The sequence below is a fragment of the Ceratotherium simum genome, chromosome 20 (assembly GCF_057802395.1).
Source record: "Ceratotherium simum simum isolate JZ-2026a chromosome 20, ASM5780239v1, whole genome shotgun sequence".
NCBI classification, from domain to species: domain Eukaryota; kingdom Metazoa; phylum Chordata; class Mammalia; order Perissodactyla; family Rhinocerotidae; genus Ceratotherium; species Ceratotherium simum.
Window position 1 is genome coordinate 11,289,772 of NC_141919.1, and position 144,179 is coordinate 11,433,950.

The following is a 144,179-nucleotide window of genomic DNA, read 5'->3' on the forward strand; positions in this document are numbered from 1 at the left end:
TTCCATCTTTTTCTGCCATTTGTAGTTTTAATCACGTATTTTATATGATTCTATTTTCTCTCTCTTGAAAATCCAGACATGATGTACTGGGTGAGATTAACTTCAGTAAATAATCCTTTAGTGATGTGGTATTATGGTGGGGGGATTGGAAGCATCTACAGTCCTTTGATTAGCTCTCAGTCTGATAGTGAACCTGTGCCCCTCAGCTATGAACTTCACAAGTGCCTTTCAGCTTTTTCCCCCACCTTAGGTGGGACAGAATGGCTGGAAGGGGGGGCAGTTGGGTATTTCCCTTCCCCGAGGTTAGTTGAGCTCTGACAAAACCCCATTAGGTTAGGCCTCTGGTAAAACAGTTTCTCTTGAGGGCAGGCCTTGTTAAGAATAACAGAATGCTCTGGTGTATTTCGAGATTGTTCCTTTTCCCTTCCCCCTGCCAGAACCCTAAGGGAATTTTTCTCTGATCTTCATAGTGACAACCTGGTAGAGCCCCAATAGATACAACTCAGGAAAGTATGGAGCCTCCCTGGAGTCTTTAACTTACAGACTTTTCCACAGTGAGCCTCCAGCAAGCCATCAATCACAGTTCAGGTTTTCCTGCTTGGTACTAGTTTCCACAGAGACCTCAGCTCTTGGGTTGTAGCTCCAGTAAGTTGTTATTCTCTGTATCTACCAGTCTGTGTCTCCAATTTTGGGGACAGTGATTTGCCCTGTGATCTCACTTCTCTGATGACTCTAAGAAGAGTTGTTGATTTTTCAGTTTGTTCAGCTTTTTACTTGTTGCTGGGATGGAGTAGCAACTTTCAAGCTCCTTACATGAAGCACTGGAAACTGGAAGTCTCGTAAGTTTTTTTACAATGGAATAAAACATGTTAATTCTCAATATTTCATTGCAATGTATTAACTGAATATAAGGTTTACTATTTTTAAAACTTATCTAGAGGCCAGCCCCATGGCCTAGTTCCTTCATGCTCCACTTCGGCAGCCCAGGTTCGGTTCCCGGGCATGAACCTACACCACTCATTGGTGGCCATGCTGTGGCAGCAACCCACATACAAAATAGAGAAAGATTGGCAAGGATGTTAACTCAGGGCAAATCTTCCTCAGCAAAAAAAATAAAAACTTATCTATAAGTTTATAACCAACAGGAAGAGAGTTTCTAATGTTCTGTCAGAACATTTTTAAAGTCATGAAACAATCATATTTTTCCCATTGATCACTTTGCACAGTTCAGCTTACATGATCATCTTTGCAGTTCCACAAGTGAGGATAGCCCATACTTTATTTATCTATATTTTATTTCTCATATATACTTGGGTTCCTCTTCTGGTTCAACGATATATTAATGTACTCCTATAGCTTATTAGACTTTTAAAACTACTGAAACTTTGAAGTATAGTTTGATATTGGATATGGACATATCTGTCCTCTTTCCAACTATTATTCTATTTTTACAAATCTGCTGTATGATGAGAAATCATACTTGACCATAATGACTTATTTTTTTTAATATGCTGCTGGAATCCATTTGCTAATATAAGTTAAAACCTAAGATCTTACAAGGAATGTGCCTCTAGTTCCTATTTTGGTATATTTTCCGTATCAGATTTTTGTATTCAGGCTCTTCTAGCATTTTTAATAAATTGGAAAGCAGCGGATGTCTTTCTAAGGTGTAGATCTTTGATTATAGTTTTTTAATTTCATAAAGTTATTTGTATTTTCTATTCAAAATATGAATCAATATTGGCTGCATCCAATTTACTATACTCATCAATTTTTTCTAGATTTTCAAATGTGCTGGTATAAAGTTAGCGGAGTATTCTTTTGCAATTTAAAAGAAAACTCTCTCCGCTTTATAGCTAATCACGTCTATCATGTTTGCCAAATATTGCTTATTTTAATGGTCTTTTTAAAGAACAAGCTTTTGCTTTTATCTGTCGAGTTTACTGCTTTTATTCTCTATTTTGGCTTTTCTCTTCATTAATTTTATCCTTCTACTCTTTTGGATTTACCTTGTTCTTTTTCTATGTCCACTGTCCAATTCCTGTAGCTTTGAGAGCCATTTTCAACAACTCAGCCAGCTCTGCCAGCTGTGTCATGGCCACTTCATCAAATGCCATTAAAACTTAATCTCATACACTGGGTGAAGACTCAGCAACCTTATTTTGCCTTCAAAATTGTTCTGTGGTCTTAGACTCCTCTTATTCTCCTGAATTAGCACTATCATCAGAGAAAACTCTAGTGGGACTTCATGCTGCTTATAGGGCTTGCCTTTCCTCCAGTTTCATAATAAAAGGAAAAAGTTTTTCCATCCTTTTTTTGGTATTGATCAAAAACTTAACAAGACTCCTTTGCACTCTATTCAAATCCAGAAAAATAAGCAAGTCTTCATTTACACGGGCTCACTGAGAGGTCATAATTTTAAACTATGCATAACCTTGAACAAGGGTCCTTTCAAACACTCCAGAATCACCCTTTCTTTCTAGGTGTCGATAGTGTTCCATTCCTACAACATATTTTATACATGGTCAATTTGTGTCATAAACTCTTCCTCCCTTCCACTTCTGGGTATACATCCAAACGATACACATCATTATTTGAAGAGATATCTGCAATCTCATATTCATTGTAGCATAATTCACAATAGCCATGGTATAGAAACAACCTAAGTGTCCATCGACAGAGGGATGGATAAAGAAAATGTGGTATATATACAATGAAATATTATTCCAGATTAAAAAAGAAGGAAATCCTAACATTTGATACAACATAGATGAACCTAGAGGGCATTATGCTAAGTGAAATAAGCCAGGCAGAGAAAGAAAAATACTGCATGGTATCACTTATATGTGGACTCCAAAAAAATTAAATAAATAAATAAACTCTTCTACCCCAGGACATTTTTCCTCAGCATATCTAGCAGACTCTACCATGAGTTGCATCATTTTCTTATTGTTTGTATGAGCTCACAACCACATAGAACCTGCGTATTTACTGACGTATCTAGATTATAGTTCACCATTGTTTTTTTCTCTTTGTAATTCATTCCTTCCACTTCCAGTGCCAGAACCCCATTTTTCCTTTGGAGAAGTCCCTGTGATTCAGGTAGGTTGTCTATCCTCTCCTTACCCCCATGACTAAGGCTAGCTAATCGCAGTGTTCTGTGTGTAGTCTGTATGTCTTATGTACTTATTTCTCAATTTTACATCATTTTCTCCTCCAAATTTTAGTCTGGTTATTTTTTACTAACTTTAATAATCTTTTCTTATGTTCGACTAATATAATGTTACACTGATCTACTGAGTGCTTAATTTTAGCTATTGCTTTTTTAATTCTAGAATTTTCCTTTGATTGCTTTCCATAGATACTTTTTGCCCTATATATGTTGTTCTTTATTTTCTTGAATACATTAATCATAGTTGTTAAATGACAGCTTCATTGAGATATAATTTATTTTCCATACAATTTAAATTGTAAAATTTAATGTGTTGTACATCTATTGCCACAATCCATTTCAGAACAGTTTCATTCACCACCACCCCCAGAAGAAAAAGAAACTTATTAGCAGTCACTCAGTCCCCATTTCCCCCAACTCCAGACAATCACTAATATATTTTTTATCTTTATAGATTTGCCTAATCTGGACATATCGTATGAAAGGAGTCACACAATGTGTGGATTTTTGTCACTGGCTTCTTTTACTTAGCATGTTTTCAAGGTTCATCCATGTTGTAGCACGTATCACTACTTCATTTCTTTTTATGGCTGAATAATATTCCATGATATGGATATACCATGTTTTATTTATCCATTCATTAGTTAATGAACATTTGGGTTGTTTCCACTTTTTGGCTGTTATGAATAATGCTGCCATGGTTGTATTTGTATACAAGTTTTTGTGGGCAGGTCTAGCAATTTTTTAAAAAATTAATAGACTATTTTTTGAGCAGTTTTGGTTTACAGAAAAATTAAGCAGAAAGTACAGAGAGTTCCCATATACCCCCTTACCTCTCTACACAGTTTCCCCTATTATTAACTCCTCCATTAGTGTAATAATGTTTGTTACAGTTATATTGATACATTATTATTAACTGAAGTCCATAGTTTACTTTAGAGTTCACTCTTTGTTTTGTGCATTACATGGTTTTTGACAAATGTGTAACAACATGTATCCACCATTACAGTATCATACACAATAGTTTCACTGCCCTAAAAATCCCTTGTGCTCTACCTGCTGATCCCTCTCTCCCTGACCCCAACCTCTGGCAACCAGTGATCTTTTTACTGTCTCCATAGTTTTGCCTTTTCCTAAATTTCATGTTATTGGAATCATACAATGTGTAGCCTTTGCAGATTGACTTTTTTCACTTAGTAACATGCATGTCAGTGTCTTGACTTGGTAGCTTTCTCTTTTTATCGCTGAATGCTCTTCCTTTGTATGGATTTACCATAGTTTGCTTAACCATTCACCTATTGAAAAACATCTTGGTTAATCTCAATTTTGGGCAATTATGAAAAAAGCTGCTATAAATATCCACAGGTACGTTTTTATGTGGACATAACTTTTCAACTTCTTTGGGTAAATACCAAGGATTGTGATTACTAGATCTTATGGTAAGAAAATGTTTCATTTTGTAAGAAATGGCAAATACCTTTCAAAGTGGCTGTACCATTTTGCATTCCCAGTAGCGATGATTCAGAGTTCCTGTTGTTCTGCATCCTCACCAGCTTTGGTATTTCAGTTTTGAGATTTTAGCCATTCAAATAGGTGTGTAGTGGTACCTCATTATTGTTTTAATTTAAAATTCCCTTATGACCTATGATGTGTAGTATCTTTTCAAGAGCTTATTTGCCATCTGTATATTTTCTTTGGTAAATCATAGTTTTTGGGGTTTTTTTAATCCAATGCCTGATAACTCCAATATCTCCTCCCCTTGCATCTGTTTTTATTGCCTTTTAAATTCTCAGTTTTTATCTCTCAGTCTTTTTCCTGGTATGTCAAGTAATTTTCTTTGTTGAATACTGGGCATAATTTACTTCCCAAAACTACAGAGTTACTTTTACATTCTGGATGTTGTCTTTCTTTGAGAAGATTTACTTTGCTTATGGCAGAGAGTTATTATAGGGACTGACAACCTTAGTCCATTCTCAGTTTGACCTAATTCAAAGCTGGTCTTCAGTCTTTGTGAAGGCAGGTCTCCTTCTGGCTTTTCCTTCCCCTACGGTGTTGCCTTTGGGATTACCATTTGAAAGTCTAGATTTACTCTGTTCCCAAGTACCCTTTTACTTCTTGGGCTTTAAATGTCATTGTTCTCCCAGCCTAGGAGACTACTTAAGGATATGCTTAGCTTGTCGGCCTCTTAGTTGCTTTTTGCTTGAGCTCTTGCCACTTGGCTTCTGTGCTTACAGTCTTTTCAATTCCTTGGCTTCTCAGCACCTAGGCTGTAAGTTTTGAATCAGCAAATGTTCCAAGGAGAAAAGCTATGCCAAATGTCAAGCTTGCGTCTGTGTTTCTCTTCTCTCCAGAACTTGGCCCACATGTCTTTGCTTTTTTCTAACATTCTGATGCCTTCAAACAGATGTTTTCTTACTTCATCCAGCTTTTCTAATATTTCTCAGCCCCCATCTGATCTTATTTTATTATTGAACTATCATCTCAATTTTCCCTGGAAACAAATTTTAGACTTTTATGTTTAAAATTATTTTTAATTTTCTATTTGAACTCAGTTTCTGTAGGAACCTTTTCACCTGATTATTCAATCTGGTTCCTGTGTTACCAGTAGGAAGTAGGTAAGGTGTTATCAGGGAGGCTACATATATCAGGAGAAAATCACTGATGAGTGATATATCTTGTTCTTTTTATTTTTCCTCTCCTTGTTGATTCTGGAAGCTTAAGTTGGCTGTTTTTGATTTGACCGAGTTGTCCAAATAAGGAACCCACTGTGGCAAAGACCTGACTTTACTCAAATAAATGCCTGCATGTCAGGAATAGCTCATTGTTGAACACCATGCCAAGTTTTTCTGTGTGAGGCTTTTACAGCATTTCCCAAAGCCCTTTAATTTACCTCCTGCCAACACTGCTCAGATTATTGAAGTTTTCTAAGATTCTGCAGGTCAAACCTCTCTACTTGTGTACCAGATGAGCTCTTCTGTCTTTCCTGAGCTCATTTGTGGGCTAGTGGTCCTTGTTGTTTTTTTTTTTATCCTCATCCAATCATATTTGTTTATAAATTCCAGAAAGCCCTCAAAGTGCCTTCTCCCTCACTCTCTTTCTCTTTTCATCAACATTGTTAAATATTAATAATATATTTGCATATTCCTTTCTTAATTACAATGGAATATTAGAAGAGCAAATCATTGAGTAGGAGCCCCATAGACCTATGACTCACACAACACCTCTCTCCTGGGCCTAAGCCTGTGATACCCATTTGGTTTTCTTATGATATCTTCTATGTTTCTAAATTTATAGTGACTTAGCTAATTCCTAAGTGATAATAAGAATGCAGTCAAATTAACACTACAGAAGTGCAGTTTAGACCCAGGGACCAGAACCAAGGACTAGAGAACCTACTAGCCAATGGGCTTCTTTTGTGCTTTTTGTTTAACAAGTGGTGAGGGTGAATGAGAAGTGAGGGAAAAGCAGTTTAATCTGATTTAGTACCACAGACCCTTGCAGTGAAATGAAAAAGAAAATGACAGAGTTCCTGGTTCATGTCATTATAATGGGCTTGTGTAAACAGTCATGACACATAAAGAAAATAAACACTAAATGATGGGAACAGTGGATAATTAATTACCAGATCAGGGAGCACAGATTAGACTTGCCATGGGAGTTCGTTAGAGAATTTCAAAAAGCACTGGCGTCTTCTGAGAAGAATTCTCAGGAGAGGTGGGATCTGAGTTGAGTCTTGAATGCATATATGGAGGAAGGAGAACAAAGGGCCTTCAAAGCAGAGAAGAGGCACAGTGTCAGGAAGGAGCACAGAGGGTTTGTGGAATAGGGAGCAAAACTGGCGGAACAAGAGGAGAGGTATGCATTGGGAAATAGTGGGAGTAGGGCTGGCTGAGGTCGGTTAAATAAAATAGAATTAGGTTCAAGAGGCAGTGGGTAGAAATATAGAGAATATAGAAAGCCCCAGAAGATGTAGATCAGTGTAATAATATTAAGAAATCTGTGGTACTTTGACACTATATGAATGTCTACTTTAAAATAATCAAGGGGACACAATAAAAGAAACAAAACTACTGATATACTTGATACTTGCCAAATTCTGTGTATATGGTCTATGGTGATAGAGGTCAGCACAGGGGTTACCTCTGAGCAATATAGAGTAGAAAGAGGTAACAGAGAGCTAACATTTTAGGGTGCTAGAAACATTTTATAATATCTTGATCTGGTGTTGAATATACAGATATATAAAGATGTAAAAATTCATTTATGATCAGTGAAATTGGTGTTTATTGTTTGTATGTATACCTTTAAAAAATCCATTAGGATAATGAGGCTGTCAATTGTGAAATTTTAGTCAAGGAATAGCCCAGGTATTAATGCAGTAATAAGTTATAATGTGCTCACTGTGGACTAGAATGTTACTATTGGAAATAAGGGGCAATATGAGGAAGAAAAAAGACCAATTTTGATGGTTGGATGAGTTGCATAAATTAGATGACTCTACTTTCAATTTAAGAGCTTTGGCAGTGTTTGGATACCTTTGGACAAAGAGAGAAAGGAAATACAATTTTATTGAGCATATGCTATGTGTCAACCCCTGAGCTATGTTTATATACATATAAACTTATTTACTATTGCATCTTGACACTGAGAAAGTGAAGATGAGAGAGGTAGCTGGTTTTGACACTAGAGGTTGAGAAAACAATTAGTTCATATTCATAAGAAATTTGAAGTCAGAGAAAAGGAATCAAGAAGAATTTAGTGGAAAGTACCAGGAGTCATGAAACATTCTTAGGAGCCCTCAGCAACCACATGTGAGATAAAACCACCAGAGTTGTTGAGCTCCTTAAGTGGCACAATGAATCAAACAAAAGAAGAAGGGTAAAAACTGAGTCCTACAAAGTAACAAATGTTAGGGCATGAAATAATGAAGAGTCATAAGAAAAAATAATTACATGCCTGTCCCAACATAAAAATATGTTAAGCTCCATCTCAGCATTTCTCAAACTGGCCTTCTACAAAATACAGTTCCATCAGCTGATCAAAGGTTTGCTCTGAGAAAAGCGTTCAGTTGTCAAGTAAATTTGAGTCAGACTGAATTAAAGTTAAATCAATTCTTTCCTCCAAAACTTCTAAGTCTATAGTGCAACAATGTGTAAGTTGAATCTCATAAAGGGACATTGTGTGCAGCTTTCCCCGAATAATTTTGCCTCAGAACTACATTAACATCATCTAAGACCAGTGTTCTGCAGGCCAGAGATTGTGAAATGCTACTTTCACCACATAAAATCACACGCCATTTTCAAAATCCATTCTTCCTTCTTCTGCCTTTGCTCATGTTGTCTCTACCACCTGGACTGCCTCTCCTAACCTCCACCCGCCAAAACTCTACCCATCTTTGAAGATCTGAGAGATAAGGAAAGACTTATATTACCAAAAATGCAGAGAAAGAAATCCATTGATTACATTCCTGCCTGGAGAAAAAGAAAATCCTAAAACCATATCGCAGTGACCTTATTCTGTGAGTGTGAATATGTTGTGTTACTCTGAGTACTGTAAAAGTCAATGTGCTGCAATATCTATGGATATGTATATGCAAATATATTTAATCTCCAATAGGTAGATCTTGGCGGGTAACTTTCATCAACCAGGTTAATTATTAAAGAAGTTATAGTGTTTGGCTCAGCCCTCATACTCAGGGAATATTAAAGTTGGAATGATCCCTAGATATTAGCACATCTATCCGCCTCATATCCCAGATGAGGAAATTGAGACCTTCGTAGATTGGATAGTTTATATTGACAAAAGATAAGGAAATAGATATTGACAGATCTTTTAGAGTAAGAACTCTGAGATTTTGTAGAATACGAAGACATTATCTCCACTGATAGAGAGATAATGTGTTTTTTATTCATCCTTTTCTATTACAGTGACTAAGAGAGGTGGTAGGTAGGAGTTGTTCAAAGAAAAGAGAAAAACTTAGAAATTCCCAGTTTACATACAAAGGAAAATCCATCACTTATGTTATTTAAGCTAATTGTATGCAGTTTATCAGCTACATTGGAGAATGATGAAGTTAAGTTTTTATAGAATTAACATGTCAGTTTGTTCCATGGGCTCCTGCTTATGTCATGGTCAAGTAGTTAATGATTACTTAGCACCCAACTAGGCACTTGGAGTCCATTACAAAATTGGACTAAGTCTCTGTCTGTGGCATCTCTCTTCTTTTTTGGTGACCTTGGGCAGAATCATACTCTTGTGTTTTGACAAATTCACTTATTAAACAGGGCTAAGATCTCACAAGTTTTTTTTGGCTGGATATGGGGGTAAGGAGGATCAATGAATTAAGGTACTTCTCGATTTAAGCATGGTCAGATTGAGGAAGAAGAGTGGTATGCTTGAAGTGAAAGAAAATGGATTGAAATTACCTATTTTTTAAATTCTCAACTACCTTTCAAATGTTCTAAAATGTTCATGAAGTACAAGCGTATGCAAGGAGGTGAGGGAGTCAATGAAGGACATTTTATAAGAGTTTGTGGGTGGCAGTGAAGAGGGCAAGGAAAGTGGAGACCACAGGAGTATTGGAGATGGTTTTGTTTCATCATCATAATGGAATTAGAAAGAGAATAAGATGAATGGCAGATGCAATGGGAAAGAGAAAGCAAGGATAGAGAAGCAAAAGAGAAAGTAGAAAAATAAGACAGTTGGAGAAGAAAAGGAGGCAGAAAATTGGATTAAAGAAAGAAAGAAACAGGGAAGGGGGAGGGTAGGCCAGAGGACACTCGAAAATTAACATGACACACATTTAAAATGTACCAACAATGGCCATAGTCATTACTCTCAAATAGTTTGCAGTCTATGTTTCAAAGATGTGTATAAACAGAAATTTTCATTAAAAGGAGATAAGTGCCAAGATAAAAGTATTCACAGAATTGTATGGGAGAATGCATTTAGATTAAATCTTGCCTATGGGATCAAGAAAGGCTTCATTGAGGAGCTCTCCTTCAAAGCAGATGACTCTCCGAAAAAAAAAAAAAGAAAAAAGAAAGATGGTACAATAAAAGATATGAAGAGAGACAGGTAAAGAGAAAGGCATAAAGGAGGTTAAAAAAAGGAAGAAAAGGAGTTTAAAGAAGACTAGTGGGGAACACAAAGAAAATATGAGGATTGGCCTGAATTCAGTAAATGATTGTGGAAGATTCGTACTTTGAGCATTGCAAAATTTGTGGATGAAGATAATAATTATTTTTTATTATAATATGGCAGCACTTCACATGTATTATCCCATTTTTAATCCTCAAGACAGCCCAATGAAGAAAGTATTATTAATATTCAATTTTTCAAATGAGTACATTGATATGCAGAAAGGTTGAATAACTGCTGGCCAGTGGCAGGGCAGGGATTTGAATGAATCCATTCTAATACCTAAATCCATACTTTATTTACCAAACTCTAGAGAAAAAAACAAAACAAAAGTAAGAGGTTGACAATTCATTAAAGAGAGAGAAGAAAAATAACAGTAAAGGAAAGCAGACATGCATTTTAGATAGGGCCCCTGATTTATGCTAGCTGGAAGTAATGTACCAACATCACAGTTACACCAGAGTTGCAGGACTTTTAATCCACATTTCCTGGAATACACAGCAGACCTGATCAAATGTGGACATGTTTTAACAAGTTTTCTTGTGGCTTATCCCTGCTTCATTTTGAATCTCCTTCCTCTTATCCCAAAGCAAAATTATAGCAAGAATAAGAGTTGACCAGCTTAGAATTGATTCTTTGTTATCTGAGGACCTTACCATCCCGCAGAGGTGTCAGTTCAATTGATTAAACACCCATAAGACTATAGTAAAGAATGGAGATCAAGTTGTTTCTGTTACTAAATGCTTACCACAGTCACTACACACACATCTCACTTAATTCTTATAATAATCCTATATGCTTTTGTGCTAACTTCCTGACTTTACAGATAAGGAAACCAAAGCTTAGAGAAGTTTCACAATTTGCTCATGATCACACAGCTGAGAAGTGATAGAGTAGTTCTAAATGCCCAGAACCATTCGGTACCCAGTTGCTCAATACTTTGGAGTTTCCAGGAGCTGAAAGTCCAGCAAGATAATACATGAGTCAAGTTTCCAGAGAACTACAACTCCAAGTTTAAATTGCAATTATTTTGAGATGTTCCAAGTAAGAGAGGTTGGTAGGGTCAAGGAGATTTGGAATAAATTGAAATAATTGGAGAAGTTTTGTAGGAGTTAGATCTTGACCTCTGGTTTAGAAGAACGACCAGTAAATGTTTTTCCAAATGAAGTAAGAAAAGTTATCTCAGGCAACTGCCAGAAAAACCATAAATCATTAGAGAGTCATCCTTACTACTCAGAAACAAAAGGTCTTCTTGGGCCAACCACTCATCCAAATTTCTAAGGTCCCTTTCAAACACATACATCTATGATTCTGAAATTAAAGTTCCAAATCGTAACTGACAACTGCTCTGGCTGTTGCCCTTTTGCCCTACTAAACTACTACAAAAGTTCCAAGAGAAATGCATTGTTCTTATGGTTTACTATGTAGATTTCTGGCCCCTGCGTTTCAGAGATTTCATGGATTTTCTAAATATAACATCATATGCCATGAGAAAAATAAGCATGATTTGATCTGTTCTACAACACTGAACCACAAAAACTGAGGCTACTACTATGGAAACTTGATGAACACCATTATTGTCCTGTCATTCAAACTTTTCCGAAATAATTGCCTATGGATACTTGAAGACTAAAAATATTTTCCTACTGGTTTTTAGATTTGTAGAGCAGGAGGTTTCGTTAATTAAAACCACTTGGTTCGATGTTCTCATTTTAGAAATTAAAAAAAACTTAATGTGAAGGGTGGTGGTGCGGGTTAAATTGTCCAATTCTCTTGATTCTTGGATGTCTTTCACTTATATATCAGGGGATTTATATTACTGCTCAATCGAGGAACTTTCTGTAGGATATTGGCTTTGGTCTATGAAGGAAAGACAGTGCTAGTACATGGCAGGGACAAGGAGATATCTCCCAAGGACTTGAAAAGGAGAGAGAATTAAGAGTTAAACTATGAGATCACATTTTTTTTTAACCAAGTAGAGAAAGACAAGACAAAAGACTGTCACCTGAATGAAAAACAAGGACTCTTGGGGCTATACATTTTGACTGTAATCTGATTAATCAACCAAGTTATTTTATTACTGTATATAAAAATAGAAGATGTCACTCAAAAATATAAAGCTAGTCATCTATTAAAATGTAGGAAAAATAGTGAATCAGAGGCAAAAGTTGGCAGTGCACATCTAAACACTGCCCAGGCGAGAGTTAAATTAGCCAGTGGATTCAAATTTTCTCCTTTCTTTGGCCACACCATTTGGCTATCATAGCATAAAAGATAAGCATTGACAATACTGAAAAATACAGACATTGGGAACTATATTAAAAATATAAGATTATGCTGTGATTATCTGGTTTAATAAGGACTATAAAACTAGACCATATCTCTGTGGAATGGATATTTCTACTATTAATCATCCTAACAAGAAATTAATCCTGCAATACAGAATTAAGACTTGAGGGAATTAGGCCTTAGAGTAGGACTGGGGATACAATTTGTGTCTGGAGCTAGGAGGAAATTTGGCTTGAAACCCAAGACATTGAACGTTCTACAGCAGATCTGGTAGTGAGGGGTAAATTGTCACCCTTGGACAAATGGTGACAAGCTGGGATCCAGGCCAATAATTGGCCTGATAAGAAGTCCTACGGTGATCTGAGGTTATGTGATAATTTGAAATCTCTTCCATTAACCCTAAACTTCAGTAAAGCCACATTCAAATTGACTAGTCTGGTCTCAGCTGCACTGAAGGGAACTATGTAAAGCTCCCATGCGTGGAGCCAAGCAGGGCAGGGAGAACAACGTCCCCTCTCTGGTGGCCAGGATCTGAGGTTACAACGGCTGTAACTGGCGAGAGATAGCCAACTCCAGTGGAGTGATCTCAAAAGTTTTCTAGAGCTGATGGCTACGGTGTGGTGGCAGTGCCAAGTGGCTGGGTGAGAGAAAGTCAGCAGAATTGTTCCTGGGCACACCTAAACAGGTTCTTTGAGACTGTCTTGGAAGTAAGTGGAGGACCTTTGAGACAGGCTCATTTCTGTGACTGGTGTGGTAGTGGGGCAGGGTCATAGATTTATAGAAAGGAAGTGGAATTTACTTTGAATCACAGACCATTCCCCTGCTCGCACAGTACATACTCTAGCTGCATAGAGCTTCTTCCAGGTCTGTTTCCTGGACTAGCCTCTTCACATGACTGGCTGCTTTGCATCTTTCTTGCCTCAGCTGGATGCTGTCTCCTCATTGAAAATTTCCCTGAACTCAAAGACAGGTTTGAATAATCAACATTATTTTTCATCTTATCATTCAGTTTGTTTTACCTTAATACTTTGAAAATACATATTTTTGTTTTCGATTTGCTTTTATTTTGTCTTCTGAAAGGTGACGTCTATTTGGCTCACTATAGGTTACTCCAGGGACTAGCCCAGAGCCTGGCACCTGATGTCCATGCACAAAAAAATATTTATTGAATGAATGAATGAGTAGGCTACAGTTTATATTAGTCTACTCTCATTAAACATTGGATTTGTTCTTTTCTGATTTCATGCTCATCTCCTCACTTTGTTTTTGTCAATTTTATTGAGGTGTAATATACATAGAAAAAAGTTCATAAATTCTGATTACTTTTGGCATCCACACTAGCGCGGCCTAAAGGGAGAGAAAGTACAGTTTAAAGAGATATGAAATATTGTGGTTTCTTTATTTTTTATTTATCATTACATCTATAACTTGACATTCTGTTTTCATACATTATTTGTGTTTTCTGGTTTAATGTGAGTCTTCCCCTGAGAAGACAAATTGTATTCAGCATCCTAAAACTTTATGTTTCCAAGTCCCAGAACTGAAGGAAAGACCATGGGCTTTGGTAGATTCATTGAGGTGACAGATACCAGCCTCAGATATGAGAAAGCCTTCTTTTGTCCATATCCCTCTACACACTCATCTTGCATTGATTTCTTATTTTAAACTTCTAAAGAAAAGACCAAGTATTAATCACAATTAACAAAGGACAACTCTGTAATAAATATATATTTTATACATATTAAATAGATTATGTACATAATTAATAGAAATGTATAATCAGCAGAGCTGCAACCTCTCTTTCATTTGAAAACTATCTTTAAAAGTTTGAGAACGAAAATCAGATACCATTCAATAGGAAAAATTTCATACACATAAATGATCACAAAGCACTTGCATATCTCTATCACCTTCTTTATCCTTTTTTTCTTGTAATAATTATTGAGAGTAATTTTGACAGCTTTAACCAAAGAGAACATACCTTCATTATGGAGACTATAAAGATAATATCCATACACCCTGCTTTTCAGATTTATAATTGTTACTTTTTCTCATTCTGTTATCCATAGAAATTAGAATTGATGCATTAGTAGTAGTCAACTAAACAGGGTAGAAATAAAAACTAAAAGCTGAGAAAATACAGCATTTCTCATGTCGTAATGAGGGAGTTAGGATTTCAGAACCTTAAGATGTTATACATCATAAGAGACACCCAAAGTCAGCTGAAGTCAAACCACTGTCTTTCATCCATAGATAATTAAAATGACCCCATGTTTCAAGGCATAAGTCAAAGATTTTCAGGAGTACAGTAATCTTTAATGGCTAACCTTCAGGAAATTTTCTTCACAACCTGGGAAAGGTACTGAAAAGAAGCTTATGGACCTAGAAGAGAATTTAATGGGCTCTTAACCCCTTTCAATTGAGGTACAAGATGTGGGATTAGGAATGGAGCAACTATTTAAGTCTCTTCATTCTATTTTTCACTCCGCTCAGAAAGAGTCCAGCTAGGAAAGCATAGTCACTTGAAATTGTATGTGCATCTTCGTTCCTTTGAGTACTGAACTTTCACATTTATGAGAGTATTATATAGATATCTCTAGAAACTGAAATCTTGATTTCCTACCTGTAAATTAGTGGTTTAGAGAGATATCAAAAAGAGTGACTTGTAGTGTTATAACAGTATCAGAAGATTACACTGAAATAAATTAACATTTCTGCTGGGCTGAGAGTACTATAAAATTAAAATGCCAACTTTGAATTGTAAAAGGGTTAATTTTCTGACCTTGACTACGTTTAATTGTTACTACTGTGAGTTATACTAATTAAACATGCCTCTGCAATAATTATATGAAGCTGCAAAGCTTTTAAGACTCCTGCTAATCCAGCACCCTCTGGTTGCTTATTTCTAATTTGTTCATTTAATGTACCAATTATGCGAATTAGAGCAAATAAACGTGAAAAATCTCTCTTCTGAGACTCTGACCTCCAAATGTTTTGAATCAGATGGAACAATCCCTGTTCTAGCTCAATTATTCAGTTTCTAGAGTAGGTTAAAAGATTAAAAGGCTGATTTATTTAATTGTGAATAAGCAGATATATCTTGAGGTTCCATAATTTTCATTGTGAGGTCTCAAGCTCTAAATATTGTCATCCTGATCAGATCCAAAGAAGCTTAAAATCAGGTAAATGGGTAATGAATTACTATACCAATTCTTAAAAAAAGCTCCATAGAGGATCATATTACGTTAACACTAGAAGAGAAAGAATAAGACAGTTTTGCGTTTACTGTTTGTCTATGGCAAGCATTAATGACCCCATAAATATCACAGTACACAGGAGAGGAACATATTGTATCGTAATCTTTTTTAGAGTAATGAACTTTTAACATGTAGGCCTTTTATTTTTTGTTTATGTTGCATATTTCTCTCTGTTTAGAGCTAACCCTTTTTTCAGGGCCATATTTCCCACTGAGGATATGAGGATGGGTTTCTTTTAATGTTTGTTTAGTAGAATATATCCAGAGTTGCTGGATCTCTACCCTTCCCAGGTCACCTAGCAGATAATGATCATTATCTCCCCTTAGTAGACTTAATGCTACACCCTCCTGCCCAGGCCCCATAAACAAAAAGTAGCGTGGCACATTATTTCTCCTGTGGAGTGATGCACAGTGGGAAAATCCCAGGTAGTAAAACTTTCTGTAGCCAATACTGAATCAGTATTCATGGGAAGCTGATTCAATACTTTTATTGTTTTTTATTTTTCCTTTCACATTATAAAAGCATAGTATGTCCAATGAAAAATTTGGAAACTCCAAAAGTAATAGTCACCCATAAATCCACCATCCAAAGGATCTACTGTATATATTTTAATATCATTTCTACTCTCTCTAGATTTTTATTTTTTAGTATGTTTGAGATCATAATATATGCAATTTGGCACCTAATTTGGTTCTTTTATTATTATAACAAGCATTTTCTGATGTAATGAGTAACATGAGTAACATAATAGCATTTATTATCTAGGGCTATATAACAGTCCACTATATGTGATGATGTATAAATTTTTGTTAATTCTTCTAATATTGTGCAGTGAAATTGTTTTCAGTTTTTTGTGGTTATATGTAACATTGCTCCGGATACCACTCCATATAAATCTTTGCCAGAAAATAATATATTCTTATATTTTTGAATAGGGAATGTCTTTATATATTTAGTGCAGATACTGGCCATATGTCAGGTTTTTCAGTAGCTGTCGCAGGGATCATTTTCCTGGAAGCAGATATATATTACTGGATAAAAAGTATCATCAGATGTTTAGTAGGCATCACTGCGGTAGGCCTCAGCGCCTGAGTGAGACGCTAGCCATAGTCCCCATGGTTTTCTCTTTGGAAGCAGCAGTTATTTCAGAGGTTACTGGTTGGAATTCCTAAATCTCTCTCCTCAATTGTGAATTCCTATATAAGTCTTTTTTTCTGTAAATCTCCCCCATTGAACTCCAAAATGTATAATGAGCTCCTCGGAATATATTTTTCCCTCTTCTTCATTTGCATCTTCTAGTAACGTGTATTATGTTCCATAATGTTTTAAGAAAATCAAATCCTCCTCAAGGATTGCCATAGTGAAGCTCATGTCTCTACAATAACAAATAACTTAATAATAGTAAGTAATAAGTGAAGTAGGCTGAATAGTGGCCCCAAATATATCCACATCCTGTCCTAATTCCAGGAACCCATGAATGCTACCTTATTTGACAAAATGAACTTTGCAGGTCTGGTTGAACTAAGAATCCTCAGATGGAAGATTATCTTGGATTATCCCCTGGGCTGGACAATCCAGGGCGATATAACCACACCAGTCCTTATATGAGGGACATAGGAGGGTCAGAGTCAGAGAAGAAGGTGATGTGATAATGGAAGCAGAGATTGTGATGCTCTTGAAGATGGAGGAATACAGATGGCCACAAGCCAAGGAATACAGGTTGCCAGTAAGAAATTAAAAAAAAGGCAAGGAAACAGATTCTCCCTCAGGACCTCCAAGAGGAACCAGCCCTGCTGACACCTTGGTTTTAGCCAATGAAACTGATTTTGGACTTCTGATCTGCAGAACTATACGAGAATAAATTTGTGTTGTTTTAAGCCACTAAGGTTGTGCTTATTTGTTATAGCAGCAATAGGAAACCAATACAATAGTAATTTACATTCATGATAGAAAATCTAGTATAGATGTAAGGAAGAAAATAGAAATAAACCATAAGCAAATTATAGTTAACATGTCGGTTGGTGTATTTTCTCTTAAACATATCCATGTCAACATGTAGATCCATCTGTACAAACACAAAACACACATATGCATATGTACACACAGATTCATATTCTATTTGATCATCTTGTATTGTGCTTTTTTTGTGTAATAAAATAATTTTATGATTTTCAAACACTGTTAATTTTACTACATGATATTCTCTCCATTTATATAGCATAATTCACTTAACCAATTCCTTATTGTGGACAAAAGGCTGTTTTATTAAAAAAATCCTATATTAAATATATATATTTATATATCATGTCATATATTTTTATGCTTATGTTAGATAATATTGAAATAAACACTATCATAAATCTTTGTCCACATCTGATTATTTGCTAAGGTTAATTCCTAGAAGTAGAGTGACTAGTTCAAAGGCTATGTATATTTTTAATACATTTGATACAAAATTTCACTTCAAAAATGTTTTTCCAATTTACATGTTGTCAAGCAGTGCATTAGACTATCCATATTTGCCAACCATTCTAATTATTTCTCATTTCAGTATGTCATTTGGAAAGGAAAAATCGTTTATTATCACTATTATTTAAAAATTTTTATTGCTAGAGAGGTTGAACATTTCTTTCATATTATTGGTAGTTTTTACTTTTTAATGTGTGTGAATTTCCATTCATAACCTATGCCTGTTTTACCGTTGGGGTATTTTTTATTGATTTGTAAGAATGCTTCATATAATTATAATAATGACAAGTTTATGCAATATATGTTGTAACATATTTATAATATTCTCTTTCCTTTTGATTTTTACTTGTCGTGATTTTGAATGTATTCTCCCTGGTTTTACACCTTTAATGCCTTAATATAAGGAAAATGTTCACATATTTCTTTTGTATTTTATATTATGACTTTTCTTTAACATTAAGCTCTTAAAACCATTGAAATGTGTTTCTTCACATATGTGAGAAATTGATTGCTCCATTTTCATTTATTTGATTCTCTCCTTTCTCAAGAAACATGGTATCATTTTCCTCTTCCTCTTTCGTTCCCCTTCCCTTTCTGACAAAAGATATTGATAGGATCAAGAAAGGTAGGTATCTGCTATGGAGTGGGGATGTACGAGGGGGAAGCCCCAATGGCTCAAGCAGGCTATCTAAGCCCAAGAAGAATGAGGAGGGTGAATGTGCAGAAGGGCTTCCCAGAGCAGGGTGGCAGAGTCTGAGCAAGAACAGAGGCTATTTCTATCCTAGTTCAGCCTGGTTTGGTCAGGCAGAGTGCCAATGGGGTGAGGAGAGTGACCGTGTAGGTGAACTGCTCACCATAGAGAGCTGGAGCCCAGGCTGGGTAAAGAGCATTTCCATCTGATGGGATAGCCCTGTATTGTGCGTCAAAGTGCAGGCAAGGTGAGGAAGTTGGCAGCCAGGTGCAGAGTGTTAGAACCCTAGTGGAGTGAAGAGGGATCTGCAGCAGCAATGGGAGGTTTGTTACATATAAGGAGATTAATCACATCAACAAATTAAGAATAATGGGGGTCAGTTATCTCATTAAGGAGCTACAAGTATAGAAAGAGAGAAACTAGTATGAATTCTGCATGGTGGATTGGCTTGGAGGTGTCACTATGCACTCATGGTTTTCATTTCAGATAGAGGAATAAATATAGATATAGGTGAAGAATGTGAATACACTCATAAAAATCTTTGCAGTTCTTTCCACTGAGAGAAACAGACTAAAACCAGCAATAACCTAACAGTACTGAGGGCACCGAGCACCCAGGTCTTGATTCTACTAAAAGGAACACAGATACCTAAAAAAAAAGTCTGAATCCACAGCTGGGGAAGGAAAAGTACAAGATGAGCACAGAATATATCGTTAAAAAGTGCCCAGAAAATGATAGGGACACATCAAAGGACCACAGAAGCCAGACTGAAGGGGCTCCCACTGGCCAATCTGGGACAATTTGAGCATTAAAATGAATATAAAAACAAGTTATAACCATTGAATAAAATAGAGAACCATGAATCCATACTGATATAAATAAATAAATGAATAAATAGAAAGTTTAATGAGGAACAAGATATTTTTATAGTTCCAAAGTACCTCCACATATAATACTTATCAGTTACAAAGGGAAAAGTAGTAACTTTAGAATGGAATAACGTGGCCAAGACCATTTTAATCAACTGATCAGTGGTATATATTACTAGTAATAGAACAAAGGAAAAAATATGTGCATCTAATAGAATGAGGATGTAATGAGAACACAATATTTTTTCTGAAATATTCCAGCCAAAGATGCATAACTGGACTCCAATATGAGGAAATGCCAGACACACCCAAATTAACAGATATTCTATGAAATAATTGATCGATATTTTTCAAAAGTGTCAAGGCATGAAATACAAGGAAATAATGAGGAACTGTTCCAGACTGAAAGAAAATGAAGAGACATGACAAGTAAACACAATGTGTAAACTGAGTGAGATCCTTTTGCCAACTGAAGAAACTTGATTGGGGTCCAAAGATCAGATCATAGTTAATTTCCTGATTTTTTTCGTTTTGGGGAAATATAATCAAATAATCTGAAAATAATAATTTTGTATATTCCTCTTTTTTTAATTTTTCATGTCCTATTCCACTGGCTAGAACTTTTAGAAGCTTTCTTTTTCTTAAATCGTCATGAAAGTAGAAGGCATTCTTATATTACTTATGACTTGAATGAGATTATCTCTGATGTTCTCAGCTGTGAGAATAACACTGGCTGTTGGTCTTATACTAAGAATATACCTTCCTATTCCTAAACTAATATTTTTCTATCATAAAAAAGACCAACTGTTCTTCTGTATCTATTGAAATTAATATACAGTTTCTCTGCTTTGACATAGTTTATGTGATTAGGTATATTGACATATTTCCTTATAGTAAAGAACTTATACATCCCTGAAGTAAATCTTAACGTGGCTTCAGGTTATTAATATTTAAATATACTGCTGAATTAAATTTACTAATATTTACTTATAATTTTTCACCTGTATGTGAGAAATTTATCTGTATTTTTTTCCATTATGCTTTTTACTCAATGTTTTAGTATGAGACAATGCTAACAAAATAAGATTTACAAATTGCACAGTTTCCTGTGTGCTAAAACAACAATTGGTATATCTCTTAATTGTATTGTTTTCTGTTTTTCAAATTATTAGTTTATAGCTTTATCATCAAAAATCCTTTTCTCTGCATACCTTAGATTAACGATCAGCAAATTTTTTCTGTAAAGGGCCATACAATAAGGGGCTGTATGGCTTTGTGGACCAAATGGTCTCTGTCACAACTACTCAACTCTGCCCTTGTAGTATGAAAGCAGCCAGACAATTCATAAATGAATGAGCATGGCTATATTTCAATAAAACCTTATTTACCAAAACAGGTGGTAGGCTGAAATTTGCACCTAGACTATAGTTTGCTAACCTTTGCTCTATTTTAGATATGCTTTTTGTAACTTCTTAAATGAAATTTTAAGTTTTTCTTTTCTTCTTTGATATTTAAAGCATATAGAGACATTTATTTTCCTCTGAATGCAACTTTAGAAATCTCTCATAAATTTTGATATATGATGTTGATGACATTTTTCTACGTACTATATAATTTACATTTATATTTCCTCTTGGTCTAAGAATTATTTAGGAAAGTTGTCATTTTAATTTTTAAATGCTAGAAAATGAAAACGGCTTTGAAAATAGGGACATGGATAAGAATAAACAAGGGAGCACAATTAAGTTGCATTTTAGCCCTGGAAACGGCACATGCTGTTTAATGTAGGTATGACAGGCTCAGGAGTTTAACCCATTGTCTTGTGCTGCCAGAATTAGAGCTATTTGGATGTATAGTAGCCAGAAAGAATCACAGTATAGAGGTTATTAACCACATAAAAAAGTACTGAATAATGTCAATGGGATGGCCACACAGAATGGCTTTAGATTAAGAAATTTTCTGAGAGAATATGAAAGAAATACTTCCATAGAAATAGAAAGGAAAGTCACAACACAATCCTGAAAAACTCAGGAGAGGGTCAAGTTATTGAGTATTATTCATTTTATTTTGTTATTATTTTCTTGTATTATGGTCAGAGAATGTATCCTCTACAATGGCTGCATTTTGCAAGGTTTTGGAGCTTCCATTGTAGCTCAATATATAACTAACTTTTTACAAGTGTTTTATGAGTGTTGAGAAAGAAAAGCTTAATCTTGGTAGGATACTGGTTTATTTATTAATTTATTTGTATGGTCTTGATATCTCCAGTACTATAAAAATATATTTTCTTCCATTAGTATATTTCTTTCAACTTCTCTCGGATTTCCGCCAACTGCGTATTTTGACCATTTTATATATTTTCACGTTGGTTATTTTTATGCAAGGGATACAGGATTTTATATTTTCCTTGAATATTGTGTCCTTCATCAACAATACAGTATTGTTCATGCATTTGATGTGTTTGACATTGAATTCTTCCTTGTTGGCATTAATGTTGCTACCCCTACTTTCTTTTTATTTAAACGAGTATTGTATATATTGCTCATCCTTTGTTGTTAACTTTTGTGAATATTTCTTTCACCAGTGTATAATTTTATTTTTCTTTAAATGGTGCAGTTTCATAATCTTTTCTTTCAGTAAGAGATGTTGATAGTTTTTCCCTATTTTTAAATTTACTTGGTCATTTTAATCAGGATCTGAGAGGGAAAGAGATAGACACTAGCACTTATGTAATCATGTTACCTTGAAGTTAATTGATGACCTATTTTTCTGTCATAAACTCATGCAGGTTTTATGGATTTAACCTTTTTTTAACTTCCGAGTGGAATTTCCCAGACAAAAATCTCATCATTGGTTTTTGATGAATCATTCCCAGAGAGATTTACAGACAGAAGCCTAATAGTTAGTTGTCAATGAATCAGGTTTATATTTTGTGTTATCTTTAGCATCTTCTCTGGCTAAAAAATCAATAAACAGAGATGGGGGTGGAAATAATATCACTGGATATAACTTGGCCCAAAAGCTTGAAAATGCTGGCCTCCTGTAAATTCCATCAATTTACGTATGTTCCTACTACCAAGAGCATGCAATGGGACAAAAGAGCAAATCAGATGTGCGAAGGGAAAGCAAATAGTTTTCTTGATGACATACTTTAAAATCACGAATAATCAAGATCCCAGGGGACACTAGGATAGAAGAGAGAAAATGAGTCTATTTTTTTCTCATTCAAATCAAACTAAAAGGAACCTGTTGGCTTTTCCCCCTCCATGATATGTGTTTTCACTTACTCAATTGCATTCTATAACAATGATTCAGACTCAGCCACCCTCTGGGGACTGTCCTTCTGATTGGAAATTCACAAAGCAATACCCAGGAAGGTTAGCTGCTATAAGCTTTATGGATAAGAACTGAGATGGTCTCTGGTTGTAAACTCTATGGCCACATCATCGATTTAGTGGCTCTATTCTCAAATTCTGTGCTAGCTGAATTATGGGGACTGAAGTTGTTCTGCCTCTGCCAGACCATATTCTTCTAACCTTTCTGAACGTGAAGATGTCTAGCTCCCACATTACAATCTCAAGAGACTGTGTTTTTTCCTAAGTGTGTACCTAATTCTTATTGCAGCTCAAAAGATATGAAAAAAAATGGGAGCAGATAGAGAGTAATTCATAGCTACAGCCACAATTCAAAATAGAGAAAATTTGAAGGTTGTAGATTTACTATGTTCTTTTATGACTTTCTGCTATTGGGCTATTTCCTTCATAAAAAAAAGCTCCCAGATGCATAAACTGAATGTCACTAAGGCACACTATCTCAAGGTACTATAGCACAGAAGAGCTATGGAATTCCTGAAGAGATAGACATGCAACAAGAATTGCATTGGGGCAATAGCAAGTTATAAAGCCCTGTTTTCCTTTTGGAAAGGTCATTACAGTGAACTTTTCCTCCTTTATGATAGGAAGAAGTAATCACAAGGAAGATTCCCAGACACTAACACTACAATCCTATTGCCATCATTAGCTCCCCTAGTCAGTCTGAGGGCCTAGGGGGGTGATGATCCACTGGTCCAATATATGTTGTACGTAAACAGTAATACAAAAGCAGTATCAATTTTTTTTGTCAGGCAATTAAACTTTATGCCAAGCTAATTCAATTTTGCTGCTGTTTTATTAAGTCCTATTGAAAAAAAAAAGAAAAAGAAATTTGTTCTCTCTGTTCAATCACAAGTTTCACAACACATTTCTTAATACAAGCTCCTTGTTCTGCTATTTTGATATATTAAATATCCAGCAACGAATTTCTGGGGTCATAAATCTACAGTGATAAAATTAATCCTATTGCTGAAGACAAATAAATATTTTATTGCAGTTTTATGAGCTTTTGTTCCCTCTTCACTTGCAAGTAAATGTTGTTTAGTGGTGCAAAAACGTTTTGCTTCTGTAAAATGTATTAGAAACAATATAGCAGTAATAGAATTCACATCTACAAAACTGTTGTGCACCCTTAAGATTGAAAACTCAAGCTCATCCACCCCCCAAATGTATAAAGAATAATGTGTCAATGGAAAATATCCAGTCATTATATTTAACTCAGTTTATATCCTGAAACCTTCTGCATTTCAATCGTAGGCGCTAATTCTATTATGTGACACTTTTTGGGGGGGTTTTTTTGGTGGTTGTTTTAGCAAAAAAATTGAGTTGTAGGAGAGAAGAAAGTGTAACAAACCAAAAACTCACCAAAATGTGATTCTTTTAATTCTCCAGTGTACACAAACCCTGGGGTTTACAATGGAAGTTTTATATGAAAAAATGTAATGTAAGTAGAAATTGCAAGGATTGGGAGAGGGGAAAACTCAGGTATAAAGTGGCTCTCTTATGTCTGTAGAAACTTTAATTTGATTCACCTAAACCAGAAAACCTTTCACAAAAACACAGAAATTTATTATGGAAAGATAGAGTAGTTTATTCCCTTTCATATACAAGAAAAGGAAACTGAGGTTTAGAGATGAGACATTACCTACCTTGAAAATATTTTATGCCAGTAAATGAAGCCATTCAAAACTAAGACCAGACCTGAATTATCTGCCTGCCGATCTCTTAAATTCAGTACCTTTTCTATCATAGTGCATTAATTGCTAAACGTTATACAAAAAGTTTTGCTAATTTGGATCAGGCAATAGACCACAGGAGTGTTACCAAGAAACACTGCAATCTAACTTGCTCATTACACACCCTGGCCTTTGGTCATTTGTATAATGTAGTCTTGCTCAGAATGTTGCTTACTGCTTTCCTAGATCCACATCCTTTCACTCCAGACACATTCTCTTCTTGAACTAATTCCCATCTCCCTCAGGCTCAAATTCTGTGGACAGGGAGGCATATTTAGAGATGGGACCATTCAAAAGCACTTTTATCTCTGGTAAGAAGTAATGTGTATATGCCAATTTCACTTACATCCTGGCAAATTGCAGAGAATACCAAAATATTTTACAAAGCACCCACTAGGTAGATGAGAGATATGAGTATAATAATGAATAGGGAAAAGTGAATCAGGTAGGGAAATTCCACACCCAGCCAAGACAAATAAGAAGGACCTGATTAATCCTTCCTACCTGAAACATAACCAAAAAGGAAAGGAAAATATATGAAACAAAGGTTTTTGAGACACTGGATATCAGGTAATGAAGGAAAGTGATCCTTTCAAGATGGGAAACAAATGAGATGAGCCCTACAATTGCCCCAGCTTACTGACTTGAGAAAAAGTATAGGTTGTAATTCAGGGAATGAGAGCCCAGGATACTCCTTGAGTTAAGAAGGTGGAGTTGAGAGTCTGGGGAGAAGATGGCTAGAATTCCCAGGAAAGAATATTGGAAAGGAGAGAGCTGCATAGAAAGAGAACTCCTTAATATGAACCCTTAATAAGAACCCTGATTTTTAATGACCAGACACATCGTTGCCTAGCTAAACTAATTTCTTGGCCCTTTTTCAGCCATGAATGACTATATGGCTGTTTAGGCAATGAGATGTAAGGAAATGCTGTATGTGGAACTTAGAAAACGTATACCTTTCTCCTACTGGCTAGAAAGCGAGAGTGATAGCTCAAGTTTGAGCAGTCTTAATGAATAATAAAGCAAATGTGCAAAGCCATGGGCATCGAGACCCTTGTGTCTTTTGCCCACACTGATAATCTGCAGAGACATCCATTGTCTTGTTGGGATCTCAGTTATTGGTCCATACTGGTTACCAAGGTCATATAACTCAATTTCATATACCTGGTCCATTCATGCCTGGTAGCTCTCTTCCTTTCTACTCACCCTTGATTAGCATCCTTGGGAACATAGAGATTATTCTGTTGCTCCTCTAACATAACGTTAGTGTATGGGAAATTCAATGGAGAGGTAGAAGGCCTAGACAAAGCAAAGCATTTTTATTCTCGGAACTTGCTGTCTTTGTAGGATCCACCTGGGCATTGAGATAAACCTACTTGGAGATTTTCTGCCCCTCCACCCCACCTCTCCAGTAATCAGCCCATGGAGATGGCAGAGGGATCCTCCCTATGGGACTCACTACTGTTGAATTCTTCTCTAGCTCTACTTTTACTTAGAGTAGACAGCAAGAAAGTTTTGCTCTAAATAGCTATTCTCCAAAAAATTTTTCTATGCCTCGAGCCCTTCCTATTTCAATAAGGATCCAGGTTTTTGAAAATCAAAAGTCAGGAAGAGACAACTCCTTGGCCCCAGTGTCTATTCTTAAATCCTTTCCTTGATTCATTTTGACCAGAGAAAGGGCTGGCTGGCTAAGTTAAAAAAAAAAAAAAAAATAGGTTGAGAATTTCAGGAGAAACTAATTAGTGAAGATATAAATGTATTATCCTATCACACCAGATTTAATGATCCTCAAGATTTCCTCTTGGTTTTTGAGCTGATTAGCATTCTGATCAGGGGAAGGGATGGGTAACAGTTTTGGCAGCTTTCTCATTTTATCTTTATAGAAAATATTCCCTTTTGTTTCCTAATAAACAAAAATAATTTATAATAAATTCTTAGCTTCTTTTCCAGTGAAAAGTTTCCCCTTTTGCCCTGGTGGTGCTGACTTGCAGGCATACTCAAAAATGCAGCATGAAGCAATCAAGTAGAACTCACATAAAAAAGCAGAGAATGACAATGCTCAACTGAAGCCTATGCAAACAGGGTAAAACCACAACATTCTATAAATGCACAAAAGATGAACATGGCATGTCAGAGACATTTAGGGAGCTTTGGACTCTTCATATAGGAATGGAAACTCTGAAAATAGCTAAGTAAAAACAAGTTTTACAAATCACTATTTTAAAAGAAAACATACGAAAATAAAGTAGCTCAGTCCTTTATTCTTCTTCCTCTTCTAAATTATTCTCTGTTTTTATAGAAAAAAGAAACCAACTGAGTTTCTACTAGCAGCCACACTCTCTTGACCCTACCATCCCATAGTCTCCCTTCCTCAAATAAAAAGATCATGTGATTTGCTGAATAGTTCTAAAGTAATAGCAGGATAATATTTTGAAATGTTAATTGGCATTTCTTTGTCCAAGTTTCCTTGTGCTCATTGCCCTGTCTACTCCCAGTGGTTGGGCAGTAGTGACAGCTTGCCATATGCTTTGCCCTTAAGGGTAGGCGGGGATAAACAGCCACATTCTTTGTTTTGGTTATTGAAAACTTACTGAAAAAACAATTTATTGAAAGTAAAAACACTTGTGATTTGTGGCAGTTGTAATTTTTGAGAGAGAAAGGCATTGTGGGTTTAACATCCAGAGCAGATTTAACACTTAGGTTTTATTTTAAGACATAACAAAACAAAAACGAAGTATGGAGAATATAGGTTGATGACATGAGATTTTTTTTTTCCCACCATAGAACCAGGAGAGAGATAGAAACATTTCCTGGACTACAGCAATGATTTAGGGGAGGATTGGAAAATAGGGCTAGAAATTAAGAGTCTGGCTTGGATCTTTATTCTCTGTCTATGCCCGCATTTACTACCTGCCAATACTGTGGTTGAAACCTCAATTAAGGATGGAAATAAGAAAGCATAAAAGGCTTATGTCTTAATTCCCAAATGGGACTCTTGGAAGAGATGGGCTCCCAACATGAAGATCACAATAGATTACAAATGATGACGTATGCTCCATTACAATAAAAAATTTTTTTGAAAAGTAATCAGAGAGGGAAAAAGTATTTAAATATAAGGATGCTATAAATACTGGTACATGTATACAATACAAAACAATACTAGGTCAGAAGCATTTCTAGATTAGTAATGTGAGGAGCTCTAAGGATCCTCTCCCAAGTAAACAACAATAACTGGTGAAAAGGATAAAAAACAATTTGGAATCTTTGGAAGTTGTCTTAACATCATACAGCAAATGAAGAAACATTTATTCAAGAAAATCTACTAAATTCTTGGTAAGAACAGAAAGAGTCAGTAATGTTGGAGCCATGACTTGCTCCCTCCCCCTTTCCAGGTCACAGTGATGGAAGCACTACTATAGGCATGTCAAGCCAAGAAGACAGGGTTTTCTTTTTCATAGCTCCAAGTTTAGAGTTATGGTATCTCCCCAGGAGAGGCATGCCACTAGTATTTCTCATCCCTGCCTTCCCCAACTCCATGTTGCAGAAGCTCTACTCCAGGCAAAAATGGCAGGGAAGTTAGGGACTCTCTTTCTCCACCCAGCTCCCTGTCATAGGAAAGAAGAGCTACACCAGGCATAGTAAGCTGAGAATATTGGGCCCTAATCATTCTTGCTCATGCGTGTAGTAAAGGTTCTTGACATGGGAAGAAAGCTGAGAAGACAAGAAACTGCATTTGCCTAGAACTCTGCTCATAGATCATGGGGGTCTCTGTAAGTGAAACAGGCTGCTGTCCTCACCCCCAACTCTGGAGCAGTGGCATCTATGTTCTGTCCAGGGGGAAGAGGCAGACTATAAGAACAAAGAGCTCCAAAGTTCTCCCTAAGAGGACTCACTTTATATGAACAGAGTGTGGAGAAGTTTAAGCCTAAGGGTACTAGAGAAAACAATGGAGATTTTGGTGGCGGGCAATTAGGAGGGGGCTTGTAGCTCTGTAATAGCAATAAGAGAAAAGGCAAAATAGCTAGAAGTTTAAGAGAAATAACAGAAGAAGGGAGCAGCTAGGAAAAGCCCTCCTGGGGTTAGAGGAAGCTTTAAGGTCTAGCCTCACATAGTACTCCTGCATACAGCAGTCAGACTGTTTCTGTTCAGACAGAATTGAGTCAGACTTCAGAGTAATTTATTTACCAGGATGTTATCAAAAACAATAGAACAATGAGCTAGAAATTAGTGGAAGCTAACTGCTGGGTCTGATCCCAATACAGACAGACTAAGCCAGTTGCTTAACAGGGAGTTCATGGAAAGAGATAGTCAAAGAGAACCTGGGTAAAACCATTGTCAACCCAGTGAGGTAGGAGGAGTCAGGGTGACGGTGTACATGCCCAAGGCTGCACTCTTTGAGGAGCAACATCAGACGTTGCACATTTGGGGTAAAATAGTGAACCAGTCCAGGCAAGTAACTGAAAAAAATAAACAAGTAGACTAGCGAACAATGACAGACCTGGAGGTGGGGTGATAGTATCAGAATTGTTATAATATATTATCAAAATATCCAGTTTTCAATAAAAAATTACAAATTATGAGATAAGTAAATAAACAAGAAGGTGTAACCTATATTCAGGATTTTAAAAGCAGACAATAGAAACTGCCTTTAAGAGAGCCCAAATGGTGTACTTAGCAGACAGAGATTTTAAAGTAGCTATTATAAATATTTTCAAAGAACTAAAAAAAAACCATGCTTAAAGAATTAGAGGAAGGTATGATGATAATATGTTTCACCTATTAGAGATTATCAATGAAAAATAGAAATTATAAAATGAACCAAAAGGAAATTCTAGAGTTCAAAAATCCAATAACCATATAATAAAATTTTGCTATGGGGGCTTAACAGTAAATGAGATTTGGGAGAGAAATAAATCAGTAAACATGAAGACAGACTGACAGAGATTATACAATCTGAGAGCAGAAAGAAAAAAGAATGAGGAAAAATGAAAAGAGCCTTGGAGAATTGTAGGATACCATTAAGCACACTAACATACAGTTGATCCTCATTATTTGTGAATTCTGTATTTGTGAATTTGACTACTCACTAAAATTTATTTATAACTTCCAAAATTGATACTCATGGCATTTTCACAGTCATTCCCAGACATGTCAGAGCAATGAAAAATTTGAGTAACCCAACATATACGTTCTCAGCTGAGGTCAGACAAGGCAACACACTGCCTTATTGTTTCAGCTCTCATACCGGAAACGTGTCCTTTTGGATATATATTTAGTGCCAAGTTTTTCATATTTTTGTGCTTTTTGTTGGTGGATTTTGCTCTTTAAAATGGCCTTCGAGGGTAGTGCTGTAGTGCTGTCTAGTGTTCCCAAGCACAAGAAGGCTGTGATGTAGCTTCTAGAGAAACTATATGTGCTAGATAAGCTTCATTCAGGCATGAGTTACAGTGTTGTTTACCGTGAATTCAATGTTAATGAATCAACAATATATTGCATTCAGGAAAAGGAAGAGGAAATCTGCCATTTTGTACATGAGGCTGCTCCAGAGAGTGTTACAGTAATATCTACAGTGCATGATGAAGTTATGGAACAGATAGAAAAGCAGCTAAATTTGTGGATTCATGAGTTGATGACCAATGAAAAAAGTGTAGTGTACAGATTGTTGAGAGGCTGAACATCAAAGAAATTTAAGGTCATGTTACCCAAAGTCAGATAAATGTTAAACTTTCTCTGCTAGTGTTGTAGTATAAGAAAACACTGTATATAATTAATTGTTTGCTAAAAATAAATATTAAAGAAGGTGTCTTTAAACAGAAACACACACAAAAAAGGTTATGCTTTGTTCAGTTGATGAAAATGCTGTGACCATAGGCTCACAAGAACCTAGACTTGTATTTTCTTTAAAAGCCTTGGCTCATCTTTCACTAATTCACTGTTCATGGCTCCTTTATAGAACTTTATATAACTCTGGAACTTTATAACTACCATGAATAATGAGAATCAACTGCACATGCAATGGGAGTACCAGAAAGAGAGGAGAGAGAGAAAGAAGTAGACAAAATATTCAAGGAAACAATAGCTTAAAAATTCCTAAATTTGAGGAACATCATTAATATACACATCCAGATCTCTCAAGAAATACCAAGTAAGATAAATGCAAAGAGATCCAGACACATCAAAGTCAAAATGTTGAAAGACAAAAGCAAAGAGAAAATCTTGAAAGCAGCAAGAGAAAAATGACTCATCACATACAAGGAATCCCAACAAATTAGCAGTTTACTCCTCATTAGAAACAAAGAAGAACAGAACAGTGGGATCATATAGTCAAAGTGTTCAAAGAAAAAAACCATTAACTAAGAAACTTATATCCAGCAAAACTATCTTTCAAAAATGAACATGAAATAAAGATATTCCCAGATAAACAAAAACATAAAGAATTTGTTGCTAGGGTATCCGCCTTAAAAGAAATATTATAGAAAATTCTTCAGGCTGAAAGAAAGTGATGCCGGACAATAATTTAAATCTATACACACAAAAAAACAACACACTATTAATAACCAATCGATCAAAGAAGAAATGAAAAGGGAAGTTACTTTCTATTACTATCTAATATTTTGATGCCAAAGTATTAGAAAACACTTTAAAATAAAAGAAAATGAAAACACAACATATCAAGATTTATGGAATGCAACTGAAGCAGTGCTTAGAGGGAAATTTATAATGCTCAACAACTATACAGTCATGTGTTGCTTAACAATGTAGACACGTTCTGAGAAATGTGTTGTTAGGTGATTTCATTTTTGTGTGAACATCATTGAGTATACTTACACAAGCCTAGATGGTATAGCCTGCTACACACCTAGGCTATCGGGTAATAATTTTATGGGACCAACATCGTATATACTGTCTGTCATTGACCAAAATGTTGTTATGTGGCATATGACAGTATTTAAAAAGAAGAAAGATGTCAGAACAATAATCTAACCATCTACTTTAAGATGCTGGAAAAAGAGCAAACTAAACCTAAGTAAGCAGAAGAATGGAAAAAATAAAGATTAGAGTGGCGATAAACAAAATAGAGAATAGAAAAACAATACAGAATATCAATGAAACCAAAAGTTGGTTCTTTGAAACCATCAACAAAATTGACAAGCTTGTGTCTAGATTGACAAAGAAAAAAAGGAGTGAAGACAAATTACTAAAACCAGGAACGAAAGAGAGGACATCACTCCCAATCTTCTGGAAATTAAAGGATTTTAAAGTAATACTATGAACAATCATGTGCCAACACATTAGATAATTTTGATTAAATGGACAAATTTCTAAAAAGACCTAACCAACCAAAACTAACTCAAGAAGAAATATAAAATCTGAATAGACCGATAACAAGTAGAGATTGAGTTAGTAATGACAAAACTTCCCACAAAGAAAATCTCAGGTCACGTTGGCTTTACTGGTCAATTTTGCCAAATAGTTAATTAAAACAACACCAATTCTTTACAAACTCTTCCAAAATATAGAAGAGGAGACAACACTTCTCAACTCATTCTATTATTTCAATATTACACTGATACCAAAACCAGACAAAGACAACACAAGAAACTACAGACCAACATCTCTTTTGAATAAAGCCACAAAAATCCTCAACAAATTAGTAGTAAATCATATCAGCAACATATAAAAAGAATCATACAACATTACCAAGTAGAATTTATCCCAGGAACCTGAAGGGCATCCAAAAGAGCAAGTAAAACTGAGTAGTCAATTTTATTTCATATTTTAGCCACATCCTGAGCCATATAAATAACATACTCACAGGTTGTAGGGATTAGGGTGTATATATGTTCGAGGGGCCATTATTCTGCCTAACATTTGCTTTACTTCTTTGCTGATATAAGGTTCAATATTATTTTAACTTTTAACTATGATAACTGTATACATTCCCTACCCTTAGTACTGATATTGCATCTCTAGTTACTTCTTGGTATGTATCCAAAATTTATTTAAAATTTGCTCAGTGGCTAAAGTGTGGAATCAAATTGACTGCTCAGTTTTAATCACTTTCTTCTGGGTGCCTCCCAGCTTCCTGTGATACTAGTACCTTAAAATAAATCCACTGGTTACCCAGGTAATTGGACTCAACTGCCTAGCAACTATTTTGGTGACAAACACAATCGGACCTTCAGAAATCTAACATCCCCTATTATGCCATAACTAGAAAAGGAGATTCTTGTGTCCACAGACACAAAACTCAGGAACCTTACACGTTACTAACACTTACACAGAATTTTCACAGTAATTGGTTTTGGAAAGCATCCAGGAAACTGGTAGTGAGTATGTGGAGACCCTGTCTCTGTTGGGAACACTATTTAGACTCAGCCACAAGCCCTTCTGCTTTAGATCTATTTGATGATATCAGTGCCACAAATTTCATCACGTGGTTTCAGACAACTTTAATTAATGGTGACTGTACTAGACTCTTCCACAGCCCCATTGGATTATGTTGTCTGAGAACAGATCATTGAGTGGCCCCACATGACTGTTACTGGATTTGTTTCACAAGAGCCTAATGGCTGTTACTCACATGTTGGATTGGTGTGTCCCTTCAGGATCGTCCCTGATAACACACATCCCATTTAGCCCTTCATTTTCCCTTTTTGGAAAAGAGATCTTTAGGTGATTTAACTCAAGGATGAGAATAACTGAAGCCTGACTTGAATTAAACACCTTAGCCACTCATTTTCTGTCCCAAGGCTTTTATTTCACACTTTACACGAGGCACAAAAGTCGGGAGAATACTGCATGCTCTGGTGCAGAGAATAGCAGGCAAACTAGACAGGGCAGGAGGCCATAGAAACACTTGTTGAGAGGTTCTTAAAATTGGACAAATGGGGGTTCAAAATAGACCCTCTTTATTTACAATACTAGCCTCTCTCAGCAGAATGTGTGCTGCCTTTGGGAAGAATAATGTACTTACACCTCAGAGATCTCTCTTGCATTTTTTTTTTTTTTTTGGTGAGGAAGATTAGCCTAGAGCTAACATCTGTTGCCAATCCTCCTCTTTTTGTTGAGGAAGATTGGCCCTGGGCTAACATCCATGCCCATCTTCCTCTACTTTGTATGTGGGATGCCGCCACAGCACAGCATGATGAGCAGTGCATAGGTCTGCACCGGGTATCCGAACCTGCAAACCCTGGGCCGCCGAGTGTGTGAATCCAACCACTGTGCCACCCAGTCAGCCCCTCTCTTGCATTTTTAATATCACTAAAAACATTTGAGAAGTAAAGGATTCATGAACATAGATAATTTGGTTAATGACTCCATATATGATTTTGCAGACCATTCGAGTATGAGATTTGATCAATTCACAGGTTTAATTTGACTGCTCTTTATTCCTGGCTTAGAAATGGACTAAGTTCTGATAATAATAATTCGAATTAGTGTTTGTCTGTGTTGCAGTGCTCAAATATGTAATCTCCAGACTCTTAAATGTTGTTTCACAGCTGCAGTTCTATCAAACAATACAATAAATTATCTTTGAACAAAAATAGAAGAAAATCTGAAACTTAAAGAAGTTGAGATGATTACCATCAGAAACTTTATACACAATTATAACATGAAACAGTGATACAGATATGGATTTATCATGTGCTCAAATAATAATAGTCTCTCCTCCAGCTAAACCTCATGAATAAGGAAAGGGAGGGACTGAAACCTGATTTCAAAGTGATTTTCTGGTCCTGTGTTAAACAATACCAGGACTGCGTCTGGGTATGCTTCCTCTGACTATGTTAAATAATACTGAGAATGAGCAGAGTAAACTTAGGTTCTCCAGGAAATATTTGCTCCTGGAAGATATGACTGTGAACAAACAAGAATAGCTTATTTACCAAGACTAACAGCTTACTCATCACACCTTCCTTCAAGACCCTCACTTCCCTGTACACGCCAATCCAAAGCAGTTATGTGACAAACTCTGCCCAGTCCCAACCAGTTCCCCTCCTTGCAAAACCCAACTCAAAATTACACTTTTCAGACCCTAAACTCATACAACTATTCCCCCACCTCCCTGACTTTCCCCTCCTGAGGTGCTACCAGACTCTGTCTGTCAAGATTATATTTTCCCTTATTGCAGTAGGTCTAATAACCTTAGCTTTGCTGAATTAACAGGAGTTTCTGTTGGTCAGTTGGTCAGGAGTTGACAGTTGTCACACTCCTTAGATTTCTATATCCTAATAGACAAAAGTTTTTTAAAGATAAAGCTCTTATACTCTGTTCTCTTTGTATACATCAGAAAGTAGCAAAAAATAATGATTGCATTTACCAGAGAAACCTATTGAACTGAAATATTGCCCTATATTTTTACCAACAGCTATAGTGGAAGAATAAAGTATTATATTCTCATGCTTTAGAGAGTAAAAAAAATAATAATTAGTTTCATTTGTTTCTAATTAATGTGGAAATTTGCTGCATTTTAAGGAGGTGGGTTTTGAAAAGATAAAAAGAAAAACAGAGGGAATATGTAGAAGGACTCTGTGCTAAACCATTCATGATATTATAAGTAGTCTATTCCTCAGAAGGGCTTAAAGATATATGATGGTATGGGAATGTATTTATTCATTTAATAAATATGTTTTAATAACTACTATAGGCTGAGCACAATTTTTGGAACTGGTGTATGGTGGTAAATAAAATAAACATGTTCCCTAATGACATGGAACTTGTATTCTAGTGGTGAGAAGACAGTCTTTAAAAAGGAAATACACACATAAATACAGAATTACAATTGGTGGTACATACCATGAAGTAGAAGAGAATGTAATGAAAGAGACTCAAAACAGATTCAATTGGAACCAGGAGATTAAGTAAGCTTTGTAGAAGGCCAGGCATAAGGTTAAGCTGGACTGTAGATATTTTTTTTCCTATCTTGACTTGAAGGATTAGGCTAAATCTCCTAATAGGTTGGAAATGGCAATTTTCCCAAAAATAGAGGAAGAAAATGAAAGCAAAAGTGAGTTTTCAGTTGTCTTAGACAATGGGAAATAGATAGTGGGAACGAGGTGTGTTTCATCCATCTTGAATCCAATGATGCACTAGGTTTGAGAAGAAAGGATTGAGACTGTGTAAAACTGTTACCTCTAGAAATTCTATTTCCATATAATATTCCAAAAGCTTTTGACAGAGTTATTCTGAAAGAAACGGAATTAGGACCTATTATGAAACCCAAAAAGCAACCAAGTTTACTGGGGTAACAATCTAACCTTCTGATGTAACTACATGTTAGCGGTAAATGCATTTGACATTGCTTACCTAGAATGTCCAGGACATAACTTGTTCTGTACTAATAAATTTAGATATCTTACCTCCAAAAGAATGCACAAACGGGATAAGAAGCATTTTAGCTTGAAACACACACACACAGACAGGCACTTATGCATTTACCCAATCACAATTTAACACTTTAAGAGTTAAAATTTTTTTTTTTTAAATAAGGCCCTATATGCCTACTATATGGGAGGTGATTTATAAGATTTTCAGTAAATCCCGCAATTCTACAATTCCATTTACAGAAGAGGAAACTATGGCTCAGAGAAACTAAATAAATTACTAAAGGTCCACAGCCAAGTAATTGTGTAAATGGGGTTTGAAATCAGGTTTGTTTGGATGCAGAGTCCACACTTTCTTTTCTTGGCCACTTGTTCTCCCAGAGTGACCCTGAAGTTAATATTTCTCAACACTTCCTGGGTATGTCCCACTGGGATACTAAATGTGGGAGAAACTAAGCCCCAACCTATTATACCTTTAGGCAGATGAACAGCCTCCCAAAACATATGAGTTTTCACTAGCACATCAGCAACAATCAAAGTTTGAGAACACACTGTGTTGATTTGCAAATTTAGGGCAAAAAGACAGTTTCATACATTGTTGACAGAAGTGTGAATTCATTAAATCCCTAAGGAGGTAAAGTTGGCAAAATCTATCTAAATTACAAATACATAAACACTCTGATCCAATAATTTTAAATTTGAGTTTGACATGCCCTATGCTTCTGGGAAAGGAGCCCTTTTGTGATACTCTGCCCAGCTCTTACAAGCCTGCTCCATATTTTTTGAAGTTGTTCAGTCACTGTCTTGGGTCCTTTCTGAATGCACTGATCACCTGGAACCATATCCCTAATAGTCTTGACCTTGATTATTGCCTGGAGTCCCTGGCTATCTTTCCTAGTTCACTTGATGAGACTCCCTTGGATATAAGCACTAACCTGAATGAAGTCTGAATTCCTCATGACCTTTTCACAACAAGCAGTAGCAGTTGGTTACTGTAGCCAAACTTACAACCCTGTTTCCCTCTCTTTTCCTTTTTGTCCAGTGCTGTTGGAAGGCCATAGCAGACTCTCCAATTCAGCTGGCCCAATATATGATATCTAAAAAAAATTAGTTATGTTGCACCCCATCATGCACAGCACTACTCCATCTAAGACAAGGAACGGAATATTTTTGAAATGTTTTCTATAAGCTAAGTCCTCTGCTAGCAACTTCTACATATGTTATCTGATTCGATCTTCATTGCAAAGCTGCGTTGTAGATGTATCTTCATTTTCTGTTGAGTAAACCAAGACCCAGAGAAATTACCTTTCTTAAGGTCATGTGTTTAAGATTGAGCTGTGATTATAGCTAGGTCTCTTGACTTTCAATCCAGTACCATTTTTAATTAAACTTCGTGGCCTCGAAACCACCTCCCTTTTAATCAGAAAGGGATATTCAATCAAAAGTCTATTTCCATTTCAGCAGCTTCAGTGAATACAGAGGAATTAATGTTTTTTCCATATGACAATTTTGTGACTCCTCAGATACTATAAAAATTCATCGTCAAATGGCTTTTAACATCTTTTAAATTTTCCTTTCTATTTTGTTACATTGGCCCTTTTTGTTTGTTTGCTTTTGTTTTCTACCATATCAAATCTAGATCAAAGTCAAAACATGATACTTTCTTCATGTATGGAACATCCTAAATTATTTTTCTTTGTAAATCAGTTATATGCCATGCCTTTTCTAGGTCTGAAACACAGCCAATCTCTGTCATTTGGCAGCAGGTGACTTATGAAGCCCTACAAATGGAACTTGCCATCTGTTTGATAGCTAAAGATTTCAAGCTTTGTCAAAAAAGACGTTTAATCTGTATTGATAATTACAGATTTAGATGATCTATTTTAACTTTCATGATTTTACAGGGTATCTCTCAACATGGCTTTGTTCTTCATCTTTGTTTTTGCATTTAGATTGCCCCGGCTCTAAATATGAGTCCAATTGCCATGGTCCACTCCATCAAGCATATGTACCTGGTTTGAGGCACTGCCATTTGAAGTGCTCCATTTCTGCCTTAAATTTTCTTGTTAGTGTAAAAGTTACTTTTCAAATCTTCAGGAAAATTAATGAAATGTCTTATTTTGTTTATTTTAGTCTCTAGTCTTCCATTCAACAGAAATTCATTGAATGCCTACAATACGGCAGGAAGTAGTAGCCACCTGGGTTATAATGTTGAACAAAAGAGGCACAGTTCCTGCCATCATGGGCTTATGTTCTAGTTGGGGTGGGATGGGGAGAAAGAGGCAAAAAGCATGTAACAGATAGATTTGTTTTGTATTTTAAGAACTTCTTTAGAGGAAACACAAATGGCAACATGATAAAATAAAGTGGTGTGTGTGTGTGTGTGTGTGTGTGTGCATGCATATTAGAGAAGGACTGTTGTATGCAGAGATGGTCAGGGAAGCATTTCTTAGAAGATTTCATTAGAGCTGAAACTTCAAGGAGAAGAAGAGGTTAACATAAGACATCAGAGAAGAAATTTCAAGAAGATGGAAGACTTTAAGCAATTCAGTTAAATCCTGAAAAAAAGAAAAAGGATATTTTTAATGAACCAAATGATCAGCAATGTAACAAGACTACAGTAAAATTAGGCAGAAAGTTGCGCAGTGAGTCAGCTTTATGAACTTCTAGAGCTTCACAGAATATTTTCATTTTATACTAACTACAGTGGGAGTGACAGATTGATTAATTTTCTAAGAATATCATTCTCATTACCAAATGGAGAAGACTTCAAGAGTCACAGGGTGGATATGAAGAGACAGGAGATTAGCACAGAGCCAGGCAAGACATAATGATGGCCTCATCTAAGAAGAAGACAGATTAAAGATGTAATCTGAAAATAAGATTAGCATAATTTGAGGAAGTTTTGAACTTGGAGAATGAGAACAATGGAGATTCAAGGATGATCAGGATGTAATGACCATGGCAGTATCAGATAGGATAAAGCTAGGTGATGGTGCATTAACAAATAGCTACTGAAGCCACATGGCCTGAAACTAAAAAGTTTATTTCTTGCTCATCCTACATGTCTATTCATGGGTTGACAGGGAGACTATGCTCATTGTAGTCATTCAGAGATTTGGGTTGATGGAGCAGCTGTGCTCCTTGAACACTGGAGGCCATGGTGCCAGAGCAAAAAGAGCTCTTCAGTGTCTCATCCATATCAAGTGACCTACATCATTTCCACACGCAACTCATCAGCCGAAACTAACCACATGGCTCCACCCAAACACAAGAGTGCCAAGGAATGCAACCACACACACACTTGGAGGGCAGAATGCTGGAAAATATTTGATGAATATATTAATGATTAGTGCTGTGTCTTCTCCTTGTAATGTCCTGTTTTTATTTTTGAGAAAAACTTGGGAAATTTGCTGAAAACTGTGCCCACACTGTTCAGATGGCATGAGTGTCTTAGACATTGAATTCCTGGACTATAAATAATTTCATATTGAGAAGGCCTGGTTCTTAGGGCAGCAACCTTGTGATGATGTCTCCAAGGCATGCTGGAGACCTACTTTAGACACCATATACATTCAGATTATAATCTGTGCTATTATCTGAATTATTATAGACATGGTGAAGAATGTGGCTAGGTCTTGGCATTTTTGGCAAATGACTCTTTGTAAAAGAAGTGTACAAATTGTCTTTTCCAATGTATCTACATTTATGGGTCAATTTGCATTGCAATTCAAATCCTTTGATGAGTATTGAATATATTACAGATTCAGAGGTATATTCTCTGTAGCATAATACATTGTAACTTTCTCAAGATGTCTTGTTCACCACCGCCTTCACTTAATATAGAACAGTGCCTGGCACAAAGTAGAGTGTTGGACGAATATTAATGAGGATTTTAATATATATCATATATAATATATTCACATGTAGAATATGATGTTAAAATTCCATAATATAAACTATATTTATAATGTTTCATGTAAAACATATTATACAAATTTATGTATGAAATGCATATTATATGTTTCATATAAATAATATTGAGTATTTACCCTACGCCAGGCACAGTGTTATGTGGTTTAGCTTCATCTTATTTATTCCTTATGACAATGAGATGTTTTTAGCATTTTATTTTCTATTTTAGATATAAGAATACTAAAGCTTAACCTACTCCTAGCATTTTTATGGGGCATATGTTGTTGCAAATTTCCTGAACTTTACTCCAATGTTGTATTTTCAATATTGACTATACAGTGACACGATGTGCTATAAGAAACCAGAGGCTAAATGCCACAACCCTGGATTATCAATTTTACTTTAAGTATGTTTTGTGGAAAAAAAATGTATTATGGTATTAAAAAATGTTTGAATTTTTCAAAAGAAATTAAGAAATCTTAAAGAATTTAAAGTTTACTTTCATTATGTCAATCACTCATATTTTTGCTATAAGGAGTGTATATCAGGTAAGAATTTAATTCAGCTGCATTAAAGGAAAAATGAAATAGCAGTGGTTTCTGTAAGGTAGGGATTTTATTTATCAGGTAATGAGAAGTCTGGAGTGAGTTAAGTGGTCCAGTGCCGGCTTGAGGCTCTGTGACAGGACCAGGAGTCTGACTCCCCCTATCATTGTGCTCAGCCATCTCATCACATGCTTGTAAACTCATGGTCACAAGATGGTTTCTACTCTGCATCATCACTGAATCTATGTTTCAGAAATAAAGGAGACTGGACAGACAAAAGGCTAAGGACAAGTCAGCCAAGTTTGTCCCATTTTAAATGATTTCTTGGAAATACCAACCAAAAACTATCTTTCAAATTCATTGGTCAGAATTGTTCCAAACAGAAAACTTTAGCTGTAAAGGAAGGTTAGAAAAAGTAGTTTTTTAGCTGGGCAATTGCCACACTTAATAAAATTGGGATTGTATTACTAAGGAAGTAAATGAAAAATAGACATTGGGTGAGAAACAGTTACCTATCCAAATAATAATCTGAATGTAAGTGATGGCTAGCATAGGGCTCCATTATGCCTTGGAGACATGTCCATTAATCATCACAGAGAGGCTACCCTAAGAATTGGGCCTCTTGGAAATGAAGTGAGTTTTAGTTTACAGGTTTGGGAAGGATTGCTTTTCAATATATGCCATCTAGGTGGCCCTTCCCCTTGCGGGATCTACTGGCTGCTGCTTATAGTTGCAAGTAGATCATTGATTTAACCCTCTATAACCTGAACCAAGGCTATGTACATCTGAAATTACTATCAAGATTCAAGCTAAGAATTCTCCGTTAGAGAGACCAATGAGTTCTCTATCTGCCTCTTGTTGGAGCATTTACAGTGAAAGTTGTTCTCTTAATTTCTAAGAATTTGGATGAGAGAATTTAACTGTTGAGTGGCTTTACCTGGACCATGAAAATATCAAATGCAATTTAGTTAAGAGAACTCTACTGTGGACAAATAGCATCAGAAGCAGCCCAAATTGGCTGAATTCTGGTGCTCAGTGGTACAAGCACCAATGCCTTGGGCACTACTTTTTTTTTTTTGCCTCAGAAAATTAAAATCTCTGAACCAAAACTGATGGGACTGTTCTGTCCCCAGGTGCTTTTTAATATTCTTATTATTTAATCATATTGTGGTCATGGATGAACCAGGCCCTGCTGATGATAGGAATGATAGCACCTTGTTTTCAGAAATCTCGCAGATTTATTTCAAAACAGAAGGAATGCTTCTCAGCACACAAATTCCGAGATTTGCATGCTCAACACCAAGCTCTGTGATGTGCTTAGGCCTGGCTATTTTAGGGGGAAACAAATGTCACTTCTTATAATGGAGGTGGGATTCAGTTACTTCCTAGATTAAGCCCTCACTATAATCTAGTGTTTTCAATTTACCCAAATCCTACCAGAAAACATAGAATTTGAAGGGCACAGGAAATATGCAGAGACGAAAATAGTCAGATAAAAATCATTATGAAGCTGAAAACTCCATAATTAACAATGTAATACTTCATCTCTCACAGAAACACAGATAATTAAAATGGACCAACCAGTAACAACTCAAAGTAACAAACAAGGCAAAGATGGCCTCACAGTGCCCCCTAGCAAACATCACAAAATTGCTCTCTGTAACATTGCTTCTTTATTACCTGGTTTAAACTATTTTGAAGCCACAGTCCAGACATTTCTTGTTCCTAATCACTGCTGAAACAATTTCACAAATTATCGAAAAATATGCTTATGTCCATTTAATATTAGACAAGCAAACCAGAATAATATTCTTTGATTGCAATCTGCAACCATACACTCATATGACTGATTTCTTTCTTACTTCCATCTCTTCTTTCCTTTCTCCCTTCTTTTTACAAAATTTTAGTCAGACTGTAATCTTGAACCTAAAGCACAATAAAAGGAAAAACAAAGCTATTAAGATTTCAAAGCTGTTTTTCTCTCTTCCAGAAATTCACATGTTAACTTAGCTTGTCATTCAATTCTGCTAAGCAGACTATTTTTACGTAAGACTAGCTGAATTTTACAGTCTATTTCTCTTACACCTTTTAATTAAATGGCCTCTACCTTGTGCCCAGTCCCTATTTCAGTGTCTTACATAATGTATCTGTTCTCATTTTCCTTCTGATTAAGAATAAGAAGCGATTACAGGGAGTGAAGTGGAAATATGTGAAAATCACAACAAGGCATAGCAATTTCATTTTTCAATCTGGATGTGTCCTGAGCTTTTCATTCAGGTCAGCTGAGCTTCTAAATGCTGTGAGTGATTACTAATTCCACTTGGTTTTCCCAAGGAAGCTGAAAGTGATGAGGGAGGAAGAGATTTTGTGATGACTAAAAGATAGCTGGGAACATAGAACAATAGTGTTCAATTTTGAGAAAGTCAACAGGAATGTTAAAAATTAGGTAACTCTTATGGGTGTTCTGGAAAATTGTAGAATGAAAATAATAGGTAGATGACATTTGATTAAATATTTAATTAAGCTAAATACACACAAGCCTCTTAATTTTGAATGTGTTCTGTAGAATGGTATTCCACCCGAGTGAAGTAGAGAAACATTTTTAAACAACTCTTTCTTCTGATTATATTTAATTGCTGACTTGATCAGGCCAAGCATGTCATCCAACATTACTCTCAAGCCAAATCACATTTCATATTGCTATTCCACTTATTAGACCCAGTTTTGCAGATAGGATGATGCTCAGGGTACAAATTTCCCCAGCCTATTTCACAATATTGACTTATTAACATTTTGCCTTCTTGATTAATTTAAATGGCTTTGGAGAGGTTTACCCTTTGGCACTCAGGGACCAACGTTGCGTTATGGGCTACTCTTGCCAATGCTGGTGTTCAAGAAGAAAACACAAAAGTGATGATGCTTTCCTGGACAATGATGACTCAGGAAGAATGGGGGGACATCCCAGATCAGATATTGAAGCTCAGTGCTTTCTGGTTATAGGAAGCTCCTGAGTGGAGATCTAGCACCTTGTCCCGTCAAGTTTACTCCAGAAAATACATTCACACAAAGGAATTAATATTCTCATTGCCATTTCTACTACTCAGTGAGCTAAAGAATTCAAAATCACTAGAAAATGGCAAAAAGAGATGCATCAGTAGAAAAGCCATTTTAAAAGGTTTCAAAATAAGAACTTTAAACTTTTGCATGCACATTTGCAAGCATATTACCTCCAGGTATAGAAAGTTGCCCCTGTGGTAGTCATAGTGTTTCCTTTCTGATATCTGTCACAAGCTGTTATGCTTCATTAATCATATGTTTATTCCTCCCACTAGACTATGACTTCTTCATGGCAGGATCTGAGTTGTAGTCAAATTGTATTGCAAGCAGTGTACTTGGCACAATGTAGTTGGTACACAATTATTGATTGGATTGGATTGAATTGAATTAAGTTAGTACTGGTAAATGTCACTATCCAATCAGTCAGCAGGGACAGGTGGCTTATACTAGGCAAAACAAACAGTCTGGCTGGCCCTGTGACTAGGTATTCTGTTGGTTGGTTGTGTAGTTTTGCTTAAAGCTGATATTGGATTTTTCTAAGCATATTAATGAATAGTTAACTGATTCCAAATTTCTCCTAAACCTCAAAGGGAACTGGATACCTATTACGTAGTCATCTTCAACATTCCAGTACCCTCCCTTTCCCATAGCATAAAATAAACTATTCCTACAAAGCCATTTGTGAATGTGCTTCATTTAAAAAGCACATCTATCTTGCAAATCAATGTTACAGGTGCTGTATTTTAGAAAGCCATTGACCTCTAAATATTTCCAGAGCACTTGACACTCAGCAACCCTTTTCTTGGTCCATAGTATGTGGTGCACTAAGAGAAAAAATCATAATTGAAAGATTAAAGCATAATCAAACAAACAGGAATGCTAACACAATCAAAATAACTAAATAAAGGCACTTAACAAAAGAATTAAGAAGAAAGCTTGTGAGGCAGATGAAGTGGTCTGTGTCATGATTAAGAGGTGAGTTCAAAGCTGGACCCCTGAATCAGGAGAGAGGATTTAAATTAGGCTCTTTGTGTACTGATGTGGGGGGGCCTCACCCCTGTGGCTGCTGCTCTAGGCAATATGCTGGAAATAGGCTGGAGGGGACCTGAGCAAACCATGTACCACTTAGGGTGAGAATAAAGAGAAAGAAACTAGAAATGATGCAGAAACGCTGTCAAGGTAACTGGTAAAATCTCAAAAGACAGGAGTCACTGGACTGATTTAATGACACAAAGAGAGAGTTTCCTCTGATAACGCATTGCCAAAAAGTAAACAATGCTATGGAGTGGAACACAATTCATCCATAAACCCTAGGGATCAGAAGCATCAATAGTAATCCTTGGGGTATAGGGAAGTTATGTGATTCTTGTCACTCTGTTCACCCTCCCCTCATTTCTCCACTACGTATAACACACACGCACACACACACATACACACATATACAGAGCTTCTCTCAGGGCTAGTTTGATATTATGAATTAAAGTATAGTCATCCCCCCTTGTCCATGGGGGATACATTCCAAGACCCCCAGTGGATGCCTGAAACGTGGATAGTACCGAACCCTGTATATACTGATTTTTCTTATACATACACACCTATGATAAAGTTTAATTTGTAAATTAGGCACAGTAAGAGATTAACAAAATAACTAACCATAAAATAGAATAATTATAACAACATACTGTAATAAACATTACCATATTTTATTAGATCTATTACTGAGATCTTAGCAACCTCAGCATATGATTTCTTTTTTTCTTTCCTTATTAAGTTGAGAACTTTCACCTTTTCACTTAAAAGAAGTACTTGATGGCTTCTCTTTGGTGTATTTGAATTGCCAGCATCACTACTCTTGCACTTGGGACCATTATTAAGTAAACTAAGTGTTACTTGAACACAAACTCTGTGACACCATGACAGTAGATCTGATATCTGAGACGGCTACTAAGTGACTAATGGGCAGGTGGCATATACAGTGTGGATATGCTGGACAAAGGAATGATTCACATCCTCGGCAGGACAGAGAGGGATGTCACAAAATTTTATAACACTACGCAGAATGGCATGCAATTTAAAACTTACGAATTGTTTATTTCTGGAATTTTCCATTTAATTTTCAGACCTCAGTTGACCGCAGGGAACTGAAACCATGAAAAGTAAAACCTCAGATAAGGGCGGACTACTGTATATCAGTGTCTGGATTGTGATCACCTTAGTTAAGATTATTCACCAACTCAACTAACGTCTTTAGCAAATTCTTCAAAATCTGAACAATATACAACCTTCTGGGAAGATGCCATGCATTCAAATCCTGTAAATTCTTTACCCAATTCCTTGTGATAGAACAAAATTCTTCCCTCTTTTAAAATGTCATTTACAAGAAATAAAGGTATGAAGCAGGATCATTTTCTTAAGCACATGCAGTACATTTTGTCTCAAAATCATAGAAGTATTGATAGCATAATAATGATCTACATTTATGATTAGTAGATGAAAACATTACACCTGGGAATAGTTTATGTTTATTTCTTTTTAAAATTATTTTTTCTTTTATATTAAAGTAATGAATGCACATGATTTTAAGTCACATATTTTCTAAAAGTTTATAATATAAATAGTAGCCTCCTCCACTTTCTCCATTATCCCATCTCCTCCCCAAAAGTTTTTAATGTTTTTAACTATTTCTTCTTCTATTTTTCTCAGTATTTTAAAATAATTTACTTACATTACTATTTCTTCAATCATCAATTACAGACATTATCAGTTTATTTTTGTCATGGCAGTTAAGTTCACTCTGCCCCCGAATCAGGACACACACGAGCATGGAGACACACACACACAGACACATACACACACTCTTCCCTTCCCCTCATTCACCCATTGTAGTTTAACATTATTTTTTCAACAGAAATCAGGGTTTGCATGATTTAATATGACTTTGTAGTATATACCATGATTGCATGTCTTTTCTCTTACATTTTGCCCATGGAATTAATAATTGCCTCTTTCCCTCTATTTTCCCCATTTCACTTGGAGTCATTACTACGTTTTTCCAAATAGTCCAACAGATCTTTAAAATGCCTATTGATAAATTTTTCAGAGGACTAAACAGAATTCCTCTTTTTTTTTTATTGGCTGTGATTGATTTTTGGAAGACCTTCGCTCTGCAGCTCTCCATCCTCCTGCTCCCATCTGCACTGTCCAGGTCTCCAGTGCAGTAGTCACACGGGAACTCCAGTGCTCTATTGCTTTCCATTCTCCTTTTGCCAGATTTCATGTTCTTCTCATTTTTAATTTACAGTCTACATCTCCTACAGTAGCTTCCTAAGAGGAGGATCGAGAGAGATAAATATTAAGAACTTATATACCTGAAAGTTAGTTTATTTTCACTTCATAATCTGTTGATAATTTGCCTGAGCATAGCATTCTGGATTGAAAATAATTTCCCTCAGAATTTAAAGGCATTGCTTCCCTATTTTATAATATCCAACATTTTTATTAAGAAATCTGATGCCAGTTGAATTCTATTTTATTGTACTTCATCAATTTTTTATGGTTGATAATGATTGTTTGCCTCACACCAGAAGCTTCTAGGACTTCCTCTTTTTCTTTACTATTCTTAGATTTTCTCATAGGTCTAAGTATGTTTTTTTTTAATTTTATTCATTTGTTTGGCACTCAGTGAACTTCTACAATCTGAAGATGTGTGCTCTTCAGCTCTGGAAATTTTCTTATAGCATTTCTTTGATAATTTTTTCTCTTTTGTGTTTTCTGTTGGCGTTTTTCAAGTCCTTATGGTGGAACACCTGGAATAATCTTCTTTATCTTTTCTCATGTATTTTATTCTTCTCATCTTTTTATTCAATTTTCTGGGAGATTTTTTTGGCTTTATCTTTCAACTCTTCTATTGAATTTAAATTTTAGTTATCATATTTTTTAATTTTCCAAATCTCTTCTTGTTCCTTGAATGTTCTTTTTTCATAGTAGTCTAGTCTTGCTTTATAGGTGCAGCTTCCCTCTTGCCTCTGAAGAAATTAAACATATATATTTTAGAAATTTCCTTGTATTTCCTTCATTGTGTCTGTTTATTGTAGGTTCTTTTATTTCTATTTGTTTGTTTTTTCTCTCATTGATATTGCTTTTCCTCTCAGAGGACCTGCACCATAGGCCTGTTTTAGACACAAATATAAATTTGATACTTTTCTCATCTTCATGTTTGAATGACATCAATGTCATAGCTGATAGAAAGAGGGAACAAAATGCAAAGTGCTAGGAAGGGGCAGGTTAGAGCAAAGTTTATGTTATTCGAGTTAGGTGTTTAGATGTGTTCAAACTTCCCCCTTTTATCTAGTTATTACTTCTTAACATTCATAAATATGAAATTCATCTATATTTTAAAAGTCAAAACATATATTTTTATAGGAATTCCATTGTTGAAATTAGAAAAATAAAGAGGACCTAGCTGTACCACTAATTCTATGATTAAATAATGCTAAAACACATCAAAACAAAAAGAAATACGCACAATGGCTGGGAAGGCTATTTTCCACTATCTTTTTGGAGACTTAAAAAAAAAAAAATTATACCCCCCACCATTTCATTCTAATTCTGAGTCAATATTTTTTTCAGAAACCAACCAACAAACAAACACACAAAAAAATAGAATTAGGACAAGAAGGTATAATATGGGAAGATCAAACTTAAACTGAGAATTGAAGTGATGGAGCCTGGTGGTAGCTTTCTACATGTGTTAGTTTCAAGGTTAATAGGAAAAATGTTGCCACTGAGGCAAAGCCCAGGGTGTTGACTCCGCCTAGCATTTGAGGAGCCACCTAGCGGTAAACGTGAAGACTCCAAGACGCTACACCTTCATTTACTGCGTAGTTAGACCCTTGTAGCAAACCCTGTTTGGAATTCAGTCAAACCCTGTTGTGAAATTGTCCTGGCACCAGCCAGTATAGACCCAAGAACCCCGCCATTGCTGACGGGTGGCCACAGCGATTCCACACAGAACGGGGCCTCAGAAGTGTTCCTGGAAGAGAGTAGTTAAAGAATTGTGCTCAGTAATTATTTTTCAAAAGACAGAAGTAGCAATTTAAACTACTGTAGAGTGCATAACCAGATTGAAATTGTGAGGCAAAAAAAAAAAAAAAAATCATCCATTCCTCTAATAATTCAGAGCCGAGTAAGCCACTTCTCGTTCTTTCCCTTCCTCTCATTTTTGCATACTCAATCTGAGTATTGCATATTGCATTTTGCATATACTCAATCTCCTGTTTCTTCTCTTACAATATTTCTTACACCTGTTTTCTGTTTATATCTCTCCTATTCTCTCTGTCCCTCTCTTCTTGATTGATCTCCCTTTGCCTTTCACCCCGTAGATGACATAACATTGATATATGGATTTGAAATGTATGTGTGTGTGTTTGTGGGTTGCATCTATGTGAGCATTATACTCATTGAATACAAGTTAATAGTTTTTCTTTTCTAAAATGAAAAATTTTGTAATTTAAACTTCTTCCTCATCCCTTTAAAAACTCATTTAATTACTTTAAAACATCTACATGATGCTTAACTGATTTGCTTAATATATTAGTAGTTATGACAGAATAACTATTTTTCACTTCTGATTTAGAGTAATTCATAAGATTTTAAGAAATATGACCAGTTATCTTTGCTATGCATATTATAAAGCATACTTTATTTGATAGGTGTAAAAAAGACTGCTTTATAAAAAAATAATTATTGCCCGTAATCATCCCAACTTTCCCACTATTTATAAGATGACCTGCCACAATTTCACGGAAGGGAATTTTCTATGGACTTTTCTAAGAGAACGGGACATTTTCTTTCCCTAAATTCTTTATATCAGTGCCACGGAAAACCAGAAGTGCTACTTCATAAAATAGGTACTTCATAAAATAGGTCTTTGCATTGCTGTTCCCTGTGCCTCGAATGCTCTCTGCCCACATGGATTGTTCCTTCACTTCATTTAGAATTCTGCTCATGTGTCATATCATCAGGGATGCTTTTCTCAGGCACCTAAATATTAGCAATCACTATCCTCTCCCCACTTAAGGTATTTCATTGGATTGTCAATTCCAACTTAATTACAGGAGACATCACTATCTTCTATCATTCTTTACATCTCTCTCTTAGTCTTCTTCCAGAAAGTCTTTTTTACTCTTGCTCAGAGTAGTATAGACCAGTACTTCTCAAACGTAGGGATCTTGTTAAAATGCAGATTCTGATTCACTAAGTTTGAGATGGGACTGAGACTTCACATTTTTAATAAGTTCCCAGGTAAAGCCAATACTGCTAGTCCACATGCCACACTTTGAGTAATAAGTGTATAGAAACTACTGCAATGGGTATGTACAAGCCAGTGCCAGATTCCTAGGAATTTAGACAGTAGTAGTCAGGAATTGATGGAGAATGTCTGCAAATCATCTCAGGTCTTTCCTACAGAGGGCTTGATCTTTAGCTGGAAGATGTAGATACCCAGAGTCTCTGTCCTGGTTTAAGTAAGATGGACAAGAGAAACTGGCTTTGTAGAGTATATCCTCTGCCACTGGAAGTGTTCATGATGAAGGTCAGCAAAAGCCATAATCATTTTTTATTCATCTATATATCCACAGTCTGAAACAGAACCTTACTCTAAGTACGAGTTCAATAAATATTTGTCGAATTGGATTGAATATGGACAAAATCTTTCTAGTCTTGTATTTCTAGTTGCCACCTAAGTTAAATGTATTAAGAATCCTAGTGACATATGGGCTGATTCTCCAAGAGTATGATTGCTGGAATGGTGCTTTCAGATTTTTCATGCTCATACAGACAAGAAACCTCTCAATATTTTTGTCAAGTTGAATTCAGCAGCATTTAAACTAAACTCTTACTAGTTTTCTTACATCAGAAATAACTAACTTGACTACTTTCCTAAATAACAACGTGGGTAAATCACCAGAACTTCACTATTTTATCTCTCTTATTATCACAAGTTCCTTGTTGTGAAGAACTGCTTATTAACAACTCAACAGCAGTCTGTAACTACATTACTACTTCTCAATAAAAGGATTCATCAAACATCTTAATGATGCTCGTATCTCCTCAGAATTTTTATTTAATGGAAAAGTGCCCTGAGTTTATCATGACAGCCTAGATTAAAAGCCCAGCTCTCCCATGTTTTGGCAGTGTAGACCCACTATATAATAGTAAGAAATACATATACTGGTTTCTACTGCCAGTGTTTGACACAGAGCTCCTAAACTCTTTGTAAACAGGGATGCTAGGAGAGTTTTCTGCCCTAATATTTCATCTTTGACCCTGGTTCCAGACCCAGAGCTCCTGAGATCTTTGTAATTTACTGAGTGATGGGAGCGTCTGACACAGAGCTCCTAAATCCTTTGGAATTTCCTAGGTGATTGGAACGTCCTTTGTTCTAATGAGATGATTCTTGCTGGCTCCTGGACGGGGGCTGCTCCCTAGAAAGACCAAGCAGTGATTAGAAGCTTGGAACTTTCGGCCCCACCTCCCACTCCTCAGAGAGAGGAGAAGAGCTGGAAGCAGAGTTAATAATCGATCATGCCTACATGATGAAGCTTCCACAAAAACCCCAAAAGCACTAGGTGCGGAGAGCTTCCAGGTTGGTGAACACATCTATTTTCCTGGAGGATGGTACACTCCAACTCCACATGGAAAAACTCCTGCTCTGGGGATCCTTTCAGACCTCACCTAATGTATCTCTTCATCTGGCTTTTCCTTTGTATCCTTTACATAAAATGTCTTTTACAATAAATCAGCAATAATAAGTAAACTGTTCTCCTGAGTTCGGTGAACCGCTCTAGCAAGTTATCAAACCTGAGGAGGGGTTGTATTGGAACAAATTCAATTGGAACCTCGAATCTGTAGCCAAGTTGGACAGAAGTTGTGGGTAATCTGGCGACCTACTACTTGTGATTGGCATCTGAAGTGGGAGGCAGTCTTGTGGGACTGCGCTCTCAACCTGTGGGGTCTGTGCTAACTCTGGTTAGTGTCAGAATTGAGTTAAATTACAGGACACCCAGCTGGTGTTGGAGAATTTGTCGATGTGGGCAAATCCCACACATCTGGTGTCAGAAATGTTGTGAGTGAGTGAAGGAAAAACACAGTGAGTTTTCCCCTGGACACCCACATATCAAGTAAAATCATCACAACCCACATCTAGCCCCTCATGTCAAGCAAACATAATCATACAAAGTCAGTCTAAGAGTCAACAGATTCATAAATGTGAAAAGTATACCAAACTCAGGGCTTGGCACAAGAATCAGGATTTTTGATTTTTGACTTCCAAAGCACTTTTACCTTCCTTATCCTGTCTGAATTTCCCTCAGGGCATTTTGTAGTAGCAATATAAGGGAAAGGACATTATGAGCATCCTGTATTATATACGAATATACATATATATGAATATACTCAAACCCTAAAAGGCTAAGTCTAAGGGCAGAGGACTCCTCTTTGGGAATTAGTAGCATGTCATACGGGTGTTTTTTTGAAAGAGGTGAGCAATGCCTTGTAATTTTTTCACAGCCTAATTATTTTATTTTTAAATGCCTTTCTAAATGCCTAGAATGCAAATGTCTAAGGTCAGTAAATAAACTGCTGTGCTCTAAAACGAAATGCCCTTTGAGACAAAAATCGCTTGCCAATTTGTTTTCTAGCATTGATATCTATCGACATGCATCATGTCAATGATTATTGACACATAATATGCCAATTGCTGATAAATGTTACGATTTGACGTCACTTCAAACCTGCATCCTTACACGCTCGCATACTCATAGAAGTAGACATTATATTCACACAAACAGAATCTGTTTAACTGCTTTCAAATAATAGTACCTATAATAGTGAAAAAGCTACAAATTAATCAATTACAATACAGTTTATTTAAAACTTTTTTGAGAAAACTTAATTTTTGAAACATTAGTGTGAAAGTGATAGAAATTAGGTACCTGTCTCTTGTGGAATTTTGGCCTGGAGTTTTTAATAATTTTTTCAGGAAATATGGTAAAGAGAAGAAATTATAACCATATTTCATATAACTCCTTGTATATGTGGCATTACAGTATATCAAATAAAAAAACTATTTTGCAGCAATAAGCAATAGTCATGACTCAAGATATGCTTATTGGTCATTTCTGATCAACTATGTAATATTTAATATTTTGATCACATGAGTGGTATAGGACCATTTCTCTCTCTTGCAATGGAAAATAAAACAAGTTATTATGCATGCCTCCATCCCATTCCTGTATAACGCATCCTCTGCATGTATTGTGGAGCCAAAACCTGACATGAAAGTTTATGACAGAGTGAGATTGTAAAAATGTATTTTTTATTTAAGACAATTTTTCTATAAAAGCACATTTCAGTCCCTTAAAATAACAGCCAACAAGATTTACTGTATCAAATCTAAGTTTCACACCTCAGTCAGTGGTAGATTTCAAACAAACCCCAGCAGCTGAGCTGAAATTGACTTTTAAAATCTTTTAGTTTGCTCCCTGATGAACATTTATTTTTTTACTTGAAAAATCATACTTATCATGCAGCCCACAAATTCTCTGGTTTGCATTTATCCATTTTATTATCCTTTTCCTATTGACAGAGAGAGGAGCCAAGTCAGTGCTACATTAATCCAGAAACTAAAAATAAGTAGGCAATATTGTGAATATTAATGCAAGGTGGCAGCTCTCATTTTTTTCCCATCCCAACCCATTTTTCATTTGAACCAATTTGTACGAAATGTATTTAAAAATCAGAACCTTAAAGACAACCAATTTTCAACTCATTGACCTATAAATTTGCCTTTGATTGCAGTGCACTTCTGCTGTAGCAGGGAGAATAGGAGCGGATGCTTGAAATTGCAGATTCCTTGGGGAGGGTGTAATCACATGCTGACAATGCACAGGGGCCATTTAATGTCCAGGGTGGAAATTGGAGGACATCTAGCCAGTTTACGAGTCCCGAGGGAGGGGAGAAATGGATGTCGATAACCATAACACCTCACTCTGTGGGGAGCCTATTTCTTGTCAAGAATTTCAAGCTTAATGTTTCCTGGATAGCTTTCTCTTCTCTGTCTCTTTCACTGTCTGTTGTCTAAGTAAATAAAAGTAGACTTAAAAGTACACTCACAACAAAAGAGAGAGAGAGAAAAACAAATTAAATGAAGAAAATCTCAACCTTTTTTTTCTTTTTTCAGTAAGGAAGATTGGCCCTGAGCTAAAATCTATTGCCAATCTTCCTCTTTTTGCTTGAGGAAGATGGGCCCTGAGCTAACATCTGTGCCAGTCTTCCTCTATTTTGTATGTGGGACACCAACACAGTATGACTTGACAAGCTGTGTGTAGGTCCACCCCCGAAATCCAAATCTGTGCACCCTGGGCCACCAAAGCCAAGCACATGAACCCAACCACTATGCCACTGGGCCAGCCCCAAGAAAATCTCAACCATTTGACCTTAGATTTCATGAATATTTGGCTTTAATATCCACTTGCTTTGCAAGTTTACCCCTAATAATGACCAATATTTGTGTAATGCTTTTAGGATTCCCAAGGGCTTTCACATATATACTATTTGCACAATAAAACATTTTTGAGGCAGGAATACAAGTCCCTTATACAGATTGCAAAGCTGAGCCTTGAAGAAGTTATTTAAACAAAGTCCCTGGATAGAAATTATAATCTACTTTTTGAGAATTCAATGTCCAATGCTCTTTTGTCTATAGTAAATTGGTATTTTCATCTTTGAAATGTCTGTTAATTTCTGTACATTTTCTGTAAAAAAGAAATTTAATATTAGACTTCTTCTGCTTAGCATATTAAAAAGGTAGACTATATAGAGTATCCAAGTAATAAAGATCCTAGAGTAAATACCTCTATATGTAAAAGCAGACAGAACATTGATGCTCAATGCCATCCAGTAGCCTCCTTTCCTATAAGAATAGGTCTACTGAAATATGAAGAATTGGGATAAAGATGAAAATGGTGAACATGAGACAGTTTCTCCAAGGTCTTATTTCTGTGCCCTTTGGTTTTGTCATTTGTGTGCTCTTTTGGCAAAAAGTGGGACTCAAACTGCTGCTGATTATTCTTAACAGATCCAAAGTGAAATGGCAATGAAAAAGAACAATTTTCAGCTACACGCAACAATATGAATGAGTTTCTTAAATAAAATATTCAGCAAAAAAGGACAAAAGAATGCATACTGTATTATTAAATTTATATAAAATACAATGCAATCAAACTAGTCTATAGGCTAGAAGTTAAAGGTTAGAAGTGGTCACCCTAGAGGAGAATTAGTAACTGGGAATTTGGGGGAGTATATCTTTATCTGGGTGCTGGTTACATACTTGTGCTTAATTTGTGAAAATCTTTGAAGCCAAACCTTTATGGTGTGTACTTGCCTCTACATACAATAAAACCTTTGAAGGAAAAATGCAGCTGGATCGTAAGCTTGCATTTGTAGTCATCACGGATACTTTGGAGCTACTAACTCTGGGATTTATCAGGCAGAGGAGCATCGGAAAAGTGTGGGCATTAGATTCAAATGCCTGAGTTGGAAGTCTTCCCTTGACTGTGACACTTATTAGCAGTGTGTCCTAAGGGAAGTTTCCTAAGCTTCAGTTGCCCCAGTAAAATTCTTATGGATTTGCCCCACTCAACTACTTCGTATGGTTTAAGCACAAATACGAACACTGAAAACTGAAATACCACAAATGAATTTATGGCATTATTATTCAACAGATTTTAAATATCTTGTGCTAGTGCCATGTCAGCAGAAAAGTCAAATTCTGTATTAGGAAGGTTAAGTAATATTTCTATATGGCCATCAACCCTCCGTAGTTCAGTTGCCTCACACAACAGATATTATTTCTGAATCACGTGAAGTCCAGTCGATATTTTGTGGCTTAATGGCTTTCAGGGATCCTGTCCTTGTCTAGATCTTTGGGATCCTCTCCATTTAGTCTGTATTTGAAAAAAGAGACCATAAAGGTACATCTCTTTCCTAACTGCTTTGTTCCTGAAAAGGTACTCATCAGTCCCACCTACATTTGTTCATTGAGGGGGAAGTAGCCATATGGCCCCACCTAGTTGAAAACAACTCAAGAAAAGTGTGAATCTGTATTGGTCCATTAGCTGTGTCTGCCACATTGCCTTTTTGGTCTCTACAAACCACAAATCAATTTCTGAGGCTTTGTCAGTTGAGCATTTCACACCAAAATTCATAGAAACAGAAAGATCATTTGATCTACAAACACATTTAACTCTCTGGAAAACATGTTCTGAGCAGTTGACTTTAAACTTAATCTGAATACTCAGGATCTGCTCACCACTTCTGTGAGAGGCTTACATTCATGAGCAAACATCAGTTATGCCTAAGTCTCAATACCTAGGTGTCAGCTCGTAGCAATCTGAATCGAGCACACTCTACTCTTTTGATCTGTAAGGTGACAGAAATCTTGGTATAGTAGAAAGCTCCCAGTACTGAAAACTGGGGTCATTATCTACCCTCTAAATTTATAATCAAATGTAAATACATTAGATTAGAGAAAATTCTTATGTTGGACTTTTTCAACCTTCATAAATTTAATTTACCAAAACTCGTTAAATATTGTCCTTTAAAACTGAAAATGAAAGCTTTACTTCTGTAATGGAAAGCTTACATAAGATATGTGACTTATCCCAAATCACAAAATTGGAACCAAAATTTGGGGCTCAAAATTACCATTCTGCTACATACTTTTCATTAAAGTAGGGAAAATGTCATAAAATAAAACTACAATAAGTTTGTGTGCAGGGTGTCCTAATGATCAACTTTAAGAAAAGATTTCATAAATCTGGTGGACTATTTTACTTGCTTAAATTTGTGCCTCTGCTTCTTGAGAGTTGACCCAAGTAGTACCAGGAACTGTAATTACACCTACAATCAGCATAAATTTTATTTTTTCCTTACTTTTCAATCTCTTTTGTACTTGCAGACTTAAGGTTGCAAAACATAAGGCAAAAGGTATCACTTTGGAGAGTTTTCATCATATAGCCCTTTGCTCCCAGGAAGTGGTTATTTCATTTTAACAGTCCTGTTTCTAAATATATATGTAGGTCTCTCATGCCTGAAATGAATTTTCAAGACTCAATGTCTTTATGCTAAGTATTCAGCACTCCAAAAACTACTGCTTCTGAAAGTGTGGCTAGGCTAGGAATGAAGTGTTCTATTTTTACAATGAGATGCAGATTTCCTATTAAAAAGTAAAGCTTTCATTTCCAGTGTTATAAAGGACAGTATTTGAGTTTTGGTGAATTAATTTAGGAAGCTAAAGAAGTCCCATATAAGAATTTTCTCCAGTCTATCTATTTACATTTGATTATAAATTTGAACATTATTGTTAATGTCCAATATTTGGCTCTGGGTATTTGGGTCAAATAAATATTGGCAGCTGATAATTAAATGATCAATTTTTGTTGCACTATTTTCAATTAAATTTGGTCTCATAGCTATTTACACAATTTCATGTATTGATTATCAAAATGTATTGATATTATTTTTTCATTTGTCTCTATGTCCCAATGCTAGGTTTTTTTTTTTTAATTCCCTTTCATCCTTAAAGCAAAAAACAGGATGACATATGATAATAAGAGGAGATATTTCAGTATAGAAATAAGATGAGAATTGTTTCTATCTTTCATCCAGCTTTCAACAGTGTTTCAAAGTCTACTCACCAAGTGAGAATAGATGACTATTACGCAACATAGGGCATGGTGGGCCTGTAGTCTTCAGTGTTTCTCTGATAAGTTTATAGACTTCATGTTTACAAGTAAGTACAAGAAGTAGATAGTAAACTCCATGCATCATCTTTGCTAACCACTACACACTTATCAACTAGCACAATGCCTAGCATATAACAGGTGATTAAAAATTAACGAAGCATGGGTGGGAGCAATGCTTCTACCTCCAGGCCAGTTCTGACCTGTAATGTTGTAGACCCTTCTCTCAATGTGATAGTTAAGCCAAGTAGGTAATCACCCTGAGGGTTCTTCAAATGGCCAAGAAAACTCTTAATGTACCAAACTATACTTTTCATCCAAAATTCCACTTTTAAGTTTCACTCATTTAGCTAAAAATGTCATTCTTTTTAAAATGCAAAACAAATAGATATAAACCCAGAGAGTCAATAACATTTGAAGCCATTTTAAATTATTTACAATTATGACAAATGAGTATCAGTTTTGTTTTGTTTTTTTTTCCCCAGTGGCGTCTGGTTGGAGGAAGGAGCCATTCTGTGGTCCCTGAACATCTGAAGTAGGTCGAGAAAAACACGAATTGGTAAGATGAGTTTAGATGAGTGAGTAATACCAAGAAAATCTCTGCTTATCTCACATTGTTGCCTATGCGTGACATAATACTAAAAGCATAGAGGTGATCTGGTTATCACCAGCACTTGTACATAAGGAAAATGAGATTGCAGATATGAACTAGTTAAACAGCCAATCATCGGTAGAGCCAAGGTTAGTTCTGGGGAGACCTGACTTGTGGTTTGGTGCCCTTTCTTTCAGAAACTTGATTTCTTATTTTCAAAAACTAATCTTATTTCATAGTCAACTACATTTTATAAAATATTTTAGAAATTCAAAAGTATCTTTAAGGAATCTCAACAGATTTCCTGTCTTTGTAATTTTGTATAGCATACATAAATAACTACTTAGGCTCCCTTAGAGTGATTTAATTTGCCAAACATGTAAACTGTGATTGATTAAATGTGAAGGTTTATGATCATGCAGTTAGAAGTTAGTTTAAAAATATTCTCCATCATTTCCAGGGTTGGATATACTTTACTAAATTAGCTCATTGAAATAATCACTGGGATCTAAGTCAATGGTGAAAAAACTTGTATTGCTGCAAATATAAAGAAAATATCCCTCCTTTTATTTCAAACATTTACTCAACAAAGAAATTATGCCGGGCTGGCCCGGTGGCATAGCAGTTAAGTGCATGTGCTCTGCTTCAACGGCCTGGGGTTCGCAGGTTTGGATCCTGGGTGCGCACTGATGCACCGCTTGTTAAGCCATGCTGTGGTGGCGTCCCATATAAAGTAGAGGAAGATGGGCATGGATGTTAGCCCAGGGCCAATCTTCCTCAAGAAAAAAAAAAAAGAGGGAGGATTGGCATCGGATGTTAGCTCAGGGCTAGTCCTCCTCACAAAAAAAAATTATGCTTATATAAAAAATTTATGTGTACTATGTTCAGTAGTGGGCTGCTGAGGCTGATAGAGCCCAAATGAAGTATATCAGATAGTGTACCAGTCGGAGCTCTCCAGAGAAAGAGAACCAATAGGACATATACGTATATGTATATATGTGTGTGTGCATGTATATATGTATACACATATATATATATGTATATACTTATATTTATATATAAAGACATTTATTATAAGGAATTGGCTCACACAATTATGGAGGCGGGCAAGTCCCAATATCTGCAGGGTGAGTCAGCAAGCTGGAGACCCAGGAGAGCTGATGGTTAATTCCAGTCTGAATTCAAAGCCTGAGAACGAGGAAAGCCAATGATGTTGTTTCATATCAAAGACCAGCAGGCCTGAGACCCTGGAAAAGCCAGTGTTTCAGTTTGAGTCTGAAGGTAGGAAAAAAGTCGATGCCCCAGTTCAAAGGCCATCAAGCAGCAGAATTCCCTCTTACTCAGGGGAAGGTCAGCCTTTCTGTTCTATTCAGGCCTTCAATTGATTAGATGAGGCCCACCCACCCTATGTAGGGCAATCTGCTTTACTCAGTATACAGATTTAAATTTTAATCTCATCCATAATCTTCCTTTGAGAAATATTTAGTGTCTTAGTCCACTTGGGCTGCTATAACAAAATACCACACACTGGATGGCTTATAAACAATAAAAACTTATTTCTCACAGTTCTGGAGGCTGGAAGTCAAAAGATCAGGGTGCCAGCATGGTCACGTGAGGGTCCTCTTCTGGGCTGCAGACTTGTTGTTGTGTCCTCACATGGCAGAAGGGGCAAGGGATCTCTGTGGGGTCTCTTTTGTAAGGACACTAATCTCATTTATAAGAGTTCCACTCTCACAACCTAAGCACCTCCTCAGGCCCCAAGTCCTAATACTATCACCTGGGAGGTTAGGATTTCAACATATGAATTTTGGGGGATACACTCAGACTATAGAACCCAGAATAATGTCCAACCAAATATTTGGGTACCCCATGGCCCAGTCAAGTTGACACATAAAATTAACCATCACAGGCAGGCAGGTTTTATTATGTAAAATGCCCTGCTCTTTCAAAATATCTTGTTGTATCACTTTTTTTTAAAATAGAAGGACAAGAATTTCTTATGAAAAGAGGTTAAAACAATTCTAATATTGGGATTAAGACATATATAGGCACATATGGCAACTGAATATTCTGGGATAGATGTTAGAAGCAGAATTTCAAGCTGATAGACAGAGTTGCTAAGAAAGACATATCCTAAATGTAGACTAAGTCAAGCAACAAAATTCTTATCATTGGGGATAAGTGTCTTACCAGGCCCAGCTTAGTGACTACTTTACAAAACGACCTTGACACAGCCACCCTAGCATATAGTATGTTCCACAGGATAGAAGGACTATATGTGAAACCAAAACAGGTGTCCCATTAAATCTATGCTGTTCCAGAGCTACGCAACTTGGCTCTTGGACGTCTTTAAACAGAGCACAATAGAGAGGCAAGAACTAACTTTGAAGATGATTCCCAAGCCCCATAAAATTGAGAAAGCATTGGCCACTCAGCAGAATTGGAGGGTAGCAGAAAATGATGGGAACCAAGATTTCAGCTGTATCAATGGGAGCTGCCATCTACATTAACTAGGGAGTACTATAAACGAGGCCTTGGGACCTCCTGAAACAGTTGGAGGGAGCAGGAACATTTCTTTATAGTAGGGTGATTTATTGAAAATTTTATGTAGCAATATAGCCTATTAATAAACTAATTTTCACTTGTTTTTTACTGCTCTAGACTAATAAAAATGTATGAAATGAGCCTCCCTACAATGTTCTATCCCCAACTCCCTTCCCTCCAGGAGTCCAGTCAGCCCCATGTCTCTAGTTCTTAGCTTTCCATATAACAAGGGACATAGTAAACAGTCTTCTTTTTGCATTTCTTTGAAAAAAGACATACCTTTGACCATGGGCCATGATGATGACAATCCCTAAATGGCTTTTTGTGTTGGAGGTCAAGGCCACTCAGAGAATCTAAGAAGAGGAGGTCAAACAATAACGTACTGCAACTAGCTCATACTCCCTTGCAAGAACTAGTTAATTTTTCAGGAATTTTGTGTTGTTAAACACAGCCATTACTAAAATTTAAATAATATAAATCTACTTTGAAATGAACTATATTAAAAACAAAATTAATGCATACTCAAAACTCATCCCTTCCTAATTATTTTACTACATTTTATTATTATCTATGCTCTTGATGTTTTTTACTTGTATTGAATTTGTTTGGTGGAAATACCATATAAAAATGTGCAATTGCATATCTCTTTCCAACTCTGCGTACAGTGATGTCATGTTGGTAACTTGAAATTGGCCATGGTGGGAGCATTCATACCACAGAAATAGGCAAATACTGCAGTTGTGGCTTCATTTTTACAGCAAGCTAGTTGTTAAACATTTACTGGCACATCAATGTGTTGACGCTGTGAGTATCAAGGTCCAGGGAGGATGGTCTGATCCTAAGTTAGTGTAAGGTAGGTGAGGAGTAAGCAGAGGAAAGTGGTTACAACTTGAACACAGTGCCCATGGTGTAGCAGGATTTCTAAATGTGCAGTGTCTATGGGGAGTGGATTCCAAATGATGATATTTTGGAATCACTCCCACCTTTGAAGGGATCATTCCAGTCTGATCAAAGAGTACTGGCAGGGGTGACCTTTGCACTTGAGGACCAAGTCTGTCTGCACTTCGCTGGTACAGTAGAAGCCTCAGATTTCTTCCACAAATTAAGAGAAGGGCTTCCCACTATTCAATGATACTGTATATTTGCTAAATTTGGTGGTTTGTATCTGAATCTAAAATAAACTTTATTTATAGGGGGAAAAAACCCTTGAAACCCATACATTACTTGGACCCCTTTTCGCAGAATGATTCATACTTGTTATATCATGGGAAAAGATGCCTTGTAAAAACAAAACAAATGTGTTAGTAGCATATCTCAAAGGGATGTTGATCATAAATTATATTTGTTATTAAGTTTCATATAGACCAAATATTTAAAATATTTATATTGTCATAGAAAAAAGAGAGGTGTGACTGACACTTTAAATGTATGTAGCTGATTCCAGAACCTATGTTTCATAGTGACAATCCCTTGTCCATCTCTTAGATTTTATGAGGTTAAAAGATGATTTTACATGTGACATTGGGAGGAGAATTTGTGACATTGGCTGAAGGAGGTATATGGCCCCCCTCTCAAGATCCTCTAAATCGTGTTACCTCAGAGACACTCTTAGGATGACTGAGATATTATAGTTAATCGATGCAGCTAATAAGCTAGTAAAATCAGGTTATTGAAGTTAGTGGGAATTTGTTGGTACCCACTGATTAGTGAATGTGTCATAAAAAAAAAATTGTTCTATCCATTATATCTCAAGTCTAATCAGGAAAACAAAACCATTTTATATGCTAAAATAAAGGGGATTTAGTGCAAGGAATTGGTTACACAGGTCGTGGAAGAGGTATGAGACCAAACAAGGAATGGTGAGACAATCCAGAGATTGTCAACAACAAGAAGCTGCTACCCTCTTAGACTGGAGACCAAAGGGAGCAGGTGATGTCACAAAAGCCCAGAGTCCAGGATCACCTGGCCAACAAGCTTTTCAGGATCTAGATCCACAGAGCTGATGATACTACTGCCAGAGATGCCACCAAGACAGGGAGGGAGACAGAAAAACACGCTGGCTTTTTCCTTCCTCCTGCTCCCCAGTTTCACACCAGGGATTCTCATTTAACCATGAGCCAATTAACAGTGGACTCCTGGATGTATATATCTTCCAGAGGTCAGCAGAACAAGAAAAGAAATAGGAATAGATCTGAGAGAAAACAGGTGTAGGACCAACAAATCCATAAAATCCAAAATATCTATCTCTAGATCTGGATGGATAGATAGATAAATTTCTCCCATGTCCATTAATATTATGTCAGGAAAAAAAGGAATTATTTTTCTTGTCCAGGCATATAAACTGAACGAGCATTTACTTAATTACTAAATTAGAAGTTTATTCCCTTCTAATTATTTAAACTATTCAGTTGTTATTTAGCTTCCTAAATGAGCACAACATTGCCCAAATATTGAGAGCCTATTACCGATCCAATGGACTCTTATTTTCCATTATTCTAAAGCTCTCCATCTAAACTCATACTGTGAGAAGTACTACAAAATGGAAAACTGGATTGATCTGACAGTTAAACCACTCTTTTCACCTTGCCTTCTTTCAGATATGCTGAGAAACAGGAGACAGCCAACAGGCAAGAAGAGGACGGAGGCAAAAGAACAAGAATACTCCACAAACTGAATGAACCATGCTGACTGATCCAGAGCTGGCTCTCTTTGTAAAATGTTTTTACTATCCTACACATTACCCTTGCATCCGACAAAACAGCTTGATGTAACATTTTAAGATTATTATTGCTACTTCTCTGCCATATCCTTTCTACCATCACCAAAATAAAAGCCTAACAGAAACTACATAATATTGGTCAACACTTGGCTTTATCCTTCCTGATGTTACTTTTGTTTCATGCAGATCCTCTTTATAAAGCTATTCTTAATGTCCTCTTTGGTATCATAAACTTAAACTAAGGAAATCACCTTTCTTTCCTTCCTGACACATTATTTCATGAGGAATGTGTCCTGTTGCTTACATAGACAAGCAGAGTTCTTTCAAAGCAGAAAAGCCATCTATTTTGCTTGCTTCCCATGTGCTATCTATACAATACAGTTAAGCAATTCAAGCACACAAATTTGTTCTAGAAAATTGGCAACTCAAAATACAAACAAGACTTATGGTATTCAAATAACCCTTAAACTATTTTTTTTAAATATTACTTTAAAAGTTACAATATAAAAAAAAATCAGAAGGGGGCCAGCCTGGTGGCATAGCGGTTAAGTTCACGTGCTGTGCTTCCATGGCCCAAGGTTCACAGGTTCAGATCTTGGGTACGGATGAATGTACCGCTTGTCAAGCCATGCTGTGGCAGCGTCCCATATAAAGTAGAGGAAGATGGGCATGGATGTTAGCCCAGGGCCAATCTTCCTCAGCAAAAAGAGGAGGATTGGCAACAGATGTTAGCTCAGGGCCGATCTTCCTCACACACAAAAAAAAATCAGAAGAATTGGGCACATGCCCCCAACAGATTCTCTAATGTTTAGCAGAACAGAATTCATGCTGAATCCCAGTTTACGAGTAAAAGGCACGTCAACTTTAAAGTCAACCATAGAAGACACTGTTTCTTCTCCATGTGGCTGCTTTGGAGCCATATTCCTGCTGACCACTCATATATTACCTCTTGAGTATTTTATGATATATTAGAGCCAGAAATAAAGGATTTTAGTGCTGGAAGGGACTGCCATTGGTCTGTGATTCAATTCACATATTCTTTCTGCACCAGACTCTTTAAGATCATCATTGAGTTAGTCTAAGAATTTTGAAGCTGTAGAATTCAGGGCAGTACATTACAATATACCAATATTACTATTCTCCTGTTCTGACATTCTCCACTGATTGACAGATGAAGGAGAAGGAAGGGCAGTCACCATTAACTGAGAATAAATGAAACTGGAATATTAAAATTCAGGATTATTTGAGTGACTGAATTGGCTGGCAGTTTTCTCCAGTTAAGGGTGGGAAAATATTAATTCTGCATATGACACCACTACTGTATTTATACAAATCTACTGGGACAATTTTTTGCCTTGAATTGTTTTCTTCATTCATTTCAGTCAGAGAGTTGTGTTGACTGATTTTTCTTTTTGATGTATGGAATGCCTGTTTGACTGAATTTACCATTTAATTTTCACTAATGCACTGTAAAACAATACATTAGTCAAATTAGATTGGCAGGTATGAAAAAATTTACTTCAGAACTAGAGAGAAATATATTGCCTTCTAGCGCTATGTAAGTCATATGTCCTGGATTTGGGGGGATTGTTCCAATTTTGAATATTTTTCCACATGCTCTGGTTTTAGTTTCAAAACTGTAGGATTGCTGATCTCATAGTGAAAATAAGAAGGTCTGTGAAGTCCAGATAAAAATAATTTTATATGGGGGCTGGCCCAGTGACATAGTGGTTAAGTTCAGCATGCTCCACTTTGGCAGCCCGGTTCCGCTGGTTCAGATCCCAGGTGCAGACCTACACCACTCCTCAAAGCCATGCTGTGGAGGTGTCCCACATACAAAATAGAGGAAGATTGGCACAGATGTTAGCTCAGGGCACCTCTTCCTCAAGCAAAAAGAGGAGGATTGGCAACAGGTGTTAGCTCAGGGCCAATCTTCCTCACAGAAAAATAAATATATAAATTAATAAAAAAATAATAATTTTATCTGAATCTGACAATCACAAAGAATCAGAAAAAAAATGAGATAAATTTTACTGCATTTCTAACTTATCGTGAGGTGTTGCTATGTTAAACTTTTGAGTATTGCTTTAGAAGTTCTTTAGGAAGAAATATTTCAAATATATTCACAGAAAACCCTCTTTATGTACAAATTCATTCTTACAATATTTACAGTTACTATGAAAGGCCATTTCTCCATGCCCATCACATGACTCTCTGCTCTTATTGAACATTTGGGAATTAGTGACATAGGTAGGAAAGAGAGGAAATTTTTGAGCACATGATTGTTATTCAAGCTAATCTTTATAAAGAGTGTTTTCATCTATAATTGACGAATTCATCATGGCAAAGATGATTGGATACTACTCTTGGAAAGAAAAAGTCTTCAGAAGTTTTCCATATTCCATTCACCAATCTGTGTTCCTGTTCAAAGCAAAATTAATTCCTGTCAAAATTAACATATTGGTTTAATTATGATTTTTAATCTTAAAATAATCTGGCTGGAAGAACAGGAATTTTTTGGTGGTAAAAATCTATGGAAGATGAGAGAAAATAATCATAGAATTCAGAGAATGACAAAACAGAATTTTTTAAATGGTGGGTAAGGACTTCTGCTTCCAGCTATATCAGCAAATGGAAAAATGTGCTAGAAAAGCCAGATAAATTATAAGCCACATTTCACTGTGGCATTAGAAAGCTACTGAGGTAGCCAAGACGTACAAAAGTAAAATAGGGAGAGAAAGAAACTCACTGAAGTTAGAAACATGTTCTGTACATGATTTTCTAGTCCAGGCATTTAGAAATTACTGATGAAGAACAAGAGTCTGAGAAGCCTAGTCAAATGTGGCTCCTAAGAGACAGAAAAGCCAGGAGATCTTAGGGCAATATCATGGGACTGAGGAGACCAAAGACGGAATTTAGAGAAACAAGGCAGCTAGAATTTTAAGAACCAGAATCCCAGAGAGAAAAGAGATTCAGAGAATTGAACTGGATATTCAGCAACAGTTCTCCCTTGAGGTATTTTTAACTTCGGTAGACAAGGTAAGATGTTAAGAAGTCAAACACAAGCTAACTGAAGTCAAAGCAAAGATTTAGCAGTCTCACAATGCTGGAGAGATAAAATTGAGATTCAGAACCCACCAAGGAAGAGTGGCTCAATGGAAAACTAAGGATATGAGTTGGGAACATTGAAGGTCTCTAACCGTGTGTATGTGTGGGTGTGTTAGGAATGTTGATGAAACAGATGTAAGTTGAGCCTTCCAAAGAAGGAAAATGAATATCAAATTGTTCAACGACTGACGCGCTCTGTCCTTCTGCTCCCTACATAAGAATAGGAAATTCTCTCTAGAGGAAAATAATATCATCCAGATTTTCTAAACATTTTATATTCCAAGTCTGGTAATCATTGAAGAAGCACCAAAACTACCAAAAAGAGAGAATAAGAATTAAAAAAAAAATAGAATCAGAACCATAAATGCCCTAGATATTAAAGTTTGTACATATTATATGTATTTTGATAAATATGATCAAGTTCAAGAAAGTAGATGACAAGGTGGAGAATTTAACTAGACAAGTAGAAACTATAAAATGATTGAACTTGAAATGATAGAATTAAAAAACATACTAAGATTAAAAACTCAGTAGTGGATTGGATACAGGTGAAGAGAGATTAGTGAACTGGAAGATAGGGTAGTAAAAATATTGACTAAAGCATGGAAAACAAAAAAGATAAAAAGTACAGAAAAGAGCATTTAAAACATGTGAGATATAGTAAACATTTTTATAGTAAACATTTAAATAGAAAATCTTAGAAGTAGCCAGAAGAAATAAAAAGATATTACTTTCAAAAAAAACAGCATGATTAAGATTTCAGCCTACTTCTCAACAAAAATGATGAATATTAGAAAATAATGGAATAACATTTGTAAGTGTTAAAAGAAAATAATTGGCAGTCTAGAATTCTAGAGAAAACATTCTTTGAAAGGAAAGATGAAATAAGGAAATTTTCAGACAAACAAAATTTAGAGAATATGTTCTTATCAGGATAGATTGAATTAAATTATAAAGGATGATCTGCAGTCAGAGAGAAAATTATCACAAATTAAAATAAAAACTTTTATAAAGGAATTAAGAATAACAGAAAGGATAAATAAGTGGGTAAATCTAAATGAACTTTAACTGCACAAAAGAGTAACAATAAATTAAAATATATGAAAAATTAGAATGCATTAAAACAAATGGAAGGGGGAAAACAGTAAAAGGAATTTAAGGTCTCAGCATTGCCGGAGAAGCAGTAAAAGTGCTCATAAGTCATAATGTATGTGTAATTGCTAATTGTAAAAGTAACAAGGTAATACAAGGGAAAATGGAATTTTAAAACCACTTGATTAATCCAAAAGAAGGAAAGCAGAGCAAAAGGAACATAAAATAGGTGGGACAAATAGGAAACAAAGAGTAAATGGTCTGTAAATAAATATATTAACTGTAAGTGATAAAAATACTCAAATTAAAGGACAAAGATTATTGAAACAAACAAAATACTAATTCCATGCCATTTACAAGAGACAAGAGTCATTATAAGGAAAGATAAGGATTAAAAGTTAAAGGATGGAAAATTATGTCACAAAAACAATAAACAAAATAAAATTGAAGTCTTTCTAACGTTAAAGTAGACTTGAAAGCAAAGAGCATCACTGGAGATAAAGCAAGATAATGAAACAAAATATTAATTTATAAGGAACATATTATAAATCTAAACTTCAATGCAATATATGAAGGAAAATTCCAAAAACCTAAGTAGAAATACAAAAATCTAAATTACCTATATCAGTAATATAGAACAAAAAAATCAATAAGTTACAGAAGATCTGAACACTGTCATTAAAAAATTTTGCTTAAAATTTACATAAAATACTACACCAACAAGGACAGAATACACATATATACAAATTTTTTAAGTGCACATGGCACATTTATAAAAATTGACTATACGCTGGTTATAAAGTCAGCCTCAACACACATCAAATGGTTGAATACATTCAAAGTATTTTTTAAAGAAAAAATAAAACAATAAATTTAAAAATACGTAATCAATATTTCTCCAAATATTTGGATGTTAAACACACACTTCTAATCAATACACAAGTCAAAGATGAAGTTACAATGGGAATTAGAATTTTATTAATTGAATGATAATGAAAATATGCCATATAAAAATCTGTAGGTTGCAAACAAAGCTGTTGTTACAGAAAATTTAAGTATTAAAATTATATGTCAGAAAAAAAGAAGAGTTGTAAATCAGTAAGTTTCCATCAAAATAGTTTCAAAAAGAATAGCAGGGGCCAGCCCAGTGGCATAGTGATTAAGTTCACGCTCAGCTTTGGTGGCCCAGGGTTCTCGGGTTTGGATCCTGGGTGCAGACCTACACACCACTCATCAAGCCAAACTGTGGCAGCATCCACATACAAAATTGAGGAGGAATGGCACAGATGTTAGCTCAGGGGCTATCTTCCTCACACACGCTCACAAAAAGAATAACAAATTAAACCTAAAATTTTAGAAAAAGGAAATAACAAATATAGAGAAAACAGTAAAATAAAGAATATATACATAATAAAGTATAAATAAAGCTAATGATGATTTTTTTAAAAAGGTAAATAGAATTGATAAATATCTAACAAAACAAATTAAGGAAAAATGGCAACATTCTTACAGTTCCTACAAAGGTTCAAAATATAAAAAGGAAATTATATAGAATTTTAAATTAATACATTTTCTAATTAAAAATTTTGAAATCATTTAAACAAAATAATATACCTAAAAGTTATGAGATATATAAAGGATAATTTTAAGTCTATTAATGAATTTGGATCTGTAATTAAAAATTTCTTAGAAAATTAAAATTTCCAGAACCATATGGATTCACCAATAAATTCTTCCAAATATTTAAAGAAACACCAATCTTAGAAAAATTCTTTCAGAGAAGTGGAAAAGGGAATAATTTTCCAACTCTTTTTATTATGCTAGCATGAACTTGATACCAAAAATTGACAATAAAATTAAAGAAAAATTACAAACCATTCTTTTGTGTATATTGACAAAATTCCTATGCAGAACATTTAAAAATCAAATTCATATAAAAATAATAAAATATCTAGGAAAAATAAGGTTTATTTTTGAAATGCAAGAGTGGTTTAACATTCAAAATTCTATTAATAAAATTCATCACATTAACAAACAAAATAAAATTATCTCCACCATAGATGTAGAAAATGTATAAAATTGAAGATATAGAAGATGTAGAAAATGTAGAAATGATAAAATTCAACATTAAAATATTATTTTAAAATCTCAGAGAAAACTAGAAAAATAAGAGAATTTTCTTAAAGTAATAAAGAGTATCTACATAAAAATCTTACAGCAAAATTACATGGTTAAAATAACAAGAGCTTTGCTCCAAGATAGGAAACAATAAAATGATAACCACTATGATACCTTCTATTATAGTGGAGGGCTAGATGAGGCAATAAGCGAAAGAAAAGAAAGTAAAAGGCATAATGATTGGGAAAAATATTTGTTATTATTTACTGATGACAAAATTTGTACATAGAATATCCCCCCCAAATTTACAAATAAATGACTAGATTTTACATGACAATTTTGCAAGTACATATGATAAAAGGCCAATACAGAAAATTAATTTTAGAAATCTATACCAGATCCAAACAATTAGAAAATAAAATTTTTTACAGATATTTTTTCTAATAGAATCCCAAATTATCTAATACCTATAAATGAATCTATAAAAATCATGGACAATACTCAATGCAGAGAACTACAAATTGTTATTGAGGGTAATTAAAGAAAATCTAAATAAATGGAAGTATACATCTTGTTCATGGGTTGCAATGCTAAATATTTTGAAGATGTCAATTCTCTACAAATTATTTATAGATTCAATGAAATCCAAATCAGAATTATACCCAGGTTTTATTGTGGGTAGTGATAGTTGGTTACTGGTGATAGAAACTCTAAAACATATATGGAAATGTAAAGGGCCAAAAACAGACAAGGCAATATTGCAGAAGATTGAAAAAGTTATAGGACTTGCATTACTAGGTAACAAGACTTACTATCAAGCTACTATAATTAAGACAGAGAAGTTTGGGTATACCAATAGACAAGTAAATCAATGGAACAAAACAGAGGGTTCAGTAACACACTAAACACATGTGGTTATTTGATGTGTGACAGGTGGCACTTGGTGCGGTGGGGAAAAGGTTATCTTTGTAATGAAGGGTACTGGGGCAATTGTATGTCCACAGGGGAAAACAATGAATCTTGACCTCTACCTCAATACATAAAACTAAGTCTAGATAAATTGCAGATATAAATGTAAAAGGTAAAGTAATAAATCTTCTAGAAGATAACCTATGACCTTGAGTCAACTACTACACTGTACCTAGTGGTGGAGGCAGGGCAGACCTAAGAACTGCAGGGGGCCAGCAGCAGACAAGGACAGAGGTGTGGCTTCCAAATGAGGCCAGCTGAGAGCACAGTGAACATCACGGCCAGGAGCACTCTCTAAGGAAGAGCTTTTAATGTATAAAAGGATTGAGAAGCCAAAACATATTTAAGAGCTGGCACCATAATTCCTCTAAAGATGACTTACATTGCTGTGCAAACATAAGAAGTGCTCGACGTGGAAGGTGAACATCTTCATAATTCCCAGGACGGTCTTGGTACCGGACCATGTAATGAAGAACTTGGAGTCCCCATGGGTAATCCAGCAAAGAGAGGAGAAGAAACAGAGATGGGAGGGAGAGGAGGGAGAGAAAATAAAGGGAAGTGTTTGTGCAGGTTGGTGCTGCTGCAGACCAAAGTCCAGGTCTGCCCCCACCACCGAATCTTAAATAAAAGCCGCTGTGTTACGAAGTCTTTTGATACTTTGGAATTTCTCTTTACAACCTGAAAATGGGGTCAAGTTTCCTGTCTGGGTTATACAGTGCAGAATAGAGACAGGGTCTTTACAAACAGTTCTCCTTCTGGCAGAGGAGGCCTTGAGGCTGTGAGCCATTCACTGGGAACCAGCAGGACAGGAAGCATTCTTGAGCAGACTGAAGTTACAAGGTGGCCTTTCAGGGGTTAAATCCCATTATGAATATTGTACCTTCAACGACCCCTTTTCCTTCTCTGCCCAAACTTCTCCCATTGGGGCCCAACAGGTTACATGAGCACTGTTTGACTTACACTTGGTATCCCCAGAGCTTGACTTGTACTTGGAGACTTAGGTGAAAATTCTGCCTTCCATCTACTGGCTTTGGTTTCTCAGTCTCTGCTCCAGGCTAGTCTCCTCAAGCTGCCTTTTCCATTTCTGCCAATAATCCCCTCCCCCAGACCTTCCTAATCCTTTCCTGGGGCAGGCAGAGGAGGAGGAGAATTAATGAGGGCATTTTTATTTCCAGAAGGAAAGGTGATCACATTACTTCACGATATTCATCTCCTTGATTGTTCAATTATTTTTCTAGCTTAATCATGGGTATTTGAGCACCCCAGCCCCCAATTTAAGGAGGTTTTAGAACATTGTCCTTAGCTCGGCATTAAGTGTCTCTCCACTCTCCTTCACCCCTCTCCTTACCCACTGACTCACAGGCTTTCTGGACCTATGAGGAAGACAAGCACTTCACAGAACTTCCACAACAGAACCAAACATATTGAAATGACTTTTTATGAAGATATTGAAACAACAGAAAAAGAATACTGAGGATTGTTTCTCCTGAGGGTTCAATTATTTAGAGGGCCTACAGCACACTTTGATTGATAAATCTAACCTTTCCTTTCTTGGCACTAGTTGATCACACTGTGATGAAAACAAGTTAGAGAATGGAAAAATAATCTTTGGATTTCAACAAAATAATGAAAATGCAGGGACTGTCTTGGACTTTTGCAAGGTGAGGAAAGATTTCACATTTTCATTGTGTGATGGCAGGAATCCCTTTTAAAACCAGGCCAGTCTGCATGATGCATTTAAAAATCAGCCTTTTCAAATACAGCCATAACCTCCACAAGATTTCTTGATTTCTCTGGGGTCAGATAAACCATCATATTTCAGAGTGGTGCCCTGTACATGAAAGTGATAAACATAATTTGGAAGCACAGCAACGGCTAAAAACATGGACTTGGCAGTCATTCGTTGAAATATTTTCTGCTATTAAATTCATTGCATAAAGTTTTAAATGTCCAAACTCAGGCAGGCAGGTCTTGCCAACCATCAGGAGCTTCGAGCTTGTTAACAGCTAAGTGTGTATTGTTAAATCCTACTTTGGCAGTTCCAGAAGCTATGTGGTTTCTCTAACGCCTCTGTTACCATTTTTTTTTTTTTTTTTCTTTGTATCTTTCTGTGTTTCCTTAAAAACATAGTTGTCTGACCTTGGGGAAGTTAACATTACATCCTTGGGCCTCGGTTGCCTCCTCTGTGATATCTAGGTTTATCTTTAGTACTGCCCAATAGAACTTTCTGTGATAATGGAAATGTTCTCTATCTGTACTGTCCAATGCAGTATCTGTTCCTCACAAGTGGCTAATAAACACTTTTGAAATTTGGCTAGTGAAATTGAGGAACTGAATTTTTAATTTTATTTTTAAATTCATTTAAATATAAATAGTTCCATGTGGGTGGTGTCTACCTTATTTGACAGTACAGATCTGTCACAACACTCTCCACTCTAAAACTCCGCCATTCATTAACTCAACCTAAATATTTTTGCCCTTTGACAGGGAGAAAATAATTTATGCTTCTCCTGAAATTATTTTTCAAGACCTATGTCAGTGTGGGAACATTACATTCTTAAATTTTTCTTTGCTTTATGAAACTTTAATAATACTGGAGTTTCCTGCCTCAGTGCCATCTTTGTGATTATGGGAAATATTGTGGATGAACAAGGCCCATTTCAAGAGATCATGAAGAGAAACCTCCTTCTGGATTTAATTTCACTATGAGAATGCTCAGAATGTCAAAATGCTAAATTGCTTAAAGCAAAAACCATACCTTTGTTATACTATGTCATTTTCTATTTTTTTTTTTTTTTTGTGAGGAAGATCAGCCCCAAGCTAACATCCATGCTAATCTTTCTCTTTTTGCTGAGGAAGACCAGCTCTGAGCTAACATCTACTGCCAATCCTCCTCCTTTTTTTTTTTTTTTCCCCAAAGACAAAGCCCCCGTAGATAGTTGTATGTCACAGTTGCACATCCTTCTAGTTGCTGTATGTGGGATGCCACCTCAGCATGGCCAGACAAGCGGTACGTCAGTGCTCGCCCGGGGTTCCCAACCTGGGCCGCCAGTAGCGAAGCACATGCACTTAGCCGCTAAGCCACGGGGCCGGCTCAATACTGTGTTATTTTCTACGTGTAGATGGAAAAATGTTAAAAATATTTTTTAAAAACTACACATCTATTTTTGAAGCTGATTTGGCTGTTCAAGTCTTTCCAGCACTTTATCCATCTCACTAATATTTCACTTAGTCAATATAGAAGTTGCTATGATTGCTAAATATGTTTCTGTGTTCCCTTCTAGGGTACATGTTCTTTGAAGTTAGGAAATATATCACAGCCTCTATGCATAGCACAATATCCATTGCTAATTCAGGTCATATTTTAAGATATAAGACAAAATTTAACATTTATTATTATGGTCATAAACATCTAGCAAACCAACAAGAAAACAAAAGCAAATCTTTTTTTTTTATTGTAGGCCAAAAACAAAAAAAGAGAGAAATACTTAGTGCAAAACCATGGCTCTAATAATTACTGTTGTATTTAGAACACACATATGTTAAACTTATTTTAAAATATTTTATTATCAAAGACTTTGGTATTGTACCTGAAAAATTTTATCAGAAGTGAAAATAATCATGTGGTCTGACCAGCCTGGATCATGCATTCGAAGTCATTTTAAAAGGAAGTAGAGTTTTAGAAATTCACTTCTGATATTATCCAGTGGAAGAACTGAAACACAATAGAAACTACAGCTTTACTGGAGACAGGACATGGTCAGCAAATTGGACCGTTACTCTCAGTACAATCATACCTGCAGAAAAATAGACTGGCACGCATTCACCAATATATAGGAATTCTTCATTTATCTGACATTATTAGGCAATAAGGTATTGTACATTAGGAGAATTTTTTTAAACAACAAATTTAAGAAAGGATATTTTAACTATCACTTTTAGTAATTTTTTTCTAAAATTAAGAAATGCATCCATTAGCATATTTAACATTTCCTGATAACTCGGGGTCATCAGTTCAACCAACATTTGTATTAATAATGCAGATGGAAACAAGGCAGGCACGCTTAGTGAAACTTAAGATGATATAATGCTCGCAGGGATAACTGATGCAAGAGCAAAGGAAAAAACAAAAACAAATCATGATCAAAAACAATCAGTAAATGTAGAGTTCCGAATTTCTGTATTTAGATTCAAAAAGAGACACCACAAACACAAGTGAGAGACTCCAGCATCGTTAGCTTTCCCCTTTGTTTCCTTCTTCCTGTCTCTTTTCCTCTACCCCAGATTGTTCCAGAAAAAGTTCATAGCTGCTTGCAAGACAAACTCTCCTACTTTCTCACTCTCACACAAACTTCATAACATGTCCATGAGATAAATAGCTGAGGGAAAATATAACTCGCCACGCTCGATCTGTTGTTAAAATAAAATTAGAAACCAACTTCTAAACATGCAGAGAGTGAGCGTGGTATCAGGCACTAATTTCCTGCTGAATCCCTCTCCATTTCTAATAGGTATTCTTATTTACGGAGATCACTTTTTATTGGTACGCTATTCCAGAATGTTCCATTCCTCCCATCCTCATTTTCTAACATACATTCCTACTCTTTGTGATCCTAGTTATTCATTTATTAAATAATCAATCATAGGACTATGGGAATTAAATGTAGAGTAAAATAAAAATGCTGGAATCACTCGGGGAGTTTAAGCAGCTCCACCACTAAGTGTACAGCGTGGATTTAAAGAAGCTGCACTGGACTTACCCTTGTCCAAGCTCTTTCTCAAGAAGTATCTGAGGTAAGCCTACGCTCAGTATGAGTCAGATTGGCCCGCTGTCTCAGGCTGACTGGAATTCATTGCTCATGTCCCTGAAGTCAGTGGCACTTTCTGAAGACGGGGTGGCCTTCTCTGCCCACTGCAGAAGCTCAGGGTCCCCCTGGGCCCACTGTCTGAGATCTCACACTTGAGGCCAGATGCCAGCCTTCCCAGAACTTTAGTGGCTTATGTTTCAGTTTCTGAATTGCTCAGATTGAGTCCCGGAAGATTCCCTCTCAACTTGAAACCTGGTCTTCGACCACTTTCCCTGACCTGGACAGTGACCCGCCTACTTTAGGCCTCAGTAGCTTTAGCTAGAAAATTATACATTTGCCCTTAATTCTAAAATCCTTTTAAAGCTCTAAAATGCAATGGCTCCTTGAAAGTCTTGCTTTTTGCTTGTTTTAATTTTGGAGATAATTAAAACCACAATTACTCTGAAAGACAGTAAGTTACATTAGATGAGTGAAGTGTGCTTTTATAGTTGGATTTACAGAGATGGAAGATGAGTTGGTATATTTTAAAATACTAATAATACATTCTCATAAGAACAATGGGAAGAAGTGGAAGAAAGTTAATAACACTAAATGATTTTGACAAATTAAATTAGCCAAGGTGTAGTTGATTAGTCAACATTTGAATAAGTCCCACATATGCATTCCCAGTTTTCCTTTATTCTTCTAAGAAGTGATCCCTGTGAACTGAGTCCCATACTCAGTAACTCCACATTTAAGGGTTTAGTCTTTAAAAACAGTTACTGTTGCTGGAAGAAGAAATATTGCCTGACAGTCCTAATTGATGTTTAGCTATCAAGTGCATTTGAAATAAATTTATTACTTTGCTTGATCTCAGTTTAATACATTGCAAAGGAGGAAAAAACAGACTCAAATTTATAGTGTCTCAGTCTTGCACACTAAAGTGTGCTACAAATTACAATATTATTTGGTCATGAAATTAACAAACCGTAGAAATCACACCATTAGCAAAGTATACAGTGGTAAACAGCAAGTGATGATCATAATATTAACCAAAATAGACTTTGTGTGTTGGCACAGCTGCCAATAAAGTAACAATTAAATGCATTCCTATGCATCTTTGGCAAGTAAGCTCTTTGAGGGCAATTGCTATGACTTCTACATGCCAGTCAAGATATCATGGCCCAGTTTCTAAGGGGTTAATTCAAGACTCTGAGAAAGGGTTACTGTGGGTAAATTCAGACCTTTCTTCAATATAGAAACTGGTCAACGTGCATTCTGAACAGTGAAATCTCCACAGATATTTCACAGCGCTTCCAATCTTCCTACAATTAATTGGCACCTCAACAAATGCAGAGTGAAGTATGGTGGATTAAAAGAAGTTAAAAAGAAAGGAAGGAAGCAAGGAAGGAGGAAAAATGTGGGTATGGAGTACTTCAACATTTATAGAAAGAGTGGACCCAAATCTAACCTGAGGTTACCCTAAACTATTTATAAGCACATGCCCCAGACACTTAAATGAAAACAGTAAGCTAAACTCAGAAATATTCTTTGTTTTTTAACTTTACTGCATACTCCAATCCATCTTAAAATAATCCATATATTTTTATCCACTACAAGAGCATTGTTTCACAAGGCTGTCTGGGTTATATCAGAGGGCGTGTTAAGGTCAGACAATTCAACTTTAGCAGAAGAATTAGCCCCCAGGTGCCTAAGTACTTCTTTCAGGTTGTGACTCTTTGAATTTTCCAGAAATGTTTCCAAAAAATGAAAACTAGAAGAGTACTAGGACAATTGCCTTTACAAGTTTTATACTATCAAGGTTTTTGTAGGAAGAATATCCTCCTGGATTATCAGCACATTGATGCCAAGCAGGTCAGTTTATGCTGAGAAAATTATACAGCACAAAACACTTCACCTCTGTTACAGTGACAACAATCTTCCTTGCTTCAAGCTTATGCTTCTTAGAAAAGTTTAAAATATTGAGCCAAGAACAGACACTGGCAATGCCAGAAGCTCAGGTGTAACTACCTATAGATGCCTTCAGACAAAATCACCCACCCAGGCTAAAGTCCTGGCTAAAAACATCCCAATATGGATGAACCTCAAAAACCAGATGCTGAGCAAATGAAGCAAGACATAAAAGGGCATCCACTGTACTATCCAACTTATATGAAATTCTAGAATAAGCAAAATTAATCTCTAATGATAGAAAACAGATAAGTGGTTGCCTGGCGTGAGAGATGGAGAGATTTTTGCAAAAGACCAGGAAGAAAATTTCTAGGATTTTAGAATTATTCTCTATCTTTATGGGGGTAGTGGGTTATACAAATGTGTACATTGACTAAAACTCACTTCCAACACAGTCAAGTTTAGGGAAGGAAAACCAGCTTTTTCATCATTGAATATTCTTTCCAAAGCTATTATGTATGGAATAAGTTTTGGCTATAGTTTGCAAAACTCCAGCTTTTTGAGGTTTACAAATCTTAGTTCAACTATTGTCTCCATTGGAATTTGGAAAAAATTATTTTGAAAATGAAGAGGTGAGATTTGACATTTTGTTTTCTGTGGTTCTCTCTTCCTCTAAGGGAGAAATGATATGTGTGAAAGTGAATAGGAATGAGAAACACACACATAGAGTAAAAACATTATCTTGTTACAATTGCATAGTTACAACTAATGTGAGGCTCCTTTAAATAATAACCTATTGTCAGAATCAACAGAATATAATCTCCATGGAGACCAGGATATTTATCTCTTTTTGTTAATTTTGTTTTTCACTAATAAATCTCCAGTGCCTGGAACAGTTCCTGGCAAGAGAAAGTGATTAATAAATGTTTGCTGAATGACTCAATTAATAAGTTCTGGTGGTCAGTATGCATTTCAAACTATCATTGAGCTGTGCTTTCTGCAACAGAGCTTGGAAGGGCATCTTCAAGGTATTTATAGTCAAGGATTATCATAATCAATATATCCTTTCTCAGAAGTGGTCCTACAACTCCAAATGGATGGTTTTCCTTAACTTCATGGTTATTTCAAATAGAAAGCCATTACTTCCAGGAAATTGCAATACAAACACATCATGAATATTATTCTTGATGACCTTTTTTTTCCGCTGGGAAAGATTTTCCCTGAGCTAACATCTGTTGCCAATCTCTTTTTTTTTTCCTCCCCAAAGCCCCAGAGCATAGTTGTATATTCTAGTTGTAAATCCTTCTAGTTCTTCTGTGTGAGCCACTGCCACAGCATGGCAACTGACAGATGAGTGGTGTGGTTCTGCGACCGGGAACCAAACCTGGGGCGTCGAAGCAGTGAGAGTGCTGAACTTCAACCACTAGGCCTTCAGGGCTGGCTCTTGATGCTCTTTTTAACACTGTAACAGTTGATTGTTTCCTCCTGCCTCTTCCCCTTAACTTAAACCTGGCTTTTCACTAAAGGCCTCACATTCCCTTCTCACTCGGTTGTGGGCCTTTCCTCCAACTCCCACTTCAGTCTGGAACCAAAGGAAGAATCAACATCTTCCTGCTCTTTCATGATACCTCTGGGTCATTATCATATTGTGACTGCCCTGAAGAATAGCGAAACAATTGCTATACAAGATGTGTCTAACAGTTTGTAGCTCTAAAAATTAATTAAGATACAGCATCTATCAAAAATATACTGATTTAAGATTATGGTAATACAACAGCAGAGATGCTGAAGTCATTTAGGACAATCAGCGTGGGAAGCACCCTCCTTCTGGAAGATCCAGTGTTGTACAATACCCTTGCGCTGTCACATAACGAGGCAGCATGACAATGGATGGTTCCTTTTTGTGGAAAGAAGTATTTGACTTCAGGAAATCTTGAAGTTCATGCATTTTTCTTAAGTTAGATTCCTCACTAATTACCTTATCCTCTAAGAAGTAATTATCATCAGAATTGATGTAAGCAGTTAAGGAGATGCTACTTGCTGTTCTTTCTGCTTCTTGACTTTTCCCTCTTTTTGTAATTCCATTTGGCTATCTGAAACATAAGAAATATGCATGTCTTTCTATTTTTTACAGAATCGTATATATGTGTGTGTGTCTCCACCCAAAGAAAACTATTAAAATAAAATATCATGAATAGAGTCTTAGGAAGCAGGGTCTATTTGAAGTTCTGGAAAAAGTGAAAGCACTATTCATGGACAACTTTACATTCTGAAATTTGCCCTAAATTTTTTTGATCTCTATTTTATCTAGGAAGTTTTGAAATTTTCTATAATGATAATTTGTTAGTTTCATAATTACATAATAAATATGTTAAGAGTAAATCACACACCCTTCTGTTATCCACCATAGTTTTTTAACTATTCCTCTCCTTGTTCTCAGCAGATGTTGTGTCAGATATTAGTACACAAGCAAAGACTTTCAACATAACAGTACCTCACCGTGACAAGAACTATGCTGGGCTATCTCTATCCTAAGACAATGGACTGTGAAACCAGAGTACATAACTCCAAGTATTCCAAAGTTACAAAACACTTATCTACCAAAATTCAAAACAACATACAAATTTTCATAGAAAATAAAACTGTAATAGTTCATAAACAAACTACAATATGACCTGCTACATATAATATACTGATTTAACGTCCTGAGCCTCTCTCATCCTTGGGTAGCCGGAAATTATAACAAAATAATACTTTTCACCTTAGGAAGCCACACCATATCTCATACTAACCACCCCATTGCTTCCTTAGAGAGAACAGGAAATTAACCTGAATATCATGCAAAAAAAATAGTATTCCTGATGTAGAATCTTTGTTGAAAGACAATAACTTCAATAGCAGTGGGAATTTTACCATCGCAGGTTTCAAATAACATCTATATTTCTTAGATTTCATGCTAAATCATGAAATGCCATATTGCGTCCAAAGCTATTTTTTTAATAGTCCTTTTGTTTATAATTTTATTTATTTATTTTTTTCCCCCCAAAGCCCCAGTAGATAGTTGTATGTCACAGTTGTACATCCTTCTAGTTGCTGTATGTGGGACGCAGCCTCAGCATGGCCAGAGAAGCGGTGCATCAGTGTGCGCCCGGGATCCCAACCCGGGCCGCCAGCAGCAGAGTGCACGCACTTAACCACTAAGCCACAGGGCCAGCCCTTCAATAGTCCATTTTAAATCAAAGCAATACATACTGAGGAATATTTTGGCTCCATAATCCTAAGCCACTCTGATCATGCCTGGGTAATCACAGGGACTTGATTGGAACCCCCAGAAGACTGGCCAAACTATCATTGTACTGACCAGCTTATAAATGATACAGAATCTAATTTTATTTTTTTACGAAGTGATTCCTGTGAGGTCTTTGGGATGTCAGTATAAAGTCCTAAGATGCAGAATCTCCATCCAAAAGCTGGGGAACCATGCCAATCTACTTCATAGTACTTTCCCAATCTGATGCTGAAAATCCACTGTAGGGCATAGGACCAGCCAATAGAATATGAATCACACACATCGGCTTATTTGTTGATCAACAATCAACAAATATTCATTTTAAAGTCTACTATATGTCAGTAATGTGCTGGGCTCTAAGATGCTAAAACATGCGATATGCTAAAACAGACACGCTCAGTTCTGGCCCTCCTGAAACTTACCACCCAGGAAAGTGCCTTCCTTGTAAATGATCAGGACTCATAAGTTCCACCCAATGCTACTATCATCAGCAACAGGTTACCAATATGATACAGGGTGCTTTCTAAACAGATCTCACACTCTTTGTCACTTTGTTTTCAATATTTTTGCTTTCCTTCAAGGGACATAATCCAATGGAGAATTTCTCCCAGGAAGTGAGGTTTGGGGAAAATTTACCTAGTGAACAATTTCTTGTGGCCTCACTCTTTCACCACATTCCCCTCCATGCTCTTGAACTAGGGAGACCTTGATTAAAGTCACTTGCTCTAATCCTATTATTTTAAAATATGGCTGCTCCCGCTTTGAGGATTTCTACTGGACCATATGGTGGCAAAGCCGCACTGAAGCAGAAGAAGGTAAATTTCAAAATGACAGCTCTAAAAATATCCACTCTCCTTTTGTTCTCCTTCCATCCCTTTGCTCTCAACACCTCTGCCCTGACGCATTGTTTTACCCTTCCATAATTACTGCTCCAAAGGTTTTCTAAGAGCAAGGAGTATTTATGGTTTCATTTGCTCCTGAGTCCTTGGTGGAAAAGGATTGTTCCTGATTCTTACTAATTCCACACTCACATTGTTAATACAAAAATCATATTATTTCTTTTATATTTCCCTCAGCCTCATATTTCTTCTGTTTCCTTTTAGGAAACAGAAGTTTCTGTTTCCTTTAGGCCAACACTAAAAGAATATCTTCAAAGAAACAATATTCTTTCCCTATTGCCCTTCTGAGTTTCACGTTCGTACCTCCAGTCTCATTTCCAACCCTTATTAAGGAATGCATCACAAAAATATAAGAACATTCTTTGTGCTTTTCCTGTACCAGCCAATTATTCTAATTTGTTCTGTCTCTAAAGAATGGAATGAGAAATCAACACAAAGGCTGATTATGTGGTCGGTTCCCAGGGAAAGATCTGAGAGTCGTCTATTTACTAATGAAGCTCAGTGTGTATTAAGGGTCGACAGAAGCAATCATCAGGAATTTTCATCCCTTAAATTAAGGTTTTTCACCAGATGCACATCTTTCATTTTGGATAATATATTCTTTAAGTTCAGGATACAGCTGGACAAAAGAAAAGAAAAAAAAACTAACCAGCACATTTTTAAGTAATAACACAGTAATATAGCTATCACCTTTCCTTGAAGAATTCAGCCTACTTTATGGACACAATATAGTACAAACTCATAAGAAAGCTAACAAAGCCCAAAACCACTTCACAATAGCCTATAGAGGTAAAGGTCAAAAACAATTATTGCCAGGCCCAGGAGACGACGGCACCTCCCCAAAATAGCGCAAGATGGGAAAATCTGGAAGCCCATGTTCTAATTTCACTGATTCCTGGAAGCATTACTGTGATCAGAGAGAACTCAGCCTGCCCCACTTTTTCCAATTATAAAAACCTATATCATCCTCTCAGAAGAATGATAAATCAGATCTGAAAAATTCCAGATCTCTTTAGGAAAGAAACAAAACAAAAATCATGCTTTCTAACCAAAACAGAATAATTTGAACAGCCAATGGAGACAATAAAAATCTGCCTTCTACCAAATTACATGAAGCAATTGCTTTTGTGAAATCTATCTTTTGTGATATATTTACTGGGATGGGGATTTTAAGGGAATCATAATTAGAGTAACTAATGGTTTCAGGAGTCAAAGTCATTAAGTTCATATTCCAACTTTGACCTTGACCTGGGCTTACAGAGAACTCAGCAAGATGTCCCATTACTTTTCTATCCACTGCATATGTGAGAGAGAAAATATGCAGACAAACCCCCATATAAATATCCCACATGTGGTGGTTTTAATACAGGGTCCCAAATTCTTTGCCAACCTTCCCTTCCAGAGGTGAGCATTTCCCCCTTGAATTTGGGCAGGTTTTCCACAGCTTTAAACACTAGAGCAGGGGTCAGGAAACTATGGCTGGTGGGCCAAATCGAGGCCTCTTCCTGCTTTTATAAATAAAGCTTTATTGAACACAGCTATGTTCATTAATATATATATTGTCTATGGCTGTTTTCACATCATAGCAGCAGAGATGAGTAGTTGCTGCAGAGACTATAAGGCACACAAAGTCTAAAATAATGACTGTCTGACACTTTACAGGAAAAAGTTCTCCAACCCTTGCAATAGAATATAACAGAAGTGGTGTTATGTAATATCTAAGACTAGGTCATAAAAAGTCATGCAGCTTTTGCATGGTTCTCTTGGAATGCTTGAGCTCTGAACACTCATTCTTGTGACACTCTATTTCAAACCCTAACTACCATGTTATGGGAAGTCCAAGCCACATGGGCAGCCATCTGCAGGCATGCCAGTCAACAGTCCTGGTTGGGCCCAGTCTTCAAGTCATCCCATCTCAGGTGCCAGAAATGTGAAGGAAAATTGTCTAGTTGATTCCAGCCCCAGCTGTTTGAATCCCCATCAGCTGAGGCTTCAGACATCAATCATGGAGCAGAGACAAGCCATCTCCACTGCACCCTATTTGAATTGTTAACCCAAAGAATCTGCACATATTAAAATTTCTGTTTATATACCACTAAGTTTGGAGTTGTTACACAGCAATAGATAACTATAGCACCATGTCTCTACACAGGAGATCTACATTTCACAAAGCACACATTTAGATGTGAATGTTGACTGCTCTATTCGATTAATATATATTATAAGCAGAATGAATGCCACAAATACATATAAAATATATATGTAGGGGCCAGCCCAGTAGCATAGTGGTTAAGTTCAGTGATCTCTGCTTCGGTGGCCGGGGGTTTGCGGGCTCTGATCCCAGGCATGGACACACACACTGCTCATCAACCTATGCTGTGGCAGCGTCCCATATACAAAGTAGAGGGAGACTGGCACAGATGTTAGCTCAGGGACCATCTTCCTCACCAAAAAAAAAAAAAAAAGTATATGTATACATATATTTTACACCTATATAAACTAATCTATATTATTCATAAAATGAGGATCCCTTGATAATAACTAACATTTTTTCCAGGTTTTATTATGTTCCAAGAACCGATAAATTCTTGCATTGTATGGAGCTTCTCTTTTAACTCTCACAGCAACTACTTGAGAGAAGTAATATTATTATCTCTATTTTATAGATGAGAAAACAGAGGCACAAAAAGATAACTTGCCCAAGAGTACTCATCAAGTAAATTTTAGAGTCAGAATTTGAACCCAGGGAGTCCAGCTTTAGATCCTTTACTCTTAGACACCAAGCTATATACTGAGGAAGGGGATGAAAGCTGAAGTCGTTACCTAATGTTCAAGAAGTTAGACAGATGGAGCCGGCCCCGTGGCTTAGCTGTTAAGTGCGTGCACTCCTCTACTGGCGGCCAGGGTTCAGATCCCCAGCGCGCACCGACGCACTGCTTCTCCGGCCATGCTGAGGCCACGTCCCACATACAGCAGCTAGAAGGATGTGCCACTATGACATACAACTATTTACTGGGGCTTTGGGGAGAAAAAGGGAAAAAAAGGAGGAGGATTGGTAATAAATGTTAGCTCAGGGCTGATCTTCCTCACAAAAAAAAAGGAAGAAATTAGACAGAAGCTTAGCAGGCATGGTTGAAAGAAGACAGGACTGTGAGTCCTAAGTCCAAAACTCTGGCTATACGATGAATTTTCCTCTCATCTGGATATAGGTTTGTTTAAAAAAAAAAAAAAAACTAACAAAGAGAAGCACTGCATATTTTGATTATTAACTTCTGTATTTAAAAAATGATTAACAAAAAAACAGAATTTTACCTAGGAGTTATTTTCCAATGACCCAAATTATTGATTCAAAATCAAACCTTTATTAAGTCTCCATTTCATTAGAAGTCTTTCCCATTTCTAACACTTTCATACCTTTTCTGTCTACTCTTGGCCAAAGCTCAAAGCCGAATTCAACATTTTGGAAACAATATGATGAAATAGTCATCACACAGCAAGTCTCCATATTCCAATGTCCACTGAAATGGAGACTCTAAATTAATTTTCCAGATAATTTAGGCAATAAAAAATACTTTTCTTATAGATGTAAACATAGAAGTTTCTTGCGTAATAAAGTAAATGTTGAAACAAAGTTTCTGGCCAAATACGCTGGTTCAAATATGGTCTCTAATCTGAGTTCTACTACTATGAAAGCACAGTGACAGTTGCATACGGCTTCTAAAGGGTATTTCAGTGCTTCGGGCCAAATTCATCCTATAAAATATGGTATTATTGGTAGTATCAGAAAGCGGGGTGTGACTGGCTAGACATAGATGAAGACCCCAGGATAGACAATATCAAGGACAAATTATGTAGAATAAGATATTGTTTCAGTCCAGGGAATAGGTCATCCAGGATAGAACCAGAAAGAGATTTATAATCAAGTATTTAAAGCCAGAGCCAGTGAGGAATGAGTGGTGGGTTGTTAGAACAAGCAGGTTCTAAGAACCTCAGTCAGGGAGCAGTATGGGTTGGACAGACTTGGTAAGAAATATTTTTGCATCCTCAGCCAATCCTCCCCAAGTTGGCCACCTATAAGGGTCAACATTTAAGATATCTTTGACCTAAGGAGGACATGAGATTAATAATCTGACCCAATGGGCATGAATTATTCTCCTTAGTGCTATCAGAAATCAGAAGGCATCCTAGAGCAAGGGTCAGTAAACTCTTTCTGTAAAGGGTCAGATAGTAAATATTTTGGGTTTTGTGGGCCATAAGTCTCCATTGCAACTACTCAACTCTGCTGTTGTGGCATAGAAACAGCCATATACAATACATTAATGAATGAGTGTGGCTGTGTTCAAGTAAAACTTTATTTTCAAAATCAGGAGTCAGGCAGGATTTGATCAGTGGGCCACAGTTTGCTGATCCCAATTCTGGACTGGTGTTCATGAAAGATCATAGTTGAATGAGTCATGAGACCTAGGTTCCAGTTCTCACTGTATCACTCTCTACCTGGGTGAACTTGGATTATCCTTTTATCTATATGGGTCACTATATTAGTCAAGGTTCTCCAGAGAAACAGAACCAACAACATGTATATACATATACATATATATACAGAGAGATTTATTTTAAGGAATTGGTTCATGCAATTGTGGAGGCTTGGTAAATCCAAAATCTGCAGGTCAGACAGTCTGGAGACCCTGGGAAGAGTAACAGTTCAAGTCCAAAGTCAGTCAATTTGTGGAATTCCTCCTTGCTAGGAAGATGTCAGTCTTTGTTCTATTAAGGCTTCAATTGATTAGATGAGGCCCAGCCATGTTATGGAGGATAAATATTCTTTACTCAAAGCCCACCAATTTAAATGTTAATCTTATCCAAAAACTCCATTACTAAAACATCCAGAGTAATATTGACCAAATATCTGGGCACGGTGGACCATCCAAGTTGACATGTAAAATTAACCATTCCTCATCTTTTAGTGAGGAATTTAACTTATTTGAACTATTTTGATCCTTTTCAGAGATAATATTCTACCCTTAATTTTGCAGATGGTGGGCAGCAGAGAGGAAGAGCCCATTTGCCTACTCAGATGACATCTAAAAAGATAAAACTCTGTCTTCTTTCTCCAACACATTAGGAAGAATGTCGAAAATACAATATCACCTATATCTGCTTTTGCTAACATATGATATGTCTAGAAATGACCTATGCTCTCAATGAGTCCCATGGAATGTTGTTTCATCAATGAGAGACTTGACTTGCTAAGATAGAAACAGAAGAGTGTGGTGGGTGAAAAGACGCCCAAGGATATAAGTCCATGTGGCTTGGAACAGGAGAAAAGAATGGATATCTACTCTGAGCCAACACTAATTCCACAGCATAAGAATGTAATTAAGGGAGGCAAATTGTTGTTTTTGTTTGTTTGTTTGTTTCAAGTTGGCACAAATCAAGCATATTGGCAGAGGAAGAGCATTAGTCGTTACAGACAAATTCCTTTTTAGACATGAATTTCTCAAATTATTTGACTCAGTGTGGACCATGGTTTGGCTCCAGAAACCATAAGCCGGAGCTTCTCATTCCCAGGTCCCTCACCAAATATTCATAATAAGTAGGAACTTGGCATCAGTAGTTTTTTAAATCTCCCCAAGCGATTATAATATGTAACCAGGGTTGAAAACCACCAATATATCCAATTCTGGACACATAATAGAGACGTAGAGAGAACTTAAATTGAACTTGGGTTAAACAGGAAAACAAGGCTGACTCTGCTGGCTGGAGTTATACAAGGGCTTTGGATTTAATGGGATGAGAAGATAAAGAACACCAGGGAGGAAATCAAATGCTTTACACTTGTGTTTAGCTAATTGCCACTCAGATAATTCAAACAATCTCATAGCACCTGAACCCTGAAATTTCTTAGTTCTGTTAAAAAAAATGTAACTATTCAAGTGAACGAACTCTGAGAATTATGTAAATAATAAATAAAACGAAGAGATTTTATTTTCTGTATTATTTGCTTTCATATATGCTATTTTACTTTCATAATATAAACTAGATATCTTTCCATTTTATGGATGAGGAAAATAAAGCTAAAAAATTCTCAGTAATTTTCTCAAGGTCACTTATTAAGGGTGTGGTAGGCAGAATAATGGCCCCTAAAGGTGCCCTCCCCCTCATCCTTAGAACCTATGAATAAGTTACCTTACATGACTAAAAGGACTTTGCAGATATTACTAAAGTTACAGACCTTGAGATTGAGAGATTATCCTGGATTATTTTATGGAACAGATCTAATCACATGAGTCCTTCAAAGCAGAGAACCATTCCCAACTGTAGAAAGAGAAAGAGAGAGATGTCATAATAGAAGCAGGGTCAGAGAGATGCAACATTGCTAGCTTTGAAGATGGAAAAAGGGGACCCCGAGCCAAGGAATACAAGTGGCCTCTCAAAGCTGGTAAAGTCCAAGAAACAGATTCACCCATAGAATTTCCAGAAAGGAATGCAGCCCTGCCAACACCTTTACTGTAGCCAATTGAGACCCATGTCAGACTTATAAGATAATAAATTTATGTTGTTTTGAGCCATTAAATTTGTGGTCATTTGTATAAAACCAATAGAAAACAAATATAGAGGTCCTAAGAGAGTCAGGCTATGTAAATCTAAATAGATTTAAGTATTTCTACCATGGAGTCTAGCTTTATGATTGACAGCAGCAGCAGCTTCAATGGGGTCCCACCATACACCTGGGGCAAAAGCAGACTAATAGAAAGCAATGACAGCAGTATGTCTCTGCCCCACACCCAGGGTAGAGGGGAACCTGATCTACTGTAGCAGCAGTATAGCCTGAATGGGGACCCATCCTCCTGCCCCACGCCCATCAACACCAGTAGGCCTAATCTTCTGGCATCTGCTGTGCCCACAGGCCCAACATACCCCAGCCCTCCACTCAATAACATTAAGTGATCTAGATGTGATGTTTCCTGAAACTCAGACCCAATGGCACTGAGAAACCCAGATAGCACCTACTGTGATGGAAGTTCTGCAAACAAAAAGAAAACAATAACAGAAGAAGACTGGGAACTTCTGAAAGAAAAGGGGAACAATGAAATCGGTAAAAATAGGAGTAAATATAATAAACTATCATTTGCCTCATGAGTTTCTTAAATCCTATTTGATGGTAAAGCAAAATTATGACACCATCCACATGTTCTTAATGTATACAAAGGGAATACTAAAGAAATTCATACTTAAAAAGTGGGGAAGTTAAGAGACCAAAAAGGAAGTAGATTTTTGAAACTCCCCTTGAAGTAATAAAACACTGATTCCAGTAAGCTGTGGTAATTTACATACATATACTGTAATACCAAGAGCAACTACCAAGAAAACTATACAAAACAATATACTCAAAGGATTATAAATAAACTGAAATGTTCAAGTAACTCCCAGGATGGCAAGAAAAGAGAGGAATGAGAAACAAAGGCAACAAATAGAAAAAAAATAATAAAATGGCAGACATAATCTTTAACATAATTACATTAAATTTAAATGATCTAATTAACCAATTAAAAGAGACTGGAAGCATGGATTAAAAAATAGCAATCATGATTCAACTATATATTGTCTATAAGAAACTTACTTCAAACATCATGATATAGGTAGTTGAAAGTAAAAGGATGAAAAAGATATATCATGTGAACATTAATCAAAAGAACAGGAGTGGCTATATTAACATCAGATAAAGTAGAATTCAGAGCAAAGGAAATTATTAGCGGCAAAGAAGACATTAGATAAGGATAACAGGATCAATCCACCTAGTGATGCTAAATGTGTATGCACCAAACAGTAGAACTTCAACAAAATACATGAAACAAACACTAAAAGAGCTGAAAGGAGAAATTGAAAAATCCACAATTATTATTTGAGACCAGTACAGCAACTGATAGAACAACTAGACAGAAGGGATATAGAAGGAGGGATATAGAAGAACTGAACAACACCATCAGTTAACAGGATCTAATTGACATTTATAGAACACACTGTACTCAACAAGAGCAAAATACACATTCAAGTGTCCATGGAACATTCACTTATAGACCATATACTGAGTCATAAAACATACATTAGCAGATTTTAAAGAATTAAAATCATACATAGTATGTTCTTTGAGCATAATGGAATCAGACTAGAAATCAATAACAGAAAGACAATAGGAAAATCTTCTAATACATGGAAACTAAACGACACTTCCAAATAAGCCATAGGTCAAAAAGGAACTCTCAAAGAAATTTTTAAAAATGCATACTATAAAAGAAAATGAAAATATAACAGATCAAAATTTGTGGATAGGGGCCGGCCCAGTGGAGTAGTGGTTAAGTTGACGTGCTCTGCTTTGGTGGCCCAGGGTTCGCAGGTCCAGATCCTGGGCACGGACCTATGCACTGCTTATCAAGCCATGCTGTGGCAGGCATCCCACATATAAAGTAGAAGGACACATACAAAGCAAGATGGGCATGGATGTTAGCCAAGGGCCAGTCTTCCTCAGCAAAAAGAGGAGGATTGGCAACATATGTTACTCAGGGCTAATCTTCCTCACTAAAAAAAAAAAAAAAAAAAATTTTGGGATAAAGCTAAAATAATGCTAAAAGAGAAGTTTATAGCACTAAATTAGAAAAGAGGAAATATCTAAAAGCAATAATCTAATTTTCTATATTAAGATACTAGAAAAGGAAGAGCAAAATAAAGTCAAAGCAAGGAAATAATAAAGATACAACAGAAATCCGTGAAACTGAAAACAGGAAACCAATAGGGAAAAATCAATGAAATAAAGGAGTGGTTCTTTGAAATAAACAATCTAACCAATAAAGATTAGCAAGAATGACAAAAATAAAAATAGAGAGGACACAAATCACAAATACCAGAAATGTAATCAGGGATATCATGGCGTACCCTGGAGGATAATAAGGGACAAGTCATTATGAACAACTATACACTACAAATTCAAAAACATAGAAGAAATGGACCAATGCTTCTAAACCACAAACTACCATAACTCAGCCAAGATGAAACAGATAATCTGAATTTTCCTATAACCATTAGAAACACTGAATTTTTCACTTAAAAATTCCCCAAAGAAATATTCAAGCTTAGATATTTTCTCTTTTACCCAAGACTTAAAGAATTAGCACCAATTTTACATGATTTTTATAAGAAATAGAAGTAGAGGGACCACTTCCTAATTCATTTTATGAAGCCAGTATTACCTTGATACCAAAACCAGACAAAGATAGGATAGAAAGAAGAAAACTACAGCCTAAAATTTCTCATGAATTTAGCTGTAAAAATCCTCAACCAAATATTAGTAAATTAAATCCAGAAATATATAAAAAAATAATATACCATGTCCAAATGGGATTTATTCCAGCTATGTAAAGTTGGTTAAATATTTGAAAATCAAACAAAATAATCCACCATATCAATAGGCTAAAGGGGAAAAATCATGTGATCACATCCATTAATGTGGAAAAAGGATTTGACAAATACCAATCTCGTTCATGATTAAAAGAAAAAAAGACTCTAAACAAACTAGAAATAGAAAGGAAACTTACTGAAAGTCATGAAGATCTTCTACAACCTATACCTAACATTATACTTAATTGTGAAAGATTGAATACTTTCTCTGTAAGATAAGGAACAAGGCAATGATGTCCACTCTCACAACTTTTATTTCACAAGTTTTATTCAACATATTACTGGAGTTTCTAGGCAGCAAAATAAAGCAAAAATAAATAAATACATAAATTTAAAAGCTAAAATTTTTCAAATTTTATTTAAAAGATAAAAGGAATGTATATTGAATAAGAAGAAATAAAACTGTATCTGCAGATGATGTGATTATCTAAATGGAGAAAATGCCAAGGAATCTACAAAATGCTTGTAGAAATGGTATTAGTTTGTCAATGTTTTAGAGTATAAGATCAATAAAAATATCAACTGTATTTCTATAAATTAATAGCAAACATGTAGAAGTCTAAATAAAAAATGCAATGCCATTTTCAATCGATCTAAATAAAATTAAGTATTTAGATATAAGCCTAATAAGACATTTACAGGATCTCTATGTTGAAAATTACAAAATGCTGATGAAGGAAATTAAAAAAGTCCCAAACGAATGGAGAGACATACCTTGTTTGTGGATTAGAAGACGCAACATGGTAAAAATGTCAATTCTCCCCAAGTTAATAGGCTTAACACCATTACTATTAAAGTACTCTCGAGGTTTTTATAGACGTACATAATCTTATTCTAACTTTATTTGGCAAGGAGAGGCCAAAGAATAGCTAAAACAGTTTTATAAAAGAAAAATAAAATGGGAGGAGTTAATCTACCAGATTTCAAGATTTTGCAGTATTGGTGGAGGGATATATATACATCTATCAACAGAACAAAATACAGAGTCCAGAAACAGACTCACACAAATACACTCAACTTATTTTTGATGACAGTGCAAAAGCAATTCAATGAAGGAAGAATAGACATTTCAACAACAGTACTGGAACAATTGGACATCCATAGACATAAAAATGAACCTTGACCTAAAGCTCCACATCTTATACAAAAATTGAATCAAAATGGATCATAACCTTAAATTTAATAGTAGGAAATTTTCAGGAAAAAAGTAATAGGAGAAAATCTTTGGCAGCTAGAACTAGGAGAGTAATTCTTAGACTTGACACCAAAAATATGATCCATAGAAGCAAAAATTGATAAATTGGATCTCATCAAAATGAGTTCAAAAATGCTTTGTAAAAGATCCTTTTAAGCAGATAAAAAGACAAATTACACTTTGGGTAAACATATTTGAAAATCCCACATGAAACAAATGACTTGTATCTATAATATATAAAGCACTCTCAAAACTCAACTTAAAAAATATCCGATTAGAAAATGGGCAGAAGACATGAACAGATATTTCATGGGAGAGAATATACACATGGCAAACAAACACATGAAAAGATGTTCAACATTATTAGCCATTAGGAAAATGCAAATTAAGACTATAATGAGATATCAGAGAATAGCTAAATAAAAAAATAGTGACAACATCAAATGCTGGTGAGTATGTGGAAAAGTTGGATCACATTGCTGGTGGGAATATAAAATGGTTTGGCCACTCTGGAAAATAGTTTGACAGTCTCTTTTAAACCTAAAAATAGATTCCCCCTTCCGCCCAGCAATTGCACTCTTGAGTATTTATCCCAAAGAAATGAAAACTTAAGTTTATGCAGAAACTTATGCATAAATGTTCATAGCAGATTTATTTGTAACAGTCAAAAACTGGAAACTACCCAAATGTCTTGCAATGGGTGAATGGTTAAACAAATTGTGATATACTCCTCTTAGCAATAAAAAGAAACAAACTATTGATCCATGCAAAAATTGAGATGAACTTCACAGGAATGATCCTGACTGAAAAACTAAAAAAGCCAATCTTAAAAGATTAAGTAATTCATGATTATGTTTATATATCATTCTTAAAATAACAAAATTGTAGAGATGGAGACCAGATTAGGAATTCCTAGCAGTTAGAGATGGGGAGAGAAGGTGAGCGTGGCAGGAGGGAATTTTGTGGTGAAGGTACAGTTCTATATCTTGATTGTGGTATGGTTACACGAATTTACACATATAATAAAATTGAGTAAAACTATGTACACGTACACAAAATATGAATGCATGTATAACTGGTGAAATTTGAATAAGGTTTATGGACTGTACCAATGTCAATTTCCTAGTATTAATACTGTACTATATTTATGCAAGATGTCAACTTCGGGAGAAGCTGGATGAAATGTACATGGAGTTATCTGTATATTTCTCTGTAATTTCTTGTAACTCTATCATATTTCAAAGGAAGTTTTTAAAAAGTGGTTCTAGGGGCCCACCTGGTGGCATAGTGGTTAAGTGCATGCACTCCGCTTTGGCGGCCCAGGGTTCCAGGTTTGGATCCCAGGCACGCACTGACACACTGCTCATCAGGCCATGCTGTGGTGGCATCCCATATAAAGTAGAGGAAGATGGGCACAGATGTTAGCCCATGGCCAATCTTCCTGAGCAAAAAGAGGATTGGCATCAGATGTTAGCTCAGGGTTAATCTTCCTCACCAAAAAAAAAAAAAAAAAAAAAGTGGTCCTAGCCTCAGATAGTAGTAATGCGTATAGAAAGGGTTAGTGAGGTTCACGTCAGAGAGAATAAATAAACTGCTGAAAAAATCCAAGATTTGATAGCAGGAGGTTTTAGTGGTCCCAGCAAAACTAACACAGTAATTTTGATTTTAAGCCCTAAAGATATCTAAACACAATGTCTAAAAAGAGGAGTCTGGGGCTGGCCTGTTGGCATAGTGGTTATAATATTTATCCATGTCTGTGTCTGAGTATTGGTGTCTTTTAAGTGTTCTGAAAAATTCTCAAGTATTACTTCTTCAAAAATTACATTCCCTGGGACTGGCCCAGTGGTGTAGTGGTTGAGTTTGTGTGCTCTGCTTCAGCGGCCCAGGGTTCACGGGTTTGGATCCCTGGAGTGGACCTATGCACTGCTTATCAAGCCATGCTGTGGCGGGGTCCCATATACAAAATGGAGGAAGATGGGGGTAGATGTTAGCTCAGGGTCAATCTTCCTCACACACACAAAAAGAGGAGTCCAGATATTTAGCGATCGCAGCAGATTAGAGGTATGGCTTCCCAAAATGACAATGTCAAAAGAGACCATACTAATTCAATGTGTATGTTAGTTTTAAAAAGACCTATGACAATGTTTAAATGGTAAATATCTTAACCAATTATTCTAGATATCCAGCTATACCAGATGGTCCAGCAAGGTTTGCTGTGCCTTCAATCTTATAATAAAACAGTAAAACAAACACAAAACCATAAACGTCAACTACAGTTGGGCCTCCTCATAGGAAGACCAGGTTAAAAGAAGTAGCAGCAGTTGAAGAGCTTAAGCAGTGGGTCCTAAATTTGGCTGCACATTAGAATCATCTGAAGAGCTTTTTCAACATCCTCATGCCCAGGTTGCATCCCAGATCAATAAAATCAGACTGTCTGATTCTCTGAAAGCGAATTCAAACATCAGTCACTTTAAAGCTCCTCAGATGATTTCAACGTCCAAAATTGAGAACCAACGGACCAAGCAGAAGGGGATGTTCTACAAAGATCTCGTAATACACCTTTCACCCAGATTTACCTCCCGCCAAATGGGTAAACAAGGCTAGATTTTGTCCACACTTGCTTAATTTTAATTAGCACTTGAGATTTGCCCAAAACCTGGATCATGTTTCCCCCCAATTTCATGTTATTCTCCTAGCTTTTCAAACTTAGGACTTAGCAATTTCCCAGAGATTTTAAGTTCTCACGCAGGGGAAATCCTCAGCAAACCAGGACAGCCAGCCACTCTCTGTTGAAATGCACAGCATTCTAAACCACCCTGCCCCCCACTTCAGATACCAGGCGTTCTCCATTTCCACCATGCACTTGCCTGAGTCAGTCCACATCTTTCCCGGGTGACACTCTTCTGAACCCCGTAGTGAACTAGCCTAAGAACAACGTGGCCCTCTGCCAGGGCAGATGTCCTCAAACTTTAAAGTGCAGGGGAATCACCTGGGGGGTCTGTTAAAACAGAGATTCCTGGGTCCCACCAGAGTTGCTGATTCCATAAGTCTGGGGCAGAGCTCAATGACTTGAATATGGAACATGTTCTCAGGTGATGCTGATAAAGGTGTTCGGGTGACCATACTCTGAGAGACACTGTTCTAGGGGCTTGACGTATTGAGACAGTTAGTGAAGGAATCCCTTCTCAGATCCGGAGTCTAGTATCACCAGCAATTTTTTGAGGGAAGGAGTAAGTTTTGTCCTTCAATGTGCTTCCTGTTCATATGTATCAGAGCCTATTTGAAACAGAACGAAGAGGAGAAAAAAGAAATATATACATATCCTTTTGCCATATGAATTGCTCCTACTTGATATGTGTGAAAGAGGTCTGTCTCCCTATTGGACTGGTTCTCAAACTTGGCTGCTCATTTGAATTACCCAAAGAGCTTTAAAAACACTGCTGTCTGGGTTCCACCTCCAGAGATTTTGATTTAATAGGTCTAGGGAGGAGTCTGGGGCGGGCGGGAAGGTCAGAGTTTTCCAGGTGATTCTAATGGGCAGCAAATGGGTGAACTGCCTCTTGGCATCAATCCAGCTAGTGATCAGATGTAAATCTAAGACACATGGGCTATTGCTTGAGCTCTGTTGCTAAGTTCATTCCATTTTCTTTCTCCTACAGGCTTTGTACTATTGAAAATGACTGACAGTTGTATTAATTCTCTGAAATGGATAGAAATTTCCAATTAGCTTGAACAAGAGAGGGAGAAGGGGTGAATACAATAATGTGTATCATTTACTTTTTACCCTATGTGTTTAGCTAGAAGCTTTTGCAATTGAGGTCTGCTCTCCTCTTCATGCTAATGGTAATGCCTGTCCTAACGCAGCTCTCAATTTTATGAGCCCATAAGTAGACAGTATCACAAAGCATCTACCCCCTCCCCCACTGGGCCACTCTCAAGCTCCACTCCCCTTCTACAACACACACATGTACATCAATGCTCTTGAGAGCAAAATAAACATATTGACCTTCAATTCTTCTCCTTTTCGGCTTCTCTCTTATCGGGAGATGTCAGCATTTAGTGCAAGGACAAATGCTTGCTTCCCTTTGGTGAGTTATGTAGACAATGCCTTCAAAAGACAAATAGCCCTTATGGAGGGGAAAAACAATCTCTCAAAAACGTTGATGCTCAAAGGAGGCATTTTAAGTCATCTCAGCTTAGAGGTCAAATATCCGTAATAAAAATGGTAAAAGAAAAAAAGAAAGGAAGGAAGGAGGGAAGGAAGGCAGGCAGGCAGGAAGGAGGAAGGAAATATAGCTTTCTTATCCCACTGAAATAAGGCAACTTTCTTCACAAAAATGATAAAAATTCTTAAACCTTAAATTCCCTTTCCTAATGCAAAGTATGCTTTCCCTTCTTTAAACTATTCCTCTTATTTCCTTTATTATTCATGATGTTTAATTTGTGAAATAGCACATGGCTGAAAACAAAAGTTAACCTCTTACCCAGGGTGAATTAAATCTTCTTTTCCTAAGACCCGCCTTCTATGTACAATGTTGGGTTTGCCAAAGTGAGTATTTTCTCTGTTTGAAATAAGTTGCAGTGTTTTGCCTTTTCAATATAGTTAATACAACTATAACAAACATGATGCCACTTTGGTGATATTCTTCATCCAGGTAATTTTGAAATTTGACAGAATATTTTTTAAATTCTAATGGGCTTAATAATACCTTTGCAAGATTAGAAAAATAAAATAAATCCATAATGTCCGTGTGCGGTTTGCCCCTGGGGTGGATTGCCATAATGGGGGGCACATTTGAGCCTTTCCTTGAGACATTAAAAAAGCCTCCAGCAAGCAGCCCCTGGTCCTCTTCAGAGGGAGGGGGAAAGGATGTTTGATCATAACAATCCTAGGGGAAAAGAATCTTGGAAGTAAGACATCTGCTTCTGTGCCTTGTTGTTTTGCAGGATAACAGTGATTGCTTTAGCAGCTCCTATTGCCATATGTGTACAATAAGTAAATGGACATAAACTTGAATGAACACATAAAAGAAGGATAAACCCACCCAGCTTAACAAATCCACTCTCTCACCTGCTGTGCCCTGAAATGTGAAAAAAGAAATCATTGGATCATAAGGATTAGTAAAATAATAGTCTCTGTTAACAGCATTGACAGGAGGTGCGAGGATAATTTGATGTGGGGACTAACAGTCTAGCTGCTTAATTCTTAATACTACCTTCTTTCACCACTTTTCTCCAGGAATACAAATTATGTATACATTTACCTTAGAAGAAACCAAAAGTTAGTAGTCAAAACAAATTTGTTTTCTTTTTCTGTTTTGGTTTTTATCCAGTTGGAAATGAAATACAAAACTAGGTTTTCTTCATCATTCATATAGCCAATGTGGACAACATTATGGTTGTGAATTTTGATGCAGTAAGATCAGAAAATTTAAAATTGGTCTTCCCAAAAAACTAATAATTAACCAATATCGTGTATAATGCTAAAATCTTAGAGACTTTTTGATATTTAAAAATCTCTGAAAACATTAGCTAATTTCTCATCACATTTCTCATACCTCATAACTAGTTATTATTAAAAGTCCTTAATATTGTCAATGAAAATGTTTGTTCATTCTCGCTGCCACAGGAAAATCACACCATTGATGAAAGAAGTCTTATTTTGGAGTTAGCAAAACAAGGATGGGAGTAGAAGATTTTTGTATGCTAGCTTATGGTGATAATTAAATACGAAAAATAAATGGAAGAAGTTTCATGTCTTGGAGGTCATTCTAAAATGTAATTAATATCCTCAGTTTCCCTGGCTGTTAGCTTCTCATGTGTTTCCCCTCCAACAAGTTGGCTATAAGCACAGACAATGAATCCAAACAGACCCAGGTTCAAGTTCATGGCTATCTCTTACTAACTATGTGACTTTGGACAAGTTACTTAAACTTTCTAGGCCTTCATTTCCTTCCTTATAAAAGAATTCTCATAATAATCACCAGCCTCACACATGTTTTATGAGTTAAAGCAGAAATTTAAATCACTTAGTATAGGATTAGTCATATAGGAGCAATAAGAATGTTACCTGACACAATTATTATGTCTTTCCTAGCAGACTTTCCTTTGCAAGTTTTTGTTTCTTTTAATATCTTTCTTCTTCAGTATCACCTAAGTCCCTCCATTCAGCTAGTTCCTCTTACTTTCCTATTAAAAAACTACTTTCTGCCTATTTCTAACGACTTATTCCTTTTATAACTTTTCTCCTTTACCTCTTCTCAACCACCATATAAATAAGACAGATCAGGGCTCCACATCCCTATGGGTACATTTTTAGGCCCTAAGAGGAGCTCTAGAAATTACTTCATGTAATCAGATGTTTTTGCAAAATTTTCAGAAGATATCTAACTTCAATCAGACAAGGCCACTGTCTCTTTCTTTTCCAATTTTCCCTCCATTGTATTCTCCTTGTTTCTCATTCTATGCCATTATATTAGAATGGCCACAGGATTTTGGGGGATCTGGCTAAGGGGAAATTTGAGTTGAGGCTATTACGTGATTTTCGGACACTACCATATATAATTGACTATATACCGTCTCGCTATAGGAATGACTTCCAGAAATACTTCTACTGCCCACTCCATTGACTTAACTAGCAGTAAGACACAGAGGGACAAGGACAAAGGCAATTTTACAACACGTCCACGTCTTACAGTTCACAGCTCTGAAAGCATGATAGTTTGGAGAAGGAAAATAGAATTGAAAAGTATGAAGCCAGAAGATGTTCTCTGTAAAATTATTTCGATCGTCGAAGGTGTAAAGTATAAGTAAAAGTTTTAGTTCTCATCAATGCTTTGTCAAAACAGACATTTTCTCTGGTAAAAATGTGTTCGGTTGATAATGTAATATGTGTGTGTTTTTATATATATATATATACGTATATATAATGGGAATGGTATCAAAGAGTATTTATCAGAATTCCTATAACGCACAAATCTGTAGTAGTAGTGAAATCAGTAATGCTTTTGAAATAGTATTTGTGACGAAGTAATCTACAGAGGTTTTCTCAAATTTAACAAGTAATAAAAATTAATGTGAAATTATCAATAATAAATTGTGAAAATGAAATAAACCTTTCTAAACTCTTAAAAACTAAAAACAAATTCTAATCAACCATTTTAAAAGAAATTATGTATATAAAATACATAATTTATTTCTTAGTATATATATAAAATACATACATTGTCATATGAGGAGGCAATTAAAGATTATGAAGATAAAAGAGTAGGAAAAAATTTTATAGAGATATATCAGGAAGTAGTTAATTTTTCAAACGTTATTTTTCTAGATTTTGTGATATCTGTGATATTTGACAACATTTTTAAATTTATAATTTGAAGAACCTCCACTTCCAGGTAGGATGAAATATTTTGAAGTAAAACGAGGTTCCCACTGAGAAAAACAATGAAAGCCAGATAAAGTGGCCAGCATTCCATCAAAAAGTTCTAGACACACCAAGAGATAGAGTCATATGACTAAAATTCCAAGAGAAGAATAAACAATAGAAAGAGATTTATATAAGAAATTTGTGTTATCAGGCAAAGACCTTAAAATAATCAGGATTAACATGTTCAAGAAAATAGATTAAAATATGGAAAATGGATGAAAAGAGGAATTTTTTCAAAGCATTGGAATATATAAAAGATAATCAAAAGAGCATTCTAAAACTAAAAGTATGATAACTGAATTTAAGAAGTCAATAGATTGATTTATGAGCAGAAAACATGGCCAGAGAACTGACAGGTCTCTCAGAGAGCAGAGAAGGGATAAAATGGCAAAGACAGGAAGAAGCATAAAAGATTGTGAAACATGGGGAAAAGGTTCAATAAAAGTATAATTAAGTTTGACAAAAGAAGAAGAGAATAAGGCAGTAGATAAATTTAAGGTAAAATGGCCAAAATTTTCCAAAGTTGGTGAAAGGCTCCAATGCACAGATTCAAGAAGTTATGAAAACCCTGAATAGAATAAATACAAGGGAAATTATATCTAGGCACATCACAGTAACAATCCTTAAAACCAAAGAGAAACCTTAAAGCAGCTGGGGCAGTGGGAGAGGAGAGAAAAATACAGTGTCTTCAAATTAACAGCAAAATAAACCTGGAAGTTGAGTTCTCAACAGGGACAATGGAGGCCATAAGAAAATACAATGGATATTAAAGTAATAGAAAAAGAAAAAGCCAAACTGGAATTTCTTTACCAAACAAAAAATCCTTCAAAAATTAAGATAGAATGAAGACAATTTCAGAGAATTCAGATAATATTAGAGAATGATAAATTATGAGAATTTATTATGAACAATCCTTTACTAAAAAAAATACTCAAGGGAGTTGTGAAAGAAAAAAAAAAAATGATCCCACACAGAAATATGGAACGCAAAAAGCATGGGCAAATATGTGAGTAAATATAAATGGACTTTGACTATATAAAAGAAATAAAATAATGCCTTATAGGTTTTAAAATATACATAGGCCAAAATGGATAAAACAAAATAAAAGGATAGGAATAGGAAAAAGTATGCTAAAGTGTTCCAAAGCTCTAGATTTATTATAGAAATGGTAAAGAAAAAAAATAATAAACAGCAATACTTCTAGTTTGCATGTCATGATTCCTATAACAGCCATATAAAAATATGTATAGTAATAACAAAATTCAATTAAAAATTTAAAAGAGGCAAAGTGAAATTTAAAAACATATTTTATTAATTCAAATTAGAAAAAAGTAAAAGGACCCAAAACATCAAAAGATAAAAAATAAATAACATATTAGCTACTGATCCAAACGTTTCAATGACAAGAAAACAATAAATGAACTAAATACACCATATATGGTGTCATGCATCACTTAGTGATGGTGATACATTCTGAGAGATGCCTCATTAGGTGATTTGTCATAGTGATAACATCATAGAATACACTTACACAAATATAGATGGTACAGCCCACTACATACCTGGGGAATATGGTACTAACCTTGTAGGACTACCATAATATACGTGGTCCATCATGACTGAAACTTCCTTATGTGGTGCATAACTGTACAAGACAAAGTTTGTAATATTAAATTAAAACATATATACTTAAAAAGTCTTTTTTGCTGCTTGGAAGTGACTCACTTGTATTATAAGGACACACAATGATTATAAATAAGCGTAAAGAAGAGGACTAAAAATTATATACCATGAAAGAAAGAAAGAAAAGAAATACAGTACTGTGTGTAGCTATTTTAATATCAAAGTAAACTTTAAGAAAAATTTATTTACTGAAAAATATCATAATGATAAAGATAAAAATACAACAGGAAGATATCAAAACTCTAAATTTGTAGGCATTCAGAAACTTTGATTCAACATATATAAAGCAAACCTTTACAAAACTAAAATAAAAAATAGGCATATTAACAATCTTAATAATAGAATTTAATACACTTCTCTGAATAGCTGATAGAACAAACAGGCAAAATATCAGTGTACAAAAGACCTGCACAAACAAAATTTAAAAATTGATCTAACTACATTATGTACAATAGTGCAGACAACTAGTACAGAATACACGTTTTTTGCAAGTGCATATAGACCATTACCAAATTTAAACTATGTAGTTTCAGAAATCAACTCTCAATAAATATTAAATGGTTGAAATCAATCAAAGTATATTATCTAACCACAGTAAACTTAAGATAAAAATCAATAATTCAAATACAGCTAGGAAATCCTCAAGTTCTTGGAAATTAGTGATAAACTTCTAAAAAAAAAGGCTGCTGAGTCAAGGAAAAAGTAACAACAAAAATAACAAAAAGATTGTAAACCAAATGATAATAGAGATAGAATATAGAACTTAAGAAAATTTGTGTACTTCAGTATGAGCCGCAATAAAATAAGATTTAGAGACAAATACACATAGAAAAAGATGATGGAATGAAAATCAGTGATCTCATTCTTCAGCTAAAGAAGCTAGAAAAAGAATGGCAAATCAAACCCAAGTAAAAAAGTAGAAGAAATGACAAAACCTGTCTGTTTTTCAGTCTATGAAACAATAGTTTTCAGACACTAAACAGCAGGCAGCATAAAACTGTTAATCCAGAGAAAAAGGAAACAAACCAAAAAAACCCTGTGATTGTAACAGCTCACTGCCTGGGATCAGTTTCCAGATTGCTGTCCAGGGAGGAGAAATCCAAACAAACCTTGGAAGAATTGCTGAGTTGAATAGATAGAGATCTTATCTCAGGGAAGCCAAAGCAGCTAGAATTTGTTGGACTGACTACCGAAAAGTGGGAGCTGCAGTAACAAAGATCTCTGAAGATGTGTAGTGAGGACCTCTTGAGTATTTGGATGAATATTTACCTGCACATGATTGAGAGGAAACTACTGAAGGTCAGGGAAAGAACCATTAGAAAGAGTAAGCAGAATAATTCGCAAACATCACATAGGAGTGAGAATAGTTTGTCTACATCCCAGCCAGAGTAGAAAAACCTTGTAATATAATGGGTATCAGCATCCACAAAAGAGTGTAAGAAATAATTTAGCCATATACTAAAGGGTTTTCTGTGATCCACTCTAAAATGTTTAAAAGCGTGCCTTGGAAAGATTGAACCATTGCCAAGCAACTTAGCTGCATGTCTGTATAATATCCAACATCCCCTTAGGGAATACAACAAAAGCCAACAACATAAAATTCACATTGTCTGACCTACAATAAAAAATTTCTTGGCTTGCATAAGAACAAACAGGGAAAAAAAAAAAAAAAACCTGAGAGAAGAATTAGTCAATAGAAATAGATCCAGAAATAACACAGATGATAAAAGTAACTATTATAAATATGCTCCATATATTCAAGAATGTAGAAAAAAGTGAGCATGATGAAGAGAGAAATGGAGAAAATTTAAAGAAGATTCAAATGAAACTTCCAGAGATTAAAAATAAAATACCTGAAATGAAAAACCAAACAAATCAACATTGGAAGAGATTATCAGCAGACTACACCACAGAAATAAAGATCTGTGAACTTGGAGATATAAAAATAGAAATTATCCACAATAAAGCACACAGAGAAAAAAGACTATCTTTTGGGTGATGTTAATGTTCTATATGGTTGTAAGAGATAGGGTTAGAATGACAAGACAAAATAAATATGGAATACTTAAAATATTTGATTAAAAAAAAAGAAGTCAGGAAAGGAAGCACAGAGTAACAAAAACAAATGAAACAAATTAAAATAAATAGGAAAAAGGGCAGACCTGAATACAACTGTATCAAGAGTTACATTAATGGGCCGGCCTGGTGGTGCAAGCAGTTAAGCGCACGCACTCCGCTGCAGCGGCCTGGGGTTCGCTGGTTTGGATCCTGGGCATGCACCAATGCACTGCTTGTCAACCCACGCTGTGGCAGCATCCCATATAAAGTGGAGGAAGATGGGCATAGATGTTAGCCCAGGGCCAGTCTTCCTCAGCAAAAAGAAGAGGACTGGCAGCTGTTAGCTCAGGGCCAATCTTCCCGACAAAAAAAAAAAACCCACAAGCAAGGAATTACATTAAAAGTAAATGTACCAAATGCTCAAATTAAAAGGCAAAGATTGTCAGACTTGATAGAAAAGTCACAATCAACTACATGCTGTCAACACAAATTTCACTTTCACTACAAAGACACATATAATTTGAATGTAAAATCATAGAAAAGATATACCTTGCAAAAGTAATCATAAGCAACCTGGAGGGACTACATTAATATCAAACAAAATAAATTTCAGGACAAGAAGTATTACCAGAGACAGAGAGTGACACTTCATAATGATATAAAGGTCAATGAATCAGGAAGATATAACAATTACAAATGAATATGTGTTTAATAATAGAGCTTCAACATATATGATGCAAATATTTATAGAACCAAAAGGAGAACTAGATAAGTACACAATCATAGTTTTAGACTTTGACACAAGATTAATTGCACAGACAACTAAAAAAAATCAGTAAGTATACTATTAATTACTTAACTCACTTGACATTTATAGTACACCACATCCAATAACTGCAAAGTACATATTTTTTTCAACTGCAAATGAACTACTCACCAACATAAATCTTACACTGACCAGTAAGAGACAGGATCAGGATGATGTCTACAGATAAATGTACTGGCCTTCCTTCTCCCCAACGGACTGTTCTGACATGTTTTAGCATTATAAGGACCTCCCTGGAGACATCCCTTTGACAGAGCAACTGGTTGTGTTTCCTTGCGAAGTTTGGTAACACATCAACTTGTGTTGCTTTTCCTTAATTCCTGCATCACTACACTTTTTCCTCACTCTCATTACCTTGAGTTTGAACCTTCCATGTAAGCTTTGCCTCAGGCTCAGAGAACTGAAACAAAGACACTACGAATGAACAGTAGCAGCAGCTGCCATTGCTAACTACTCTGTGCCCAACATTGGTTAGTCTATGGGGTACAGGATAAAGAAGACATGGTTACTTACTTTGAGAATTCATAATCTAATGAGACACATGTAGATGTAAAACAATCACAAAACTACCTAACTACTGAACATGACTAAAACTTCCAAATCCATCAGCACTGATTTACAAAAGATCAAAATTTTCACTAATTGTGACATCTTAAGTGCACCAGTAATTTTTACTTCATATCCCCTCACTGTGAGTCCTGATTATTTTTCCATACCCAGCTTCAGAGAGCCGAAAATACATTACTGATAATTAGTGTTAGAGCGGCTTTCAGCTGGGAAGTTATCTCATCAATATTCCAATCCAAGACATTGGTCAGAGATTTGTGTATAAACATCGGATTTTGCTGCATTTACTGAATAGGAGAGCAGGGAAACCTCAGTGCCCTGTGTCATATTGCACTTCTTTATAAAACCTTTTCATTGCTTTGAGTGAGCCAAAGCAGATCAGGCAATAGCTCTGCTCTCTGCCAATTTGGTCACTGGCTTATAGCATTTAAGTCATTAATCTGTAAAGTGCTTTGGAATACATGGAATATAGAAGTATTTGATTTTACACACTGCTTCTTATCTCCTGGGTTTCCCCCAGCACTTTGCAAAGTAATTAATTAAATTAAATTACTGGGCATACAATGACTTTGCAAGCAAATGGAAAATGCAGCATACCCTTAGTAGTTTACATAAAGATCAGGTTTATTCCTGGGAAGAATATAAGATTCATATATTTGATAAATATTTATTGAAATCACACTATGTTCCAGGCATTATTCTAGGCACTAAAATCTTATGAATGGTGGTGCTGAGAAATGCAATTTAAAAATAAATGAATAAATAAACAAGTCAGGTAAGGCAGAAAATAGTTTTAGTTGGGTATTCAAGAAAGCGCTTCATGTGAATGTGCATTTGCACTGAGCTTTGAATGAAAAGGAAGAAGCTGCCTATGAATATCTGGGAGAGAGTATTCAAGGCAGAAGGGACTACTATGGTGTTTCTCAAACTGTCTTCACAGTTTGCTGCAGCCTGAACACCTCCCAAGTCTAAAAAGGGAGCAAAGTTTGCCTTTATATCAAGTGCCCCTAAGAGACAGAAAGCCATGTCCATCTAAGAAAATCATCCTGAGCTCTACCACTGTTTGACTCTGTGAAAGCAAGTTGCCCAACATTTCTCCAATGTGGAAATAAAGGAAAGCTATTCAACTTCCTTTTCCCTTTCCTCTGTGATCAATAAAATGTAGGTTGGAGATTGTCCTGAAAAAAAAAGAGAGAAAAGTCGCCTTTCTAGTATACTGGTCAAATAAAGACACCATGTATAAGTTGACTTGACCCTAAACGAATGGGCTAATAGTAAACTGTTTACTTCAGCCAAAACCCAAAGCTGTTTTAGTTGTGGGAAATCATCATCTCAAAATACTTAGTGTATGTTCTTTTCTAGACAACGCACTGATTGTCAGATGGAATACAAAAATAAATCAGACCTACCCTCTGCTCTTAACGTTGTTCCAAATCCAGTGGAAGAGGCAGACACAACAAATAAATAATTATAATGTAATGTTGCATAGAATGTGCGATGAGAGCATAGAGGGAAAAATATACTAATTCACCCCAGAAGGAGAAAGGAAGGCAACATATAAATACTACTTGACGTGCATCAAAGGACAAAGAAAAGTTAATCAGTTAGAGAGGACAATGAAAAGACTTATGTGGTCTGTTCAGCAGTTTGGATTATTTTCTTTGGGAAAAGCTATCAGAGATTTTATATATATATATATATGGTAAGACAATTCCCGTGGCAGCCTTGGTTGTTATATGGAATAAAAGAAAGGACTGAAGACAGCACGTTCAATAAGATAGTCCAGGATACTTAAGGATAAAGCCCTAGTTAAGGGGGTGACAGTAGCAGTAGAAGTGGCAGTAAAGAGAAATCGTCACGTTCAAGACGTATTTTGTCAGTGAAAGTCTAAGATCTAATATCTGGTTGCATATAGGAGATGGATAGAAGCAGAGGGAGAAGTTTAAGTTAACTCCAGAGGTTCTAGTGGAGTTGGGGCTGCCATCACCCAATGTAGGAGACTCAAAGGGAAGGTCATAATCAGAGGAAAAGATAATTGGTGAGAAAATAGCAAACTTCCAGTCTCTCTATCACCTTATGCATGCTTTGTTTTTCTGATCAAATACTTAGCAACATTTCCTTCAAGGGGAAAGCCACTAATCTGATTGGTCAAATTAAATAACATAGCTCAAGCCACATTTACAGTGAGTAGTTCCTCCCTAATTAAAAATGTCATGCTCACAGGCTCTCTCCTCTTACACTCCTGAATGCATTGGTCATTCCTCCAAGGTTTCTGTTCCATATAGTGGACCAGAGATGATGTCAGCCCAGAATTGAGAGGTTGGCATGGGACTATGTCAGCCCCACTTAGAACTCTGGCATAAGTCACACCTCAATGCAGCTTTACAGAGAGCTCTACATGGACTCCTGGGAGTAAACTGGGTCATAATAATGTGATTCTGTTTTTCATTTTGTTTTTACTCCTTGCTTAAACCTTCCCTGGCCACTCTGACAAACAAATTTTCAGGCATTCCTGGGGCCACTCACTGATTTTAATTCCATTTCATGTCATCCAGATTCCCAATAAAATTACTAACAAGAAGGGGGGAAATTTGGAATGTGGTGAGTTTCAGGTGCCTGAAATATCCAGGTAATGGAATCCAGTAAATAGCAGGTAATTTGGATCTCAAATATGCCAGTAGAATAGCAGAGTAAGCTCAATTCAATGTAATTCTCCTACTAGAAACACATGTAAATTCTGGATGAATTTTGAAAAAATTAAAAGCACGTAGCTGAGATTAAAAGAAGAAAGGGACATCACCAGGTTTCAGAAACTGAGAGAGAAATTAAAGCCAAAGAGATAAGAGCACACTGATGTCTACAGGTTCCGTTCCTCATTCTAGGACATACGCAGACAGGGGCTGGAGCTAGAAATCTAACATCGCCTGAGGTCAGAAGTCTAGACTCGGGATGGAAGAATATGGAGATGCTGGCACAGATATTCGGCATAAAGTCTGTGAGGAGCTGCTCAGTCGATTAAAAGGGCTGGAAGAAGTGACGAGAAAGACTGACAACTGTCTAAGGCCTCCAAGTAGAGAAAAAACACATCAACACCTTTGAAAAATAGGCCTGTCATTATCAAAGTTGTGATGTCCAGGCTGTCACTTACCTGTATGCCGTGTTTGAATCAGAAATGGCATAGTGAGTAAATTTTTAAAAACCTGATACAGGGTGGATATTGGAATAAATGCTAGGAGCTGATCAGACACAAAAATAAAATTAAAATTACTCTAAAAGGACATTTTAACAAAACAGAGCAGACAGTATCCCAACCAGAAAGAAATAATGGTCCTAGGCGGAGTCAAGATGGCGGCGTAGGCAGACTCTGAACTCACCTCCTCCCGCGGACACAGCCAATTTACAACTACTCGTGGAAAAATTACCCCTGAGACAGAACTGAAAACTGGATAAGAGGAACTCCTGCAACAGCGGACAATCCTAACTGGGGTAGAAGAGGCAGAGACTCCCTTCCGGAGAGGAAAAACGCCGCCTTCACAAGCCGCCAGCTTCACGGCCGCCGGGAGCAGCTCACAGGTCCGCAGCCTCCCTGGAGGCGCGGGGCCCTGAGCCGGGGAGCGCCCCCGCTGTGGGCATTTTGTGGACCCAGCACAATCGACACCAGTGGCATAATATCTGACCTTGCCTGCTACTAAAGCATTGGGGAATACCCCCAGAAAACCCGGTTCACAAAGAAACTAAAACTGGCTCTTAAAGGGCCCGCGCACAAACTCACCCGTTCCAGAAAGCATCCTAAAATCACCAGAAAGAAAGGTGCACACTGCTTTGGTGACAAGAGACTCACCTAATAGGCCCTGAGTGCATCTCGGTGAGGGGTGAGACCTCGCCAGGGACTGGGACATTGGCGGCGGCCATTGTTGTGGCCTGGTGTGAGCGTGCTGACACAGACGCCATTGGAGTTTTCCCTGAGACCTGCTAGCCCAGGGTCTGCTCCACCCGCTAGAGCACCGATTTAATCCAGCTCAGCCATGGCAGGCAGCCCACCCTAGAGACTGGCCCCACCTAACAACAAGCCCTCAGGCAACGTGTGGGCCTGCATAGATTGGTGACTGGATTTTCTGCAGCCTGGCAACTGAGCTGACTTGAGCGGGGCAGGGTGTGCACAAGGAGCGGGTGGAGAGTGTGGGGTGGTGGCGGAGTGTGTGGGGCTCCCGCCGTGGAGAGACTGGGTCCGCTTGGGGAGGGCGGGGGCCTCGCACGGGGCAGGACTGTGTTGACTGTATGTGTGGACCTCTGGGCGGCAGGGCTTGTCAGCTGCAGAAGACTTGTGCTTCTCAAAGACCCACATAGGAGGTTTGCCCCACCTTCCAAAGCCTGAAAAAATTGGGTGCTCCTGTGCCTGAGGCCAGCGCCACCCAGCTGCAATCCTCAGAGAGCTGACAAGAGACCTAATAGGCTAGAGGTTTACAGCAATTCTAAGGCCCTGAGCCTAACAACCTGCCACACTGGGGGCCTACTCACTTAAAAGAAATACTGCAACACAAATGTGGTATTAGAACTTACAGCCAACTGTGCTGGGGCTCCCCACACCTGATAAAGAGACTGAAGGGCCCACAACAACTACAAGCAGCTGAGCATTACAACAGCTGGCCAGGAGCATAACTCAGCCTCCCTGGGCGCCTATAGGGAGAGCTAACAGGCCACAATAGAAGGACACATGTAGCCCACATAGGGGCCACCCCTGGAACATTGAGAACTGAGGGAAGCACACTGGAAGCCTCCTAAGCCATCACTTACATAAGGTCACCTATCCAAGAGCAGGAGACGTAGCTGACCTACCTAATACATAGACACAAGCACAGGGAAAGAGGCAAAATGAGGAGGCAAAAGAATACATTCCAAGTAAGGGAACAGGACAAAACCCCAGAAAAGGAACTAAGTGAAACAGAAATGAGCAACCTACCTGACAGAGAGTTCAAACTAAGAGTGTTAAGGATGCTCACTGATCTGGGGAGAAGAATAGATGAACTCAGTGAGAATGTCAACAAAGAAATGGAAGATATAAAAAAGAACCAATCAGAAATGAAGAATACAATACTGGAAATGAAAAACTCATTAGAGGGACTCAAAAGCAGAGTAGAGGATACAGAAGAACGGATCAGTGAGCTGGAAGAAAGACTAGAAGAAATTACCCAAGGTGAACAGGTAAAAGAGAAAAGAATTAAAAAGAGTGAGGACAGTCTAAGGGACCTCTGGGACAACATCAAGCGCACTAACATCTGTGTTATAGGTGTCCCAGAAGGAGAAGAGTGAGACAAGGGGGCAGAGAATCTATTTCAAGAAATAATAGATGAAAACTTCCCTAACCTAAGGAAGGAAACAGACATCCAGGTACAGGAGGCACAGAGAGCCCCAAACAAGATAAACCCAAAGAGGCCCACACCAAGACACATCATAATCAAAATGTCCAGAATTAAAGATAAAGAGAGAATCCTAAAAGCTGCAAGAGAATGTCAAGTTACATACAAAGGAAACCCCATAAGGCTATCAGCTGACTTCTCAGCAGAAACCTTACAGGCTAGAAGAGAATGGCACGATATATTTAAAGTGCTAAAAGGAAAAAACTTACAGCCAAGAATACTCTACCCAGCAAGGTTATCGTTCAAAATGGAAGGAGAGATCAAAATTTTCCCAGATAAGCAAAAATTAAAGGAGTTTGTCACCAAGAAACCAGTGTTACAAGAAATGTTAAAGGGACTGATTTAAGGGGAAAAGAGAAGACCACAAATAGGAAAAATTATCTATTTCCACGATTAGAACGTAATGGATACAAATGCACAAAAAAGAGGTTAGATATGACATCAAAAACATAAAAGGAGGGAGGAGGGTAGTTAAAGAGTACAGCTTTCAGACAGAGGTCAAACTAAAGTGACCATCAATTCTGTATAGAAGAAGTAAGGAACAGAGAAGGACTACTTAAACACTGAGGGAAAAAAAATAAAAAGTTAAAAATGGCAGTAAGTACATACTTATCAATAGCTACTTTAAACGTCAATGGACTAAATGCCCCAATTAAAAGGCATAGGGTGGCTGACTGGATAAAAAAACAAGACCCATATATATGCTGCATACAAGAGACACACTTCAGACCTAAAGACACTCACAAACTGAAAGTGAAGGGATGGAAAAAGATACTCCACGCAAATGGCAATGAAAAGAAAGCTGGGGTAGCAGTACTCATATCAGACAAAATAGACTTTAAAACAAAAACTGTAAAAAGAGACAAAGAAGGGCATTACATAATGATCAAGGGAACAATCCAACAAGAGGATATAACACTTGTAAATATCTACGCACCCAATGTAGGTGCACCTAAATATATAAAGCAATTATTAACAGACATAAAAACAGAAATAGACAGTAACACAATAATAGTAGGGGACTTTAACACTCCACTTACACCAACAGATAGATCATCCAAACAGAAGATCAATAAGGAAACATTGGCCTTAAACGACTCCTTAGAACAGATGGACCTAGTAGATATATACAGAGCATTCCATCCAAAAACCGAAGAATACACGTTCTTTTCAAATGCACATGGAACATTCTCCAAGATTGATCACATATTAGGCCACAAAACAAGTCTCCATAAATTTAAGAAGATTGAAATAATACCAAGCATCTTTTCTGACCACAACGATATGAAACTAGAAATCAACTATAGGAAGAAAAACAGAAAAGCCACAAATACATGGAGATTAAACAAAATGCTACTGAACAACGAGTGGGTTAACGAAGAAATCAAAGAAGAAATCAAAAAATACCTGGAGACAAATGAAAATGAAAATATGACATGCCAGAATTTATGGGATACAGCAAAAGCGGTTCTAAGAGGGAAGTTTATAGCGATACAGGCCTATCTCAACAAACAAGAAAAATCTCAAATAAACAATCTAAAAATGCACCTAAAGGAACTGGAAAAAGAAGAACAAACAAAGCCCAAAATCAGTAGAAGAAGGGAAATAATAAAAATCAGAGCAGAAATAAATGAAATAGAGACCAAAAAAATAGAAAAATTAATAAAACCAAGAGCTGGTTCTTTGAAAAGATCAACAAAATAGACAAACCTTTAGCTAGACTCACCAAGAAAAAAAGAGAAGGCACAAATAAGTAAAATCAGAAATGAAAGAGGAGAGGTTACAACAGACACCTCAGAAATACAAAAGATTATAAGAGAATACTATGAAAAACTATATGCCAACCAATTCGACAATCTGGAAGAAATGGATAAATTCTTAGAATCATACAACCTTCCAAAACTGGATCAAGAAGAAGTGGAGAATTTGAATAGACCAATCACCAGTAAGGAGATCGAAACAGTAATCAAAAACCTCCCCAAAAATAAAAGTCCAGGACCAGACGGCTTCCCTGGTGAATTCTATCAAACATTCAAAGAAGACTTAATACCTATCCTTCTCAAACTCTTCCAAAAATTGAGGAGGGAAGCTCCTAACTCATTCTACGAAGCTGACATTACCCTGATACCAAAACCAGACAAGGACAACACAAAAAAGAAAATTACAGGCCAATATCACTGATGAACATCGATGCGAAAATCCTCAACAAAATACTAGCAAATCGCATACAACAATACGTTAAAAGATTATACACCATGATCAAGTGGGATTTATTCCAGGGATGCAGGGATGGTTTAACATTCGCAAATCAATCAACGTAATACACCACATTAATAAAATGAAGAACAAAAATCACATGATCATCTCAATAGATGCAGAGAAAGCATTTGACAAGATCCAGCATCCATTTATGATAAAAACTCTGAATAAAATGGGTATAGAAGGAAAGTACCTCAACATAATAAAGACCATATATGAGAAACCCACAGCTAATATCATCCTCAATGGTGAAAAACTGAAAGCTATCCCTCTAAGAACAGGAACCAGACAAGGATGCCCACTGTCACCACTCCTATTTAACATAGTATTGGAAGTCCTAGCCAGAGCAATCAGGCAAGAGAAAGAAATAAAAGGGATCCAAATTGGAAAGGAAGAAGGGAAACTGTCACTATTTGCAGATGACATGATTTTATATATAGAAAACCCTAAAGAATCCACCAGAAAACTTTTAGAAGTAATAAACGAATATGGTAAAGTTGCAGGATACAAAATCAACATACAAAAATCAGTTGCATTTCTGTACACTAACAACGAAGTAGCAGAAAGAGAAATTAAGAATACCATCCCATTTACAATTGCAACAAAAAGAATAAAATACCTAGGAATAAATTTAACCAAAGAGGTGAAAGATCTGTACACGAAAACTAAAAACATTTCTGAAAGAAATTGAAGAAGACACAAAGAAATGGAAAGATATTCCGTGCTCTTGGATTGGAAGAATTAACATAGTTAAGATGTCCATACTTCCTAAAGCCATCTATAGATTCAATGCAATCCCTATCAAAGTTCCAACAACATTTTTCACAGAAATAGAACAAAGAATCCTAAAATTTATATGGAACAACAAAAGACCCCGAATAGCTAAAGGAATCCTGAGAAAAAGAACAAAGCTGGAGGTATCACACTCCCTGATATCAAAATATACTACAAAGCTATAGTAACCAAAACAGCATGGTACTGGCACAAAAACAGACACACAGATCAATGGAATAGAATCGAAAGCCCAGAAATAAACCCACACATCTATGGACAGCTAATCTTTGACAAAGGAGCCAAGAACATACAATGGGGAAAAGAAAGTCTCTTCAACAAATGGTGTTGGGAAAACTGGATAGCCATATGCAAAAAAATGAAAGTAGATCCTTACCTTACACCATACACAAAAATTAACTCCAAATGGATTAAAGACTTGAATGTAAGACCTGAAACTGTGAAAGTTCTAGAAGAAAACATAGGCAGTACGCTCTTCGACATCGGTCTTAGCAACATCTTTTCTAACACCACATCTGACCGGGCAAGAGAAACAATAGAAAAAATAAACAAATGGGACTACATCAAACTAAAAAGCTTCTGCACAGCAAAGGAAACCATCAACAAAACGAAAAGACAACCTAACAATTGGGAGAAGATATTTGCAAACCATACATCTGATAAGGGCTTAATCTCCAAAATATATAAAGAACTCATGCATCTCAACAACAAAAACTACCAACCCAATTAAAAAATGGGCAAAAGACCTGAACAGACATTTCTCCAAAGAAGATATACAGATGGCCAACAGACACATGAAAAGATGTTCAAAATCACTAACTATCAGGGAAATGCAAATCAAAACTACAATGAGATATCACCTCACGCCTGTCAGAATGGCTATAATTAACAAGACAGGAAACAACATGTGTTGGAGAGGATGTGGAGAGAAGGGAACTCTCATACACTGCTGGTGGGAGTGCAAACTGGTGCAGCCACTATGGAAAACAGTATGGAGATTCCTCAAAAAATCAAGGATAGAACTACCATATGATCCAGCTATTCCACTGTTGGGTATTTATCCAAAGAACTTGAAAACACCAATTTGCAAAGGTACATGCACCCCTGTGTTCATTGCAGCCTTATTCACGATAGCCAAGACTTGGAAGCAACCTAAGTGCCCATCAAGGGACGAATGGATAAAGAAGCTGTGGTATATATACACAATGGAATACTACTCAGCCATAAGAAACGACGAAATCCAGCCATTTGTGACAACATGGATGGACATTGAGGGTATAATGCAAAGTGAAATAAGTCAGAGGGAGAAGGCCAAATACCGTATGATTTCCTTCATTAAGTAGTAGATAATAACAACAATAAACAAACACATAGGGACAGAGATTGGATTGGTGGTTACCAGAGGGGAAGGGGGGAGGGTGGAGGGTGAAAGGGGTAATTCGGGACATGTGTGTGGTGATGGGTTGTAATTAGTATTTTGGTGGTGAACATGATGTAGTCCATGCAGAAATAGAAGTACAATGATGTACACCTGAAATTTTTGCAATGTTATAAACCAATGTTACTGCAATAAAAAAAAAAAAAAAAAAAAAAAAAAGAAATAATGGTCCTGAAAAAGTTACTTTTATTTAAATATTAAATTAAACTTATTTAAATATTATTCCATGCATTCCCATAGCCGTGCCATTTTAAAGAATTCTTAAAACATATACAAACAATTCGTTTACATCTTACGTACCCCACCATCCAGAGCAAAATTCACTTGAGAACTGCACCTGTGGAAATTGGAAAGCCCTATGGAGAAAAGGTGTTTACCATAAAAAGCTTAGAAGTAGGATAATGTCTAATTTTTAATTATCCTGTATTTTATTTAACTCTTTTGGAAACCAGTAATGGAGAAAACCTATGTAGAAATGAAGATTTAAATATTTAGAAATTTATAAATCTCTTACCTACAAAATCTTTATAAATCTCTTTTATTAATACAATCTCTGAGAGGTATTAAAGTGTCTAATGACAGGGTTGAATAGGCTTGAGAGAATTTCAGTTGTTTAACATTCTTGTTCAGCTATTACGAAGTTTCAGGAACATCTTGAATTTCATGGAATGACCCAACAAAGAGAGATTTTGCAGAAAGTCCTGGTCCTCTTTTTGGCCTGTTATTTGTGTTTGTGTTTTCTTGTTGTTTCTTAACACTAGTGGTATATTATGCTGTCTATTGCATACTCTCTCATTCATGCATTCATTCATTCAAACGATATTTACTGAGTTGAGATCCTTTAGTTAACCCTCAATAATTAATGTTTAGATGAATGAATGCACTTATTATCATAATAAGTACTGAGAAAAATAATAAAACTTATAATTCCAGCCTCATGGAAGCTTATAATTGTGTTGAAGATATAAAATATGCTGATGAAATAGCTAATTTATCATATTGGACAGTCTCTAAGTACAAAAATGGGTTTTTGTAGGTAGTGAGAGCTTGAGGAGGACAAAGAAGGGACAGTTCATTGTGGGCTGAACATATTAACAAATGTTGTCCATTTGAGATGGGATCTGAGATTGACTTTAAAGAAAGAAGAGGACTTCTTTTTGGTCCTTAGAAGTTAGGTATATGAATAGGAAGAAAAAGTCCGTGGTGTTAGTATGTGCATAGCTAGTGTGGCCAATATTTGCGTTCTTCATTAGTGACATTATTCAAGGATAACCCATATGTAACTTTGCTTCCACGGATCCATTCTCAGATTCCAAACAAAATGGCAAATCCTACTTCAGTAGCACTAATGAATACCGCAGTCTTTAATAAGAGATTGTGGAGGAAAGGGAGAAGGAAAGCCTGCATCCTATATCACACAGCAAAACTTACTTAATTACGTGTTTAATTTTCTCCCCTCCATAAAGTTCCTCTCCTTCTCTCTGCATATCTCTCTTCTGCCACCTCTGGCCACACGCTATCAGCCATCTTTCCAGATCTTTCTAGATCTCTCCATCTTAGTTTCATTGTGGCACAATCTAAACATCTCACAGCTTCTCCAGTGTGGATCTCCACCACTTATTCCACAAAGACAAACAAAGGACACTTCTCAGGATCTACTTTCCTTTGAAAGGAGAAGCCATGAGTAGTGATTGTAGATAATATGGGGTAGAGAGCAGTGACCTAAAATACCGTTTTTCCTGTTGGATAATAGAACACGAATACAGGGAACTTTGGAAAACTAGAAAATCCAGAAAGAATTTGTTAATAAATGTTTATTTGTTACTTCCAAAATAAAATGTAATAAGAAGGCTAAAAACTGACAGATTAACTTTTTCGAAAGTTGTTTTCACACAACTTGGTATGGATAGCTTCACTACTGGAGTTTTTGATAGCCACAGTTTTTCTTCTTTACTTTCTTCTTTCTTTGCAGACACATACACTGGCACCAATCTTTCAAATAATAAGAAACTTCCTATAAGTCTTTTGCCAGACATTTAAGCTATAACAACACAAATAGATTTTTGGATAAGATGGCTGGTTGAAAGCACAGGAAAAGAGCTGGGTTTCTCTTTTTCAACAGGCATATAATGGGTAATGTGGGAAGTGGTTTAAGAAGTCTCTGTCCATGTGGCGCCAAGGTTAAGATGGAGACTTTAGAGGCCAGAAGAGCAAAGTCACTACAACAATCCACATGTTTTCAGGAGCTGCCCTTTGTATCTGAGGGATTGAGTTTTCCCACTATTTTTTCAGTAACCCAAATTGTATCTTTATTAAATGACCCCAGAGAATATAGTGTGACAGAGAAGGCTTAGATTTCTTTAGCCCAGAGTCAGATATTCTCAATTTATTGTCCACTCAAATTAAAAAAGAGAGTTTTACAAGAGAAAACTAAATACAACTGGGTGTACTTTTATTTCAACGCTTTATCTGAATTTTTTGTTTCGTTTTCAATTCTCCACTGAAGTGACTACATTAATATATTTTGAAGAACATTTCTTTAAGTTGAAAGATTCATTCACTATATTTATTTACTATAATTTGGAAGAGCCAAATAATTTAGCCAAATTCATTTCTGTATTGCTAAAGCAGTGTATTCTGAACTAAACCATACTTGGCATTTCCTCACTCTGAGACTGACTCAACTGGAAGGCAGAACAAGGATACCTACCCATTCAAGGAAGGAAAAGTCACTTAGCCTCTGTAGCTGTCGCAGGCCCCTCATCTAAATATAATGCAAGCTACCATTTGTCCTGAGACTGAAAAATATCCAGAAATAGGATAGAAATAGGCTTGAAACTTTCAGAGACATGGAAACACTCTGATATGAGTTGGACTCCAAATATTCCCTGCTCCACTCAAATGCTTTCCTTCTTGTTTTTTGTTTTTATCTTTTCCATGTTACTCCATATCTATTTTTTTCTTCGTACTTGGCCTCCAATTTTGTCCTTTTCTGTGCCTTGTTTTGCCAGTAACCTGCTTTTTTCCCCTCCTTTGATATTTCAATTTACTGATGCACATTATCCTGCATAATTTTTCTTACTTTTTTTCTTTCTTATTCTCAGAGATATATGCAAAAATAATACATTAGGAAATATTATCATTTCCCCCAGACTAAGAGTCTGTATCTATTTTATTAACCTTTAGATGCATTTTGAGAGAATTGGGATATACACATTTACAAATTTCAATTCCTTGTTTAAAAGTACTAAAGATATATTCGTGTTAGATTAAGCAAGAAAGGAATTTTTGGAGGGATGTTGGGAATGTTCTTGTAACCAAAGGTAGTGAAACAGTTAGAACCTAGGCATAGATGATCACCAGGGATGCAGTAGGAAACCAGGAAGGGTTGGTTCTTTCTCAGTGTCTCTGGTAATTGCAATTGCTCTCTCATTCTCCCGTTCTCTCATGTGCCTGCACTAGTGTTCTCAATCTCTCTCTCTCTCCTCACTTTCTCAGCTTTGCTCCTCGCTGCATATCTGCTTCATTCCTCTTACTCCAAATTGTTTTGCAATCCAGAAGATGTGAATGATCTGCAGACAACGTTGCAGTTTTATGTGCCACTGTTTCAGTTCCAAATTCCTTGCAAATGGGCTCATTTACCAAATTTGGCTCAGGTGACCATCCCTGACTTAATCAATTAGACCTAGGGATGAGGGTTAATATGGTATTAATGCAACTCTTCCACTGCAACTATATGAGTAAAGATAGAATAGAGCTATATTTTAGTATTATTAACTACTCTAACACTTAGTGGTATAAAACATCAACTATTTAATTGTTCTTAGGATTTTGTGGGTGATAAATTGGGGGTATTTAATAATGGAGATGACATTTCTGCCACATAAAAGATGAGGGATTCATTTGGGTGACTCAAACAGTTAGAGATGACTGGAATGGCTCATTTGGGGCCATATATCTAAGGTCTTGGTTCTGGATGTTGGCTGGATTCCTCAATTTTCTTTACATGGCCTCTGCTGGGACTGAATGTCCAAAATTATTTCTTTACTCATATAACACACATCTGGGGCTAACTAGGCATCTCTTGCTTGCTCTCTCTTTTTTCATGAAGCCTCCCCATGTGGTTGGCCAAGGCTTTCCCACAACATGGTGGTCACTGGGTATTTGGACTACTTACATAGTGGCTGGATTCCCCCCGAGCAATTATTCTCAGAGAGAAAGACAAAAATTGCAAAGTTTCTTATGACTTAGCCTCAGAAGTCATAGAGCATCACTTCCACCACATTCTATTGGTACCGTAGAGCCAAGTCAAATTCAATGTGATAGGGGACTACACAAGGGCATGAACACTGAAGGCATGATTCAGTGGGGATGACAGGGGCAGCTTTGGAGACTAGCTGCTACATGTAGTTTCTAAAAAAAGGGATACTGGGTATATAATACAATATATATCCCCGACACTCTATCTATTACTTATCCATATATACAATTCCAAAAGTGCCTACTACTAATAAAATCTAATTGTCTTACTTATAACTGCAAATGTCCTTTATCCTATACCCAACAGGAGACCTGAGTTCTCGGTTCTCTGAGATCAGGATGATCTTTGGATGATATCTTTTCTTCCTTTAATTCAGGCTCAAACTTGAATGCAGGCAGAATTCCTCACAATCTCACACATTAAATTTTTTTTTTGGACCACCTGCAATGTAACCACTCAGAACCATCAGTACAGTCCTATCAGCAAAATGGTAGAGTAAGCAGCTCTAAGAACTCATTTCTCCACAGAAACATTGAAAAACAAGCAGAAATGATCAAAACAAATGTTGTCAGAACTCTGGAAAAAGTTAAAGGTTAGCAGGAACCAATCAAACACCAAACCAAGGAGAAGGCAATTTGAAAATGGCAGGAAAGTTTTGTGGCATTTTTACTTGTTTTCGCACCGTCCACTCTCCAGCATGGTGATGGTCTTAACGTGATGAAGTCTTAATACAATGGTAGTCTTAAAGCAGAAACAGCCCGTGTTCCTACCATGGGATCCTCAATCCTGGTTAGAGCAGAAGAGACCCTATTCTCAAATTATTGTGTGCATCTGTTCTAAACAATGAAATACAATAAACCACCTAAGGTCCAGGAGCAAAAGCTGGGGAAGAGTATTGGGAAAATGGACATTGAAAAGTACCCATGTATACAAAGAAATTAAGAAAGCCACATGCGTACTCAAGACAAGATGCTTGCTCAGAAAACACTGGAGAAAACTCTAAGCTTTTACCCTGGGCTGATCCCTGAACTCAGTGCAAGTCAGCTAAATGTTGAAAGAGTGACCCAGCACAGGGTCAATCTACAAAAACTGGGAGAGGCATGTGGTTTTGGGTGTGCATGTGTATGTGCATGTGTACCTGTGTGTGTGTTTAGTTTTGTTCTTGTTTGTTTGTTTTAGGTCCTTAAATTCAAGGAAATCTCTGTCAAAACATTAGCTAAACATGAGCTAAAGGAACAGAGACTTCAGTGACCACACATGATAAGGAATACAGTCTTTGCAAAAGTAGTTTGTAAAAGTCTCTAAACCATCAAAAGCACAGCAAACCCTAGAGAAGTGGGAGAATTTGATTTCCACAGTTACCACATTATAATATTCAAATACCCAATTTTCAACAAAAAAATTGGCAAAGCATACAAAGATATAGGAAAGTATGGCCCATTTAAAGAAACAAAATTAATTGACAGAATCATCCATAAGGAAGCTGAGACATCAGACTTACTATGTCTAGTAAACAAACAAACACCTTAAAACAACTTTCTTAAATATATTCAAAGATCTAAAGGAAAACATAGACGAAGAACTGAAGAAAATCAGGAAATTGATGCATGAACAAAATGAGACTATCAATAAGAAGATAGAAATTCTAAAAGATAATCAAACAGAAATTCTGGTGCTGAAAAGTAAAATAATTAAAATGGAAAATTTACTGGAAGAGTTCAACAACAGATATGAGCAGGAGGCAGAACAAAAAATCAGTGAACATGAAGCTAAGGCAATTAAAATTACAAAGTTTTATTAACAGGAGTAAAAAAGAATGAATAAAAGTGAAGCAAGCCTAAGGGACTGACCTGTGGGACATCATTAAGAAGACCAAAATACACATTATGGTAGTCCCAGAAAGAGGAGAGAGAAAAAAGTGTAGAAAGACTGTTTGAAGAAATAGTGGTCCAAATTTGATGAAAGGAATGAATCTACAAATCTAAGAAGCTCAATGAATTCCAAGTAAAATAAACTCACAAGAACCTCACAAGATGCAGTGTAATCAAACTCTCAGAAGACAAAGACAAAGAGAGAATCTTGAAAGTAGTAAGAAAAAAGCTACTTGTCACATACAAGGGATCCTTAATAAGATTAACAGCTGATTTCTTATCAGAAACCATGGAGGCTAGAGGCCAGACATATTTAAAGTGATGAGAGAAAAAAATTGTCAACCAAGAATTCCATATTGGCCAAAGTATTTTCAAAACTTAGGGAGAAATTAACACATTCCCAGATAAACAAAAGCTGAGGAAATTCATTATAACTCCCTATCACTGCCCTACAAGAAATGCCAAATTGAGTCCTTCAAGTTGAAATGAAAAGACACTAGACAGTAACTAAAAGCTATCTGAAGAAATAGAGCTCTCTAATAAAGGTAAATATGTGGGCAAATATTAAGGCCAGTATTATTGTATTATTGGTTCGTACCTCCACTTTTTATTTCCTACATGATTTAAAAGACAAATGCATAAAATAATTATAAATCAATGTTATTGGGTACACAATGTATAAAGATGTAATTTGTGACAACAATAATGTACAGAGGAGGAATGAAACTGTATAGGAGCAGAGTTTCTGTATGCTATGGGAGTTAAGTTGGTTTCAATTCAAATTATATAGTTTTAATTTTAGGATGGTAAACATAGTCTTCTTGATAACTGCAAAGAAAATATCAATAGACTATACACAAAAGGAAATGAAAAGGGAATCAAAACACACACAAAAAGTCAACCAAACACAAAAGAAGGCAGTAATGGAGGAAATGAGGGGCAAAAAAAATGTGTTAAGACATACAGAAAACAAATAGCAACCGGGCAGAATTAAGTTCTTCCTTATCAGTAATTTTTTTAAATACAAGTGGATTAAGTTCTCTAATAAAAAGACAGACATTGGAAGAAAGGATTAAAAAAAAAAAAACATGATCCAACTATACATTGTCTACAAAAAACGCACTTGAGATGAAAAGACACAAATAGATTGAAAGTTAAAGCATGGAGTAATATATCGCATGCAAATATTAACCAAAAAAGATCTGGAGTGGCTACACTAATATTACACAAAATAAACTTTAAATCAAAGACTGTTGCTAGAGACAAAGGACAGCATTATGTATTGATCACAAGTTCAATTCATTAAGAAGATATAACAACTATAAACATATACATACCAAACGACCCCCAAGTATATGAAGCAAACATTGACAGAACTGAAGGGAGAAATATATATTTCTACCATAACTGTGGGTATAATAGTTTATTATTATTTATTTATTATTTATAATTCTCTAAAATCTCCATAATAGTTGGAGACTTCAATACCCCACTTTCAATAATGGATAGAACATCTAGACAGAAGATCAGTAGGGAAATAGGGGCTTGAATAACACAATAAACCAACTAAACCTGGCAGACATATATAGATCACTCTACTCAACAACAGCAGAATACACATTCTCCTCAAGTACACATGGAACATTCTCCAGGATAGACCATATGTTAGGCTGCAATACAAATATCAATACATTTTTTAAAAATTGAAATCATGAAAAGCGTCTTCCCTAAGCACAATAGAATGAGGGTAGAAATCCATAACAGAACTATTCATAGCCATTTTCCATCATGCCTGCTACACATGTTATAGAGCAATCAAGAGAAAAACATATAATTTACCATTTAGAAAAGTAAAAAAGGGGACAAACCACATCTAAGTCATTGATACAGAATGTGTGCTTTTTCTCCTAGGACAGGGATAGGGAGGAAAACGACAGGTCCAGTTAATTTGTGAGAATTAAATATTCTTTAGTGTGTGTTTCTTGGTCAACCACCAGGCAGCCTGTGATTCTGCCTGATGGGAAGATTTCCTTTACTAAGTGTTGAGTGGAGCTGAGCTTGAAAGGGACATTTAAAAGGATTATACTGTGATGGGCTTGGTAGTACCCTTCTTCTTGTGCCAGTATTTAGGCTGGGTTATTTCCATGAAGTGTGTGCAATCACAGTCCCAAGGTCATCAGAATTTAGTTTGGTTTGTTTCGTTTGTACAAAACAGCACTTTATTTAGCTTTTGTATTCTGCACTCACTTCATTCTTCATTATCACTGTGAAACAACATTGTTTCCCTGCTTAGATGTTGAAAAGTCGGTACCAATACCTCCTGAGTTTTACACATCACAGATCAGGTTTAGATGTCAGGGTCAGAGACATGAAACTATTTCCAACGACTTTGAAACATAATTGGAATACATGATTAACAATATGTTCAATGTTGAAGTGTGTGTCGGGCTCATTACAGCTGTTCTGAAAGGTTTCAGGCTGCAAAGATTTAAAAATTTTTATCCTTGAAGAGTTCTTCTGTGCTGTCCCGTGGTGTCAGACTGTTAATGTGCAGTCTGGCACCTGCAAATAACGTGGCTTTTGTACCAATTATGTTTACCATATTGTTTTATCCATGGAGAATCTTAAAGTTAAAATAGTGGTACAACTTGAGAACTACATTTCCTCCTGTTCACATTTCTCTAGTCTTTTCTGCATACTCTATCTATGTTTCCCCTGACCCTGTTTATATCAAATATTTTTGCAATTATATTGGATTGTGTGTATTCCAGCAAGCTACCACAATGCTTTATGAAATGTGGTAAGATGTAAATGCATATAAGTAATATATATATGTAATTTGCTTAGGTGCAGTGTTTTATGTTTTCTGTATGAAGTCATTGCTCCTTTTGCATATAGGGATTTGAATGAGCATATCAAAAAGGCAAAATCCCCAATTCTGAAAATTTCATATGGGTCAGGTATATAATTTGTAAACAAATACTGTAAAGTCTTAGAAGTGAGGAACTAGGTCTTGTAAATTTAATTTTTTATTATAAACAGCAGAGTAGCATACATAAATAGGGGCCTAATGAAAGCTTGTATTCTAATTTGGAATTCTCATGAATACCTGTTTTTCCCTTCTAATTTTATGATAATAGGCCATTTGATTATCTTCTATTTAATGCTTAAACTTCAGAACAATGAAGTATTTGTTGTGAACAAAAAGGAGAAAAAAAATATTTTTCTTTCTTTGATGGGGTGTGGGGGTAGTAGAGAAAATAAAAAGTTAAACGCCTATTGAGAAGCACAATGTTTTCTATATATTGTGTACTTTCAATAACTGATTTAAAATTCCCCAAAGATGCTGTGATATTATTAGCCCCATTTTATAGACTGAAGTGAGTCAATTTCAGGGAAGTATGAAACTTGACAAAGGTTATCCAGGTAATAAGTGGTAGAAGTGAGAATTAAACCCAGATATATCTATCTCTAAAGCTTTGGCTTTCCTCTTTCCATCATCCACTTTTGGTAGCCAGTGCTTTCTTGCTAATAAATATGACTGAGATTTCCAAGGAGCCAGTCAATATTGCTTTTTAATCAGATAGAAAAATTACTACTGATTTGCCAAAGACATATTCCTTTTCCATTCAGTGACTGTAGTTGTTGAAATAATATTTCCAGACACTGGTAATCATATGGATGGAGACCAAGAGCAGAACTCAGGGGTGCCTCTAGCAGTCAGTAAAGGATAATTGGGCTCAGTGGTGATATTTACTGTCATTCCCTAGACTAAATTAATCTTATTAATAGGGTCCTAATACTTTACAGTATTGCCCTTCCCCGATTATTTCTTCTTCCTCCCTCTATCACTATCTCCTATCTTACTCTATATTATTATTATTTTTGATGATTTTTGGTGGATTAAACGCAGTGATTTGTATTCAACTGTACTAGTCACAAAAGCAGACTCCTGGATCACAGTAAAGGAAGAAAACAGAGAAAAAATATAAATTATAGGTATATGAATATGTATATGTATATATACACACACATACACATACACACATACATACACATACTGTCTCTGTCATTTCTCCAAAATCTATTCAGTATCTGCATATTTACTGAGTATTAGAAGTAAGCCTATGAATGAGCATAACAGTCTGTTTACAAGATACAGAAAATAGACCCAAATATGGAAATCATTAGCAATGAGAAAGGGGAAGAAGGACTATAACAAGGAATTTAGATGTTATTTTTATTTTCTAGCTATGATGCCAAATATTAAATTTTCAACTTAACGACGAAGAGATCATAAAAGATATATTAGTTTGCTAAGGTAGCTATGACAAAGTATCACAGACTGAGTAGGTTAATCAAAAGAAATTTATTTACTCACAGTTCTAGAGGCTAGAAGTCTGAGATAAGGTGTCATCAGGGTTGCTTTCTTCTGAGGCCCCTCTCCTTGGCTTGTAGACGATGGTCTTTTCCTTGTGTCATCACATGGTCTTCCCTCTGTGTGTCTCTGTGTCCTAATATTCTCTTTTTACAGGACACCAGTCGTATTGGGTTAAGGCCCACTCACATGACCTCATTTTACCTTAACTCCTTAAATGCCCTATATCAAAATACAGTCAGATTATGGAGTACTGGAGTTTAGGACGTCCAAATATGAATTGGCATGGCGGGGGCACAATGTAGTCAATAACAGAAGAGTAATTTAAACAAATAAGTAACTACTTCTTCTAGTGAGTCGCTTAAATCTATGACTTTATTCAAGAACAAGAACAATAACAAGGATTTACATAACATTGTACATTATACAAAGGATATTAAGTTAATCATCATAACATTCTGTGAAGTGGGGGTTAAAAGAGACTGAGAAAGATTAAGCAACCTACCCTAAATCATATAGTTAATACTTTCCCAATCCAGAATTCAAACCAAGTATTTTCCCAATTCTGAACTCATTCTACATCTTGCCACAACACCCACTTTTCAAGGAACCCACTCATCAACTATCCTATGTTATAGATTCATTTCATTTTTTGAAATGAATTTTGAGTCTTCATTTTGCTTAGTTTCACAAGTTATATGAGGGTAGAATGGAGTTGGATATAGTTAGTGAAATTCAGACATGGGGAAGGAAATTGAGTCCAGAAACTTCAGTGAAGTTTCTAATGTAGAAGGCAAATAATAGAACAAGAAACATGTCATCCTTTTGATTAGGTGATCTTTCCTAAAACACCACAAGAATCCATTTTAAGATGTCCAGTGTTTTCCAAACTTTCACCAATGGTTTCTGCAGGGTCCTCTAAGAATATTTAAGAGACTTCTTAGTTTCACATTCAAATCCACTTGAATCGGACCAGAAGTTCCGATTGTTCTTTGTGAGGAAATCAAGTGAAAATCATAGCTGGTAATTTAGGACAGTTTCTTCAGGGCCCAGGCAAAACCCAATACATACAGTAATAATCATTGTTAATTGCATCTTTGTAAATGATTAATCAGGTATCAAAGAGGTGTATGAATTATGGCAGAAATTATGATCAGATAGAAACATAGATATAAATATTTAATTAATGCTCAATTCTATATGAGGTTAACTTTGGTTAAGCTAATTTCCCTTCTTCTAGACACTTTCCAATTCATCTCCACAAAGAGACCAGAAAAATCATCTTTAAACACAAGATTTATTGTGTTGCTTTAATTAAAAACCTACATGACTTCCACATTTATGCCACCAAACTTTGCTATGAGAGAAAAGGAGCCATTATACTCTTTCTTGGATTAGACACTCAACCTTTACTTAGCTCATCCTACTGGAAGCACTTCCTTTACTTAGCTCATCCTACTGGAAGCACTTCGAGGGCAGATCCTACGGAATCTTCCCTTGTATCCTCTACAGAATCAAGCCAAGGGACTCGTACATAGTTGTAGCTGGAAAAATATTTGTTCTGAGTTGATGTTTTTAGCCTTTGCCAAACCTTAATCATCAAGACTTGTCTCTACAATCTCCAAGGGGAAGACCTGCCTGATTTTCATTTTCATTTTGTAATCTCGACTAGAAATATAAAGTAAAGAATTGAGAAGTAGCCGCAGTCAGAAAGTGGCTGAAGCAGCAAGCACAGATAAAAAATCTGTGGAGATATTGTTTCTTTCAAAAAATATGAACATAGGAGAAATTCCTAGAGTTTGAAACAATTTTGCAAAATAAAATCCCATAAAAACCTAGAAACCCAGATGCATATCAGTAATGGATTGGTTTAATAAACTGTTCTATTCATGCAATGGAAAATTGTACACACATTGAGAAGAATGAGATACCTTTTTCTGATCAAACTTATCAGTGCTTCAAAATCAATGTTAAATAGTAATTTTTATTTAACGTTATATCAAGCACCTTCATTTTGTCCTGCATTTATTGCCAATGCTACTAAACTTTTACCATTTGCCTCTTTCACATATATGATTTATTCATGTTATGGAAGCATACATCTCTTCTTATTTTACTATTTTTTTAAATTAAAAATGAACATTGAATTCTACAAAATATCTTTTAGGGATGTTTCAAATATTTGTATAGCTTTGTTCTCTGTGATTTTCTATCTTAGTTTCTACCCAGAGCAGAGGCCAAGAGAATTTGCTTTTATCTCCCTTTGCCAGTGGGTATTTTTTCTGGTCTACCCTTTCATTAAAGATGAAGCTATGTATAGGTTCTCAGTTCTAATTTCCCATCTAGTAAGCATCAAGTCTTACCTCCTGCCTCCCACGTGCTCATGGCCATTAAAACCAAGTCTCTAGGTCATGTATGTCAGTAAACTACGGCCCATGGTCCAAATCCAGCCAGCTGCCTATTTTTTATGGCCTATGAGCTATGAATGGTTTTCACATTTTAAGTGGTGACATTTTAAATGGTTATAAAAGTACCTAAATAATATCCTCAATTTTGCCTCTTGGTCCACAAAGCCTAAAATATTTACTATTTGGCTCCATAAAAAAAATTTGCCAGCTCCTGTTCTAGGCTATCAAGATCTATAATCCACTCTCGGTGTATCTACAACACTCACATCAGTGTACCACTCTTCACTCACGGATCCTGGGAATTTCTATTACACACTTCCAAAATCAACCGCGAACTTAGAAATAAGTTCTTTACGTTTAACCTAGCATATCTAAGTGTTTTCTTTTGGGAGAGTTTTTCAAATAATCTTGCCTACCGTATTCTTCATAGCCTCATTAATAATGGCAAAAAAATTACAACTTAACATCAATAAAGGGGAATTGTTTGTAAAAATTATAGAAGCACGTACAATAGAAAACTATAAACAGTTATTGAAACAGTGAGGTATAAATTCTTTTATTCTTACAGAATGATGCTCGTTTTGGTCACTTTTGTTTATACACGTACATTATTTGTATGACATATATATAAATATATGAAATATATACATGAAAACATGATTTATATTTATATATATTTATATGTATATGCTTATATATATCATATATTTATATATATTGAAATTGAAAACTGAAAGTGTATATATATAGTATACAAATGTGTGTATATGTACACGTCTAAAAAAATAGTTTGAGAGATTTATAGACATGATTTAGTCAGGGTTCAAGATTTTAAAAGTAATTGTCTCTCAGTAGTGGGATTATGGCCCATTGATTTAAAATATTGCTTATTTTTATATCTTAATTGTTATGATGAAAAATTCATATATAAATAAAATTTTAAATATGCTTACTCATATGTGTAATGTATAATTAAAATATATAAGTATATGTTTATATATAAGTATATATATTATATTTATATTTGATAATATAATTATATTATAATTAAATATAATAATTAAATATTAAATTAAAATAATATATATGTTATATAGACTATATTAAATATAATATATTATATTATGTATTTTATGTATTATATATCATATAATTGTATTATAATTTTATAGTATACAATGTTAATATTATATTTATGTTATAAATATATTATTATATTTATGTAAATATATTGCATTAATATATTCATGTATTATACATTTTATACATATTGTATTAATGTAATGTATATTAATATGTAATATTTATACATTAACATAACATATATTTATACCAATTGAAATGTTCACATGAGTGTCCATATGGCTAAGTAGGAGGTTAACCCACTGGGTGTCATGGATATGCCAAGGAGAAATAGTTGGATTTTATTTTATTTATCTTTACTTCTCTCTCAACTGTGTTGCATGAATACCATTCACAGATTCAGGCTACTCTTTGCTGAGGACCAATGTACTGGGAGGGCTGAGAGAAAACTGAATAATAGAGCTTTTTCTTGACCAGAAAGCTGTCTTTTCTTGACCTTATTTCCCCAAACACAAAGTCCTTCCCTAATTCTTTCTTTTTTTTTTACTGTAGTAAAATACACATAACATACATTCACCATTTTAATTATTTTACAATTCATTGTACAATTGATTGGACTTGAGTACATTCACAATGTTGTGCAGCCATCACCACCATCTAGTTCCAGAACATTTTCATCACCCCAAAAGGAAACCTCATACTCATTAAGCAGTCATTCCCTATTTCTCCCTGCTCCAAACCCCTGGCGACCACTAATATACTTTCTGCTGTTTCTATGGATTCGCCTATTTTGGACATTGCATAACTGGAACCATACAATAGGGAGCCATCTGTGTCTGATTTCTGTCACTTAGCATAGTGTTTCAGGTTTCATCCATGTTGTAGCATGTATCAGTAATTCAGTCATTTGTATGGCTGAATTCCCTGATTCTGTTTTCTTCATACTGTTTGTATACAAATTAAAAATATGTTGAGAGTGAAGCTCTCTTTTAATTGCAAGTCTATTAGGCCCATTCATTTGAGGAAGGTGAAAATGGAAATATTGTTGTGAAATGATCATTGGGAAACCTCACCCAACTTGGTAATGAAAAGTTTGGGAAATGTTGCAAAAAGTTATTTGCTTTATTTTAAAAGCCTTTTAAACAGGAATTCAGGAGAGTTTTTTTTTCTTGTCAAGTAGCTTAAATGAGTCAGATGAAAATTACTGCCCTCTAAAACAAATTTGAAAGGGATGCTAATTATTCTTAATGAGAATGAGAGTATAGGTTACTCATATCCAATATAGAACCCTGTCAAAATACTGTTTATGATTCTTGCCGCCACTATTCAATTATATTTCTTGACAGTCAGGAAGCTTAATTCTTGCATATTTCTTTTAAGAATTCTTCTATCAAATTCGTTAATACAATATGAACAAGAGATGTTGATGTTTAAGTGCAGTTCAAATATCAGGTGTAAGGAGAAAAATCCCACATCTCTTGACAAAACATTGTCAGCTCTGGGGTGGTTTGCTAGCTGAAAGGTACTTTTATTGTTAAATGGATAGAGGTTAAGAGGGATGAGAGCCAAAAAATTTTAAGTATTTATATGTATTAAGAACAGTGCTAGTCTATCTCAAACTCTGTATCAGTCAAGGCTCATCGTTTTATATACTTGGAAAGCAAGGTTCAAAGTGTTTTAGTAACTTACCAAAAGGCACATAACCAGTAAATTCGAGCAAGAATTCAATCCCAAATCTGTCACACTGAAGTTTGAGCTCTAAATAGAAATAGTACTAAATTAAAAGTTCAGAGATTATTTTTTTTTATTTCATACTCTTTCACTAACTCTCTTTGACTGGAGATAATTTCATCTAAATAGGCCTTAGTTTTCACAACTATAAAAGTTGGAAGTTTGACTAGATGATTTCTAAATGGTCTTCCATTTCTAAAATGTTCTATTAAATTGGCCTTCTACAATTGCCCTTGCAATATATGTATGCTGCCACCAAGTGGCAGTAAAAAGTACTAGTACTTTTGTTTTTTAAGTGGGCAGTGCATTTGACATCAGACTTATCCATCAAAAGTACAATGGATTAATGTAACTATAAAATGATAATATAATCAGGTATTATTTACTTTAAGGCAGAGGCTTTACACTGTGGCTGTGCATCACATCAGAATCACCTGTGGAGGTTTTTAATCATACAGGAAATCCAGACCCCATTGAATGAGAATCTTCAGAGTTGGAATTTGGGCATCTGGATTTTATTTATTTTTTGCTTCCACAGGTGATTCTGATGTGTAGCCAGTTTTAAGATGAACAGGAATAAAGCTTAAAAGCCCCCTTTACATTAACTGTTGACATTTTATAACTAACCTTTAGTCTGCTACATATACATATATGTAATATATGGATTTGTTTATTTGTTTATTTATTGCCCTTACTTAAGCTCATCAAATATAACTTATTCTAAACAACTTTTGACTCTTTTCCCTCCAATGTTAGCTTCCTTCTTTTCAGGTTATCCTCTGAGTTACCCTAAGGGTGCAGAGACTTCCATGAAATATCTGTGTCCCATTTGCCACCATTAAACCCAACATTTCTCTTTTCTCCCTCAATAGAGAAGTGAAAAAATTCATATGCCCACGCATACAGCTTGAATTTTCCACACAATAGCTTTTAGGTTTAATAACTCACCAGAGGGAATGTGCAAAAATACTTTAACTTAAAGCAAGAGTATAAAATGAGTACTAAAACAAAATTAAACAGAGAATATAATTTGTGTTTACTTTCAACTCAGATACATGCAAGGTGCATATCCACCAGGATACTATGAGGATCTACACCAACCCTGGTCTCTGACATATTGGAGGGTAAAAAAACCCGGTCTCCTAGAATCTCAGCTGGGCCACACTGGCTTAATATTACCATGGGAAGATGCTTAATATGCACATATTAAGTGAATTCATTTCAATTGCTACATAATCAGGAGAACTCCCAGACAAACACACATACGCATGCATCTGAAACAGTGCGTTTACACTCAATGTAAACACATTCACTCACACTCTTGACTCATCCCTTTTTATAGGATATCTCAGCATAAAATAGATTTTCTTGTTTCAATAGTAATCACTCTTCTGCTTTTCCCTTTTTTTCTCTTCTGAGAATTTATTACAGTCAATTATCAAAAGAGGCAAATTTGAAAGGGTCATACAATTAAAAAACACATTGACAGCAGTCAATGGGAAAAGAAAATAACCTCAGTTTGTGTTGATGAAAACCCTATATTACAGGAGAAAAACCAAGTGTCACCCTGCAGAGACAGCCAGCTAGAGAAAGAGGCATGACAGCAGGCCCCTCCCGGCACCCCCTTCATTGCTCCCAGGACTTGTTTAACTGGATAGCTGTGTGCAGAGCAATCGGACAGGAGGGGTCAGGGCATATGACCACTTGGTCTTAAAAGTCCAGGAAGGATGGATGAAGTAGAATCAGTGTTCTGACTTTCTATTCTCCAATTGCCTGTTCATGTCCTGTTTCCTTTGGGTTTCCTGTCTTTTTTCTTTTTGATTTGCTGAAATTTTGGTCTGTTTTTAACATTACACGTTGCTTCTCCCAGCCAGTTTATCAACTCTTTATTTATTTTAATTTTGAAGTTCTTTGTTGAGTAGAATATCTTGATTTTTATATAATGAAGTTGGGGTATTGTTTACTTCATAATTTGTTGTGTTTTTTTTTAGGTTTTCTTGAAGGAATCTTTCTCTACTCATAGGGCACAAAAACCCCTCCTGAGTTTTCTTCTTTTACCGTTATAGTTTTACCTTTCACATGGAGGTCTCCATTCCGTGCAAGTTCACTTTTGTACAACATAATGTGAGGTAAGCATCCATGTTTATTCTTCTCTGTAAAATTCATTATTTTTCCCAACATCATCTACTAAACAATTTGCACTTTCTCCATTTTTTTCTGTAGTGTTCATGAATATGGGTCAATTTTGAGTTGATACTGTCCAGTATATCGGTAGTCACTAATCTCTTATGGCTTTTGAGCACTTGAGATGTGCTATAAGTGCAAAATACATACAGGATTTCTAAGACTTAGTTGAGAAAAGCCTAAAATCTCTCGCTAATTTTTTATATTGATCACATGTTGAAATGATAACATTTGGTTAAATTGGGTTAAATAAAATATATTACTAAAATTTATATCATGTCTCTTTCTTTTTTTTTTGCTGAGGAAAATTCACACTGAGCTAACATCTGTGCCAATCTTCCTCTATTTTGTATGTGGGTGGCCGCCACAACATGGCAGCCCATGAGTGGTGTAGGTCTACGCCCGGGAACCGAACCTGGGCTGCTGAAGCAGAGTCACCGACCTTAACCACTAAGCCACAGGGCCGGCCCCTATGATGTTTCTTTTTTAAAACAGTATGCAAAAATTAAACCACATATGTAGAGTACACTATATTTCTACTGGACTGCCCTGCTATATGCTATTTTGACGTATCAGTTCCTGTGCCAGTATGCCATACTGGTTTAGTTACTAAAATATTGTCTTACTATCAAGTTGGGCAACTTCACTTTCTTTAATTTTTTTTAAAGGTACTTTTTTTTTTTTTTTTTTTTTTTTTTATTTATTTATTTTTTCCCCCAAAGCCCCAGCGGATAGTTGTATGTCATAGCTGCACATCCTTCTAGTTGCTGTATGTGGGACACGGCCTCAGCATGGCCGGAGAAGCGGTGCGTCGGTGCACGCCCGGGATCCGAACCCGGGCCGCCAGCAGCGGAGCGCGTGCACTTAACCGCTAAGCCACCGGGCCGGCCCCTAAAGGTACTTTTAAACTCTTTTTTGAAAGCTATGTATGAGTTCTAATTTCTCAAATTCCTCAAAATTTGAGCTGGTGTTTTTATCGTGTGTGAACTGAATTGACAGGATAGTTGGGTGTAAATGATGTCATCAGGTGTTAGGATATGCTGTCCATAAACAAGGTCTAGCTCTCCTTGTCAAAATGTTTTTCTTTTATAGTTTTAAAATTTTCTCCATTTAGGTATTGTATTCTTTTTTTAGACTTTATATATATATTTATATATATTATATATCCTAAGCTGATTATATATATATAATTTCCCACTTGCTCTTGCTTGTTGTTGGCAATGAAGGTATATTGACATGTTTTAGTTGATGTTCTAGCCTGTAACCTAACTGAACTCTAACTAGTTCTAAGAGTTTATTTATTCTGTTGTATTATCTGAATATATTGTCTGTAAATAATGATAATTTTATCTTTTCCCTTCCCATTTTTATACTTTTTATCTTGTCATTCACTATTAACAAGAATCTCTAATACTAATTAAGTTATATTGTGATACTGGATAGTCCATCTTGTTCACAATTTTAATGGAAACTCAACAAAACTTTCTCCATAAGTTTTAATGTAGCATTTTTAACTTCAGTTTTTGTTTTGTAACATGTGTTTATTAGGTAAAGAAAGTTCTATTCTTTTCCTTAATTCTGAGAATTTTTATCTTAAATAAATGTTTTCTAAAGTTTTTTAGGGAACATCTATAAATATATGAAGTTTTTTTTCCTCGTTCAATGTGATCAACATTCTTAGGTTAAACCATCCTTGAATTCCTGGAATAAATAATGTATGATTTTTAAATAAATGGCTAGATTTGGTGGGCTGATATTCTATTTAAGATTTTTTTCACCTGTGTTTGAAAATCTATTGTCCTATAATTTTATAATCTTATGTTGTCCAACCTAGTTTTGAAAACAAGTTGGTAAAATAAATCAATCTATCTTCCCCCTTTTAATTCTAGTTTTCTAATTTTCATGTCCCTTTACATATTTTGCAGTATATTTTCTAATTTTCTTGTAAAAATTATAAAAGCTAGTAGGAATGATCTATTTCTTGAAAATTTTATAGAACCTGCCTGCAAAACTACTTGGACATGGATTTGTTCATTTGTTTTGTTTTCTTCCCCCAGAGAACTCTTTTATTTCTATTTCAATTTCCTAAGTAGTTATTTATTTAGGTATTCTATTGCTACAATGTCTATTTATGTCAAATATGCCACTTTACCCATTTTTCCCCAGAAAGAATCCATTTCATGCATTCCTCCTATTACATTTGGTTCCAAACAAATTTATTAACAGGCAGTTATTTACATGTTTTTAAATTATTATGACTCTAGTGATCAGGTTTGTAGTATTATTCACATTTTTCATTTTGTATTTTCATTGTTTGCATTTTCTCCCTTTTGGATTTCTTCAACAGTCCTGTTTAATCTTTCTATCTTATGAATCTTTCAAAGATAAACCACTGAGGTTTTGTTTTGTTTTGTTTGTCTTTTTTTGGAGGTGAGGGAATCTCACTTTTAGAGAGTTCTGTTCTTACATTTACAACTTGTTAAATTCTTCTTTAAAAAATAGTTATATTTTTCACCCAATTTCTAGGGCAGAAGACTTATGTCATTTTTTTTTAAATGTTATGTCTTAACAAGCATGTACTTAAACCTAGGCATTTCTGAGTACTACTTTAACTATCATACAAATTTTTGACTTTTATAGTGTTTTCATTGTCATTTAGTTTTAGGCATTTAAAAATTTTTCTTAATCTCCTCTTTAGCTCAAGGGTCATCTTACAGGATTTAAATTTTTTTTAATAATCAGATATATAAAATTAATCTATATTCATTTTTTGCTATTGATTTTATGCATAAGACATTATTTAGGAGACTATATTTTATATGATGTATTATTGTTTCTTGAAAACAATGTGTTTATTCTTTTTTGTGTGTGTGTGAGGAAGATTGTCCCTGAGCTAACAACTGCCAATCCTCCTCTTTTTGCTGAGGAAGACCAGCCCTGGGCTAACATCCATGCCCATCTTCCTCTACTTTATATGGGATGCTGCCACAACATGTCTTGACAAGCAGTGCATCAGTGAGTGACCGGGATCCGAACCGGCGAACCCCGGGCTGCTGCAGCGGAGTGCACACACCCAACTGCTTGCACCACCAGGCCGACCCCTATTCTTTCTTTCTGATAACTTTTTGTGAAACTGTCATATAATTTGGAAAAAATGGTTTTATTTTTTTGTTGAGTGTAAAGTTCTTTCTGAATGACTTAGTTTGAACTTACTAACAGCATTATTCAAACTTCTGTTTTTGCTTATATTTTGTCTTCTTGATCTATCTGGTTCTAAGAAACTTGCATTAAAGCACCAAGTTTTGTTATTTATTTAGTTTTCAGTTTTACCTTATACCTCTAGCAGTTGTTTTATCACAAATTTTACACTCTATTTGAGGTATATATATGTTCATGATTGTTATATATTCTTGATCTATTGTTTATTTTACCCATACATATAGTCTTTCCATGTCTTATGATGTATTTTACCAAGAATTCTATTTTATCTAGTTTTTTGTGTGTGTGTGTGAGGAAGATCAGCCTTGACCTAACATCCATGCTAATCTTCCTCTTTTTATTTGCTGAGGAAGACTGGCTCTGAGCTAACATCTATTGCCAATCCTCCTCCCTTTTCTCCCCAGAGCCCCAGTAGATAGTTGTATGTCATAGTTGCACATCCTTCTAGTTGTTGTATGTGGGACGCGGCCTCAGCATGGCTGGAGAAGCGGTGCGTCAGTGAGCGTCCAGGATCCGAACCCGGGCCGCCAGTAGCAGAGCGCGTGCACCTAACCGCTAAGCCACGGGGCCGGCCCTATTTTATCTAGTTTTAAATCACTACACTGGATTACTTATAGTTCATATTGGTTGGTATATCTTTTTTTATTTTTTATTATCAACTTTTTTGTTCTATTATTTTAAGGATGAATCATATAGACAACATATAGTTAGATTTTGTATTTTTAATTCAGTCTTCTGGTAATTGAATTTAACTTATTTATAGTTATTGTAATTAATCTTATATTAGGATTTGTCGTGGCCATTTAACTTTATATTTTCTATTTCTCACACTTTCATTTCATTCTGCTTTTTTCCCTCTCCTATATGACTTTCCATTGGATAGATTTTTTTATTTGAAAGGTATACGTTCTAGTTTTTTTTCTGTTGGTGGTTAAATGCAATTTATTAAAACCTACACTTACATTCATTTCTTCCTGTGAATATCTCAGACATGAGTCTACAGCATTCTTTAAACAGGAAAAGTAATCTAACATGACTTTTCCTCCCTCTGGGATCCCCTTACCTACTTACATACTCACCCTCCTCATCAAAAATTTTAGTTTTGAATTGGTATGAATACACCCATTGATCTGACCTTTGAGTTTTTTAAGAAAATAAATCATAATTACCATATCTCCTCTACATTTCATGGTCTATTACTGAATTTATTTATTTAGTTAGTTAGTTAGTTATGAATGACATACTTCCATAACAAGTGTTTTCAAAGGAAGTTTTTATATGGTGACCCTTTTGATACTTTCTGGGCCAGAGAGTATCTTCATGTAGATTTCATGTTTAAATGATAATCTAGCTGGATATAAAATTCTAGGTTCACACTTATTTTCCTTCAAAAGTTTGAAATTATTACTCCATTATCTTCTGGCCTGCATCTGTGATCACAAAACCTGTGCCCATATGACGTCTACTGATTTAAAGTCCGTCTATTCATTCTTTCTCTCTGGGACTTTTTAAATTTTTCTCTATTTTTGTGATGTTCCTAATTTTCCTTATAAATTTTCTAAACGTAGGTTTTTTAAAACTTTTTTTATCCTATTTGGCACTCTTTATGGTTTTAATCTAGGAGTCTTTTATGGTATTCACAAATGTTTTTTCTTTAAAAATGCTTGCTCCTGCTTCAGATTATGAATCCTCTCCCATATCTCTAGGCGAGTATTTAGTATGCTGACTTTAAAATCTAGCACTGATATGGAGATTCCTCAAAAAATCAAGGATAGAACTACCATATGATCCAGCTATTCCACTGTTGGGTATTTATCCAAAGAACTTGAAAACACCAATTTGTAAAGGTACATTCACCCCTGTGTTCATTGCAGCATTATTCACAATAGCCAAGACTTGGAAGCAACCTAAGTGCCCATCAAGGGACGAATGGATAAAGATGATGTGGTATATATACACAATGGAATACTACTCAGCCATAAGAAACGATGAAATCCAGCCATTTGTGACAACATGGATGGACATTGAGGGTATAATGCAAAGTGAAATAAGTCAGAGGAAGAAGGTCAAATACCGTATGATTTCCTTCATTAAGTAGTAGATAATAACAACAATGAACAAACACATAGGGACAGAGATTGGATTGGTGGTTACCAGAGGGGAAAGGAGGAGGGAGGAGGGTGAAAGGGATAATTCGGTACATGCGTGTGGTGATGGGTTGTAATTAGCATTTTGGTGGTGAACGTGATGTAATCTATGCAGAAATAGAAGTATAATGATGTACACCTGAAATTTTTACAATGTTGTAAACCAGTTACTGCAATAAACAAAAAATTTAAAAAATAAATAAATAAATAAATAAAATCTAGCACTGTTTATTTTTAATTGCATCTGAATTTATTATTTCAGTATAATGTCTTTTTTACAGTATATGTGCTCCTCAGATATCTCTATATATTTCCTGGAGCTCACATTCTCCTGTGGTCATAAGTAGGACCTCCATATATGAGTATGCTAGTTGAACATTGTATAAACGTGCCTGGTTGAGGGGACCAGGGGACCTACAAGCACCTGTGCTCCATCACCAGGTTGATGTCCTGGCACAGGACTAATTCCTCTCAGAAATCAAGGTGAACTTTTCTTCACACAAAGATGCCATTCACTTGTCAAGCCAGGCAATATGGTGCTGCCTTTTCCTAATTCTTGGGTCCATATTGAGTGCCTATTTCTAATTTGTCTGCCCAGATGTTGTACCTTTAAGAAAAAAATTTTTTTACAATATGTCCACCTTGTGGGGAGTACTTTTTTCTAATTTATTCATCCAGAAAGGTGCTTTTATCTAATTTACACAAATGAAACTTATGGGTAGGGTTACCATGTATCCTGGTTAGCCTGGGACATTCTCAACTTATACCCATTGAGCCAAGGTAGTTATTAATTGCTCTACTTCCACTCTCAAAAGCATCCTGATTTGGATGATAAATTATGTGATCATCCTACTTGTAGGTTCCCAGTGAGTAGCCTTGGGTGTGACTTACCTGTATTGTTAATGTGTCCTCGGGGAGGGGGTCCAGAGGCCCGGCTCCAATTTGTGACTCTCTTAGTGACTTTAAAGAGAAGAATTTGCCTCGGAGTGGAGGGGCCCCAGAGCAATGATCCTGGCTTGAATTCACCTATTTGATGTCCAACCCCAACTAGGTTTGCAACACTACCTTTCAGCAAAACTCCCGGTCTGAATTTCCTGCACATTGCTCTTCTTCAAGGGATTTATGCCTTCAATCATATATCATTTAGAATTAGGTGAAAAGTAGAAGGCGACTCTGAAGACTCAGGAAGAGTATTTACACTTCAGTCAGACGTTAATGCTGCCTTGGAGTTACCTGCCCACCGAGCATGCTGGGTAGGCGGCTGCTGCTGTTTTTCTCTTTTAAAGTAGGACTGCCCCAAAGTTCTCCCCTAACCAACCTCCTCATGGGGGCTCCCAGTCCTACAGCTGCTTACATTCCTTTTTCCATCCCATTTCAGGTCACAACCACCTCCAGTTCCCCAGGAGTTTCTGTAGGAGCTTACATTCATTTTTCAGATCTATATATGTTCCTCTACTTCTTCTGACATTGCCACAAGTTGGGTTTGATGACGATAAGCAGCAGCCTATGTCAGTGCTCCCTCTTCTCAAAAAACCAAAACTCCTCTCTATCTTTTATTTTAATAGTCCTGTTGACTTCGAACAGCAAGCCCACACAAAATAATTGCGGGGCTGGGAGCAAGAGAATATATGGGCACCCACACATCGTTTATCCAAATGTTTAGAATTAAACATTTACTCATCCGTTAAGTATGTTCTATCCTCTTACCATGACAAATACACCTGAACAAGAACTTGGAAGGGCTGATCAAAATTTAGATATAGTAGGAGGTAGTCCCCATCAAGTGCTTCCCAGCCATGGCCCATCCAAGATAGGCTACACAATTCGTAGGGCACAGTGCAAAATAATAATGCAAAGCACTTCATTAACAAAGAAGGAAAAAAATGTCATTAAAGATATTAAAATATGAAGTTTTTCTCTTTCTTCTATGGTCTCTTATTTGTTCTCTCTCAACTTGTCATGGGTGTTTTATATTTTCCGAGTAAAGAAAAGTTAAAAATTTTAATTATTGGTATGAATTTCACATCCTTTTACTATGTAATGCCAATTTTAAATGCTAATATCTTTATACTGTAAAATCTCTATATTGCACCTTTTAATATAGTTCAATGCCAGTTTTAATTACAAACGTAAGAGCATTTAACTTGTATGCAGAATCACTAAATTACATGACTCACATTCTGTAGTTCACACACACATATATTTTTTGTTACTACAACAGTGCAAACATTGCACAAAATAAATTCAACTTCTTTTAGTTCACTTTTTATATGTGCACATCCACCCAAAATTTCTACCTTCAGCTTACTGATGAGTAAGAAAGGACTAAAAGGGAAAAGAACTATTGATTGCCCTATTTTTCTCTTTCCTTCTATGTCATCACTTTCAGTGTAAGTGGTTGGCTAATAAAGAGGAGTAACACAAATAAGAAAGAATATGATAGGGTTCCTTGGTCATTCACGTTTCTTAGAACACCAATGCTTTGTTTCTGCATTCAAAGCAAGTTCTAGTTCAAATGAAAGGATGGGCTCTCTGGGCTATCAGTGCCCCCACTTAGTCATAGAACTAACATGCTTACCTATACTTGCTTTGAGTCTCCCATGCATTATGGATCCATTGGAATTCTGTGCTCAGGGGGCTCTATAGATGCTGGTATGCAAATAGGGTAGCAAGGAACAGTGGTGAGCATGCATATTGCATATGTCTTCTTTGCTTACATGCATGTTCCATTATCCTATTAGACTTCACTTTTGAAACACAAATTCAAAGATGAAATTATTGAGAATATCAAGACATTGATAGCAGAGCATTAAACTAAGTGAGGGTCCTTTCCTGAGCATGTCCCTATGACTGCACAGATTACATGCCCAGGAAGCTGGCCCTGTGCCCACCTCACTTCTCTTCCTAGCCTGGTTCCATCCTGTATACTCATCCAAACAATGCCCCATCCCCTACAAACAGCTATGTGTTGGCCATCTACACTTGTGAGGACAGATGCAGGGAAGAGGCCTGTGCAAGCACTGAAAAGAGGCTTGAGGCTTTTGGGCAGGATATTTAGAGTTCCAAGCTACCTGGATCATGGTATAGGAATAAGGGGTCTGGTCCATGTGGGCATTTCCCCTAAACCCCATGATCTTATCACTCTAAGAGGCAGACCAGAATGGGACCTCTAAGAGCACAGGGTCCATGGCAGAGACTATACTTGTCAATCAGCCAATATCATCTTTGTTCTTCTCATTCTCATCACAACTCATCTTATTTTAAATTTGTCATTTCTCGATTTTCATCTCATTCTGAATATTAGCTGTATTAGTAGCATTTCCCTTGCGTCACATGGCTCTCTTTTCATCTTTCATACATGTCCTTTCTTAAATAAATCCTATTGGAGAGATACTTGAGCAGCCACAAAAGTCTCTGTAGACACCTCCTCAGTTTCTCCCACACTTGCAATATTAATGACGGTATTATCTGAATTTCATTGTCTGACGTTACTGTGAATTGACACAGTTAAGTGAAAGATCTAGAATTCTAGAATCAGGAAATTGTAGATCTTTATAGTCTTACGGGATCTGTGGCTCAAGTAGTTATTAAGAGGCTTTCCCTAAGTAGAACAGGTAATTGGAGGCATAATAAATGGTAGGTTTCCAGAACTTTCAGCTCCCGGCCTATGGCTCCATATCATGCTGTTTCAACACAGAATTAGCCGGTAATGTCTCAATCCTTTGACCTATGGCTTATGAGACCAGCCCATACCACTGATGAAACACAGCTCTGGATTTGAGGCTCTAAGAGAAAAATCAGACCCAGTATGAGTATTTTGATAGGTATATGAAAATATGTAGTATGTATGCCTATGGCAGTCATTGTTAATCAAAGTCCTCTTTCTCTTGGAGCTTCATACTTCTTCTTCCCATTAATGAACAATGAAAATTGTCACAAAAGATGAAACCTGTAGCTATACTAGCTATATAACTTAGGAACTGAAAATATTATACAGCCCAGAATACATATTTAATATCAAAACTGAAAACAATGACAACATATTTAACTTAAGTCTAATATCTAATAAATAATCATTTCAAAATGGGCTTTGGTCAATCAAAGTTCTTGTATCAGTCAACGACTGCTACAATAATGCTGTGTAACAAGCAATCAAAAAAAAATCTCAGTGGCTGACACATCAATCATTGATTCTCATGGATTGACAGGACAGGTGGTGCTGTGGCTCTTGGTGCTGCAAGTCTGCAGGTCCAGTTCTGTAACATGTGTGTTTTATGTGTCTTGGACCAGCAAGCAAACCAGGATTGGTTCTTCTCATGGTGATGTCAAAGGTCAAGAATGCAGGTAGACACATGGGACCTCTTGAGACCTAAGCTCAGGATTAGCACCCTATTACTTCTCCCTACGTGCCATGAGCCAATGAAAGTCCTACGACCAAGCCCAAATTCAAGGATTGGGGAAGGGCAATACACCCACAATGAGACCATAGTAAGAGTGTGGATGCAGAGAGGATGGAAGAATTGAAGACATTCATTCAAACTACCACTGACCAGATGCCAACCAGAAGAAACAAAGGGAAATAATTTTGGAGTCATGTCTGATGGTATTAATCCTAATAAAATATATTTGTTTGGTTAATATTAGCCTTTTAAAAAATCTCTACTACTTGTCAATAAATTGCTCTCTGTGTGTGAATATTTCTCTTCCTGGGGAATCTACAGATTCTGTCATTTTATAAGAAATATGGGTCTTCAACTGCAGTTGATTCACTCTCGGCTTTCCTGCAAAATGAGCATCACCCAGAGGTTCCTTTACCATTTAATATCACGGCCATTCTTTTTTACTAAGACTCTCATCACCCATTTTGGAAACCGATGTTTAAAGCATGGCTGCATTGGAGATGTAAAATTTCAGGTGTTTCCTTTGGAAATCCTGTTAGCTTTAACTCTTAAGCTAAAAGTTAAAAAAACAAACAAACGAAACCACTAACAGCATTATAAAAGGGAAGTGGGGACAAGAGACAAGTTTGACTCCAAGTAAATAATAATTCTGCTAATATCTATCATCTTTGAAAAAGGCCATTTCTTCTCTCTTTTACCATTCTTTAATGCAATAATAAACATTACATGGCTTTCCCTAACCAAGTTTTAAAAAGTATGCTACAGCAGGAAGGTATAGGGTATGTTTTTGAAGAAGGAAATTGTTGGTGGGGGGGAGGCGGGAGGAGAAAATGGAAGTAGCTGCTTTGGAAATATTCTTAAACAAAACTAAAATTGCAACATGGTCATGAACTTTCTCTGCTTCGTTTTTAAAATAAGCATTGTATTGCTTCATATTTTCATTTTTATGTTTAAAATACTATGTATATGGACATTTACTCTTCCGGTCTATGAACATGGGACCATACTACTCAAAGTGATCTGCAGATTCAATACTATCCCCATCAAAATCTCAAAGGCATTCTGTACAGAGATAGAAAAAAACAATCCTAAAATTCAAAAGACCCTGAATAGCTAAAGCAGTCTTGAGAAAGAAGGACAGAGCTGGAGGCATCACACATCCTGATCTCAAAACATATTACAAAGCTACAGTAATTAAAACAGTATGGTACTAGCATAAAGACAGACATATAGACAAATGGAACAGAATAGAGAGCCCAGAATAAACTCAAGCATATATCGTCAACTGATCTTCAGCAAGGGTGCCAAGAACACACAGTGGGGAAAGGATAGTCTCTTCAAAAAATGGTATTGAAAACTGCATATCCACATGCAAAAGAATGAAATTAGACCTTTATTTTATACCACATAGAAAAATCAACTCAAAATTGATGAAAGACTTAAATGTAAGACCTGAAGCTGTAAAACTCTTAGAAGAGCACATATGAGAAGAGCTTCTTGACTTCTATCTTGGTAATGATTTCTTAGATGTGACACCAAAAACACAAGCAACAAAAGCAAAAATGATGAATGGAACTACATCAAACTAAAAAGCTTCTGCACAGCAAAGGAAACAATCAACAGAACAAAAGGCAATCTGTGGGGTAAGAGAAAATATTTGCAAACCATATTCTGATAATGGATTAACATCCAAAACATCAGGAATTCCTACA

At 36.0% G+C, this 144,179-nt stretch overlaps 1 long non-coding RNA gene across 1 annotated transcript; it reads right to left on the minus strand.

Moving 5' to 3' along the window:
* Positions 1 to 46,346: 46,346 nt before the first annotated feature.
* LOC147914361 (uncharacterized) lies at positions 46,347 to 109,057 on the minus strand. The gene is made up of 3 exons (XR_015555303.1): positions 108,721 to 109,057; positions 101,328 to 101,390; positions 46,347 to 47,863 (listed from the first exon to the last, which is right to left on the minus strand). It is a non-coding gene; the product is annotated as an uncharacterized LOC147914361 (long non-coding RNA).
* Between the last annotated feature and the right edge of the window lie 35,122 nt (positions 109,058 to 144,179).